Source organism: Melozone crissalis, unplaced genomic scaffold (genome assembly GCF_028551555.1).
Source record: "Melozone crissalis strain CALT ecotype California unplaced genomic scaffold, PUWL_Pcris_2 ptg000045l_1, whole genome shotgun sequence".
NCBI classification, from domain to species: domain Eukaryota; kingdom Metazoa; phylum Chordata; class Aves; order Passeriformes; family Passerellidae; genus Melozone; species Melozone crissalis.
The window spans coordinates 9,705,706-9,827,360 of record NW_026535823.1 but is presented as its reverse complement, the minus strand read 5'-3'; the positions used below and the strand labels follow the sequence as shown (position 1 = coordinate 9,827,360).

At 48.4% G+C, this 121,655-nt stretch overlaps 5 protein-coding genes across 8 annotated transcripts; 2 read left to right on the top strand and 3 right to left on the bottom strand.

The window, feature by feature from the left end:
- Nucleotides 1–6,443: 6,443 nt before the first annotated feature.
- LAMC2 (laminin subunit gamma 2) lies at nucleotides 6,444–21,265 on the top strand. The gene is made up of 23 exons (XM_054286085.1): nucleotides 6,444–6,519; nucleotides 10,338–10,526; nucleotides 10,710–10,839; nucleotides 11,700–11,798; nucleotides 12,254–12,390; nucleotides 12,835–12,957; nucleotides 13,068–13,257; nucleotides 13,610–13,722; nucleotides 13,991–14,209; nucleotides 14,986–15,165; nucleotides 15,630–15,863; nucleotides 16,073–16,209; nucleotides 16,495–16,645; nucleotides 16,767–16,972; nucleotides 17,242–17,321; nucleotides 17,677–17,811; nucleotides 18,559–18,703; nucleotides 18,915–19,064; nucleotides 19,526–19,640; nucleotides 19,728–19,927; nucleotides 20,472–20,630; nucleotides 20,718–20,817; nucleotides 21,015–21,265. Exons 1-23 carry the CDS (start codon nucleotides 6,444–6,446, stop codon nucleotides 21,263–21,265), a joined length of 3,519 nt encoding a protein of 1,172 aa, XP_054142060.1.
- A 2,601-nt stretch (nucleotides 21,266–23,866) lies between these two features.
- On the bottom strand, nucleotides 23,867–46,648 carry NMNAT2 (nicotinamide nucleotide adenylyltransferase 2). Its single transcript, XM_054286120.1, has 11 exons — nucleotides 46,490–46,648; nucleotides 32,052–32,140; nucleotides 31,271–31,338; nucleotides 30,505–30,583; nucleotides 29,357–29,486; nucleotides 28,650–28,730; nucleotides 28,494–28,538; nucleotides 27,619–27,695; nucleotides 26,248–26,349; nucleotides 25,949–26,016; nucleotides 23,867–25,831 (listed from the first exon to the last, which is right to left on the bottom strand). The coding sequence occupies exons 1-11, from the start codon at nucleotides 46,572–46,574 to the stop codon at nucleotides 25,729–25,731; spliced, it is 927 nt and encodes a 308-aa protein (XP_054142095.1). The 5' UTR covers nucleotides 46,575–46,648; the 3' UTR covers nucleotides 23,867–25,728.
- Nucleotides 46,649–52,650: 6,002 nt separating this feature from the next.
- Nucleotides 52,651–103,647, top strand: SMG7 (SMG7 nonsense mediated mRNA decay factor). Of its 3 annotated transcripts, XM_054285646.1 has the most exons (24): nucleotides 52,651–52,733; nucleotides 73,131–73,162; nucleotides 74,373–74,490; nucleotides 75,500–75,632; nucleotides 78,421–78,592; nucleotides 79,396–79,467; nucleotides 80,400–80,550; nucleotides 80,875–81,010; nucleotides 83,036–83,198; nucleotides 84,259–84,415; nucleotides 86,636–86,706; nucleotides 86,872–86,932; nucleotides 87,326–87,445; nucleotides 87,682–88,117; nucleotides 91,746–91,890; nucleotides 93,104–93,244; nucleotides 93,362–93,495; nucleotides 94,242–94,607; nucleotides 96,088–96,237; nucleotides 98,621–98,701; nucleotides 99,246–99,405; nucleotides 100,665–100,835; nucleotides 100,947–101,098; nucleotides 101,590–103,647. In XM_054285646.1, exons 1-24 carry the CDS (start codon nucleotides 52,705–52,707, stop codon nucleotides 101,701–101,703), a joined length of 3,465 nt encoding a protein of 1,154 aa, XP_054141621.1. In that variant the 5' UTR covers nucleotides 52,651–52,704; the 3' UTR covers nucleotides 101,704–103,647. The 3 variants fall into 3 exon arrangements, with proteins under 3 accessions (XP_054141621.1, XP_054141620.1, XP_054141622.1); XM_054285645.1 differs by having other exon boundaries at nucleotides 93,104–93,495; XM_054285647.1 differs by lacking the exon at nucleotides 96,088–96,237 and having other exon boundaries at nucleotides 93,104–93,495.
- Nucleotides 103,648–104,682: 1,035 nt separating this feature from the next.
- NCF2 (neutrophil cytosolic factor 2) lies at nucleotides 104,683–113,044 on the bottom strand. 2 transcript variants are annotated; one of them, XM_054285984.1, is made up of 15 exons: nucleotides 112,791–113,044; nucleotides 112,268–112,350; nucleotides 111,851–111,959; nucleotides 111,516–111,653; nucleotides 111,111–111,218; nucleotides 110,098–110,157; nucleotides 109,269–109,312; nucleotides 109,022–109,163; nucleotides 108,771–108,833; nucleotides 108,333–108,411; nucleotides 107,155–107,198; nucleotides 106,514–106,650; nucleotides 106,332–106,443; nucleotides 105,960–106,122; nucleotides 104,683–104,877 (listed from the first exon to the last, which is right to left on the bottom strand). In XM_054285984.1, exons 1-15 carry the CDS (start codon nucleotides 112,962–112,964, stop codon nucleotides 104,780–104,782), a joined length of 1,554 nt encoding a protein of 517 aa, XP_054141959.1. In that variant the 5' UTR covers nucleotides 112,965–113,044; the 3' UTR covers nucleotides 104,683–104,779. The 2 variants fall into 2 exon arrangements, with proteins under 2 accessions (XP_054141959.1, XP_054141961.1); XM_054285986.1 differs by having other exon boundaries at nucleotides 111,516–111,650.
- Nucleotides 113,045–115,729: 2,685 nt separating this feature from the next.
- On the bottom strand, nucleotides 115,730–120,622 carry ARPC5 (actin related protein 2/3 complex subunit 5). The gene is made up of 4 exons (XM_054285837.1): nucleotides 120,450–120,622; nucleotides 119,487–119,559; nucleotides 117,735–117,911; nucleotides 115,730–116,971 (listed from the first exon to the last, which is right to left on the bottom strand). Exons 1-4 carry the CDS (start codon nucleotides 120,590–120,592, stop codon nucleotides 116,909–116,911), a joined length of 456 nt encoding a protein of 151 aa, XP_054141812.1. The 5' UTR covers nucleotides 120,593–120,622; the 3' UTR covers nucleotides 115,730–116,908.
- Nucleotides 120,623–121,655: the final 1,033 nt, after the last annotated feature.

Genomic DNA, 121,655 nt, shown 5'->3' with positions numbered 1-121,655 from the left:
AGCATCCTCTGCAGCTTCCTCCTTGCCTCCAGCCTGGCATCCCTCCCCCTTTCCCTGAGATCCAGTATATATCTATCCTTAAACACTATGCAACTTTGTACGTTTGCGTAGCGGGGAAGAAATTATTATCTGACACACACTGGTGCTATTAATTATTTCAAATTTATGTTTTTTGTGTGAATGTGATTTTTTTTCCATTTTTTTATCATGATTATAGTGTGAGGAAGTCTCTCGTGTGTGTGTATGTGTGTGTAAATATACTCAGCCAGATTTCCAGAGTGGCACAGCCTGGCCTCCTCCATGTGCTTTCCCCTGTAGCCATCGGGGCAGGTGCACCATGTATTGCTTCTCTCTGTATCATTCCCTTAAAACTTGGGGTTTCTCCTAGCTGGGCTCCTGCTTGCTTCCCTCTGCTGTATCCCCAGCACCCATCCATAACCACTTTGCTTGTTGGGTGGATGCTTCCAGCCCAGTTTCCAAGGCCAGCCCTGCTCCCCACGGTGCCTGCTGCCCCCAGTTTGTGTCCCCTGTGCCCTGGGATGCTGTGCCAGCAGTGGAGCAGGGGCTGTGGCTTTGCAGCTGAGCTGGGAGCAGCTGTAGCTCTGTTGGGAGACCAGACCAGCGCTGAGGGGGTCAGAGAGAGCTGCATTTGGGGACATCTTGGTGCCACTGTGCAAGGCAGGAGGCTTGGTGCAGACAGTGCTGCTGTTCCCAGCAAGCTCTGCATGGCTCTTGTATCCCTACCCTTGATGATTGTGGGATTTCCCTCCTGCCTGGAAACACCTCTGGAGGAGAGCTCCCTGTGCCTGCACACACAGGGACCTTGGGTCACTCTGGGAAGATAGCTGTGACCACATCACCTCTGCCAAGGCTGTGAGAAGAGCAGATGTGTGCATGCCCTGGCTGACCTCAGGCCTAAGGTTTCCTGCTCTCTTGTGTTGTTTTTTTTTTTTTCTTAAGCTGTTTTTAACAGAATTTTATTTTTAAATAAAAAAAAAAAATCTTTATAAGCAATCTGTTAATCAGTACTGCATTACAGCCATTATTCATTGTATAAGTCCAGTTATTTCTTTACGTAATGTGATGATGTGACAGCTGCTGGTGGAGTGCTGGGTGTCATGGGTGACATGTGACATCCCTTCATCACCTTATTCCTGACTGTGGCCCCCTCAGTATGTGCCTTCACTCCAGCTTTTTTTGCCTTAATCTGTGGTCTTGCTGTCTGGGGCGGTGAACAAAATGCAACACTTGCAGTTTTTATGTATAAAACAGTATTTCTTATTTATAATAAAGTCTGAATATTTGTAACCCCTTACACCTGGGAATTCTGTTGAGTATTACTTTATTTTTCGTGGTAGGATATTGAAGGTGATGTGTCTTGGTTGCAATATTCACCTCTTGCTCCTTAGCCTGGTTTGGTGTGGGAAAAAGGGAAAAGAAACTTGGAAATGCATGAGGTGGGACACAGATGACAAGCATGATGGTTTTTCCTTGTATCCACTGCTCCACTGCCATGGCTGTGATGGATGTTAAGCTGCTGGTTTTGCAGGGCTTAAAAACAAACTGTGGTGTTGGTGCTGATGATGTTGGAGTGGCACTGTCTTCCTGGAAAGCCCTGAGGAACTGGGGGGAGTTTATTTATGCTGTAAGGAAAAAATCCTTTTACTAAACAGGTAGAAAAGGATAAGGCTCCTGGGAAAAGAAAAAAAAAAAACTGAATGAAGAGGCTGAAGTTACTGGGAACTGCCACAAATCTGGGTGCTCTGTGTTGTCCCTGGGTCCTTTCTCCCAGAGGCTGGCCTGAATGAAGTAAATTTTTAAGGACAGATTGCAGTGATAAGAGATAGGCTGTTTTCTGCATTCACACTTGTCTTTCATCTCCAGCTGGATTTCTGTTGTTTTTCTCAGCAGAAGAAAACACACAGGTCTCATTAACTTGCATCAGACCTAATCCCATCTCAGCTGGTAAATTCTTTTTTTTTTTTTTTGCATGTAAGTTGTGTACTTTCGACCTTTCATTCTTCAGTTGTCACTAATTAATTTGTTTTCTAAAATATGTAATTTTTTTTTCTTGCCAATGTTTTTGTGAAGCAAATCCCAGCTGGTGAAATCTGGCTGAGGATTCAGCTGGATTGTGGGGAGCAGACAATGGGTGGTGGGACAGTTGTGACCTTGCATGGGCTATAGGTTGACATGGAGCCTCTTACCATTTTGAGGTGAAAATGCTTAGATTAGGAAGCAAGTCTGTCCCCTTTATTTTATCTTTAGGATTTTTATTTCCAGAAGATAAAGATTTATTTTTTTATGATATTTTTTGTGGGCATTGTGCAAATGTGTCTCAGGGGTGATCTTAAAAATGAGCCTCGCATTCATGTGATTTTCAGAGGTACTGCTGGAGGACAGTGGAGCATGATGAGGTAAGAGTAACCTGAGTAGCTGCTCAGAAATCTCTTACAGGGAGGAGCAGACCCAGCTCCAAGGCACCACGATAATGGCTTACAGGTTGCCAAACTGTTCTACCAATATTTTGAAGCCCAAGTAGAGATGCCCTCCTTGGATACTCTGCTCAGTGTAGCCAGTGCCTGACCAAGGTGGGTGAAGCCATGCCCTGGTAGCCTTTATTCTCCTTCAGTTGCCTGGGTTTCTTCTCACTGCCCAGGTTCAAGCTCCATCTTCTCTCACATGCTCTCTGGAGAAGCAGGAGGGCCTGGTGAGAAGGTGGCAGTGGGGAGGGCTTGGACAGACCTCATCTGGGTTCGGTCTCATTTTTGGGAGGACAAGATATTGTTACAGGTTATAAAGTGCTGGGAATACTTGCCTCGAGGGAGATGTCTCTGGTGTGTTTGCATGGATCTGAGGAAGTGGAGGAGGTCATGCAGCTGTCACACTGAGCTGGCAGTGTCCTGTGCTCCCCATCTACAGCTGTGACATGCTGGACCACATTCTGGTTAGTTATTTTTTGTAGTTGGCTATTGGCTTGATACCTTCAGTGCCCCCATCCCAGAAACATCAGGAATGCCATGTAAAAGCTATCCCACAGAGGCTTGCCATGGGGACGGGGAGGGGGATGGCAATTCCCCTCATTGCTGTTGGATGGCAATGCCTTGTTCCTCCATCCCAGTTTGTCTCAGCCCTCTGTGGGCCGGGCAGGGCACAGCAAGGCAAGGCCAGACATGACAGCCCTTCCGTGCTGTGCCACTGCTCTGCCCTGCCCCGCCTGCTCCTGCCTCTGCCCATCCCCTACAGCTGCTGCCTGAACGATCCCTGCTCCAGCTGCCTCTGGCTGGCAGCACGACTTGTCCCAGGGCACCCCAATGTCAGAGGGGAGGCTGAAGTCCAGGCTCCATTCCTGCACTGGTGTTTGGTGATATCCAGCACGTCATGGTCACTGGTTTTACACACTGTGAGGAACTCCCAGAGGGTTTCCTCCTGGATGATGTGGCAGGAGGAGGCTTGGGGATGCAAGGGTTGACCTGGGCTGCAAGGGCTCACAGCACCATGGTGTTCATCTGGCATAAGTCACCAAAAGGGGTTTTCTCCCTTGCTTTCATTAAAACCATCACTCCAGAGTTTTTACACATCCATCACTTTTCACCAGCAACCATCAGCAAAATTTAGTTTATTGTGTTGTTTCAGACTGGTTTTGGAGCAGTTAATTCTGCCACAGCCACATCCTCAAGGACTGATGAACTTGTGAGCCACAGTGGTCTGCCTGCAGGAGCAGCTTTTTTGGCTCTGTGGGAATGAACATAAACCATCTTCAAGAAGGACTTTTCTTGTGTTGCAGATTGAAAGACAGGTTTTCCAGTGAAACAAAACTGCTTCATTGCAGTGTCTGATGAGCACAGCTGTTCTTTGTGCCTCCCTTTGCTTACTCTAAAAGGTGAGACATCTCTGGTAATCCTGTTGGTGTGAGACCTTTTCTAAGGGGTGCTGCCATAGGTTGCAGTGGGACATTTGCTCTGTGGAGGCTGGTGGGCAGCTGCTCGTTCCAGATCAGATGTGTTTAGAAATTCAGGGCCCCAGGAAATACATTCTTGGTAGTCTCATGGCATGTGGTTTGCAGAGGTCCTGTTGAAGCATAGGCAGGTGGCAGGGTGAGAGTAGTCTGAGTCAGCAAGCAGAGATGACTGAGGAGCGAGCTGTCACGGCCTTGTTTGCACAAGTGGAGTGAGAGGTGGGGTGGCAAGGGTGACATAAATGGGGAAACACAGAGGAGACAGATAGGGGGAAAGGCTTCCTGCTGGGGAGGGCTGGTTTTCCAGGAGAGAAGTCAGCCAGGGATGTGGTCTGGGTGAGGTCTAAGGGAGCTGCTGTTATGGACCACGCTGCTGGAGCTGCCTTCCTGAGCAGAGGAGGAAGGACGCAGCAGAGGTGTTGTGGGCAAGTGATGTACTTGAGAGCAGAAGGGATTGTGGCTCCTCAGAGCCATGAGTGGATCCTAAGAACTGCTGAATTGGTGGGAACACCATAAATAATTTTATCTCACCTAAAAACTAGTAATGGAAACCAGATAAAAGAACTTCAGATGCCAAAGCCCACCACACCACTATTACTTTTGGGAAGCAGTGTTCCTTGTTGTGAGCTATATTAGGATCCAGCAAGTGAAATGAAAAGGAAACCTCCTGTTTATAAAAGTTGACTCAAGCAGCAGAGGCAGGTACAGTTGGCAAAGGGAGGTGCAGAGATGTGGTGTGTTTGGGCTGGCTGTGCCCATGAGATCACCAGGAGCCAGAGGAAAGCCCTGTGAGTCAGCTCCAGGTGTCTGCAGTGTCTGGAGGCTGTTGGGCAGTGCAAGAGGCTCAGACAAGGAGCTCACTGTTAATCACCCTGCTCTGTCAGGCCTCAAGTGAGCAGCATGTCACACCTGGGACTGAGTCCCTAGTGCAGAAGGGGACCTAAAAGGCAACGTGTGTCTCTGGGGATGCACTTGTTGGGTGTTTTCATTCTGTTTAAAGGACCGCTCACAGTCACCTGTGACACAAGGAGTCTCATGGCATTGGGCAGGGGAGCTGCTGTGATGCAGCACGAGGGCCCATCCCTCACTGTGCCCCTCTGATGTGCTGCTTTCACTGGGCAGGAGGATGTGCTGGAGTCCTGCTTGCCCTGATGTGTGCAGGATGTGGAGAACCCCCGCCTCCAGATTTCTCTATTCCCCTGTAGAAGTGGTCATGTCCTCCTACAAGGCAAAGGTAAGGACTGATGTGGAACTGGCCACCATGCCCTGTGTGGCTTGTCAGCTGTCCTTGAGAATAAAGTGCTAATGGACCTGGGTCTGTGGAGCCTGGCATCTTCCTAGCTCTGTCAGCAGCCTCAGACAAGCGTTTCTCCCCTCTCTGTCTCCTCTCCTCATCCTTCTTCTAGCATAAAAATGATGTAGTAGGTGAGGCCAAGGACCCATCTAAGCTCATTTTCCATCTCGGGAGCAAAAGCAGACAAATATGTGTGATGATTTCCACCTCCAGCTCATTTCTAGGTCTGGGGATTTCCTGAACTTGATGATTATCTGGTAAATCCCAATCAATCTGCTTTCTGGGCATTTATTCAATGGGTCTCTTTGCATCCCCAGTCCTGCTAGTCACCTGTAAACGAGCAGGCTGGCTGGCTGGCTGGACCTGGCTTGGAGCAGGCAGCCCCCATCCACCCTCCCCAGGTTCCATGAGCTCATCCTGCTCCACTTTGTTCCCTGCAAGCCTCTGGCGTGCCCGGACAGCACGGCTGTCCCCAGCCAGCCCCGCGGCGGGGCGGGAGGGGCAGGAGGGTGTGCAGGAGGTGCAGGGTGTGTGATCCCCCAGCAGGGTGTGCAGGAGCTGCAGGGTGTGTGATCCCCCCAGGAGGGTGTGCAGGAGCTGCAGGGTGTGTGATCCCCCCAGGAGGGTGGGCAGGAGGTGCAGGGTGTGTGATCCCCCCAGGAGGGTGTGCAGGAGCTGCAGGGTGTGTGATCCCCCCAGCAGGGTGTGCAGGAGGTGCAGGGTGTGTGATCCCCCCAGCAGGGTGTGCAGGAGCTGCAGGGTGTGTGATCCCCCCAGGAGGGTGGGCAGGAGCTGCAGGGTGTGTGATCCCCCCAGGAGGGTGGGCAGGAGGTGCAGGGTGTGTGATCCCCCCAGGAGGGTGTGCAGGAGCTGCAGGGTGTGTGATCCCCCCAGCAGGGTGTGCAGGAGCTGCAGGGTGTGTGATGTCCCCAGCAGGGTGAGGGGGCTCTCCGGGGGTGCTGGCAGGGGGTGCTGTGCCCGCCAGTGCCCCTGTCCCGCTGGGGCCCGGCTCCCTGCGCTGCCTGGGCTGGGCTCTGCCGTGACTCACGGCCGCTCTTCCTGTTGGGAGTGACTCAGGTGGGGCAGCGATAAAAAACGCCCCAAAAAAAGGCACGGAGCTGGCAGCGGGTGGGGAGCCCGCCGGGACGGGCCCTGCTGCTGCTGCTGCTGTTGCTGCTGTGGGCACCGGCCATGGCCCAGCGCTGGCTGCTGCCCCTGGCCTGCCTGGCCCTGCTGCCCGCGGCCCGCGGCGCACACCGGGGACAAGGTGAGCCCGGGGATGGGGATGGGGCTCTGGGGCTCTGGAGCGGCCCTTCCTGCCCTGCTCCCGCCGCTGATCGGCTCGGAGCTCCCCGTGCTGGAGAGGGCCGGGAGCTGGAATCTGGCTGGGGTGCGGGACACCCTGATGGGGCACTCTTCCCCTCCTGCCGTCGGGATTGGTACTGGATCTGAAGGTGCTTCTTAGCTTTCCTCCGAGGTTAGTTTTCCTCCACCATAAATAATTTTGTCAGTTTCTGTCAGTTTTGTCACTGGCATCCCTTTTCAATAACTCATTTGTGTGCAGTTACCTTCCTGCTGTCGGTGCAGAGCTTTGCTCCCAGGGTGGGATGTGGGTGTGAGCACAAGCATCGCCCAGGCAGTGGCTGATCTGCCCATCACTGCTGGAACCAAATCCTTCCCTGAGCCTGGGGAAGAGCATCCAGAATCCAGTTTGCTGTAATAACGAGGCGGTGTTTGGATGTTGTGTGAGTCCGTGGAACTCACAAAGTCCCACAGTCCTGCTGCATCCTAAGAGAGACAGGAGTCTCCTGCAGTCCACGGCTTTAAAAATGCAGATCCTCTGGGACATGCAAAGCTCATGGAGTGCAGAGTGTCGTGGAGGGAGATTTAAACCTGTTCAGCCCAGTGGTAATTCAGCTATCTGAATTTCAGTTTCATTGGCCTGTAGTCTGGAGATGGGTATGTTTGGCCAAAATCAGGTTTTTGCATGTATTTTGTAAATACTGTGTGATTTTGTAAATACTAAGTGATTTAATTTTTTTTCCACCCCAGTACTGATGTTCTGAAATAAGCTTTCTGGGCTTGAAGTTAAATTTTATCATTTTTAAGTTTGGTGCAATGGGAAGTAAGTGCTGAATAAGTGTTTTGGTTTGGGTTTTTTCAAAAGAAAAAAAAAAAATCTGTTTTGCTGTACACGCTACTTGGGTTAATTATTACATCACCCTAATTACATCTACGTTTTAAAATACTGATATCAATTCTTCCTCTGCTCCTTCCTGGCAGTGTGTGGGAAAGTGCTGCTTTCCCAGGGACTCTTGAACCCGTTTCTGTGTGTAGGTAAAGCCAGTGGTTGGTAACAGCTGTGGTTTTATGGTGCAGCATAAAAATTCGAGTGGGTTCAGTGGTGTAACTGAGTGTGCTGATGGAGCCCCAGGCAGGTGTTCCTGCAGTGAGAAGCTGTGAAGGTGGGCACTGGGGACAGCCGGCCCTGGAGCAGCAGATGGCACAGCCTTGGGGTCACTGTCCCAGGAGCAGGGAATGGCTCTATTGACATGGAGCCTTCACTGCACCCAGAGCTCTGCCCTTCTCCTGATGGAGGGAGGGATCTTTGCAGGCTGGCTCATCTGTACAGGGCTGTCAGATCCTCACAGACCCAGGGCCACCGTCATTGCCTGGTTTTGTGAATTTAAGGAGACAGTTTAGGAAGCCTGAATCTGCCTGTCTCCTTCTCCAAGGCTTTCTGATGTCAGAATTCATCTGAGCACAGCCATCAAGCACTTTTCATGCTTTCTTCTTGGGTGGGAGCTGGGGGAATGACATCCTTCTAGAGGTGTGCCATGGATCTCCTGCATCCTGACATAGCACTGAAGAAATCCAGCTGCAAAGCTTTTCCTCCAAGGGAACCTGCTCTTTTCCATGGGTGATCTCAAAGCAGAGCCTCGGGGCACTTGGATAGAGAAGTGATCAGTTGGTCCTCATCCTCCAGCAGCTCCTTCCTGCTCCATCTCGTTGTCAATTCCAGTGCCTTGCTCTTGGTAAGGATTAGCCTGCCTGAGCTGCTGGGTTTCTGGGAGAACACCAGGAGCAGACACTCCAGTGCAGTGGTGGCACTAACCTGCCACAGTGCCATAAATGGCATTGAATCAGCGAGACAGGAATTTGTTCCAGGGTTGGAGAGCTGGTTCCTGACATGCTGCAGCAGCAGAGAAACACTCCAAGAAAGGTTTTCCTTCCCTGGGGGAATGGTGCTCATGCCTGTAATTTAACAAGCCAGTAAATCCTCTGGATTGCGTAGGGTGATGCATGGGTGGAGTTCAACTCAAAGATCCTTATTTGTCCTTCCAACTTGAGATCTAGCTGGAGTGTAGAGGGATGGGGAGTGGGATCAGCCCAAGTGGGATCTTTCTGCTGTAAAGGTGAGCACAAAGACTGAAAGAAAGTCTCACACTGCTGCTCTCCAGTGGTCCTTTGTGTTGTCCATGCCCTTTGGTCACCGCTGGTGCTCTCTGAGGCTGGAGTTGCTTTCCCAGGCCCTAGAGGCAGGAATTGTGTGCCCACAGGTGCCCTCCCCGCAGGCTGGGCTGGCAGAAGATCTCCTGAGCTCGGTCTCAGACTCCTGCAGCCAGACTGGGAGGGAAGAGCTGTGCTTGCCGGAGCTGGAGAAGCCTCTCTCGCTGTTTGCTGGCGCATGAGGTCAGCTCTCCCTTGGCAGAGGCTCCCGAGTGCCTCCCTCGGAATGCGGCGCCGATGGGTGTGTGGGAGGGCGGCGCCCAGGTGTGAGCGGGGAGCAGGAGGCAGTGCCTGGCCCCAGGAATCACAGTGCAGAGCACAGGGACGTTGTGCCCTGGGGCTGAGCTGTGCCAGGACAGAGCCGGGAAGGAGGAGGAGGCTCAGTGTGTACGGGCACAAGGCGCTGTCTGTATCCGTGCAGCAGGATTCTGCCCTTTTTGGGCTCTCTGCCCCTCCTGTGCTCTCAGAGGTGACCTGGGCAGGGGTTGGGTAGCTGGGAATGGCCTTTCCTCTCCCAAGCAGTGAGCAGAGCTCCTCAGAGGGAGGTGGAGGCTCCCATGGCAGCATCAGGGTGGTTTGGAGCAGCTCCTCAGCAGGCTCTGTGCCCCTGAGGACCTGCCTTTTCCCTTGGGATGTTTCTTTCTGCTGCCTGTCTTTGCCAGCCATTCTCTCGGCTGTGCCTGCTCTCCCCAGTGATCTGAGGAGCGTGTCTGGAGTAAAGGTCCTCAGGATTAAATGCTCCAGTTCTGGCCACTGAGGGACTGCCAAGGAGGTGCAAGGTGGCTACAAGGGAGCAGCTGGACAAGGCAGTGGGGTGCTGGGGCAGGCACATCTGGTGAGATGCCTGAGGCTGATGTCCAGAGGGATCATCTGTCTTGGCTGTAGAGGAATGCAGAATCTCATGCCTGTTCCTCCTGCCATCCCCCATGCAGCAATGTGGGCAGCTGCAGCTTTTCTTCACAATGAGGGAGGGTGGGGTCCACTCCCATACAAACCTTTTTTGTTAATCTCCCTCGTGGCTGGCACACTTCCACCAAGCTCCTTGGATCACAGACCACTCCCCATCACCCTGCACTGCAGACCTGGCTGGGGTGGACCTGCTGGATTCTGGTTGAGCTTTTCTTACTCACTCCTGGCCAGGTGAAACAAAGGATAACCTCATGAAAGTTTTCCTTTTCCCCAAAGTCTCTGGTAAGGTTACCCATGCTTTTCTCAGGACAAGACTGGGGTTTTTTAAACCACCTCTGCTTATTCAATGTCCTGGTTATGTTGCAAGACCTGTGGAAGAATGGAGAGCAGCCCTGGAAGTGCTGTTGTATGGATTTTGGCTGCTTGGCTTGGGTCTGTCCATCCTCAGCAGTGAAATGGGGCATTCCTCCCCCGTGTGGGGATGCAGACACGGGTGGCACCAGGGTGGTGATGGACACAGCATGGGGGCAAGCACAGAGATGTGGGGCAGCAGCTCGCTGTGGCAGGGCACGAAGGGGAGGTTTGCAGCACCTGTGCCCTGCTCCCTGCCCCTCAGGGTGGGACTGCTGCACCACCTGAGACGTGTCTCTGCTCTCCTCTCCGCAGTGTGTGACTGCAACGGGATGTCCAGGCAGTGCATCTTTGACTGGCAGCTCCTGCGGGACACGGGGAACGGCTTCCGCTGCCTGGGCTGCCAGGGCCACACAGAGGGCGCGCGCTGTGAGCGCTGCCAGCAGGGCTTCTACCGACAGCACGGGGGGCTCTGCTGCCTGCCCTGCCTCTGCCACCCCTGGGGTATGTGCACCGCCCTGCCTGGGCTCTGGGGCTCAGGGCACCCCTGGGCAGGGCAGGCTCTGCCCCCTGCCTACCAGAGCACAGGTTTCAAGACCCACCTGCCCTCTGAAGTAATCACAGACTCTCAGAGTGGTGTGGGTTGGAAGGTGCCCATGCCAGCCTCTCCCTCCTGTCTCCCTGCAGGTTCCCTTGGCCCACAGTGTGACAGCGATGGCCGGTGCAGCTGCAAGCCTGGAGTGATGGGGGACAAGTGTGACCAGTGCCAGCCAGGCTTCGAGTCTCTGTCCGAGGCAGGCTGCAGGAGGAGCGGGCAGTGAGTGCTGCCACCATTGGTGCCATGGGGCCAGAGGGAGGGCCAGCCTCCAGAGCTCTCCTGGGGCCTGTGCTGGCTGAGAACAGCCCCTGCAGGGGGAGCAGGGCTGGTTTCATGGACAACCTTAAGCCAACCATGCTAGGAGAGAGTGGGCTTGAGAGAGGCTGGACCTCTGTGCCAACCTGTAGGGCTTGGTGTCCTGTTACACCATCAGAATCTGAACTTAGCCACTCTCTGAGGTGATGGCTTCATTACCCAGATAATGCCCAACAAGCTACAGCCCTGTAAAACAAAACCTGCCCATAGTGGGGCTGCCTCATGTTGGTGCCACTCACAAGGAGACGTGTATGCAAAAACCAACCCCTTCCTTTTCATGAAGCCCTATTTAAACACCTTTAGAAATGTTTCTTATTTGACTTCCTCAGCTGTGTCCTCTTCTTCCTCACCTCAACCTGCCATTCCTCCTTTGGGGCTGCTGGCAGGCAAAGGGTGTTGGGCTGCCTGCAGTCCTGGCCAGCCCTCCTGCCCAAGCCTCCCCAGGGTGCTGCTGCTTGCTGGAGCTCAGCCAAATTCTATTAAACTCAGCCAGGGTTTATTAAACTCAGTGGAGCTTCACTTTGAGCTTGTGGGTGGGTCTGATGCTCTAGGATGCCCTGGAGCAGTAGCAATGGGCACTGGCTCAACCTGGCACCCACAGAGCGGCAGATTCGGGAAAGAGGTGGCTGTGCAGCTTATTTCCCCACTTCTTGCATAGGAATGGTATCTGGGAGGGTTCTCTGCTGTCTTGTGTGGCAGCAGGAAGCACTGGCTCCCAGGCCAAGCTGGAATGCCAGGTAGAGGTTGGTGCTGTGCCTTTGCAGGAGCCTGCAGTGTGAGTGTGACCCCGCGGGCAGCGTGGGCGGCTGTCACTCCGGCCACTGTGTCTGCAAGGAGAGCGTCACTGGGGAGCTCTGCCAGAGGTGAGGGGCAGGAGCACCTGCTGGACACTGCCTGGCACTGCCTCCTTCTCTCTGCAGTCACTTCCCAAGTCCACCAAGTCTTAGAATGGTTGGGGTTGGAAAGGATGTTAGACCTCACCTCATCTCACCGTCTGCCATGGGCTGGGACACCTCCCACTATCCTGGGTTGCTCCCAGCCCTGTCCAGCCTGGCCTTGGACACTGCCAGGGATGGGGCAGCCACAGCTTCTCTGGGCAACCTGGGCCAGTCCCTCAGCACCCTCACAGGACAAATTCTTCCCAGTATCCAATCTAGCCCTGTCCTCTCTCTGGTCAAAGCCATTTCATGTGCCCATCTCACCAGCCCAGTGATGACCTTAAACCCTGCTGATGGCTGTATTGCATCACAGGGATGGTTGTGTGGGCCAGTAAGAGGAGAAAACCACTTAACATTGTCACCTTCTTGCATTTTCCCAGGTGCAAGCAACACTTCTACAACCTGGATGCCAGAAACCCTGCGGGCTGCTCCCCCTGCTTCTGCTACGGGCACTCGGACATGTGTGTCAGTGCAGACACCCACAGCGTCCACAACATCACCTCCACCTTCCAGCGAGGTAAAGCCCAAGCAGGACATCCCCATGGCTCCTGGGCATGTGTGCTTGCCATCCCTGCTCTTCGGTGGGCTGGAGGAACCATGTGGTTCCCAACCCTGCTGGAAGTCAGCCTTGGGCTGTGCCTGTTCCTTGGGAGCTCATCCAGCCTGCCTGGGCTGCAGCAACCTTGCTGTGATGGGATGGCTTGGTCACAGGCAGAAGTATAGTCCAAGCATTGAGAGGAGCACAGGATTTCTTCATTATGTCTTTCCTGCCACTTGGAAGGAGGCCTCTGTGCCCAGCCAGGCTGATTTACAGATGATGGGCACAGGGATAACTGTGCTGCCCCCTCAGAGGTCGGAGTGGGAAGCTGGAGAGCTTTGATAAGACACAGCTCAAGAAAGTTGCTGGAATCCTGGAAACACCTTCCCTGTCCACACTGACTGCTCCTTGTTTGTGCTCCAGGTGCTGAGGGCTGGCGAGGGGTCCACGAGAGCGGCTCCCCAGCCCAGCTCCAGTGGTCCCCACGCCACCAGGATGCCTTCATAGCCGCAAGGACATCAGAGCCAATATACTTCATGGCACCTGGTAAGTGTGGGGTCAGTGGTGGCCAGAGTGAACCTTTGCTTGCTCTGGTCCCATGAACTGAGCCTTTAGGAGGAAGGAAAGATTTTAAGCCTTTGATTTTCCCTCTGCAGCGAAATTCCTTGGGAACCAGCAGCTGAGCTATGGTCAGACGCTCTCCTTTGGTTACCGCCTGGACCGAGGGGGCCGGCAGCCATCCCCACACGATGTGGTCCTGGAGGGACACGGCCTGAGAGTCACTGCCCCCTTCCTGCCCCAGGGAGAGGTCCTGCCCTGTGGTGTCAGCCACATGTACACGTTCAGGTAAAGGGGGAAGCTGGGGTGCTTGGGGCAGGGGGAGCAAGAATGGCTGAGGCTTCGAGGAGGTTCTGGGTTCAGCTGTGGTCCCTTGGTGGTGGCAAATGGCTGCCTCGTTTGGGCTGGGTGCATCTCAGGTGCTTTTGTCCTGGATAAAGAGGTTACTTTGTGAGAGGGGCAGCAGAAAATGTGGCTTGAGGTCGGGTTGGGTTCTCAGCTCTGGATGAGTTGCATGCATGGACATCATTGCCCAAAGCCTTGAGCTCCCAGGAGGCAGGTGGGCAAGGGTTGTTGTGTCTTTTGAAAGAGGCATCTCAGTTTTTTGAACCAGTTCCACTTCCTCCCTCTTCCACGGCAGGCTGGACGAGCATCCCAGCAGCAAGTGGAGCCCGAGGCTGAATCACTTTGAATTTCGCAGGCTGCTGGGAAACCTGACAGCCCTCTGGATCCGAGCCACCTTTGGGGAGTACAGTAAGTGCAGAGAGACCTGACAAGGCTGGCTTCTCCCAGTTGGTGGAGATGGATACACCTTTGCTAGAATTTATTAAAAGATAAAAACAGTAAGTGCTCCAAGGGGGAGAATTAAATAGCAAAGAGATTGAGCAGGATAGCAACAGATGTGGCTGCTGCACTTGCTGTGGGCGCTGCAGTGGAATGTGTGCCCTGTGCCGGTGCTGGCTGTGGGGCCGGGCGGGTGGAGCCGCTGTCCCCACGGGTCACTGTCCCTACTCCCCTGCAGGCACCGGCTACCTCGACAATGTCACCCTGGTGTCAGCACAGCCCGTGCCCGGTGTCCCGGCGCCGTGGGTGGAGCGCTGCCAGTGCCCGGCGGGGCACCACGGGCAGTTCTGCCAGAGCTGTGCCCCTGGATACCGCAGAGACAGCCCCAGCCAGGGACCCTTCAGCTCCTGCGTGCCCTGCAACTGCCAGGGGGGAGGAACCTGTGACCCCGACACCGGTAAGAGACGCCAGCTGTGCTTGTGGGCTGGATGGGAATGCAGGGAGGCTGCCTGTGTCCTGAGAATTGAGCTGTGGGGAGCCAAGACCTCTGGGTTCACAGAAATTTCTTCATGGAAGTGTCATTAGGTATTGTAAGGGGCTGCCCAGGGAGGTGGTGGAGCCATCATCCCTGGAGATGTCCAGGGAAGGACTTGGACTTGTCACTCAGTGCTCTGGGCTGGTTGACAAGGTGGGGATCTGCCACAGGTTGAACTCAATGGAGTTGGAGGGCTTTTCCAACCTTAATGAGTCTGTGATTCTGAGATTCTGTCTGTGATCATAAATCTGTGACTTGGGTCTGAAATGTGGGGAGCATCCAAGACAAAACTCCCCAGAGCCTAGAAGCACTGCAATCAGATGCATTTGGAACAAATTGGATGCATGTTGGAGAGAGGAAAACCATCTCCTGCTGCCCAGATAGCAGTATTTCTTCACTGGTGACTTCTTATTTCAAAGTTAAGCATGGCAGGCTGGATAGAGCTTGAGCAATCTGGTTTAGTTGAAGAAGTCCTTGCCTGTTGCAGGGAAGTTGGACCAGATGACCTTTAAGGTCCCTTCCAACACTAACCATTTCATGATTTTATGATGTGCACGATGTGGGCGTGCTGGGGATCTGAAGAGATCTCATGGAGTTTGCTGGACCGTGGGTGCTGTTGTTGCTGTGGCTGCTGTGGTGGAGGATATCCCACCGGGAATGTAAGCAAACTGCCCTGAGCCCTCTCCTTGCTCCTCCAGGTGAATGTTACTCAGGAGATGAACACGTGGGCAATGGTGCCAGCTGCCCCTTCGGCTCCTACCGGGACCCCCGGCAGCCCCACAGCTGCAGGCCCTGCCCCTGTGGGCCCAGCCAGGGCTGCTCCGTGGGGCCGGGTGGTGAGGAGATCATCTGTGACCACTGCCCTCCTGGAGCTGCTGGTAATTCCCTTTTGCTTCTGCTCTGCCTTTTCATACAGGTGTGCTTGGAGTGGGCAGATTCACACCATCCTCTCAGCCCAGCTTGCCTGTGACACTGCCCCTCCTGCCTGCACTGGGGTGTCTGAGCCCCAAGGGTTGGGTAAACACAGCAAGATCTCTGGGAAAAGTTCTCCTTTAAATGTAACATGGGTGGACAAAGGATGGGTAGGAAAGGGAGGGCAACAAAAAATAAGTAAAAATAAGTAAAAAAAAAAGAAATTACTTGTAGAAGGTCAGTTGTGGCACCCAGTTTTCAAGAGCATGTGTGGGGCATTGTGTGTTGGCCGTGGTGGTGCTGGCAGCAGAGCAGCTGTGGTGCCAGCCGTGATGGGGCTGAACCCCCAATTTCTGTGGGGCACAAGCAGCGAGTCAGCTTCTGCCTCCCAGGCACAAGCATTACCTTCTGCCCATGTCTCCTTTTCCAGGTGCCAATTGTGAGTACTGTGCTGATGGCTACTTTGGGGACCCAGCAGCTTCCCAGCCCTGCCAGCCGTGCCAGTGCAATGGCAACGTGGAGCCCAACGCTGTGGGCAACTGCGACCGCCGCAGCGGAGAGTGCCTCAAGTGCCTCTACAACACTGCTGGCTTCTACTGTGACCGCTGCAAGGATGGCTTCTTTGGGAACCCCCTGGCCTCTGACCCCTCAGACAAGTGCAGAGGTGAGAGCCAAGTGCTGTCTGAGCTGGGGATGAGGAAGAAAAGCCATGAGTGACTTTGGAGTGGTTTGATGGGAAGGAGGATGCTGGGAAGTGGGAATGGTGAGCAGGAACCAATACAGGGCTGAATGGTGGGGGCAAAGCAGGGAGAGGTGTGCTGTGGCTTGAGGTGGGGCCGGGTCCCCCTGAACCTGTGTGACTCTGACCTGCAGCCTGTGAATGTGACTCGGTTGGTGCCGAGCCCCTGAAGTGCAGGAGTGACGGGAGCTGCATCTGCAAACCTGGCTTTGAGGGTCCCCGCTGTGAAGAGAGTGAATGCCCAGCTTGCTATGGCCAGGTGAAAGAGCAGGTGAGCATCTGTTCCAGCCCCAGGGCCACTGAGCAACAAGGAGTGCATTGATTTGCGCACCCTCAGGGTCTCCTCCTGTCCTCCTCAAGCATCTACTCCTGGTGCAGATGAAATGTGAATTCAAGCTTTGGTTTTGTACCTGATTTAACTGATCCTTTGTGTCCCATCCTAAAATGAGCCTTCATTTTGGTCTCTGTCCTCAGGCCTGACTGTGGCCCTGGATTCCCCCTGGCCTTTCCCCATGGGGTTAGTCTGCTGCTGGCTGATGCCTGTCTGTGGTTGCAGGTGGAGCTGTACCTACAGCAGCTGGCACAGCTGGAGCTGCTCCTGTCAGAGGTGCGAGCTGGCGGAGGGACCAGCCAGGAGCTGGAGGGGAGGATGCTGGAGGCTGAGGAGATGCTGAGGACCATCCTCAGGGAAACCCTGAGCCTTCAAGGTACCACCTGCCCACCGCCCTGGGATGGGGCCATCTGGGCTGTATCAGGGAGGGTTTGCTGCCTGGGCGTTTTTGCACAGCAATGAGTTTTCCTTCAGCTTTTCTCTTTCCTTCTCTCCAGCCTCCGACAGGTCTCTGGAAGGCCGTGTGGCCAGGATGAAGGGACAGGGGTCCAGCTCCCAGAGTCGCCTGGATGAGGTCAAGGCAACAGTGGAGAGCCTGAGGTCTCTGGGCAGGCAGTATGAGAGGCAGGTGCAGGAAACACGGCAGCTGCTGGAGAGAGCCAGGCTGGACCTGGATCGCAGTGGTGCTGCTCTCCTTCGGGTGGTAAGAGCATCCCGTGTGACATGCTCCTGGTTCAGCTCAGGGATGGAAAACATCTACAGAGAAAGCAAGGATTTAAAGGATTACAGATGTTGTTTTGTGAATGTGGGTGTTCTGGTGGTCCTTTTTTTGGGGCCAGAACTTTAAGAGGAGCTGGCAGGAGTCTTTGGGGGCAGTGGAGGTTTAACATGCTGTAGTTGCCTCTTTCACTGCCAAATTGGATGGAGAGCAGGGACGAGCACTCACACCTCTCTTCCTTCCTCCCTCTTCAGACCATTCCTGCTTCAAGCTTTCCCGGGGGTTCCAATCAGTTCTTGCTGCTGGCCCAGGAAGCTCTGAGACTGGCCAACAGGTGAGTTGCTCCCACTGTTACCAGCCCTGGAGCAGGGGAAGATACAACTGCTGGACTGTCTTTGCTGCCCTATAGGCTTATCCTCAGCTGCCTTTGAGGATGTAACTGGATGTGATTTAGAAGCATCTTTGGGATTAGAGTTTCTCCTTGGATATGCAGTTGGAACAGAGAGCTTGTGCCCTCCCCAGTGCTCTTCTCTCCTGGGGAGATGCAGGAGGAGCAAGCCAAATACAGGTCGCCTTCACAGATGTGCTGTTTCTCAGGGGGGTGAATCAGTGAAGGCAGCAGTACAGGAAACTGGTGGAGGAAACCTGGGTGTGAATCCTTTGTGCAAACCCCCCTGTGTGCTCTGCAGGCACACTCAGGCAGCCAATGCCATTGACCAGGCTGCCAGGGCTGCACGGGAGGATGCACGGGAGGCGCTGGAGCTGCTGCGCGCGGCCGCCGGCGGAGAGGGCACCGAGGGCTCCCTGCCAGGGCTGCCCAGGAGGTGAGCACTGCCTGTCTTGGCCTCTGTGTCTCTGTGTGCACCTGGGAGGGAGCAGGGCATGGCCAAGAATCCAGGCCCCCTCCCCACCTGAGCTGCAGAATGGACAGCTGGAGCCAGGGAATTCACTGGCGTGTCTGAGGGGTGCAGATGGAGGGTCAGCAGCTCTGTGGAGGGTTTGCTTCCCACCTCACAGCCCTCAATGCTCCTGAGGTCCTGCCTGCAGCTGGGCAAAGCATCACCACACGTGTGAACAGGCTTCTGGGGATAATTTCCACATGTGGTTGAAAATCTGGGCTGGGTTTAGCCCAAGGGAGAATTTAAGCCCATGGTGTCTCCTTTGGTCAGACTTGGCCTCTCCAGAGGCCACCACGATGGTGCTGGGACTTTGCACACCATGGGTGGGATGTGAGCAGCAGCCTTGAAGGAAGTTAAGAGGTTAAACAGGGATGTGCAGGAGAAAACACACAGGGGCAGGGCAGGGATTAGCAGAGCCACCATGGACCCTGTGAGGACTCAGCTGTATGAAACAAGCTCTGATTTTGGAGCAGGAGTAAGGAGCCAGCAGATGCCCTGCTCATTGGAGGGGCTGGGATGCAGGGAATGTTTGTAATTGACTTTTTACATGTGATAAATCCGTGTGGAGCTTTGGGGAACGTGAACGAGTCAATGCAGATGGTAGTATTAGTGCTGGGATGGGAGGCTGGCAGCTTGGCTGGCACCAGGCTCTCCAACCTCAAATCTGTACAGGTATGAGGAGCTCAAGTCACTGGTTGGAGGCCTGAAGGCTGATGCTGATGGAATGGCCTCCAAGGCAGACACGGCTTATCAGGGCAGCCTGGTGCTCCTCAGCTCCCTGTCCCGCCTGGCAGAGATGGACATCACCTCCTTTCAGGTGAGGGCTTCATGTCTGTCAGGCCTGGAGATCCCCTTTTGCTCTTCCTGATGCCCTCCCTGCTTATCCTGCCACCAGCTTAGCGCTTCCAAGGGCTCCATCCCTGTTGGAGAGCCCTAGATAGGCCTCTTCCCACCCTTTTCCCCCTTTGCCTCTGGTTCCTGGTGGGCCCTGGGGAGATGCTGGGGCCCTCACTGTGTCTGTGTTTCAGGAGGAAGCCTCGAGGCTGAAGCAGGACTCGGGTGCCCTGCTGGCCCTGGTGGACACGTCCCTGTCGCAGTACCGGGGCCTGCGGGGCCGCCTGGGGCAGTGGGAGCAGGAGGCCAAGGAGCTGCTGCAGGGGCAGGAGGGCCACAGAGCGGTAAGAGGCTGCCCAGTGAGGGCTCATCCCATCCCCAGCAGGAGCTGCAGCCTTGGGGGTGCCTGTGGCCCCACCATGTCCTTGTCTGGCTGTCAAAGGCAGCTCTGCCTGCCTGGTGCAGGATTGGGCCCTTCCTTGGGGCTGCAGAGCTCAGTGTGTGCAGGAGCTGCTGGTGCAGGTCTCACCTGCATTCTCCTCCATGAAAGGCAGGATGAAGACCTGCTCCTGCAAAGATTAGAGCTAAAATGACTCAGGGTAGAGCTGGAGCCGGTTGAGGAGCACGGGCACAAGCTTCTGATGGTAGATCAGCCTGTGGTGGCCTTGATTAAGGGCAAGAGCAAGCATTTGGGAACAGACTCTCGGGCCTCTCCAGCCCAGCTCCTCCCAGACTGCTCTGGGACTGTGTGATGCTCCCATACCACATCCTTCACCTGCCCTTTGTGTCCCTTGGTGCATTGCAGAAGCTGACACAGCTGCTGTCCCGAGCTACCCTTGCCAGGAGCACAGCCCTGCAAGCCGTGAGCACTGGCAATGCCACCTTCTACGAGGTGGAACAGATCCTCAAGAGCCTCAAGGGTAGAATCCTAGAAACCCTCCCTTTTCCTTTCCATGTGGGATCTCACAAAGGTACTATGGCTTCATTTCCACATGTGTTTCTTCCAGAGTTCAACCTGCAAGCAGATGACAAGAGGAGGCAAGCCAAAGATGCCATGAGGAGGCTGCCCATTATCAGTAGCATGGTCACCACTGCCAGGGAGAAGACAGACCAAGCCAAAGGGATCGTGGGCAGAGCTGCTTCTGAGTCCAAGGCAGGCAGCAGTGTGGCAGAGGAGGTGAAGGAAATCACCAAGGGGATCCAAGAGGTGAGGACAGACCCTGGTGCTGTTACTGGCAGAAAAGGATTTGGAAGGGGAAAAACATGGAAGAAGAGGAGATGGTTGGCAACCTCTTGGTGGACCTGATGGGTTGATTTTTGAGCTGAAGTTTTTCTACAGTGGGTCCTGCAGATATAGTTTGGCTGTAGGTAATCTCTGCGGCACATTTCTTCCATGAGGATCTCTGTGGCATCTCACTGTAGCCACCTTTCGGTGACCAAGGGGACTTTTTTACTCCTGCAGCCAGAGTCACTGGCAGGCTTGTGCTGTCCCAAAATGGTGTTTGTGGGTTCACCTCCCAGATGTGTGCTGTAATTCCCCAGGGATTTGCTGATGTGTGAGGGAGGGATTGAGCCATGAGCATAGAAACATCTCTCTGGAGATGTTGGTGGGAGAACATGAGGACAGCTTGTGATCTTTTGGATCCCTTGTAGAAGGACCAGTTTCTACCAGTTCCCTATTAATGTGCACCCGGAATGACTTTGGTTGTGTTCTGCCCTCTAAAAGTGCCTTTTCCTCAACACAACCCCAGGAGATTGCCCGGCTGAGGGAGGAAGCCAACAAGACAGCTGATGGTGTCCTGGCCCTGGAGAAGGCAGTGGCCACCCTGCAGCTGGAGGCCAAGGAAGTGGATGAAGCATTTGAGAGGAAGCTCTCTGAGGCTGCGGCAGATGCTGCTGCCATAGAGAAGGTGGGTTCCCATCTCCCTTACCTTGTCTCCTCCCCTGTTGATTGTGGGCTTGATTGCACCTCACAGCTCCTGCCTTTCCTCCTGCAGACAGCTCAGGAAGCTCAGAGGGTCCACGACAAGGCTGGCCAGGCAGGGGCAGCTGTGCAGCAGGTGCTGAGTGCCCTGGAGGAGCTGCTGCGGCTCATGAGTAGGTTTTGTGATGCCTCTGTGGGGTGTGGATGGAGACAGGTCCTCTCTGGGGTCTAGGCAGGGCTTCTGGGAAGCTAGATTATGTGATGCCTGTGAACAGGCTGGGCAGCAGGGTGGGGATGAAGTATCTGGGAAGATCTAGTCCTCAGCCTCCATGCGTGCTTTCCCATTCCTTGTTTTCCTTCTGTGCCAAAGACCAGCCTGGTGCTGTGGATGAGGATGGCCTGAGGCAGCTTGAGGAGAACTTCAGCAAAGCCCAGAGCAGAAGCAAGCAGCTGAAGGTGGAGATGTCAGAGCTGGAGCAGACGGCTGCCCTGCAGAAGGCCCGGGTGCAGACACTGGAGAGCAGCATCGATGGCATCCTGGCTGATATTAAGAACCTGGAGGATATCCAGAGGAGTCTTCCTCCAGGCTGCTACAACACAAAAGCCATTGAATTGCCCTGAGCCAGTTCTGGAAAGGCTGCAGCACCTGCCAGGCTGAAGGCAGGAGGGCCTCCCCAAACCTGGCAGAACTGGCTGTGTTTGTTGTGTTAAACTGATCCTTACCCTCAAGATCAGTGTGGCACATGAAGTTCACAATGTTCCGCTGGCCCTGGAAAATCCCTAAGTTTTCAAAGTGCTCCGTCCCTTGCTCATTGGAGGAAGGAGACTCCTGGTTTGTGAAGGTGCTACTGTCTGAAGAACAGCCCATCCCTACAATATATCTCTGACTGCAGGGTTAGGTGTCAGCCTGGTGAGTTTGCACAGTTTGGACCCTGAAGCTCATAACTGACAGGTTCCCATCACCTGTGGCTGCCCTGTCCTGGTCCAGCGCACACAAAGTATGGGGTCTCTGTCCATACTTTTGACACTGCCACCACCAGCTCCTCCTCCTGTTCTCCATGGGGTTTCCTCACCTTTGGCAGTGACAGGGAGTGAGCAGTACGAGAGGCTGCTGGGAGAGATGAGTTCTGAGTTGTGGCACTGGTGATGCTTCATGCAGTGTCTCCTCCCAGGCTGGAGTCTTCCCCTTGATGGGGGTGGTGCTGGCATTCCGTGGCTCTTGTACCTGAGAGCCCCATCCCATTCTGCTGCAGTGCCTGTAACCTGTTTCATTAGTTTAAAAATAGTGAAGATGTCTTGAATGTGTCTCCACCTCTGATTTGGTGCTGCCTCTCCTCCCCCACTCCCTCATGGTTCTGCATGTTTATCAGAGGCCACCACCACCACTAAGGTAGCTCTCCACAGGGGTTTCCCACTGTTCACCTTAACAGAGCTTGGATGAGGCAAAGACCACAGTGCTCCCTTCACTGCAGCTCCCACCTGGGTCCAGCTGCATTCTGGGGCACTGCACACTGCTCCCACCTTCCTTCAGATGCCATGCAGGGGAAAAAAGTTTCAGGGGAAATAGGTGCCACCAGATGCTGGAAGCTGAAGCTCTACTGGACCCCTGCCTTGTGTGCTGGCAAGAGAGGAGGTCCCAGATGGAGAAGGACACTGGGGACTCACTTACCCCTCCTTATCTCTCAAGTCTCTGATAAAGTGGTATCTGATAAAGCACCATCCATGCTTTTGCTTCATGATATACTGAGTATTATATCTGCTTTGCTCTTTTATTTAAGTGAGATGTATTTTAGGCCCTGCCATGTGTCCCTTCTCCTGTTGTACAGCACAGGGACAGCTATTAGGGAACCTGTTTTTCCATGAACTGGCTTTTTTGAAAGGCAGGTGTAGGCACACAGTGTGTGGTGAATGTGAGTGGGCTGGCCCAGCCTCATCCCCAGTGGGTGCAGCTGTGAGCAGCAGGTGAGCAGCACTGACAGCAATGAGCCATGGAGTGCCCAGGGGCACTGAGCAGCCACCAAAGGGAACAGAGGGCACACAGGGCAGGGCACCAACAGGAGGGAATAACAGGCTGGGCTGGAGAACAAGAAGGGTGGATGCTTGCAGCCTGGTGTTGTTCTGTATGGGTTGAAGCTTTCTGAAATTGCATGGTGATACGCTGTGTACCATGGCTGTCTCAGCTGCGACAGGTAAGAGGTCAATAAATGATCAATACTCTTGGCTAGATCTTGCTTATCACTTTCTTTTTTCAGGCTTCCTCATTTGGGGGGATTTGGCCATGGGTTATCCCAGCAGTGCAGGCATTTGCTCTCTTGTTCTGACTCAGTCTTGGGGCTGTTTTAAAATCACACCAGTAATATCTCTGTTTTGTTTTGTTTATTACATAATTTAAACATTTTGCTGATAAAGTATTTTTTGTCAATGACTGTTTTTTCATATAGCAACAGAAAAAAAGAAAAAAAAGGCTCCAAAACTTTTGACAAAGGTGAAATTGGTGGCATGGCAATTTCAACCCCTTTCCCTCCCCCCTTTATTAATTTTCTTTTCCCAAAAGACGTTTGAAGTTCATTTCACTTTCAGCAAATTGACTGTTAAAAAGTGGCGGTTCAAATACCAAAACCCACGAGCTTCTTCCCATGCCTCTCCTGCACCCTGGACACCCCCATCCTCACCTCCCCAGCGGTCTCATGGATCATCACAGATGATTATTTTCTTCCCATGCCCACCCAAATACATTTTTCCAAACCAGTCCCAGAGCTGAAAGCCCCATTACAAACCCCCATCCCTCCCCCCATCCTGTGAGTTTTACTGAGCAGATATGTGAAGGTAAGAGCAGAACAAACTCCTCATCCTCACCACAGCTAAGCTTCACCATCCCAACCATGTGGATCAGGAGGCCATGGCATTCCCAGGTCCCCTTCTGTGTACTGGAGGGAGGGTCAGATATGATTTTTGGTGCATTACTCTTTCTTCCCTCCTCTCCATTGTTAATTTTCTGTCTTTCCTCGGGGAAAACCCGCTGTCCTTGCTCCCACCTCAGAGGTTTTGCTCCCCAGGAGGTTCAGTCCCTCTGTGTGTTTTGGAGGCTGATTGCCATCGCTGGGCTTTGAGCTAAGGAACACACGGGACATCTGGAAGGAGGAGAGGCTGCTGTCTGGGATAACTTGTGTGTTGGGGTGGGGAGGGAAGGGGGGCTGACAAACAGAACATGGGAGTACAGCAGGTGCAGAGCAGCCCAGCGAGTGGCTGACACACCCTGGGTGTCTCAGGGCACTCACAGGTGTCACTGCCAGGGGACATCAGTGGGGTGGTGGTGACCTTGCTGAAGGCCTCCCAGGAGCAGAGTCCCCCACACACTCACCACCTTCTCTGCTTTGGCATCTCCATATCTCCTCATCCTATGGGATATGTACTCAACCGCCTGGAGATACCAGAGCTGGCACTGGGGGACTCAGCTGCCAAATTTAGAACAGTTCCCAAAGAAATTTCTCCGTGCAGAGGGAAATCCCTGACAAGGAAACACTCTCCTGACCTTTGGGTGAGTCACATCACTTCTATCTTTCTGGGAAGGGCCGTGCCTTCCTGAGAAGTTGTGAACTACTGCTCCTAATATCCTGTCTGCTGCAAGGACCCTGTGGGTTTCCTTGTTTGTCCAAGGTGGCTTGCTGTTCCAGGGATGCCAGCAGCACCCAGCAGGTCACCAAATTGAGCACAAAGTCCCACCTTGGGAGTTTGCTTGAGAGCTTCTTGTGACGCTTTATGGACTTTTAAGGGACAAAATAGAAGAATTTTCACATTTTTCCTTGAAAGACTCTGGAGGACTCTCACCCACAGCAGAAGGACTGTACCCAAAGTGATCCAAGGTTACAGGGAGCAAAGGGAGAGGAGAAGGTGAGGGCCAGACCTTCCTGGTGGCTGTGACCCTTCCCAGGAGCTGTTCAGGGTCCTTATGCCCTAGGGATGATCTGCAGGACACGGCCCTGCTCCAGCAATCCTCCTCTCCACAAGACTCCAGTAACTGTTCTCATTACCTGTCCTGCTTTCACTGTGAGCATCTCCACTAGGATCCATCCCCGGCATCAGGGGGAGTACCACAGGAGCCTGGCTTGTCCCAAGGAATGTGCAAAGCAGCCAGGGCTGGCTTGGGAGGGGGTGGTTATCATGCATTTAATGAGCTCTTCAAGGAGAGGCAGAGAGTAGGAATGGCAGGAGAAGATGGATGGAGCAGAAATGGAGATCTGGAGGGTAGAGGATGGGGATGGACACGGCCAGGTTTGGGGTAAATTCTCACCAGAGGCTTTGGCTCGCCACCTGCTTCTTTCTACCCTATAATTTCTTGGCCCCATGAAAGGCAGCTCCCTTTCTAGGTGCTGTGGGATAGAACATCACCCCAACTTCACTATCTTAGGGAGTGGCTTCAGTTCTTGCAGCTAGGGGAAGGTGAGATGTGACATTCTCTCCATAATGCTTCAGCAGCAGGGCTCACCAAGGCCTCTGCTGCCTTTTAGAAATGCCCTCTCCATGATTTTCAGGGGCAGGAGGAGGGTTTTGTTAGCTGGGTTGTCTCATGGCTGGCCTGAGGAGGTTTCCCCTGCCGTGAGGCACTGAGCTGGTTGTGTTACAACTGTCTGCTGCCAGCCAGGGTTTGGTTGGTCACTGGGCTGAGAGGCTCAAAGGGCTCACACTAAAGTTACTTAATAAAAAAAAAATCCACCCAGATTTATTGAGCTTAGGTTGTGTAAGATGATGCAGAATAGGCAGCCCTGCCCTGAGCATGCTGGGAAGATGGACTGAGGGGACCATTTCCCAGGGACATGCTGGGAGCACACGGAGCACGTCGCTCCCTGAGCAGCCCCCCTCCCTCCCCATGCACGCAGGGCAGGGCAGTGCCCCAGAGCAAGAGACCAAACCATTCCCTGGACAGGGCTGCACAACAGAGTGTTGGTGCTGGGGGTGAGAGGCAGACACGGGCAGGAGGCCATGGGATGGGGGACAGATGGAGACACTGAGAGAGAGAGAGAGGGGTGATGCAGAGCTGCAGGCAGGCGGGACACAGGGCTGTCTCGCTGCGAGGGCTCGGGCTCTTAGCCAGAGGCGTTGATGTACAGCTGGCTCTTGAGGATGTAGTCAATGACAGGCTGGCAGAGGTAATCCACAACGTGTCCATCCCCGTGCTGCAGGGCCAGTCTGGGCGTGTGGGGAGAGAGAAAGGTGTCAGAGCCCACTTGGGTGGGTCACGTGTCCCTGCAAATGGAGGGGCTGGCTGGGGACACCCTGCTCTGTAGTGGGAGTAGCTTCACTCACCTGCTTTTGGTGGAGCTGACAACTGACATGGGGTGGTTTGAGTCGTCCTTCACCACCAGGATGTTGTTCTGCAGGGGAAACAGGAAAAGAGGAGTGAAGGGATGGCTTGAAAGCAGGTATCTGCTGCTCCAGCCTCCCCACCCTGCTGTGTGGTGACCCATTGCTCATCCCATCCACCAGCCGAGAGCACCTGACCCTGAGATGCTTTGTGTCCCATGACACAAGTGTCTCCCTGGATGAGGAGAGACTGAGAGTCCTCTCTCAGCCCTCCCTGGGCACACGTGCACCCCCTGACTCACTTTGTACTTGCGGAGGATGGAGGAGTGGTTCATGATCCGCTCGGGGTCGGCTCCATCCCGCGGCACCACCACGATCCCAAACTCCCCGACAATCACCTCCATCTGCCAGCAACACAAAGTGTGGAGAGCTTCAGAGCCACCCCATGCAAAACCTCCCACTGCCTGCCAACCCCACCCTGCCCCGAGAAAGCTGGACCATGGTCTGGAGGGAGATGGGGAGTGATTTTGAGGCTATGTCACCGGCCTTGGCAGAAACATGGAGTTGTGCAGGCAAGTGGTTGGCAGTAGATCAAATAAAAGGCACAGGGTTAAATCCTACTAGTAGACATTGAGGTCAGGCTTTGAGGAGAACTTGTGGCAGAAGGAGGTGGCAGCAGGTGAGGTTGCCCAAGGTGAATGTGATCTCTGCCTGGCTGGAAGGGTTCATGAGCAGGATCGATGTATTTGTCCTGACAGAGGTCTGGGAGGATTGCTTTTCCAAGCTTGTTTGGCCAAATTTGCTGCTGCATGAGGAGCACTCATAGTGCTCACACCTCTCTCAGATGAGACGAATCAGGCTCATCCAAAAGAGCTTTGGGTCAGCAAGTTCAGGCAGCAGGAGTCTATGAGGAGGTGCTGCTGCAGAAAACATCTTCTGCCTGGGCTTTGATGTCATTTCTGCATCCTTTGTGCTGGGCTCAGGGCTTGGCTCAGCTCATTTCAGTTTTTCCAGCCCTTCAAATAAGATACCTGCTGCCCAAATGCTTTAAAAAGTTAAGGATTGAAGATGCGGTAAACTGATTTTTGAAGGCTGAGAAGTTCAAGGAGGGAGGTTTGTGTTGAGTGCCTGATTTCAGGGAGGAGCTGGGGGAGCCCTCACAGCCAGCATGGCTCCAACCAGGAGCAGCAGGTGGGGCAGCAGCCCAGGGCTGGTGTTCTCCCATGAAATTACAGCTTCTTCCAGCAAGGAACAACAGTGAAACATGTTGATTTGGCTCTAAATATGTTTAATTCCTAACATCTGAACCACTCCTGTAAATACCTTATTTCCTACCTGCACACCTCACTCTGCTGGGATTGGCAGATACTGACTTGATACTGGCTCCTTCCAAGGGACAAGGAGTGGGAGCACAGCCTTTGGAAATGCCTTGGGATGGGCTTACCCTCCACCCCAGGTGACATCCTCTGCATTAACAGGGTGCAGGGCTTGGGGCCATGGAAGCCCTGGGGAAATGTCTAGGGAAGATGACAGTCAGGGTAGGGATGGAGGAGGCAGTGGAGATGGTGGGCACAGCTTCTGTCATCCCAAGGGACCTGGTGGCTCCCAGGAGCCCTGGCTGTGGGAAGCAGAGGAGGAGGAGCATGGAGGGGTGCCTGGCAGTGGTGACTCACGTCTGCCTCGTTCCAGAGGCCGGGGATGCAGAAGGACTCCAGCAGGTCGCTGCCACAGAGCAGCAAGATGCGCAGCTCTGAAAAGAGAGGAGAGAAGCCCAGAGGTGGGAACACAGGGGGCTGAAGGAACCTCCTCCCCCACACCCAGCTTTGAGGGTTGGCTTTGCAGCTCAGTGAGAAAATTGTGCTGTGGGAACTTTTCTGCTCTGACAGGCCCATAAAGATTAATTTATTTGCACAACTGCCAGACAAAAGCCATAACCCCCCAACTGCTCCACCTAAGAGGGATGAGAAAAGGTGGCTACATGGGAAAATGCCTCCCTATTTGGCATTCCCAGGTGGCCAAAGCCTTTAGACTCTACATGGTGCTAGTGCTAGGATGGCTGTAATCCCAGGCTGTGCCTGAAAAGGGTCACAAAACCACCGGTAAAGTCCCCATGCAGAGCTCTGGGTGACGTCTGGTGGGGCTAAAACCCTAAAAGCCTTTAGAGCAAGGGGCACCGTGGCTGGTCAGGCAGCCAAAATCTCTCCTGCTGCTGTGTGAAGCTCTGCAGGGCTGCAGGCAGTGTGGGCATGGGGTGACACCACCATGGAAGCCGAGTTTGATGGCACTTGAGGGGACTGTCAGGACAGGGTGCCATGGCAGCTCTGTGCCAGTGCTGGGAGCTGTGTCCCCAGCACTCCCTTATCTCAGGCTGCTGTCTGTCATGGGACAAGGCTCAGCCCAGTTGGAGCTGTTTCTGTGGCATTCCTGAGCCCCAGTAGCTGGCACCGAGGTGGGATGCTGTGTCTGCTAGAGCTGCCATGCAAATGCCCCCAAGCCATACAGCACTCACCCAGGAGTGGGAGCAAGGTGGAGAGGGGTGTGCACTTACCAATCTCCTCATATCTCATCACTGTCCCCAGGTTGGCATTCTCATCTGGGAAAGGGCAGCAAAAGAGAGGTGCTGGTGCCCAGCCTGGAAGAGGGCTTTGGAGGAAGGGAGGGGAGGGGGTCTCTGGAGGAGATGCTGGACCTTTCCTCTACGTACCCACAAAGGTGAAGCGTTCCATGGGCGGACGAACGCAGCAAATCCGGCTCAGGCTTTCTCCCACCTTCCCCAAGATCTTTGCTAAAGGGGAAGAAGGAAAATTAATGGGAGGGAGGCTGTGCCATTAACCCTTCCACGTGCTTCAACCACCCTGGTTCTGCAAAATGCTCCTGTGCCTGGGTGTGCAACTACTCCCAGCATCTCCCAGCACCTCCTCTCATGGTCTTAACTCCCAGGAGTGCTCCACTGTGCCTTGAAGGGACCAGCTAGGCAGCTAAAATAATGAAGAAAATCATAATATGTCAATTTTAATGGGATTTAAGTAATGTTCCCTCTTCTCAGCTAATACCTTTATGATACACATCCCTCTGACTTGTAGGGATTCCCACTGCATCATCTCTCCTGCCAGTTCATCCCTTGATACCAGGTAGCCTTTCCTTTTGTAGGTTTCACTGCCTAGACGTCATCCAGCTGAAGTCCAAGGAGATTTCACAGCCATTTTAAGCTGTTCTTGGCTTCTGCCCTTGCTGTGCTGGATGCTGACTCCTGCATCACAGCCCTGCCCCACCCTGGACTTGCTGCACCAAAACTGATGAGACACCTGTCCAAAATTAAGGTGATGGAGCACTGTTCTAATATTTGGCAGCCCAGGCTGGGAGGTGGGGGTAAGCAGCCAACCCCTGTGTGCCCTGTGGCACCCCACCCACCTGCAGTGGGCTTGCTGGAGGTGCTGTTGTTGTTCTGGTAGATGTTCTGCGAGGACTCGTTCTGGGGCTGCCCAATCACAGGGGTGATGGAGGGCGTGTTGACATTGGACAGTATGCAGCCAGTCACTCTCTGCAATCAGGGAAGGATGTAATTGGAACAGTGTCTTCACCCCAGCAACCTCACAAAACCTTTCTGACCCTCTCAGCCCTGGTTCAAGGTTACCTTTGGTGACAGGCACATCCCAGCTCACTTTAGGGTGCCCAGTCCCATCTGACCTCACCAAATGGGCCTTGGGGCTATCAGGACCCTGTGGATAGCCTGTGACTTCTGTTTAAGGTGGTATCAAGCTTTTTGTGTGGACTAGCAAGGAGCATGCATGTTCTCTTCTGCTCCACCCATCCCTGCAGGAAAAGGAAGGTATCACCAGCAACTCCCTGGCTTCAGCACCACAGTGCCTGGATGCACTGGACATCCTGCTGGGCTGGCTAGTGCCACTCCTGTGCCTCCTGTCTGGGCTGTCTGTGAGCTTGTACAATGCTCTTTCATCCACTTCCTTTTCTTCCTATATCTGAGTGTACCAGCAGCTCTGCTACCCCTGCCACCCAAGGGCAGGCATTTTCCTCCTTGGCTTTCAGCACTGCCTGAACTTTTCCTCCTGGGGCTGTGCTCCCTGGGGACTTCCCAGATGCTGAATTTTCCTGTCAGGTCTCTTTTTCAGGTTTATACAGTAGTTCTGGCTCAGCTGGTGAGCGGGGAGGCCCCTCTCTCCCTCCCTCCCTCCCTCCCTCAGGGAGGGGGAAGCAGGGTGTCACTAATGATGTGCCCACCCCTGCTTTGAGTCTGCCTTAAGCCCTGCTCCCCTCCTGGTGCTGCTGGGTCCAGGATGGCTGCTGGCTCCAGCTGGAGGGCTCCTTTCCCTTCTGCCATCAGGGCCCAGACCACAAAGCAGCTGTGACAGTCTCACCCCTTCCAGGTCAGGATCTCTCTGTGTTCCTGCAAGACTTCTCACTGTCAGTCTCTGCTGTATTTCTTCTTGCTCTCAATCTCTGATGTGTTTTGGCTGTTGATGGCCCTGAGCTGGGGAAGGGCACCCCGACCCCTGCACTGAACCCATGCCCTCTCCCTGGTGCACCCATGGCTGCCTCACCTTCATCAGGTCGCGGTGGTGCTCCAGCACGCTGCAGGTGGTCTGCCAGGTGTCCTGGTAGCACTCCCAGGGGTCCACCCTGCCAGAAGCACAGCAAGGCAACAGTGCAGCTCATGGCCACTGCCTGGACTTCCTGCCCATGCCCCCTCCTCCCCAATGGGCTGGCCAGCAGGGCCATGGGCAGCCATCCTCCATCCCTCAGCCCTGGCATGGACCATGTCCTTCCCCCAACCCTTCTGCACAGTGATCCCTAACAACTCTGGAGACCTGAATGTGTGCCTGGTCATCTTTCCATGCTTGGTACCCAACTAACCAGCATTTTTTGGATTTTGATGTGAGCATGTGTGTCATAACCCTCTTTCTGAGGGCAGCCCAAGATGCTTCTGGCATCCCTTCAACAACCAGATGCCACATGGCAATGCTGGGAAGGTGAAAGTCTGTTGGCTGGTGCTACATGTGTGGACAGGGAGGTGCCACAGCACAAGGCTGGAGTGAGCTGAGTGACATTGGGTATCACCCAGACACCTCAGGCTCAGTTAGGGCTTGAATGACTCCCCAAATCCCGAAGGGTGGTGTAACCCTCCTCATCTGTTCTCTGCTGGACTGGGAGGGGAAAGTCTCTAATGTTTGGGCTGGGGGGAAATTCATCCTGGAGCTGTGCCAGCTGGTGGCATCTCCACTGTACATGCAGGACTTTGTGCCCAGGGTGCAGGGGAGGGGCAGGGGCTGTGGTGGGTGCCATGGCAGTGCCAGCTGTGCCACCCACCTGATCCAGTCGGAGGACTGCACAGCCAGCTGGCACATGGTCAGGCGGTGCCGGCTGGAGACCAGCCCCTGTGCGAGAAGGGAAGGAAGAGCGCTCATGAAGCCTTGTGCTCTGGCCAGCCTGGGCTTGCAAACCCTTCTGGGGCAGAACATCAGGCTCACTAGTGTGGGACAGGCCAGAAGGATTCCTTCCTGCTCACAGAAGTTTATTTAAGCTCCTGTTTGCTGGAGGGGAGGAGTCTCTGTTGGGCTCAGCCCTGGCTATGTGCTGAGGTGGGGAGATTTGCTCAGCAGCACCACTCCCAGACCTGGGCTCCAATGGGGCCAGCCTGAGGGGGTGATTTCTTGATGAAATTCCTCCAGCTTTCAGGAGACAAGTGAGCTCACCACTCCTAATTTGACAAATGCTCCTAAAGGTCACTCATAATTGCATAATTTTGATATCCCCTCCTCCCCCCCAAAAAAACCCTAACCCTAACAATTTGCTTTGAAATAATTAAAATGAAAAAAACCCCACCAACCCCCACCTAAGGCATCACCATCACTACTGTTTTGAATGGACTGTTTCTCTTTGCTGCCTAGTACTTTGGCTCATTTTAGGGTCTCACTGCAGTTTCTATCTAAACAATGAGAGGTTTCATCCTCTCCCTTCTCCCCGAGACTTTCCCAAGGTCAGGAGCTGCCCCAGGCAGAAGAGGGCCATGAAGGGACCGTGAGTCAGGCAGTGCTGCCCAGTGCTCAGCCCTAATTTTGGAGGCAGGGAGGACGTGGGGACAGCTCACCGTTTTCCCATAGGAGTCGTGCACGGGCGAGACGATGCCACCGATGACGATGAAGCGTCCGGTCTTGTGCAGGTAATCCCGGGCTCGCTCTGGAGAGGGCACAAGGAGAAGGATGGAGGGGGTTTAGCAGGACCCACTGAGCCCTGCAACACCAGCCATGGCCCAGCCAGTCCCTCACAGCTGTACAGCTGCTCCGCCCCTCCCTGGCCTGTGTCAGCCCCATGTGCTGCCCATGTCCCAGCACCGTGTGCCACCCATGTCCCAGCTGTGCTAAGAGATGTTCAGTTTCAGGCTGGTATTTACCTAAAGGTGACATTTGAGGATAAAAGTGCTGGTGACAAATTGCCAAACCCACCTGGTCTGCTACATATCTATCCCAGCTATTGAGACAGTACCAAGGGAAAAGATAAGGAAAGTAAGAGCAAAAAGGCAGATAAGATTGATGAGACATTAGAGAGATAATTTTTTTCTTCAAGATCTATAAAATATTTTGGATTTGCAAGCATCCAAAAGAATGCAAAAGAAGCATTTCTGAAATGGAGGTGGTGATTTCAGGATCCATCAGCCATCCCAAGATGTGACCCCACATCCTTCAGACACTGAATTCAGTGTCTGGCACTGCCCTAGGGGATGATGAGGGGTCCTTCCTGAAGGGTGGGTGTTCCCGGGGGGGCAGTGGTTGCTATATCCCTAGAAGCATCCAAGGCCAAGTTGGATGGAGCTTGAAGCAACCTGGGTGAGTGGAACACATCCCTGCCCATGGCAGGGGCTGGAATGGGATGAGCTTTAAGGTCCCTTTCAACCCAAACCATTCCAGGATTCTAAGTCACTTGGGCAATTTTTTTTCATCCAAATTTTGAAATTTCTGCTAGGGAATTTTATTCAGTTACTGTCAGTTAAAAGTAAATTAAGGGAATATAATTGCCATGGACCTTTTTTTCCCCCTCGAGGGCATTGAGCAGCCTCAGCCTGTGGGAAATTTGCCAGCCTTAATATAGCCTTTTCCTCAGACTCACCTGAAATCCTCACTCTGGCTGCCTTCCCAGCTCTTGTGCTTTGGACACACCAGCCTCCAGAGAGGGAAAAATGGGCTTAAATCATTTGATTGGTGCAGGGAGTAAAATCTGATTGCCTGAATTGGATGCACCAAAATTATCCTTCGTGCCCTCAAAATCCCATGAGAGCACATGCAGCAAAACACAGTATGCTTGGGTTTGGTTTTTTTGCACAGGTAGGGAGAAGTGAAGATTGATGGCTCAGCATTTACCTTTTTATCATAATGCAAATTAAAATGCAAATTAAAAGAAAAAGGAAATTCCCTAACAAAAAAGATGCCGTTGAGTTTTAAATGAACACATCCTTTCATTATTTCCTGATTTGCCCTGACTTGATTTTCCTTGACAAAGGAAGATTAAAAACACTGATCTGTCCCTCTTATGTCCCCTTTATGAAGTTCATCTTTCAGAGGAGCTGAACTCTTTGCATGTAAACTCTGCTTCAAGCTCTCTAGGGTGGCTGATGGTATTAATCTGCTCTGAGTTCTCGGTGGCAAAAGCCAAAGGTTTTCCCTGGTTTACCAATATCTCAAGGTCTGTATTTAAACAGCCTGGCACCCTCTCCACATCTTCAGGCAACGTGATCCGTGCTGCTGGCATGTCATCTCAGCTCCGGATTCCAGCTCACACCCAACATCCACCACCACCTTCTGCGTGAACAGAACATTTCTTCTGCAGAAAACAGGCACTGGAACAGGAAGCCCACAGAAGCTTTGGATTCCTCATGCTTGGAAGTGTCCAAGGCCAGGTAAGCAGGGGTTTGGAGCAATTTGCTCTAGTGAAAGGTGGCACTGAGGGGTTGCTGATGGCCTTGCAGCGCTCAGGGAGGTCTCTGTTTCTGGCAGAAGAGGAGTGCTGCTGCTCTGTATTGCCATCAAAACTGCTCATTTGGGTTTTAACCTGCACAGTCTGTAAAAATTAGGCTGCTTTCTAGGCTGGGATCTGAATTTCCAAGAGCTTGTTGTCTACCTCAGAAACACCACATATAATTTAAATATGCATGGAAACAGGAACACATTTATTGACAATTAAATCCCTGCAAGGGAAGTATTTGGGCAAATGAGGGCTAAGAAGCAGCAGTACAGTGTATGGAATGGGAACACCTGCCTTCTGGTTCTCTCTTGGCCATAACTTTCCATTCCTCTTTTCCTCTGTCACAGCTTCCCATCCCTTCCCCAGCCCACTTCTTGCCTGTTGAATACCTGTGATGTCCAGAGATTACACCAGATCACAGAAACCCCCTCCAGTACTTTCATTTTCTACGAGCGCTTTATATCCTGCCCCACCAATGCAAGGATGTCAGCCTGTAAATGCAGAGCCCATTCCTTGTCTGGAGTAAATTGTCTGCAATGCTCCAGGCAGCCTCCATGGCTTTCAAACATTGCTGACATAAATAAACCCGGGGTGGTGGCTCTGCCAAGACATGCATTAGCCCGCTGGCAGGCTCCTTGTGGCATGGGAGGCTTTCAGCCATGGCTCTGTGCCTGGCAGCTGCTGGATGGCCACAGCCTGGCTGTGCTGGGCAGGGAGGGGACAGGGGTGACACTTGCACCCATCCCAGCACTGGTGACACTTTCCTGCTTTCCCAGCCCAGCTTTGCTCGCCTGCCCTGCAAATGCACTTCAGGTATTTTCATCTCTGCTGCTTTCCTGAGGAACAAAGACAGGGAAAGACCAGTCAGAGGATACTATCGCTCCAGGGCTATAAAACTGAAAATGGTGGTTTTGTCCAGTTTGAATGAGAAAATAGCATCCCACTTGCCCAATAGGAAATCAGTCCTTTTTAAGAGACGTTACTTTTTGGAGGTTCTCACTGAGTATATTTAATCACAATGTTTGGGCTCCTCTGGCAGTGCTCCATCACCTAAACTGACATTACTGAAATCAAATATTCCTCATGTTCAATTTTTCAAGGTGTAATTTCAGATTGTATTTGCTTTGCCTTTGTACCTGGTTCATCTGCACCCCTAAGCCTTCCTTTTTTCTATTTTATTTTCTCCTTACAGAGTAAAGCCACAGGCCAGCTCTGATTTATGCCCTTCCCCCAGAGGGGATTGAAGCTGCAGCTTGCTCACACTGTGCCAGCTCTCTGAAAACACACACAAGGTAGCAGGGAGGCAAGAAAGCTCTGCACAGCCTTCATTGCACAGCCCTGAGAGTTGGGACAGAGAAATTGCATAGCCACAGGTGATGGAGAAGGCAAAACCATCTCCCAAGTGTCTCATTTTTATTTTCAGCAATTTGGCCTCTGACAACCTTGGACAAGAGGTGGGACATGGCCATTAAAATTCCTTCTTCTGCAGAAGAGAGTGACCCAGATATGCCAGCACACTTTGTTTTATTCTCAGCTAGCAGCACTTGCAGGACCTAAATGGTGCTTCCAGAGCTCAGTGTGGGCAAGGAGCCAGCAGTTACTCTCAGTCTAATTGAATGATGTGTATGTATATAGATATATATATAGAGATATTTTTTAAAAAAGCTCTCTCTGAATGCCAAATCAGGGATGTATTCATCAGAGGTGTCCTCCTCCCAGAGCCCAGCTCTCCTGCCTAGCCCAGAGCCTTGTTCTGGGTCCCAAGCAGTGTCCTCACCCACTGTCAGATCTTGGTTAGTGCTGGGAACACTATTGGCATCTCCCTTCCCTGGGCTCCCAGAAGAAACATTTCTACCAGAGCAAGGCCTGGCTGCTCTTCAGGAGAGGTCTCTCCTTTGGGAAGGAGCAGGAGACTGATTCTTCACTGTGGGGTTGGCCCTTCCCAAGGCAAGCCTGGGGAGATCCTCGTGTCCCACTGACCCAAATAACCTGTCCTGCCTCGTGCTCAGTGCCTCCTAGACAATTTCAGTCAGATCCTCAGGAGACTTCTAGCTGGCAGAAAAATCCCATTAAGCCCCCTAATGATTTTTTAAAAGATTTTAATCTCTCAGCTAATTGCTCTGTTACACTTTCCCCCACACCATTCGCCCATAGCTGTACCCAGGCACTGTGGAAATAACAAATATGGGAAGGTCTTTGTAGGCACACAGTGTGGGGTGATTGTGAGTGGGCTGGCCCAGCCTCATCCCCAGTGGGTGCAGCTGTGAGCAGCAGGTGAGCAGCACTGACAGCAATGAGCCATGGAGTGCCCAGGGGCACTGAGCAGCCACCAAAGGGCACAGAGGGCACACAGGGGCAGGGCATCAACAGGAGGGGATAAAAGGTTGGGCTACAGAACAAGAAGGGCAGACATTTGAAGCCTTCTGAAGTGGAGAGGTGTTGCTCTGTATGGGTTGAAGTTTTCTGAAATTGTATGGTGATATCCTGTGTACCATGGCTGTCTCCACTGTGGCATGTGCTGTTGTATGTCAGCTGTACATCAGCTTTATCAGCTTTCCATAAGCACAAAAAAAGCACTGGCCACCAAATGCCTCAAGATCTGTGGTGAAAGAGGAGGCTGTGAAAGGCCCTGAGAGGTGATGCTGCAGGACCTGACCCTGCCAGCCCACCCAGGTCCCCAACAGTGTCCAGCTCAGAGCCACACAAGTGATGACTAATGAGACTCATGCTATCACCATCTGTTGATCACTCTTGGCTTCAAGCAGAAAGGTACAACTAGGTGTTTAAAACTAACTAACTAAAAATAATAAAAGTAGGAGACTGAGTCACAGGAAGCTGATCTAGAAATAGCAGAGCATTTCCTGGAGCCCCAGCTAGATGGGGCCTGGGCTGGGGACCTGGCTGGTCCCAGAGAATCTGGGCTTCCTCTCTGAACCTGTAGAGGGACAACCTCTTTGATATAATTGAAATGGAAAGTGAAGATATCCTATTTTTCCCTCTTTTATTAGAAGTGAAGTATTGCAAGTGTCAGTGTGTCTGAGAATTTACACAGGAGTCCAGGAGGAAGAGCTCTCAGGCCCTAGAGCATGAGAAGGAGCACCTGAGGAAAAGCATGGCAGAACCACCCAGGCCAAGATGCTTTTCCCTCCTGTAGCTGCTGCTGTGGAGTGGGAGGGAGCAGGCAATGCCCATCAAGTGAGCAACATAAGTACAAGGAGCTGCTTCTTGAGTTGAAGTGCCACCAGCTCCTCCAGGCAGGGACTGATCCTGCTTTTCTGTGATCAGCACAGTGCTGCCACTCTCTCCACTTGCACAGAGAAGCAATGTAACTTATTGCTTGGAGATATCCACTCTGGTATCACAGGAAGAGCAGGAACGTTCTCAACACCCTGCTGGATCTCACCTGAGGTGTGGGCAGCTGAGTGGATGGATGTTAAACACCTCCACGAGGTGTTCAGCACCTGGGTATCTCAGAGGTCTTGGGGCTAAAGAGGTAAGGGAAAGCATCTAATGGGGTAAAAGCGACTCTTACCAGATAGTTGGATGGGGCTTGGAGCAACCTGGTCTAGGGAAACCTGGTCTAGGGTGTTGTAACAAAATGATCTTTAAGGTCCCTTCCAAACCATTCAGTGATTCTAAAATTGGATGAAGAAGAGGACTTCACCTAAAGAAGGTTTTTTGAGCTGTCTTCTGCAGGACAACACTGAAACAACTTGCTTAGAAGCCCTTGGAGAAGGATTAAGCATCTCTAGGTAAGATGATTTTTTCTAAGTGTGGTATTGAAGTGGAAAGTGAAAGGTCATGTACATTTCCCTGTCTGGTGCATCACCTGTCACCCCACCCAGCAAAAGGGTAGCAGCAAAAGGCATGATTTTCACTATTCTGCCATGGTTTATATGTCAGTTTAGTCAAAATGTGGATAGAACATCCAAAATAGGACAGGCACCTTAATGTACATCCCTGGAGAGGTCCCAGTCCCCATCTCACTCAGGGAAATTGGCGTCACACAGTGCCTTTAAAAAAATGAAAGGGAAATAAAACCCCAACAGATTTTCACACTTGTTTTCCAGTGCCCTAATTTCCCTGGGGAAGCACTGTGTTTGTTTTCATTTCCAAGCTGTTGTAGCACATCAAAGGCAGAGCTTTTTACATCCTGGCGTGTGTGGTGCTGCTCCTTTGGGCTGACACGTGGCAGGATCACAATCCTACCAGGAGCAGAGGATTTATGGTTCCCAATTCCCCATGTAGCAGGGATGAGGAGCCTTTGTCCAGCAGCTCTTGGGCTGCCTCCACACGGAGCTGACCCCAGGGCTTGCCTTTGCTGGCAAGGTGTCTGAGGATGCTGACCTTGTGTGGGATCTGTGTGGGCTGAAGCAGGACTGTGCAGGCAGGAAACATCCCAGCTACAGAGGGGCAGAAAGGCTGGGGGATGCTGGTCAGGGGGTGGGGTGACAGAGCCATGGTAGGATTTCAGGCTCAAGGTGACACCAGAGGGATGTCACATCCCTGTTACTGCAGCTGTGTAGCAGTGGAACCCTGTCTCTTTGCAGACCCATTCCCAAGACCCCATTTTCCCCAAGAAGAAACATCAGCCATGTCTGTGCACAAAGCAAAGATGCCAGAAGCATAGTTACGTGTTTAAGCATCCCCAGCCCAGCTTGTCCTGGGAAAAGTGGATTTTCTGCTTTCCCTTGCCAATGAACCACAGAGAAACATCATCTCCTCAGGGAAGGCTTAAGCTCAATTAGGGGCTGTTGGGTTTTCAGTGAAAATAGAAACCTTTGTGTAGCAAGGGCTGTGCAAGTTCCTCCTTGCCTGGCTCGGAGATGGGTTCTCCACCCATCCAATGGGGGCTGCCTGTGCCTCCTATTCCAGCCCTGAAACAGACTGATCTCACTTAATCTTCTCCTGGGGCAAGCCCTACAGTGGCTTTTGAACGTGCATATTTCTGAAGAATCTAGGCTTTTCTGTTCCCAAATATTGATTTAGCAAATTTCTGCTGTTATGATCAAGATACATCCAGTGGCTCAGGCTTACTGAAGACAACTAGTTGATGCTGAAAAGAGGGAGGGGGGGAAAGTGTTTCTGAGCCAGGTTGCCTTTTCTAGCAACAATAGTGTTTCAGTGGAATGAGAGCTTGTGCCTTGAGTACTATTGACTGTCTCCACACATGGCATCTGAAAATCTCTCCCTGCTTGGCTGGGCACTGGTGGCATCATGGAAGTGCTTGGACTGAGGGGTTATAAATACCAGAGAGGGCATGCTCATGCCAAAATCCAGAGGTGCCCTGGCTTTGTCTCTATCTTATGCTCATTTTTCAGTCCTCAGAGGTTGTTGGGTCTTCCCAGAGCTGCTCTGGGCTCCCTGGTCCCAGATGGAAGTTGAGGTTGGGGTTGGGATTAAGGGTGGAGGTACTTGTGCTACACTTCAACACAGGTGAACCTCCTTGGCTCAGAGGGGCCCCTTGCAGCCCCCCAGCCTTGCTGCCAGAAGGGATTTTGGGAGCCAAAGCATTCAGAGGTGAGGATGCCCATTTTGGGTCTGTTGCCACTCAGATGCAAGAACATCAGCACAGTCATGACCCACTCCTACCCTGGCCCCCTTCTCTGGGGTGCCTGCCCCACAGCAGCCTGGCAGCAGAAGGATGTGGCTCCCCACTGCACCACTCAAGCAGTTAAATGAGCTGCCCAAGGTTACATGAGAGATGTGGGCTGCTGGTGTTTAGCATGCAGCTAATTGATACCTTGGCACTGCACAGGCTGATGTTAAAAAGCATCCGAGAAGGCAGTGCAGGGGGTGAGAGCATCACAGTGAGTGCAAATGGTTTTTAAATAGAAGCAGAGCCGCTGTTTTCTTTCTGAATGAGGTTGTAGAACTGAATTTCTCACTACCAGGTTTGTTTATAGTCGGTGGAATAAAAGAAGGTACGTGGCACATTTTGGGAGGTGGCATTATCATGGAGCCAATGTGATGTCTCAGAGACTGTAATAAATACTGCTAAATATTTAATAGCTTATAAATGTTTAAAAGAATCCCTGAATAGTTATTGATGGAGTTTAGTCTCATGCTCAGGAAAACTCACTCTGGGTTACGAAGAGGAGATGCAGGAAGCTGATGACAAAGGCTGTGAAAAATGAGTCTGTATGGGGTGCAGTGATGGGAATGTGACATCAGCTGATATAAAACTGTCCCCAGAAGAGCCATGGGTGCTGCTCTGCCCTCCCAGCAGAGCAGTTTCAGTGTGTTTGGGGCGAGTGGTGGGTGTGGAGGTGTGCTGTGACCCAGCCCCTGGCACCAGGGCAGGGCTGGCAGTGTCGCTGAGCCAGGGACACTTGGGCTGGGCACAGCTCACCTTCCCAGCCCCCCGTACCGAGGGGAGGGTTGGGCTGCTCGCTGAGATTGCAGCGGCTCGGGTGTCAGTGGGAGCTCCTCAGCTCGCTTACAGAGGGATGAGCGGGGATGCAGCAGCTCCCCGTGTCTGACACATCACCCCGGCTGTTCTAAGTGCGATCTGCCCTGGCTCTGCCCTGCTCAAGCCATCCCCACTGCGCTCCGCCGATGCTGCTGAGCTCCAAAGCTGCTCAGCCAGCCTCTCCCTGTCCGTCTGTCCGTCCTCCCGGAGCCGCACGGCACCTCCCGCTCCATCCATCGATCCCTGCTGCTCATTACTCGTTCCCATTTCAGCCCAGGAGGAAATGGAGCCACGAGGCAGCCTCACAGGGCCCCACTTCTTACTCGTGCTGCAGACAGCAAAGTCTCTCTCAAGCTCCTGAGAAGCTTTTGTTACATGGAGGGGGAAGGAATTTTGCTCCTGGACGTTTGCAGATGCATTGTTATTGAAGCAAAGGGGAAAGGGTGAAGCTGTCACACTGCTCAGGCATTTCTCCCAGCTCTGTCCCAGGCAGTGACGCTCTCATTAAACTGCTCTGCAGTCCAGTCATCTCAATCAAGTAAGAAAAAGTGATGCTTGAAATTCAGGACATTAAGACAATACATCATTAACAAAAGCCTCAGCTCCTGCCTCTTCATCCCTCTTTACTTAGGGAACTCCATCCTTTCATCTCAAATCCCTTGCTCTGGGATGCAGCAGCCCTCAGTGCTGCTCTTCTACAAGGATTGCAGTGCACAATCAAAGAGCAGCCTGCTGAGATTTTTAATTGCTCAAGTTTTCTTAAGAACCAAGCAAGAGGGTTTTATCTTTGATAGCAGAGTCCTCTTTCATTGTTTTCCACCAGAAATGTTTTTTACCCAGCTGTTGGTTGGGATATTAACTCTCTTCAACAACAGATGCATGTAGGACCTAAGGAAAATTTAGGAAAGAGTAGTGGGGATTTGCTGACTTTGAGGATTCAGGCAGTTTACTGGCAGTGTTTTTCTGTGCAAGTCCAGGTCCTGGGCACTGCTTGAAATGAGGCAGGTGGGGAAACTCCATGGTCAAACACATTTGAAATATCTGAGGTACCAAAACTCCCTGTCATGAATGACATCTCACAAATCTCTTCCTCCCAAAGAAGGTGATCTGGAGCAACCCATCACCCCACAAATCCACATGCAGGAGATGAGGCAGTATGGATACAGGCAGATGATACAGATTTTATTAGAATCCTCTATCTGCCATCAAGTCCTTCATAGCACCCAAAACCTAGCTGTTAAAAAGCCAAATACCTGTGACTAAGTCAGATAATGTCCCATTTTTTGGTAGGGTTACCCAACCTGCTGCCTCTGAGACCAGCTCTGAACATCCCCATGGACCCCAAACTCCACCTTGCTGGACTCTGTGGGCACTGTGCATCCAGAAGGGAGGGAGGAAGGCTGAAATCTCCCTCTGCAAGAGCAGGGAGGCCCCAGTGAAGCCCTGCTGCTTGCAGGCTGATAAGCAGAGGTGGAAAGGGGAATTGAGGGGTCATCCAGTCCCTGGAGATGAAGCTGTTCTTAGAGCTGGGCAGAAATAAAACTGTGATTGATGAGCAAGACTTTGTGAATGAAGCCAGAAGTTTGTACATGAAAAGAATGGATTGTGAAGAATTTCAGAACTTTTAAAAGGCAAGGAAAAAAAAAGTCTAAAATGCCAAAATAGAGGGTGTGGGCAATTCCAGAGGGGCCTTTTCTTCTACAATTGAAGAAAAATCAGTTAAAGAAAATAGAGAGGAAAAAAGTCAGTATCAAAACACAGCATGGTGTTTGACCAGATACCATTTCACTCCACCAAAATCCTCATTTCAGTTTGAAGAAATCATCAGAACAATCCTCCAATTGTCACATATCCATCGGATGGTACAAGCCCTTCCCACTGCAGAACCTACAAAGAAACTACTCTCAGCACCTTCCTTCCAAATCCAGTTATTTTTTGGCTCTATCTCCAACTCTGAAACACCATGATAGAGAACCTGGAACCTCTGACCTTGTCTGGTGATGCCTTTAATCCCAGCATTTTACCCAAGACCATCTTCAAAATGAACTCTATTTTTTTGAATTGCAAAATTTTCTTTCTACTTTGCTCTGCAGAGCTGCCTTTTGGTTTTGAAGCTCTGGACACAGTTGTGTTAGGGCTCCCTGAGCTGGGACCACATGGGGGAATGATTTAAAGCAATGATTGTCAAAGCAAGCACGAGCTCGTTGTCTGGCAGAGTGCCAGCATGGGCTGTGCTGTGTGAGGAGAGCTGCATGGATTAGGTTTTGCTTTTGACGTTGGTGCCTTGGCTTTTGTCCTTTGGGTGGCATTGCTTGCACGGGAAGGGAGGAGGAGGCAAACTGAGAGGAGGCCAAGATGGAGAAGATGCACTTCAGCCAGCAGATGCCACTGCTGGGTGTCTGTGCCACTCAGTGTGCCCCAGTGCTTTGTGCTGAGACCCAAAATCAGTGTGGGAATGTCTCAGGGGTTCCCCTCCTGAGCTGGCTGCAGGGCAGGGGGATAAGCAGCAGCCCATGCTCAGTGCTCCTCTGAGTGGCAGCAAGGAAGGAAAGTGAGCATCCTGGGGTTGGTGTGTATTGGCTGAGCTGAGCAGGTGGGCTCCTTGCATCCAACAGTGGTGGGGTTTTATGTGGCTTTAATGCAGGACTTTGTTCAGAATCTTTTTTTCTTCTTTGATTTGGCTCTGCTTTTTCTTCTCCATACCTCCTCAGGTTATAAATGGATTTTCATTTTGTGTTAAAGGCCACCAATGTTTGTGTCAAGCTTTGGAAACAACCTTTGCCCTCTCTGTCCTTTTGTCTTTCCTCATCACCACAGAAACATCCCAAACTTTTTCTCATAGCCACAGAAAGCTGGAAAATACAACTGACATTTGTGATTCAGAACCCTCTCAAAGCACAGCTGACACCACAAATAACTCAGAGTGTTTTCAGGACTATGTGGGTGTTTGTCTCAACCCCTTGGTAGGGATGGCTGTACATGACTGTGTCTCACCTACTTTTTTGTTATATGTCATATATCTTAGGCAAAATATTAATTTATATGTATGATATTCATTTTGTATACACAGATACAATTCAGCCTCATTTGGGGAGCCCCAGTTACCCAGAATTTTAACTGGCAGATGAAGCAGGGAGTTCTGTTGCAGTAAGTTCAGCTGCTCACAAGGTTCAGTGGTGGGATGCAGCTGCAGATTTGGGGTTGTAAGAAGAATCCCAGCTTTCTGAAATCCCAATGATGAGTCTTAAGTTCATATGACTGATGGAAAGAATAACTCAATGGGAATCTTTCCCCCACTAGAAGAGACTTCCACATAATTAACTAATCCCCTATTCAGGCAAAAATCCTATGGGAAAAGGTTGGGTTTTGTTCTGAATAAAACATGGTAAAATCCACACTGAGAAAAACAATGGCTGACATAAAATGGTATGCTTACAGTGACATACCTGAGCAAATATTGTACTTCCTTTTGGCTTAATTAGTGCCATGTGTTAAAACGATAAATTTTCTTTCTCTGTGTTAAGCAAAAAATCCTCCTATTAGGTCCTCAAAGCCCAAATATTTGTCTGAATGACAAAGGCAATATTTTTGCCCAAATTCAGCTGTTTGAAATGCATCATTTACAGGACAGAGCACTGTTTTTGTTGGACTCTATAGTGCAGAGCTAGAAGAGTAACACAGATTTTGGTTGAGATTCCCATGGCTTCACAGGATTACTCTTTTTTGGGGGAGAAGTGTTCCTCAAACAAAAATGATGATGGATTTAGAAGCTGAATTCTGTGTCCTTTCCTCATGGAAGTCTCCTTTGTCCCTATCAGGTATCTCAAGTATTGTATTCCAGGAGCTCTACAGGACACATGCATAGAAAAATTCAACATCAAACCACCCTTTTTTAGCTAAAACCTGTCTTCCTGAAAGATGTCTGAGTATTTGTTTACAGCCTTCATGTGACAGAGGATCCACCAGGTGCCCAGGTACTTTCTCATACTACTTGATTACCCTCACTCAAACCCACACAACAGATTTGTAGTTTGAAGTGTTGTGGGATCCACTCTTGGCATTTCACCCCTACTTATTCTGCTGAGCGAAGCTGCTCACTTTCATCACATATCACATATCCCTCCCCTAAGCATAGGGCAGGGATATGTGATACCCCTCAACATATTTAAGGATGGGTCTAGGCTGAGCCTCCCTAGTCTCCTGCCATGAAGCCCGGCTTCCAAAACTAATGTAATTCCTCTCACTGTTCCTCAGAGAAGGGTTTTGCTAATGCTGTACATGAAAATAATGCAACATTTCTTCTTCTGCTTGATATTCCCCTGCTCGTATCTACAAGGGCCACATTTGCTGCTTTATTTACAGCACCACACAGAGTTTGCATTCAGTGGGTTGTGCACAATCCCCCCTCAGTCCTTGACACCACTGCTGTTTGCAGAAGACATTTGCCTTTTGTTTATCTTTGAAGTGTGTTCCTCCCCGCTGGACATATGACTTTGCCTTTGACTCTGCTGTTGAACAAGCCCTTTTCATCAAACAACCAGAGTTAGGCAGCCCAACTGACTCATTTCCAGCAGGAATTGCTATTCTGCCCACTTTGGGGTCATGGACACTTTTTGCCATCAGGGATTATATATTTTATTTCACATCTTTCATAAAGATACTGAAGAATACTGAGCAAAAAGAAAATCTTACTGCGAGTCTATAAAAACATGCACTGCATACTAATGTCTCACTGATCCTTATTTTCTAAAATACATTTTGTTACTTGTTGTTAGTCCACTGAATAAGGGCCACATGGATATCTTTAGTGTTGCTTAATCAAAATAAGACTAAAGAAATTTTTTCATCAGTGGTTGCTTCCATCAACCAAGTTCTTGTAATTTAATTTAATAATTGTTTTTATTTTTAAATAGTTCCTCTTGATCCTTGTTGGCAAATTCTTTTTGCTTAGGGGATAGGATATATATATTTTTTTAAATTTCAACCATATTGGTGCCCAGGCCTACATTTTGCTGGCACTTGTGAAATGGAATAACATTGTGATCCTTTGCATCTAGAAAACCATCATTTTCTAACCTGATGTGCAACTGATTATGTTCTACAAAACCAAGGTTTGATGCAGAAATACCCCAAGCTGATTTCAAGTATTTTTATATAGTTTATATATTTAGAAACTTATATACAGCTTTTAGAAACGCCAGGGATGCTTCTGCACTAGTAGCACACGACCTTCAGTATCTGCTTCCCAGCCTTAAATCTCCAATCAGACATAAAGGATGAATCCTGTCTCTGCACTCCGGGGTGGTCTGCAGTGGACACTTCACCCTCCCAGGACTCCTCCCCGGCCAAGGGAGCCTCTGTTTGCATTGGGATTTCCAGGCATTTTGGGCTTTACCCAAAGAGTATCTACGGCATGTCAGACCGCCTTTGATGGAGACTGCCCTTCCTCTCTCCCTCCTTCCCTCCCTCTTGTCTTGCCAGGCTGTAGCAGTGATTCCAGCATCCCCATCCTCTGTATCATCACAGGGACGCTCAGTAATATCCATCATCTCACACAAATATTTCCCATTCTTTCGACGTAGCATCAATCTGATGGTTGACTACTCCAATATCTCCATTAAGTGCCTGTATTTTTGTTGAATTTTGTACCTGGCTGTGGCTGCTTGGTTCCATCTCCTCCCTGGTCAGAGGAAATGGAAGTGCTGCAGCGGCTGCAGTCTCGCAGACCCGAGGACGGAGCAGCAGCGGACAAACAGCGCCAGGACCGACCCCGGGGGCTGCGGCCCGGGAGCGGGAGACTGTGAGTGCAGAGAGGGGACCCCGCCATGCCATGGGGGACAGCCCCACAGGGCTGGGGACAGCTGCCAGGGATGGCCAGCGGGTTCGGGAGGCCCCGGCGCTCTCGGCCCGCGGCGCCTTCAGCACCACCCGCCGCGGACAGCGCCCGGGAGCGGAGCCGCGCTCGGAACGCGCCCCGAGCCCCGCAGCGGCCGCATCCGCACATCCCCGCATCCGCACATCCCCGCATCCCACATCCCCGCATCCCACATCCCCGCATCCCACATCCCAGCATCCCACATCCACACCTGGGGGCAGCCCCCGGCGCTCCCCAGGCCTCCCCGCCCTCTCCAGCCCGCCCCGCCGCCGCGGCCACTGACCGAACATCTGGATGTGGCCCTTGGTGATGGGGTTGAAGCTGCCGCAGGCCAACAGGATAACGTGGGTCTTGGTGGTCTCGGTCATGGTGCGGCCCTGCCCGGCCCCGCCGCGGTCTGAGGCTCGGTGCGGCTGCGGGAGGGAGGAGGGCGGGGGATGGAGCGGGGCCGGGCGGGAGCGGGGGCGGCGCCGCGGCTGCGGGAGCCGGGCCGGGGCCGCCCCTCGGCAGCGCGGCCCCGCGGGGTCCCGCACACGCGTGTGTGTGTGTGTGTGTGTGTGTGTGTGTGTGTGTGCGTGCTCTCGTGTCACAGGCCGCGGGGATAGCGGCACTCGGCCCGGCACAGCTGCGCCCGGGCACACACACAGGGATGGGCACGCATCGCTGTGTGTGCGCTCACACCCACAGAGGCGCAGCAGGGACACGCCGGCATCCCCAGGACTGAGGAGATGGAACGGGAGGCTTAGCCTGCAGATGAAGAGGCTGAAGGGTGACCTTATCACGCCCTGCAACTCCCTAAAAAAAGAGTGTAACCAGGTGGGGGGGGGGTCAGTGTTTTCTCCAGGGAGCCAGCAACAGGACAGGGACACATAGTCCTAGGCCAACAGAGGAATTTCTTCACAGAAAGGATGATTAGACATTGGAATGGGCTGCCCAGAGAGGGGGTAGAGTCACTGTCCCTGGAGGTGTTTAAGGAAAGGCTGGACATGGCACTCAATGCCATGATGTAGTTGACAAGGTGGCAATTAGTCATAGATTGGACTTGATGACCTCAGAGATCTTTTCCAGCCCAATTCTGTGATCTGCACAACTCAGTGCTCATGAGCAGCTACCTGTGTTCCCCCTGCTGCTCAGGTGGTCCCTGCATAAGTCTCCCAGCTGCTCCAGCCCCAGCACAACATTGCTGTAGCCCATTAGGGAAAATAACTTGTGGGGCTTCAGCTTCAACACATCAATTTCATTGCCTGAAAGACACCAACATTAAATAGATGCTATGCATTCACCAAAAACCAGACTTTACTGCAAGGCAAACTAGTACCAGACTACACAGCTGTCTAATTCTCTAAATGTCTCATTTTTAGGACTGCAGCATTGTTGTTCTTCTCTAAAGAAAATCCTTGCCCTGAGCAAGGGCCAGCAGAGCCCTCTCTGCCTACAGACACTAAGAAGAGCTGCATGCAGCTGCCTTCAGCCCCTTCCTGAAGGCTGTCCTGGCCTTATCTCTGGCTCCTACACATAGATTTTCCTCTCAGCAGGGAGTTTTTTGCCACCAACAGGTCTCCTTCATTTGTCTTCCTCCTCTGTCCTTAAGAGGACACTCCCCAGACATTAAATTCTGCCTTCTCATGGCAGAGGCTTTTAGCCCTACCCACAGCACTGTGCTGTGTTTCTCCTTGTCCTGCTAAGATTAATTATTAACAGTGCTTTGCTCAAAAACTTTTTCCCTCCCAGCTCAGCCAGGTGATGGGACACTCATCAGCCTGAGTGACATGAAGGAGCAAGCCCACTAGGGAATGAACCTAGGAAATGGGTGTTCCTCTCCTGCACATTCCCACTAAGGATGGTGTCCTACCTCCTTCCCTTTGGGGTGGTACAACTGCCCTGATATGAAATATGGGGTGTGCCCTTTATGAGAAGATTCTTCATTGATTCCTTTTATATAGAAGAGGCTGAAGTTGAGGTGAGATAGCTGAATTTTTTGTTAATGCTGACCCCATTCCCTGCCAATTTTGCATAGGGAATTTTGCAGGGGAGCATGTTTTCCCTTCTGCAGCTTATACAACCTGCAGCTGTAGGAGCATTAAGCGCTGCTGTTGCAGAAGGCACAAGTGGACAAAACTGCTGGTGGCCAAGTTCTCCCACTGCCTGGTGATGCCAAACACATCCCACTAGTCCTGACAGCTCCTGCCATGCAGCTGAATTCTCTGCCTGCTTTGTTTCACACTGGGGTTTGACCTTAAACACCAGTGAAAGATCAAGATCACCTGTCCCCATGTAGGTTACGCACTGCCTGGTCATGGTGGGGACAAGGTGGAACCCAGCACTGCCAGGCCATGTGAGGATGAGCTCTGGGCAGAGTCTGTAGCTCTTCCCTGACTTTCCTGCTGGATGGTGAGTGATGTGGTAAATCAGCTGTCACTTAGCAACGCTGCCGGCTGGGGAGCGGCGCCAGGTTTTGGTGCGGGAGCGACGCCTGCAAGGCTGTGCAGTGCTTATTTCACCTTTTCCCCTCAGTTTTTCCCACCCCAGCGTGTATTTTCTTTCACTTGCTGCTTTCCCTGAACATGTGGGTGCAGGTTTCCCATGGCTGAAGACAGCAGCCCCAGCTGCAGGAGCCATATGTCCCCTGCCAGCCTCCCTGGGGTTGTTGTGCAGTGCTGGAGCACCCTGAGACCCCCGGTGGATTTGAGCTCCAGCCCGTGGTGTTGAGCAGCCATCTGCCACCTGCAGAGCTGGCACAGCAGGACACAGAGGGGGCAGAGGGATGATTAGCTGGTGTTTATTCCCTGAGGAAGAAAGCAGCATGGACAAACGCAGGGACCTGCCTACACAGGGAGCTCATATCAGCGCTGCAAAAATCGTTGCCAATGGAACTTGAGACCTGTTAAGCACACCTGAAACATGGCCTGTGGCTCACACCAAGGGTATTTGTGCACATGGATTTGTTCAACTCTTCACCATCTGCACAGCCAGGCCTCAGGGTGCATGCAGCAGAAGGCAGGAAGATCATGAGGTTCACTGGGGTGAGGACCCCTCAGTTGTCCCAGCACTGCCTCTCACCTTGGCCCCCCTCTTGGGAGCAGGAACAGAAACCTTCCAGCTTTTAGGCTTTTAAACTGACAGCATGCGAACTCTTCAAAAGAACTCAAATCTATCAGTGAAAAGGACAATTAGAGGGGCTTAAACCATTTGTGAACCCATCCTGGCACATTTTGGAGCCTTTTCTGATAAGGGTTGAGAAGCACATTCAGTTCTGCTCCCCATATGCCAGCCCTATGACTCTAAGAAATTTTTGTAATGCAACAATGCACTTTAAAAGAAAAAAAAAGAAAGAGGCCTTTCCTTGAGAAGAAGCAAAAAATCTTGAATAAGGGAGTGCTCACCTGATGGCCCGGTTGGAATAAAACCCCTGGTTCCCACAAAGGCAGATTTTTAGTTTATACCCATTTTTGAGATATAATCTGAATATATCTAGCCAAAACTCAGGCTTGCAAACCCAGCCCATGGGAGGGAAGGGATTTGCAAATATAAAGAAGCCAGACTGAGCTGGCAGATTGGGCCAGCCAGACAGGCCAAGCTGACCCAGTTGCTAATGGAACAACAGCATAGATAAATGGAATAACAATAAATGGAATCACTCAGAGGTAGCTGCTTTGGTGGGAGCCTTGTTGAGATGGAGGGAGCTGCCAAACCCACGGTGACCAGGTCTGAGGCCACAAGGGGTGGGACAGCCTGGCCCAAAGGGAGAAATCTTCCACTTTGGATGACCCATTGTAAGAGCAGACACTCAAACAAGGAAGGAGTAAGAGAGGCTGAAAAGCAGCCAGTGAAAGACATGGCTGATAACTGAGGTTTGAAAACTTATGGGTAGCCTGGGGAGCTCTTCTTAGGGCTTGGTTTCTCAGGGCTTGGTTCCTCATGCACTGGAAGAAGATGCCAAAGAGTGCCATGAGATAAAGCTGAAGATCTATAGAGGCAGAGGACTGTGAGCTGACCCCAAGTGCTGTGCAGTGTTTCTGGGACACTGTGCTGACATTCCAGGCAATCTCCTGGGGAAGATCAGCCTGGGAACCAGCTTCTCTCCTGCCCACACTCAGCAACAGCAGCTGAGCACAGGCCACAATTATCTTGGCAGCCCTTTTAATGTTTCTGAGGCTACAGCTCAGATCAGTCTGTGCAGGTGGGATTGTGGCTGGGTTCCTGGGATGGGCAATGAGGCCAAGGCACTCAGCATGGATCCCTGGGAATGGCTGCTTGCTCTCTGTCTTCCAAAAGTGAGCTTTCTTCTAGTCAGTGTGAAAGGGTACTTCTGCTCAGAATGTGCAGCACTTACTCTCAAAAAATTAAAAAGAAATTTGTTGCTTTATGAATTATAAGGATTAGAAAGAATTTCTCTAAGGAATGAGGCCTATTTCATAATTTTTTCTTTCTTCTGGGTGATGTTTGCAAGGGAATAATGAAGACTTAACAAACCTCTACAAAGCTGAAATTCCTGAAGTTTTACATACAAGTTATATTTGGGGGAAAGAGGTTATTATTAGGGTAAGGTGAGGCTTTTGTCACTAACAATTCAAAATCTAGGTAGGATAATCTGAGATGACAACAAATACACTTTACTCATGATAACATAATTACCAATCAGGAAGAACAGAGGACAAAATTAGGATTTTTGTTTCTTCATTTGAATGCTATTGAGTGCTAATTCCCCACATCACAACATTTGGATTGAAATAATCACCAAACCTGCAGAGAATTTGATGTTTCATCATTCAGCTGTTGAGCTGTTCACTCATCTTTGCTTGATCCCAGGTTTTCATGCTGAGCAGCAGGAAAATGTGATGTCTCAAAGACATAAAAGCCAAAGTTTGGCACAGAGGCAGAGGACAGTCCAGTGCCACCTCTGTGCATGAAAATATCCACACCTGAATATATTTTCAATATATATTTTCAACCTGAAAAAATGTGGGGGACTTATTTTTGAAACATGATCATTCATTTTGTCCTCAGGTCACTTACAGTCTCAAATGACACAACTTTTATTAGCCAGACACCTCGTGATCATCTGATCCCAAATTTTCCTCTGCCTCATTTCTTCAGGCTGGCTCATTTGCTCAAATGGACACTGAACTCAGTGGGATTTTCCTGCCACAAAAAAACCAAATTGGAGCACAAATCAAGTCACCAAGTCAGCATAGGAGGTGGGACAACATGGGATAAATAGTGGAAATACTGTAAATATTGAGCAGTGATAGAATGTTGCACCCAGGTGCAAGGTTACTGCCTGATGTGCTCCATGCTGAGGTGAGCACTCTGTCCAGCTCCAGAGTCCCCAGCACAGGAAGAACATGGAGCTGCTGGAGTGAGTCCAGACAAGGCTACCAAGATATCAGAGGGATGGAGCAGCTTTGTTATGAGGAAAGGCTGGGACAACTGGGGTTGTTCAGCCTGGAGAAAATAAACCCCAGTGTGACCTAATTGTCTCAGGGCAGGAGAGAGCTGGAGCTCCTGGAGCAGGCCCAGAGGAGGCTGAGGAGGTGAGGAAGGGCGTGGAGCAGCTCTCTCGAGGGACCTGTGGCTGTTCAGCCTCCAGAGCAGACCCAGCTGAGAGGGGCCCTCATCCCCCTGTGTCCCTGTCTGCAGGGAGGGCTCAGAGCAAGGGCCAGGCTCTGCTCCCTGGGGCCCAGCAGTGGGACAAGAGACCATGGGCAGGAATGGATGCCCAAGAAGTTCCACCTGAACATGATGGAGAACTTCTTTCCTATGCAGTGACCAAGCACTGGAACAGAGACCAGAGAGGCTGTGGGGTCTCTCACTGAGGATATTCCAGACCTGTCGGGACACAATCCTGTGCCACGTGCTCTGGAATGACCCTGCTTGCGCAGGGAGGTGGAACCCAATGATCCACTGTGATCCCTTCCAACCTGCCCCGTTGTGTGCTTCTGTAATTCTGTGGCGGGGCCCCCGCCAGCCCCACGGGCCTCCCGGCGAGCGGCCCCTCCGGGACCGAGGGGAGCGGTGACAAAGCCGGCGGTGGCGGCGCGGCTCGGGCGGCGGATACAGGCCCCGGGATGCGCCGCGGTTGCCATGGCGACGCCCAACCGCCCCCTCGGTTGCCATGGCAGCGGGCGGGGGAAGGGTTTGCCGGTGGCGCCGCCGGAAGTGCCGGCGGGGGCGGGGTCCGGCCCGGAAGCGCGGCCGGCGCGGCGGGAGGGCCGCAGCGGCTCGGCGGGGCGGGCGAGCGGCGAGCGGACGCCGCCGGTGCCGGAGCGGCGGAGCCGGGGCTGCCCGGGCCGCCGAAGGGCCGGAGCGGCGGGGTCGGCGGGACGCGGGCGGACCTGCCCGGCCGAAGCGCAGAGCGGGAACACCCCGCCCCTTCCTCCCCGCGGGCCCTGCACGGGAAGATGGCGGCGGCGGGAGGCGGCGGCGGCGGTGGCGCGGGGGCGGCGGGCCGGCCCGGGCTGTGAAAGCCGCGGCGGGACGGGCGGCGAGCGGCGGAGGATGAGCCTGCTGTGCGCGCAGTATCTCCGGTGAGTCTCTCCGGGGCGCGGCGGGCGGCCCGGGAGCGGCGGGGAGCGGGCGGACCCGGAGCCCTCGGGCCTCGCAGCGGCTCTGCGGGGCGCTGGGCCGTGCCCGGGCCGGTGTGCGGGACCGGCCGCCGCGCTCCGGAGCTCCCCGGCGGCCGGGCTCGGCTGCCGCATGGCCCAGGGCTCCCCAGCAAGGTCACGCCGGTGCTTTGGGAGGGTAGGACAGTCCGGCGGCTTCCCTGGCGGAATTCCCCATCGCTTCCCCCGGGGTGGCCCCGTAACCCAGCGCTGCGGAGCCACCGCCAGGTCTGACCCCGGCTGTGGAGCGGGAGCGGCGCTCGCAGCCCCGGGAGGTGCTCTGGGAGAACGGGAGTCGCTGGAGCCGTGGCTCAGCCCTCGCCGTCAGCTGCGAGTCCCCAGTCACGGCTGGCACAGCCGGTCCGTGCCGGGCACGGGCAGCCCAGGCTTGGGAGAGGAGTGAGGCTGCCAGGGCTGTGCCTTGAAACAGAACAGGTCCCCGGTGCCTCAAGTCGAGAGCATGAGATAGCTCACGGTGATACGAGCAGAACTTTGATAGGCTTTGGGGTGAACTTAGCGTTTGGGTGAACCTATACTCAAATGCTCGTTCTCTAGTGGTTTTGGAGAGCAGCGTCGTGAGCTACAAATCGCTTTTCAGTAGCTGTAAAGTACTCAGTGTCCAGGCTGATCGTGTTGTGTCATCCCTGATGCTTCCAGAACACCTCATGGAAAAGGAGTAGGTATGTCAAAAGGGCATGCACGTTCCTTCTGAGGAGTTCAGTGCTCGGGAAGGATTTAGAAGGAGTGAATTCAGTGAGGATTTTACATTTCAAAAGCACTTTCTATACAAAGTTCTGGAACACTTCAGCAGTCTCTCCTTGCTGGTTCTCCAAATTCCTTCCTCCTCATCTTGTCTTTTACCTCTGCTTCCTTCTGTTATCCCAGATCCTACCTCAAGTTGATTTCTTCAAAAAAGAAAAAGAAAGTAATCTTTTTTATCTAATAGTGAGTTTATGACCTCTTGCTCTTCCAGGTGAGTACACCTATGCTGTCATGAAACTTCTTCATTCTTTCTTTCCTGTTACATCATGACAAAGCTTTAAAATGCTTTATTATTAGCAATCTTCTGTCAGTAAAAGATTTGCTTTTTTATTGTAGGACAGGTGTTAATAATATTGTAACATCTGGCTCCCTGTTCCTTCTTGTGAGTGCACGTGTCCTTTGGTCTGTGGGAGGCTGTACATGTACACATGTCCCTGCTCCTGTCACCTTCCTGCACCACCAGGCTCTTCCTTAGCATTTTGCTGTGCCAAGCTGGAAATCCTTCCTGCAAGCTGTGGGCAGGAATCACCAGTTTCTCCTCTCTTTGTTCCTCCCACACTTCAGCTCATCCTGGGTTGTTCCTGCTTTTTCCTGGCTGCTTTGTTTATATTGTGCCAAAGCAACAGGACTGGAGCGTGTGCACATAACTAATGTGTTACAGCCAGTGTCTCTGCCACCAAGGACCTTTATAAAGGGCTCTCTTCCTAAAACAACAGGGCAGTCCCTCTTCTAAACTTGTCATCATCTTCCTTCTGCCTCTGAAGACCATTTGGGTTTGTTCTCTCTGTGGAAGGTGTGCTTGGGGAAGGTTTCCTTGAAAAGCTGTGAAATGCTTTTTGCATCCACAGAACACTCATTTAAATTGTTTGATTTGCATAGGGCAGAAATGCAGCTGCAGATTGCTGCAGCCCAAGCTCATAAAGGGAACTGGGAATTAAGCCTCAGACTCTCAGAGCCAGTTCTGTTAGTCCTCTGTCTTAAGGAGGAGGGCATGCTCCTTTTTACTGAGGCAGGACAGGCTCAATCCAACTGTAATGAGGAAGGAATAGACCAAAGTGTAACAATGTGAGAGGGCAGCTTAGCAAAATGTTGTGCCAAATGAAGACATGAGGCAAGCAGTCTCTGCTGTCTTCATTGTCTTAACACTAAGGAGGCACAGAAAAGTTTCTGCAAGAAATCATTTTTCTGTGTATTTGGATTTTAGACAGATTTCTAAGGTGAGCATGTAGTGATTGAATACCTAGTGAAATAATGACTCTGCAAGAATCAAGCTGTTGAAAAAATGAGTGGGGAAGAATGGACTTTTAGCTGGACTACCTTAACTCTTCCACTTCTGGGTTCTTGCTTCCTGTATGTGTGTGAATCAGCTATTTTAAAATGCTATCCTTGAAGGACTGTACCCCTTCAGTCAACCTGTGAGAACTAAGGAACATGTGAGCCCCCTACAGAAGTCTTCCAGGAAGAGCAAATAAGGTCAGGCTTCATGTACTGAGTCTTTGAAAAGTTGCAGGGAAGTCTGTTTTAAGTAATCTTCCTATGTTGCAATAGATTTTTGGGATTTTTGCTTTCCCAGTTTTATCCTTTTCAAAGTCATCTGTCAAGAGTACTGGAGTGTATTCTCTCCCATCTAGTTTCCTACATACTTCACTGGAGTCATTGTTTGAGTCACTTCTCAAAGATTTGCATTGCATCTGATAAGGTGAGTAGACCTTTCAGAGGATTCTTTTAGGAGACAAGAACCTAAAAGATACTTTAGGAAACAGGGACACTGTTCAAGTCCCCCTGTTCAGGTGAATCTGTTCATTGCCACTGGCTGAAAATTTGTATCCATGTTATTTGTGCTGCTTGGGGAATCTGCAAGTACTCCCCAGAAATCAAATTAATCTCACGGGGCACTTGTCTTAAACTAGACATTTCATGTATCCTGCTAGATATAAAAGAAGTCACTTTTAAGCAAAGTATCACTGATAGGAATTCTGACACAATAGCACAGAAACTTCTGAGCATATCCATTTTATAAGCCAGTGTTGAGCTTTAGTCCGTGTTTATTCACTTTAGAGAAATGATCTTCAATGCCAATTTTATGTTAATGTTCAAAAAGGAGTTAACTACGATTCAGAAGTTTAGCAGTTTGATAAATGATTGTCTCAACTGCATTTCAAAAAGATGTGAGCTCAGTTACCAGTTAAATGTGGCGTTGCTCTGGTAAACTGTGGCTTTTAGCACAAGCACAAATGTAGAATAAAAAGTGCCTGAATTACAGGGCTCAAGCACTGCTTAGAAATTCCAGTGCTGATGAACCAGTAGGTAGTTTCCTGTAGCCTTGTGATGAGGCTATAACCAAATTCATTAAAGGTTTGACTGCTTTAATAATTCAAATTGTGGGTCTCTCTTTTGAAGACTCATCAGTAGCTCCATTAACTTGTGCATCTGCTGTGTCTCTTCATGGTTACTCCTTTGCTGTCTGCCAGCCTGTGACACACCTCTTTGCAGAGTTTCTCCTCTGTTAAAGGAGGAGGTTAGAGCAGAGGTAATTGCAGTCTGTGTGTGAGCATGTTCTGGTACTGATTCCTGGTCAGGGTGATGTAGAGGTGATGCTTGTCTGTGCTGGAAAGGCACCAACCGGAATACTGCTTGAATGAGTCTCAGCAGGGCTAAGTCAGTTATTTAATTATCTTGGGAGTATATGAAGGAAAAAGTTAGTAAATGTAACCTCTTAACAGAGAACTCTGTGTCCCTGCAATGGACTTCGGGAGCTGGCAGGGTCACAAGGCTGGGGGAGAGGCCTCAGGAGGCTCCTGTCCAGCCTCCTGATCGTAGCAGGGACAGCTCTGGGCACAGACCAAGTGCCCAGGGCTTGAAAATCTCCAGGGATGGAGACATTTCAGCCTTTTGGGGCAGCTTGAATATCCTTGTGGTGGAAAAGATTTTCTGTACATCCAGTCTGAACCTCTCCTGTTTTATCTTATGCCCATTGTCTCCTGTGCTCCCACGTGGAGAGCCTGGATCTATCCTCTCAATCCCCTCCCTGGAGGCATGTGGCAGCTGTGGGTGCCCTGGAGCCTTCCCTGCCTCACACTGACCTAGCCTGGCTCCACAGCCTCTGCTCCAGCCCTGACTGCTCTGGAGGCCCTGCTCCAGTTGTTCCACTGCTTTCTTGGTTTGTCTTGGTATCTGAACATGACCAAATCAGTGTTGGAAAGTATTCCCTCCAGCTTTTTGTTTTCTGAAGTGATTAATGCTACTTTCATACAGTGTTTACTCTTGAATTTTAAGCAGGGGAGACATAGTGGGGTCTGCTTTGGCCTTCCAAGAGGCCCCTCATAGCTTGATGTTTTCTTTGGGGAGCATACAGTCTCCCTTCTAGTTTTGTCTTTTTTTCTCTATATAAGATGTCTCCACCATTTGATAACTAGAATTTCTGCCAATATTTAATAGGAGCAACACTTCTTATTCTTCTTTGAGGGTGAGAATAATGATTTTAAAAGGCAAAGATTGATGATGGCTGCTATTTACTTAGGATCAACAAGCTTTTTGTGGTGACCTATAAAGTAAAAAGAATCACAATCAAAAAAGTGTCAAGCAGTTCCCCACTGAGCTTTCTGCTGAAGTAAATACATCTTGCTGAGAGCCCCAAGACTCACACCATACTCCTCAGGCGTCTGGGCAGCCATTACTTGTTCCCTTTTTCCTATCATGGGCATCCAAATTATTGAGCATCCTCCTGTCACCCAGGGACAAGTTGTGCTAAAGCCACTGTCACACCTGTGATAATTTTTTGTTTTTCAAACCTAGATTCCTGAGGAAACAAGTTGAAATGTCCTGAAGTTGGTTGCTGCCATGATAAGTTTGTGAAAGTTAGCTGGTTAGGTGGTCATGTGTGGGTGATCCAAAGCAATGTGCCTGGTGAGAGACAAGCAGGCAGAGCCCAGCTGGGGTCAAGCAGCACTTCCAGAGCTTCCCCTGAGCTGTGCTGGTGTCTGTGCTGGGCTTTGGGCATGCTCCTCCATAGGGAGGTAGCAGCAGGGGTGGCAGTGCCTGGGCAGGTTTGCAGGTGCTGGCTGTATTTTCCTGCTGGAGGGGCTGGCAGGAGGGTGAACATGTGCCAGGGAGGAGAGGGCTGCAGTAAGCAGAGAACGTGACTTGCTGAGCACTTGGCAAAAGCTTGGCCATACAAGGGTGGGTTTTAAACTTGAACAGCTCTTGATGGAAGTTTCTCACCCTCAGCCCTGATTTGAGGGCATGAGTTTATGAGTTTATGGCCAAGTCTAAAGAAGCTGAACTGGGGAATCACACTAGGTTAAAACTTTAGTTTTAGCTTTAGTTTTGTTTTTTACCCATGGGGTTTGGTCCAAGTTGGTTTCCTAATCCCATTCATTGTGTTACTACAGATGTACTGACAAAAGGGGTGAAGTTGTGTGCAACAGGATTGAGGCACTAATGGTTAAGAGTGGGGTGGGACTGCTGCTTGGAGTGATAGTGCTCATTTTCAATAAAGTGCTCACTGACCCACAGCCCCAGTAAATAGTGTCCTGTTTCCTGGAATATGGCTGTAGCTATATATAGAATATCATCCTTATAGAATCTACCTGGTCTCACTGTCCACAAAGCATAACCCTCTTTCCAGTCTGGACTGAGAGTCTGCCCTTGCTGCAGAACACAGTGTGTGCTCTTGCTGCACTCTCTGCTCTGCTGTGAGGTTACTTGCACCACAGTGTTCCAGTGACCTAGAAGTGCAGGTTAGTGTAAGTAAAGTTACAGCTGTATTCATGTATTTATTTTTTTATTTATTTTTGATGGCAGGGATGATTCCTGTAGCAATTAGTTCTTGTTCTAACCTGCATGTTCCTATGTAGTTTGATCTTTATTGGAAAAGAGAAAGTTCTGTTGTGGCAGTAAAACCAGGTGATGCTTGTCTGAAGTGTTAATGAGGGAGGGCACCGAAGCATTTTGAGAAGGCTGCCCCCCATCCCTGAGTATGGGGGTTGGAGGGTTTTTTTTCCTCAGTTTCTTCATTTCAATGCATGGTAAGAGAGTACATTTTCTTGGTGAATTAGCTGTTTTATTTAAATATTCAGTGTAAAGTATACTGTGATATTCTGGCTACTTGTAAAGTCTGTTCTTCTATCCTAAGAAGTTGTAACAAGTAACCATAGCTTGGTCAGTGAGATGATTTTGGCCTCTAAATAAGCTGATCTGGGCACTGAATTGTATCACAAACTTTTAATTTAAGCAACTTAAATCTGTTTAAGTCAATGTATCTGGAAGTTGAAGCTTCCCTGCTTTTTTTAGTTTGCCACATTGACTGCTGTGGGCATTTCCTATTGGAGAAAGAAAGGTTGGGTTGATGGGAGAAGTCAGTGACTTGATGGATAAATACCTTAGCATGTTCCCTGCCCTGCTCAGCCAGCAAAAATGAGTATAGAAAGGAAATAATTGCAGTTCAAGTGCATGGTGGCTGGGGAGGGAAAAGTGGATAATTTGCTGTAGGATCTGATTATGTTGGATGAGGAGCTGCTGGGGATTGTAGAGGTTTAAGGGTTCTTCATCTTCACGACAGTAGCAGAGATTCACTCATAGCAGCAGGCTGGTAGAAGAGCAGTTAAAGAATGAAGCTATAATTTGTAAGGAATATATGTGGGAGGACACTAGTTGTTGCTTTCATTACTTTGAACTTGAGGATTGTCCTCATCTTACTGGAAAAACTGCACAGCTGCTGTCAGGCAGGAGGGGAATAAACCCACAGATTTTTTCCTTAAAATCATTAGCAGAGATGCATACTTTGATTCTGTACTTTTTAACGTGTTATGAGGGAGGTAACAAATTTCAGTTGTGTTTGAGAACACATGTGTTTTCCTGTGCTCAGGGAGGGATATGGTAACTTATTTCTCCATCTTACTGCTGTGGACAGAATAGAGGAATAACAGATTGTTTGTTGTGAGGGGATGTGAGGACTCTGGGCCATCATTTCTCATGATCCCAGGGTGGAGGGCTGGTGGCTTTGTCTGTGTGTGCCTGCTGAGCACTGGAGTGGTTGCCCTGGGCAGGGCATTGCTGGAAGCATTACAGCTGTGCTGGAGCCATCACCAGCTGCCTCTTGTGCAGCCCTGCTCCAAGTCCTGCCTTTGGGCCACATTTCTACACTTGTCTGCCCACTGCCTCTCTTCCCATTGGAATTCAAGATGAACTTTTCATTGTAAACTTGGGGACTACCCAGATGACCAAATGAGGGGGAAATGGCTTAAACAGTGTTCTGAAGCTGGGTATTTAAATCCCTCTGAGTTAAATCAGCAGGTACTTGTTCAGATCAATGTAATCCTGTGAGTTGGGGTGGAATAAACTTTTTGGAGTGACATTAGGTGTGGTTTCTCTCCTTTCTGTACTCCAGTCAGACTTCTCTGGGATTATTCACACTTGTAAACTCAAGGGATTATCATAAGGGACCAGAAGGCTGAGGAGTCTCTGAATCTCTTGGGATTGTTACAGAGCTGTGGGTGACAGACTGAATTTCACTAATGGGACTCAAATCAGAGATACCCTTGAGGTACTTAGGAGTCCTGCTAGAATTAATGTTCTCTTCCATCTTCAGAGAAAACAAAGATAATATTTCTGAAAGTACTTACTATATCCTGAATACATCAGCAGTCTATTTCTCATTTTTTTATTTCATGTTTTTGATGCTGAAAGTGTCCTGTAGTGCTCAGCCTCATTGAACAGTTTTCTGCTTTGTCTGATGGTGGTATGGGTAAAGCTGATTTTTATTTTATTTCTCCCCATCCTCTCCTCTGACGCATTGTCTGTTTTGAGTCTGCAGGCCCTGCTTGTTTTACAGCTGAATTATCTGAGAGCTACTCTCTAGCTGTTAGAAAATGAGAAATTAATTTTGAATGTGGAACCTTTAATGCTGATTCTGCCAAAATAGTGTGGGGAACATTTCCTGAACTGCTTTTTCCTTTGGAAAACAGAAAAACAGGCCTTTTGTGCATTAAGCATCTTTATTTCAGACTTTGGTGTTTCATGATATCTTGATTTAATGAGGCCTTGAGAGTTGTTCCTATTTGGTCAGGCTATGGCACAGGGCAGTTTGTTTGGAACCTGCCTGTTTTGGGCCCTCTGGACCCCCCATAATCTGTGCTATGTTATTTACCACATCTTAACTTCCCTGCACATGAAGAATAAATGCATTTTTGATAAATCTGTTGGGAAAACCATTTTTTTTCTCTTTGTTTTATGATGGTCCTGTAAATTGTGCTGCTGTCTGTTGCAGTGAAATTCTCCTGGGATTTGATTTTCCATGTCCTGTGTTGGTCTGGCCATGATGTGGAGAAAGCATGTGGATATTGCTGTGTGTCCAACAGCTGTGACTGTGATAATCTTTTTTTACCCAAACAACCTTTGACAGCTTTGGTTCCTTCTGCAGACAGTACTGCTTTTGGCAGGGCCTTTGGGCATTCCTCCTCTTTGTTCAAGGTACACTTGAGCTTTTATGAGGGATCTTCAGGACAGATTTTCCAAACTGGCCTAATAATAACTGCAAATGGAAATGCTAATCCTCTGTGCCTATGGAGAAGGAAGAATGGGACAAGACTTCTGGCTGTTGAAGTTGTTGGTCTTGAAGTAGTGTAAATTCCTATTGATGACATTGCCATAACCAAACTTGTGAGCAGAGAGACTTGATCCAGGCAGATATTCCCAGTAAAAAGCCAGTCTGTTGGTAAGAATTGAAGAATTGTTCAAAGGATTTAAACCACACTTATAAGTATTAAAGAAAGACCTAGACCCACCAAAAGTGTATAAAAACATGAAAACTGAAGCAGCTCTTAGAGCTCAAACATACTGCTCCAGTTACTAGAAAAATAAAGGAAATATTATTTCAATTTTTTTAAAAAGTGAGATGTCTGTATTGGTTAATGATTGTTAGTTCAGTTATTAAAATATGCAGAGTGGACCTGCAGTAAAAATCTAGAGTGTTTCAGTTTGTCTTAATACCATTGATAGCTGAAATGTTGAACATATATGTGAAATCTTTAACTAGAAAAGAAGTGATAGAATCCTTAATTTGCATTGTTGACATGCATCTGAATTATTACAGCAGGCCTTAATTTATAAGCATGTCACACAGATTATGCCAGGGCATGAACGTCTGGCAGGTATTCCACCCAGCTTGAACATACCATGACTGTTTAATTTAGAGATTTATTTTGTTTTGAGGTAAATGGTAGGAGATATGGGGCTTGGGGCAAAGACATCTGTAGGGGATTGGGGCTTGCTCTGACTTCAGCTGGAGTACCTGTTTTCTGGGTTTGATATCGAGGACTAAAATAATCATTAACACTTGAAAGTACCCAGAAAAATATTTCCAGTGTGTTCCTGATGAAGATGTCAAGTGCTTGCTGATGCTGCTTGTGCAACTACAGACTATTTTGGTCCCTTCCATCATAGGTGGCCAGTCAGAAGTCAGCACTAAAAAAAGTGCTGTGTCTGCCTGTAACATTATGTTATGTGCTAAGAATTTGGGGATACTCATTCAAGATCAGTTAAAATTCTGTACTCTTTGATTAAAGATGGTTACAAAAGTGTATCTTCTGTCCTGCATAACTGGTTGTGTTAATTCCTGAAATAATTCTTTGTGTATAATGGGAAATGCTCTTGAACATTTGGATTTCAGATTTTGGTATTAAAGCAGCATGATTCACCTCACTTCCCTGCATTATTGTCAAATGCTGAAGCACAGTGCTAAAATTATTCTATTTTCAAGCTTGTTTTGGACATGCTGGTACACTACACAAAACAAATGACTATGAAATCCCTCTATAGTTAATTGCAAAGTGGAATGCAGGGGCTGCATTGGCCTGTGCAGCCTGAGTAGCACATAAATACTGAGTTACTAACTGGTAACTATGTGGTCACATGTTGAATCTTTTGATGGCATTGTCTCTTCTTGCTTAATATGCCTCAAAGATTCAGAGAATGTCTTCTGTGAGTGAGGGACAGTCACTACCCTTCCCCATGTTGCAGAAGTAGCAGTGGGTTGGGCAAGGCTGGTGATTTTTGCTGTGGGATTTGGTGGCAGGAAGGAGCTGGAGTGGGTGAAGCCAAGGCACAGAGCAGTTCCTGAAGGCAGGGCATAATGCCATGTGGGAATGATTTGGCAGAGTGTCTGGGGTGCTGCTTGGGCTCCATAGAGGGGACTTGGTAGGACTTTAAAAACAAGCAACTAAATGATTGTCAGAAATAACATCAGGGTGATGGAATGGGCTCTATAACCTGTGGAGGGCCCTTCTAGGCTTATGATTTGATCTTCAGGTGGGATGTGTTAATCCATTGCTATGGAGCCTTTTCCTCAGCCTTTGCAGCGGATAATGAGGTCTGGTCTGACTGCTGAAAGGGAGACTGCAGTCTGGAAAACTGCATTCACATTATTCTTTTCTACAGTTTATGTTTAGTAAAGGTCTGCTAAACCCCCACGTTTTTCCATATATGATTCATAAAGCAGATACTGATTTCTAGTCAGCTGAACATCATGTGAACTTTTCTGACATAGAACTAGAAAGGACTCTGTCTTTAGGTCTTGAGATTTAAATTTGAAATAATTTTTCATTTTTTAATAAAAATATTTAGGCCTTGCAAGTGGATTTAACCTTGGGAGTTATAAATTTACTCAGATGCTTGCTCCTAACCAATCCATTAGTTTTCAAAACAGGAAAGGAGGTTACTGGTTAACTGGGAGCACCTGGCAGCACTCAGTGGGGCAATGGTGGCAGCAGATCCTGCTCAGAGGCAGTTTGGGCCTGCTGGAGCAGAGCTGCACAGCTCAGCTGGACTTGGGCCATGGAGCTGCATCTCCTCAACCAGGCTGCATTTCCTCCAGACCTGTTGGTGTTTGATGGGCTCCCAAAGCTTCAAGGTGCACCTTTCCTGGAGGGGACAGTTGTTGTAGTAGTGTATCCATCTGCTTCCCTCCTTCTGTGCCAATAACATTTGCTAGATCTGAGCTGGTTGGATTGGTCATAGGTTTCCCCTTCAGCTGAATACAGAACAGAGTAACTTCCACATTCCAGCAGTACCATGTGTTTTGGTGATGGGCTTGGGTATTGTAGGCAGCAGCCCTTCTGGATGAGCCCCTCCTGACCTGAGGAGAACCAGCAGTAGAAGACTGCAGGTGAGTTTTGTGTTGCTAAGCCAGAAATTATTTGAATATTCTCTGCTTGGAAAGTAAGTTTATCTCAGAACAGCATTGCCTATGTGTTTGTGATAGAGAATGGGGAGCAGCTAATGAGACTCCTGTAAATGATTGGCAATGATGTACTGAGTACCCATTTAATTATCATAAATGGAGGGTATAATATTCTCCCTGACTGGTGTTCAGCCTTCTGCTGTTACTGTGCTTTCAGAGTATGGTTTGCATGTAATTTCAAGATGGAAAATTGAAAATAATTTCTAAGATGCATCTTGCAATTAGGATCATATCCAGATGTAATCAGGGCGTGTTTTTGTCAAGGCTTGTGTGTACCATGTGATGTCCTCTCACACCTCTTAATAGTGAAGAGCTTTTTAAAACTTTTGGGTATGTCATGTTTGTGCATAGATGTGTGTTTTGTGTGATGTTAATGTGATTGGGAGTTTATAAAACAAATGAGATTGGCAAAAAACAGTTTACAGTTACTGAATGACCACAATATTTAAATATCAATAATTTTGCTTTAAGCCTTATATTTTGGAAGGCCTTGACTATCTGGGCATAGATGTTAGTATAAGGACTTGGAGAGCACCTGTTGAAAACACTGAACTCCACTGTACCTGTCATAGCTAACCTGCTACAAACACAATGTGAGGGATTACTTGTGCTTTATTTTTGCCACCTCTGATGGTACCATCTAATGGATTTGCTCTTTATCCGTCTGCTGCTTAGCAATGAAGACAGTATCTCAGATTCCCAGTAACTGACTCCTCTTAAATGATCCTTTCCTCTGTGTTGGAGTCATTCCAGCCTTACTGAGCATAAAGGTCAGCATTTGCCTCTGTGCAAGGGGCAATTTTGGGAAGGGGTTCTGTAGGGAACACCAGAAATGAGCAAGAGATCTGAGTTTTATATTCCGAGCTGTTAGTGGAGGTTGGAGGCAGCAGGAAACTTGTGGAGCTAAAAGTCAGAATTTAGAAGCTGCACTTGTTGTCCTCTTGATGCAAAGTGGAGTGGCCTTTCTAGAGGGAAATGTGTGGTGTGTGTCACTGCTCTCCAGCTCTGTGGGCAGGTGAGAGGGCACATTTTGTCTGCATGGCAAGTGGGGCACTGAACTGACTGCAATTCCTTCCTTTGAATTGGATTCTCTACACTTGTCTGGGGGATCCTGTGCAGTGTCCAGGAGGGCTGGTATCTGCTGCCTCACCTGACTGGGCTTCTGCAGGGCTGACTTGAGGAGCAGAACTTTGTGGAACTGATTTGATGATACCCATCTGAAGCTGATCTCAGTGCTCAGATATCTGCATTTTCTGTAGTTCTGGAAATGGTTTTCATTGCAAAAGCTGTTAAAAGAAGTAATGTTCACTTGTTCTAACATCTGTTGTCTGCAGTTTCCAGCCCCTTAACGCAAGTAGTTTTACCAAGTCAGGAACTGTAATATAGCAAATTACTGCTGGTGTTACTATACATTTATCAGCACTGAGACCTGGTAGTGTATGCTCTCACTAGGGTTTGAAAGAGAAAAAAGGGTGTGAGAAACGACTCCTCACTTCTTAAAACTTTCAAAAGTTTATTGAACCACAGCAAGGGACTGAATAAGGAAAAAGGGACAGTACTGGGTGCTTAGTGCAGCCAGAGGCACACAGCCCACACCCATAGCAATGCTTATTTATGCTATTGACAAGCACATGGCCCACGCCCATAGCAATCCTTATTTGTGCTATTGACCAGCCAGCCCTCCCCACACTTGTGCACGTGTCACTCTTCTGACCCAGCTCTTCCTTCATCCCACCTCTGTGCAGTCCTTCTTGCTTCAACTTCCCCAGTGGTTGGAGATGAACTTTCAACATTACGAAATTTATATTAAAAAACCACCAGACCTTAACAGAATTTCTTTTAACCTTATAACATACATTTAACATTTGCAAGAGCAAACATCACACTATGTGTTTATTACAAGGGCATAGTTTGGGGGGGTGGGTTTGTGGTTGTTGTTCAGAAAATAATTCTGTTGCTTCTCCTTGTTCAGTCTCAAAACCTAAGGAAGAGGGCTGTCAATGACTGAGAGGATTGGAGGGCAGTCTTGAAGTTTTTGTGCACTTATACCTTTAAGATTGCCTTAGTTTTGAAAAATGCAAAAAATGCTTTTTATGCAAGGGATGGTGTAAAAATTGGAAGAGATATACAGATGGATTTTAAATTTGCTCTTAAATGTTTTGCCTTTCACTTGTTCTCAGGTTAGCTGCAAAGCTGACATATTGTCAGCCAGTGTAGTAAATGCAGTACTGTATGGATGTGCCAGGGTATTCCACGAAAGTTTTACTTTTTTACTGTTTGCTATTAAAAGTTTTCTTTTGAAGGTATTCCTTAACATGAAAATATATCAATGTCTTGAATCACCACCCATATTAAGTATCCATTTATTATTTCTTGAGCATGCCTTTTTAAAATCTAATAAATTCTTATTACTGTTACTAAACCAGAATTTTTCTATACTGAAAATACTGTCAGGGTTACCTGTGGAGCTATGCTATCAGGTCCTGGAAGGTTAACAAGTTAAAGGTGACTGGAGTTTTTGCGCTTTTCTTTGTTGGACAGCATCCATTTAGAGGTTATTTTTATCCCTGCTGCCTTTAACAAAATTCCACATAACTAGTAGGTCAGGATGATGGGTTAAAGAACAGCATAGTATTTTTTAAAAATTACTATGGAAACACAGCTGAGCTTTCCTGAGGTAGTCCTAACATTACATTTATTGCCAGCTGTTCTTGCTTGAATTGGAAAATCCAGGTTGTTGGATATATAGTTTTCAGGTTACTCTCCTGGCATAAATTTTGGAGTTCTGTGGGACAGATGGAGGCATATTGCTGATCCTGAATGGCTGGACCTCATTTCTGAGGCATTTAGCTCATGTTCTGACTCCGCGTTGTGGAGGGAGTGGGACAGCAGAGAGTCTGGTGGAGGCTGTGGAATGCCAGAAGCCTGAGCAGTGTAGGAGGTTTGTATTTCCCTCTCTGTAGATTAAATCGGAGATTAAGAACACATTAACTTTCCTTAGGAGTGCTTTTACCTTTGGGGCACATAGTTTTAAAATCTTGAGACAAAGAAACTGACTTCCATGAAACTGGAGGAGGAAAATGAGTTTGAATGAAGCTGACTGCAAGGGTACTTCTACCCTTATCCAAGGAGGAGGATTGTCAGCTCTGATCAAACTTGGAAAGAGTTGCTTTTGGTGGTTGTGTTTTGAGGATGATTATTATGACATGCTTCTAGTAGAGGAGAAGAAGGGAAGATGGGATTAAGGAAAACTATGCTCTGTGTCCCCATTTCTTGACATCCTCCTCAGCTACGGTGACAACACAAAAGGAATAGAGCAGGATTCCCTGTGGAGCGGGTTTGTATTCAGGTGGTGATTGCTTTGCTTTTATATCTGCTTGCAGAAGCATAGGTTTTTTTGTTTTTACTGGTGATGAGGTACTTGTTTCTGTGGCTTTGATCTACAGCTATAATCTGATTAAACTGCAGGTCAAGGAAATTAGCTGTACCCTGGCTTCAGCTGCCTGTAAGAGGAATAAGATTGAAACTACTTAGCACATAAAATTGACAATGCGATGATTCTGTTAAAGGTGTTTTTCATTGGTGTGTGTTAGCAGTGGCCTTCCAAGGCACCTGGAACATTTAATTCCATGACCCACAGGCTGAAGATCTCTTGCTTCCTCAGTAAGAGCTGACGTCACTCAAACCTGCCAGCTCCCAAAGCAAGCAATTCCAGAACTTTGTGCAAACTATGGTCATTTAAATTAGGTGGCAACACTTGAAAGTTTGGAACAGTAAGAACTTGTTCTATAGAAGTAAAACTGTTAACAGTACATGTCTGATATATGAGTAGGTAGAGTCTTTACACAAATTAATAAGTAAAATTATTGTTGGATGCTATATACCCCTGCAAAATCCTGACTGCATCCATTTGCCCCTTCAGGAAAAGCTATGTGTTAACAGGGGCTGTTGTCTGAAGCCTGTTGTATTTAGGTGATGTTGAATTAATGGGTGGAGGAAAAATAAAAGCTGAAGTTTACCCACAAGTTTGCTATTACTGTACTTCAGGCATAACCATCTAGGTTTATGCACAATCCTAAGATTGCTGCAAAAATATTTCCTTGTGACAGTAATTAGAGATATAGTAACTGTCTACAAAACAGTTTAGGGAAGTCAGAGTTATGTTTGAGAATTCAACCTTTAGCAAAGTGGACCAGCTGTAAAGGATTGGTAACCAGAGAGTCTTTAAAAACTGTAAAGAAAACAAACTTTTCAATTTTAGTAAGTGTTAGTGGTCAGTCTTAGGAATTGAAGGAAAAATACTTATTTTCCAAAAAACTGTCAACCATTTGTATCAGCAAGTTTTCTTCACATCTGAAGTGCCAAACTCCAGATGTGAATGATGTTTGGATACTGTGCTTGGGGGCTTCTGAACAATCAATCTCCCCTAAATATGCTGTGGAATATTCAGTGTCCATGCTGTTAGTGTTTCCTACTGCTTCCACCTGCCCTGACTCAGCATGAGTATGCTTAAATACAGACAAATAAAGAAAAAAACCCCATTGAGTATTAAAACTATTATAAGTTTTTGTTGAAGATAGCTGTTTTTTGAGGAAAATCTAAAATGGCAGGTTGTTGCTTTGAAGTTCTTTCTGCTGTGACCCTTGCCAAATATTGAAATAATGAAATTAAAATATTAATTTAAGTGTTTGACTTTTAGTATGCTAGTATAGAAAATTTACCTTTTCTACCCAAAATGAAACATTTCACACATTTATTCTATTTATTCTCTGTATCTTTCTATTCCTTTTCAGAAGAATGAAAGCTTTCTGGCAGTGCCCTTGATAAGCCTTGGGATCAGTCACCTCCTGCTGAGGCACTTTAGGCTGCAGGTGCTTTTCATTGTGGTACAGTACCTCCAGGAAAGAGAACTGCAGGAGTCTGAATTTCTGCTTGGAGTGAAACTCCTGACCACTTCATGTTTTTTTTCAGTTTTTAGTAATGAGATTGGATCTGATGGCTTTTATAAGCCCAGCTGCCTGGATTCATTGCCCATTTTAGTCATGTAAATCCTCAATTCCTCATTGGGGGGTTGTGTTACTGAGATTTGATGAGAGAACTGATACAGCTGATACAGCTTAGGGCTGTCAGGGGAAAACCAGGTGGAGTTCCCCTTCAGGAAGGGTGAAAACAGGGTGGTGTTCTTGTTGGCTCTGTGAGAGCTGGGGTTTTCCAGGTTTTTTGTAGAACTTGTTGTGCCACAGCAGATCCTCACTGTGAAAATGAGAGAGGTGTGGTGTAAACGAGGCTTGACTTCCAAAAAATAGAGGATGGTAGCTGGGTAACACAAAACTGCTGCTTTGAGAAGTTTGGCTTAATTTCATTGGCTGCTCTGTGCTTGATAATGAAGCTTGTTAGCAGACCTCTGCTTCTGTAGAATGGATACAGCCCTATTAGAGATGCAGGGTGGTGTATGCAGAACTGAAAATTTGTGATTGAGTGCTTGAATTATAGCTGTACTGAAGGCAGATATTGGAACAGAAATGAGTTCTTCTGGGGACAATGGTAAAATAGATCCATTTGTTCAGTGATATGCAAATAGAGTTGGAAGTCACATGGCAACAAGAGGAAAACTTGAATAAAATAGTTAACCAAAGAGGCTGTATGGTCTTTTCTTACATGATTTTAACATCAAATTAAGCAAACTTGCTCTAGTGTTAAAGAGAAGGTGTGCCTGCATGATCTTTTGATGTTTCTTTAGTGTGATGGGGTAAACACTTCAAAAATATATATGGGAGAGACATCCTAATATTTGTGGGATTTTCTTTCTGTACTGCTTACCAGCTTAAGGGAAACAACTTGTTTTCTTATTCTGACTTGGAAAACTTAATTGATCAAGAATGGTAAAAACTTGGAAGAGGGAAAATGAAATGTCTTTCTTTTCTTCCTTTGCCAGGTCCAGTGGTTCATTCCAGATTAAATGTAGCCTCTGAGTTCCAGGGGCTTTAGAACTTTATATACTCTCAGGTTCTTATGAGAAGAGAAGTTTCTTTTGTTTCCTAATTTTTTTATTTATCTTAACACCTTTACAACCTTGCGAGACAGTCCTGACTACTGTGTTTTAAAGTTTTGAAGCTTTTCACTTTTATGAATAAAATGAAAATTCCTTTAGCTATCAAACATTTTCACTGAATTGGATGGGAGGCTGTTGTATTTTAGTTTAAAGTTTGACTAAAGCACAGAGCTGAATCTACATATTTGGTTAGGAAATAATAAAGAGTAGCTGTTATATCAAGGTGGTATATGGAAATACTTGAAATATAATTTTTCTGAACTATGGTTTGGATCAAAAAAAAACCAAACTTAGGGAAGCTTGACTGAACTGCTGAGTCCAACTGGGCAAGGAGGTACCTCTCAGGTATATTCTTGCAATGATACAGTGTGTAAGCAAGCCCTACCAGGTTTTCTAGTAGGCAACCTTTTTTGCCCCAGAATGAGTCATTCTAATGTAAATTCAATATGAGGAGGTGCAATAAAATATATGGCCAGAAAAGCTTGTTAAAAATGCTGGGTGATAGAAGGAGCCATTGGCACTGTGAGAAACTCCTGCCAGTTGTTACCAGTGAACTCCAGTTGGTGCCCACTAGGAGTCCCTGAGCACCAGCAAAGGCCCATTGTAAAGTTTGTTTAATGAATAGGCAGTGCATCTTCTCTCTATCATTCCTCTCTTTCTGTCTCTCTCTGCTAATATTTTGCCACTGATGCAGAACAAGGTTTGTACCTAGGCTGCCCTCTCTTATCCTGGCTTAGAATGCAGCTATTTGAAACAAATTGTTTCTAGGTGGAAATGAGAAGCAGCCTACTAATGTTAGGTCAACTCTCCTAATTTCTTTGGAGTTTAGGAAGTATTGAAATAATTTCTGTACATTTTATTGAAAATGACAATGCTAATCTCTTTGGTATTGCTTGTTGCAATTTTATAAATCCTACAAGGCAGTCTGTGTTATGGCTGGTGAAGCGATTGGTGCTAAAGCTTCTTGTTCTGTGAGCCCATGAGTTTTCTCTTCCAAAATAAAGTGTTTTTAAATAAGTCTTTTTGGTAGAAACTCAGGTCTAGCCATATGATTAGGTCTGATTTACGGAGAGCCTGTCAGCAGTTGCACTGATGTAGAGGCTGAGGCTCTCTTCACCAGAATTCTCTAGGCAGCAGTGAGGGCAAACTTCTGGGGGAAAAAAAGATGCTTTTTCATTCCCCCTTTTAAAGATTAGACTCAGTGGAAGGTAGTTCTGCACAAGTAATTTCCAGAGGAGCAGTTCTTGGCTTTTAAGGGGCAGAGCCTTCGTGCCTGGAAGAGAATTCTGGGCTGGTGTCTGTGGGCGCAGTCCTGCGTGTCCTGCTGGGGCTGAGCCTCTCAGCATTCGTGGCTTTGGCAGCACAGATTGTGTTCTCAGCTCAGAGGAGACCTTCACAGCACTGGAAGATGTTTGAGGCATGAGCCAGACTGTAGGAACTTGGCTGGCTGTTCAGAAAAGCGAGATTCCAGCACCTGAGCAAGTCAGCTTTTCCTTGGGAGCAGTGGCATTGTTGGCTGCCAGCACCACAGCTCTGCCTCAGCTCTGGGCCTGACTGGGCTTGCAGGTCAGCAGTGCAGGGGCTGCTGAGGCACAGCCTGCACAGGAGATTGCTGTCCCTCCTTGTTTCTTCTTGGCTCCCTGGGGGCAGGATCTGCTCATTCCCATCCTGCTGCCTGCAGCCACAGAGAGCCATCACTTAGGTGCCTTTTGTTGCCCGTGTATGGATGAGGAAAAAATGTTTCTTGGGCATTCAGCTTTCTCCTGGTACAGTAGCTAAAATTTGCTTTGCTTGTCTCTGTTATCTCTTCTTTCTGACAATTGAAAGAAGTTGTCTTAAAGGCATTAAATGCTCTCCATGCTTCCAGTTACTGAATTTGGATTAGGTGAGGAGCATACAGGTTCACTTCTGGTATCAGTTTAGATGTTCCTGACTTTTGTTCCTGACAATTAAAGCCCTTGGGGCATGCCATTGCTTTTTAGATGGAAGTGGCTATGGTGAGCTGTTATAGATAAAGCCTGCATTTAATAAACAGAAATTTTGCAAAGGGACTTACCAATTTACATGTTCCTAATAATGTATATCCTATTCTAATACCTTTTTAATTCTCGTGTGGACCTCAAAACCTTCCCTGTAATTTATGGCCAGTAGGTAGATTCCAGAACAAACTGAAAAACTGTTTGCAGTCACCACAACTTCACATTGGCAAGAGAAAGTATATGCTGATTTCTGCAGCCCCTTTAGGGATTAGTTGGTGCTTTCTCCTGGCTCTCCATTCTTTTCCAAGCTGGCATCTGACATTCATGTTAGGCAGTGTGTCTTCCAACTGTGTTTGGTTTTAGGTTTTTTTCTGAGACAGGTGAAGGGAGCATTTCATATACTGGGAGGATTCCATGTCTGGTGTGGAAAGCTTGCACTCTCCAAATCTGCATCACCACCTGAGTGCATCAGGAGCAGAGGGACGTGTCTGATCCAAACCCAAATTAGCCCTGGGTGGATTGTGTCCATCAGACAGGCCAGCAGGGCTGCTCCTCGAAGCTTTATGTACTGCTGACACAGTGCTGAACTGTAGCACCTCCACTGCCTGCTCCAGCCAAACACTGACCATTCAGAAAATTTATTTATTGAGGACTGCCCCAGTGTTCCTGTTTTTAGAAGCTATTTGCCAGCCTTCACCGGCAGTGGGGATTTGCAGAGTCACCTGTAGCTGCCATTCTTTCTGTGTGTACTGTGTGGTTTTTTTCCTTGGAAGCCTGATCAAAGCATTGCTTTAGGGATGCAACTCAAGGAAAAGAGGCAATTGGGGAAGCCATAGTCTTATCCCTTCTCCCTACAAAAACTTGTGCAGCATGGGGGGCAGGAGGGCTGTGCTGAGGGGCTGACAGACACTGATGGGAGTTGGTGTTGCTCTGACTCTGTTGGCTCCTGTATTTCACGTGTGACAACTTAGAGTTGATAAAAATGTCCCAGGCAATTATCACTAATGTTGGCAGGACGCTGCTGCCACATAAAGCTGAAAATATAAACTATAATGTGAGCATTATTAGTGTATATTCGTTCAGAAGGAGGCATAAGCAGGGAAAAGTGAACAGTTGACTACTGTTATGGGATGAAATAAAAGCAGTCATGCTGTTGAACCAACAGTAGCTCAAATCCTGCATGGGGTGAACTGAAGCAGAGTTGTAAGCAGATTCGCCATTGCATGAATTATCTTTGGCATAAGTCAGTTATTTTGAGCTTTCTAATATATTGTCATTTTGCTTTCTTACAGGCAGGCAGAAGTCCTGAAGGCTGACATGACAGGTAATTGCCTTTATTATACAGTTTATATAGCTTATTAATAATATTTGATTCCTGGTTTTGTTTTCCTTTTGCTTATCATTCCTAAGAATTTTCTGGAGGGTGTGTCACCTCATGTTAAAGGCTAGTCCTCTGTATATAAATAAATAAATAGTATTTTAACAACTGTGCCCCTTTGGCCTGTACCCAATACATATTTTTGAAGTTGACTTTGGATGTTCTAAACATTTGGAGATGAAGGTCTCATGTCTCTACCTCTCTCTGAGACTCCTGCCCAGACCAGCACAGGAACTGCTGTACTTGGGATTAGCCAGGATTTGGGTGATTTTAAGGAACCTGGGTGAGGAAATGCTGAGCACTACCACATGTTGTGAAAGTGCAGCCCTAGATGCAGTGAAATGCTGTGAGCTGTGATTTAAGCTGTATATATTAATGGGAAATGGAAATGGTTTATATTATTGAATCAACCCTGCAGTACAATTAGCTTCTCTCACGAACCTTTGCTCAGCTGTGCTTGCCACGTGGGTGTACTTAGAGTAGCAGGCTGATGTAGTCCCCATAGGACCATTAAAACCACCTGGATCCACCCAACCCAAGAGGAGTGGCTGCACCATCAGTATCAGGATGGTTTCCCTGGGGTGAGGCCCATCCCTTGTGCTCCTGCAGCCCCAGCCATGGGAAATTGGACTCTGTAACTCAATAGCAGGGAGCAGTGTTTGCACTCGCCCTCTGGGGTGGAGAGCAGATAGCTACTGAAGAGTTAGAAAATGCCCACAGTGTTCTTTAAACACCAACAGTGTGTGTCCATGCACTGTCCTATCTAGTATCCCTCCATGGATTTATTGTCTGCTGATTATTTTTTGGCTACACTGGAAATTTTTCTAAATTCATCCAGTGGCAAGACATTTTGCCGTTTTATAACTTATGGAGAGCCACATTCTCCTACCAGTTTTGTTTTTTAACTTGCCAGCTGCTAACTTTGTTCACATCTAATTCTGGAGTTGTAGGAGACTCCTCAGTTAAGCAGTGAGCCCTCAACCCCTCTGTAGTTCTTGTATTTCACTATTCTGAGGAAAATGATAAAAGCAGGTGTTTGGTGATGTGTATCTAACACTGAGCTCTATTCTTTCATTTGGTAAATGAGTGAAAAATCAGATTTACTCCATAAATTCGTGTGACTTTGGGGTTTTTTTTCTTCTTTCTTGTTGCTCAGATTCAAAGCTGGGTCCAGCAGAAGTCTGGACATCCAGACAGGCTCTACAGGACTTATATCAAAAAATGCTAGTGACTGATTTGGAATACGCTTTAGATAAAAAAGTGGAGCAGGACCTGTAAGTACCTCATTGAATTTGTGTGTGTGTATGTGATCTGGGCTGGGCAGCAGGAAACCCTGAGGCTTCCAGAAAAGCAATTGTAACCTATAGAATAGTTGTCTTATTTCCTTTAAAATGAGAGCTGTGCTGTGGGTGAAACATGAGAATGCCCTACAGAGCTGACAAAGAACATTCAGTAGGTTAGAGTTTTACCTCTGGCAATTCAGAGGCAGCCATGTCATGCAGGACTGGGTTTTGGAGAGCCAGGTGGAGGCAGACAAGCTAAGGAGCTCCAGTCTGCTCTGCTCTCAGGGGAGGGCTGAAGTCTGCATTTTCCTGAGAGGAGGAAATTTGCCTGATGTAATCACCTGGAGCTTTGAGCAAGGTCTAACAGGGGCTGCTGAAGACCAGTTTTAAGCCCTGTGAGGTAGAGCTGGGCAGAGGGAGGAATAATCAGGGTTGCTCATGGGGTTAATTAATAGGTTACTCCTGACACCTTACGAATCAGGGTAAGATCCAGCTGGATTTTCTCCATGCCCTGAATCCATTCCCTCTTATTTAAGGTGCAGACATGAGTTGTAATAAGTTTAGTTAACAAATGCATGTGGTTCTTTCAGCATTGAGGGAAACCAGATGAGTTGGCTGGCTGAGTTCTCCTCTCCAGGCTTCCAGTTATTGAATGATTTTTCAACCTCATTTATGTACCCCACATTTTGTTTTAGGGAGGGACTTCTCTGCTGCCTAAAATAGAACAATTGCCAGCAAATATCAATGAGGCTAGCATTAGCCATATACATATATACATGTGTATGTTAGCTATATATATATCAGGATCTGTTTCCATAGGTATGAGAGGTGAGGAAAGGTGGTTATTCCATATTTAACATTTGTTCTCATCTGAATGTTGCTTGAATTTGAATATTCTTCATGTCTGATGCTACGTAATTAAACAGTTCTTTCCTGTTATTTATGCCATCTGCATAAGACACTTCCAAAGTAAAAAGATAAATGCTTCTTTTATTTTCAGTTGGAATCATGCCTTTAAAAATCAGATCACAACACTCCAGGGTCAGGCGAAAAACAGAGCAAATCCGAATCGGAGCGAAGTTCAGGCAAACCTTTCTCTGTTTTTAGAGGCAGCTAGTGGCTTCTACACACAGGTGAGTTGCACAAAATACAGGCTGGGTGGAGGATCAGTTTTAGCTGGGTAAAATCTGTTCTTTGCCCTTAGCTTAGGAAACTGCTGCTGCATTGGTTTGAGCAGTGCACCTTGCTAACCGTAGTGCTCTCAGCAGGAGATGTCTGCAGAGCTGCTGATGAGCTTTCTTTTGATCAGTCTTGAGCTGAAACTTTTGTGCATCTGGTTGTGGTGCAGTTTAGGTTCCTTTCTAATGGAATCTACTTTAACACCTCAACCCCACTGTTTTGGGTAAGGTCAGAGGTCCATTTCTTACTGTGCTCTGCTGTGCCTGCTCAGAGCAATCATAAAGCAGCAGGAAAGGGTAGTATGATGCTTCTTTGCACTGTCTCTTGCCTTCTCACTGTGCATCTGTTGCCTTCTTGAACTACCACCTGTATGAATTCTCTGACTATTAGAAAGTCTAGCTTTCACTGGCTCTCCAGGCCCTCTTAAAGCCATTTACTCTGTGTCTGCAGTGACCTGTGGTGAGGAATTTTGTCTTTTAATTGTAATGTCTTACAGAAATGATGACACAGAAAATCTCAAGCGTAGCAGATGAGTTAGTTGATGTGCTCTTAGTACTTTTTTCCTACTGTTTCTCTAAAAATTCCCATTTGGCTTCTCATTGCTATATATGTTTGTGGGCCATTGCCTTCATTCCTTTTCATTTGCTGTATAGTGAAGGATAAGCAAGGATAATCAGTTTGTTCTTGGATTAAGTTACTCAGGAACAGAAATATGTGCAGAAAATGCAGATGCACAGGATGTGTGTGATGGCCTAATGTTTTGTTCTTTGCCTCTTCCTTGTGACTCCTAACACCAATGATGAGCATTGAGGTGTAAGTCTTAATTTTCAACAATTAGAATAATTAGTTCACTTCTAGGAACTTTTCTTCCCCTAAAGCAAAACTGTATTGAGTGCTCTTGGGCCAAGAATCTTTTGCAGGTTTTTCAGTTAATTGCCAAAGGAGTGTGATTTCTATTCATATACTTGTTTTTTGCTGACATTTTTTTACCTACACTCTTTCCTGTGTTAGATTTCATTAGATTTAAACTATGGAGAATAAGAGTCAGTATATGATAATGGCCTTAGTAAAGGTAACTTGCCTTTTCTTCCTTTTTTCCCCTCATTTGGTGTCTGCTTCAACAACATTGTGGTTGCTGAATCCTGTCTCAGTGTTCAGAGTAAACTTTCATGGCTGATTTACACTGTCTTCAGTTTACAGCATTCACAGTAGATCATTTGTACTGGATTATTTCCTAGTTGGATTCCAGACATCTGCCATGCCAACCCCAGGGTACCCTTGTGGCTGCCCTTTTTTCCCCTTCAGCATTGTTTTTTTGTAAAGCTGCTTGTTGGAAGTAGCCAGTTTCACAGGTTGTCATGGTTGCCAAGGGCGTTCTACCTCTACACTGTTTGTCTTGCAAAAGCCTTGTTCTTTCCTGCAATGGATCAGGGAATTTTACTCTTTCTGAGCTTGACACTACAGACTGGCTCATCTTTCTCTGTTTGCTGTGATGTTAATTACATTTTCAGTCTAAAGCCTTGGCTCAGCCAAGGTACCTGTTCTCCAGCTGTGAGGCGTCCCCAAGTGACATCTTTGAACAAGAGCATAAATTTTCTTAATTTGGCATCTTTGAAGATGTCAAGATGCTCTCTTTTATCCAGCTTTCATCTCTGAGGTCTCTCTTGTTTGGGGATTTTTTGTTTACTGTATAGAGAAAGAGGCAAAGAGGTATGAGGTGTAACACAAACCTCTTTCTGCAGCAAGCAAAAGCATCATGTCTCATCTTGCTGACAGAGTATGTGTTTCTGTCAACCATGGGCTTTCTCTGTGCCTTTATCTGGAAGTGCAACTCTCCTGCAGGTCTGTTTTATTTGGAGACTGAGCATGTTTCCAGCTGGGAGAAAGTCTGTCACTTCTTACCTGCATTTGTTGCCCTAGTAATCAGTCCAACACACACTCTTCACTCTCTGGTTGCCATTACTTTGCAGAGTATTTATGTTGGAGTCCATTGGGAAGAGCTTCAAAAGCACTAATTAGAATGGCAGAGTTGAGGCTTTCTTTCAATCAGCTTTTGAAATATTTGATCAAGTAGCTGATGCCTTGTTCCTTGAAAGAGTCCCAGTGTTGGCTTAGTGCAAATATTTACTGACACCTCAGCCACTGAACTGTTAGTATTGCCTTGTGTTGCTTATCAATTTGGTTATGTTCCAGCTTCTTTCGAAATTTATACTTGGGATAGTTTCTTTCTAAAGTTAAAGTTGGGTTTCTTATGTTGGAACAAGCTGCTTTGGAGAGTGAGGGATGTTCCTTTCTATTATTTTCAGAGAACAGTGTCACTTATTGAAGATATAAAACCCACTGTGTTCCTCTTGAGGGTCCTACTGAAAAAAACAAAACAAAAAGACAAAGCAAAACCATAAAACCCAGCAATATCTGTTGACCTCCCATAGTCAATCTCCTCTGATAAATCCTTGGTGATTTAAATATCATGAGGATTGAGTTGCTTGCTGGTTTGGGATGCAGAGCTTTTTCTTACTGGGCAGATGAACACAGTGGACACAATGGAACTCAATGAATTCCATATGGAGAATGTATTGTAAAGTCTCATTTTCAGTAAATTGAGCTTGTTCACCTCAAATATATTTGGCTCATCAGTGGTGAACACACGCCTCTGAGTGGCGCTCTGTTAGTTCAGTGACTTGTTTTGATGCCTTTGCAATGGCTGTCTGGAGCTGCCACTGAGCCAGGCCATGTTTGCAGTTACTCCAGGAATTGTGCACAGTTTTTAACGTGGACCTGCCGTGCCGTGTGAAGTCTTCCCAGCTGGGGATCATTAGCAATAAACAGACGCACACCAGCGCCATCGTGAAGCCGCAGTCCAGCTCCTGCTCCTACATCTGCCAGCACTGCCTTGTCCACCTGGGAGATATTGGTGAGTTTCACAAGGAAAGGGCTGGGACGTGGAGTTCTGTCTGTGTTCAGCTTCTAGAGAGGGATCTCCATGTGCTCCACTTCAGCAGCTAGTTGCTGATTGTGCCTGTGGTGATTGCAGCAGGGGGAAAGACCTGGAAAGAAACTCTGTTCAGACTTATCTAGTGTTTGTTACACATTAACACATGGAGACAGTTAATCACTGGCTTGCTAGTGATCTGCTAAAGTCTGTCTCCTAGCATTTTAATCATGTTCTAGCTGGTAGGCACAGGGAAGTGCTGAAACTGGTAACTATTACAAAAGCTTGTTGCAGCAGGCTGGCAACTTCTCCATTCCAGAACACTAATATCTTATGTACAAGGGCACCAGTTAGAAATCCAGTCTTTCATAAATGGGGTTTCTTTTTTACATTAAGTTCAGCAAGTTTATTTCTTTCTTGATTCAAGAAAAACTTTGTGTTGTAGAAAGTTCTCTTTTCACAGGAATTTGCAGTTGCTTTTTGAACAACCTAAAAATAGATCTAGTTGGTGATCCTGCAAAGGGGGATGAAAAATATTTTTAGCTCTCTGTATGTGGTATTCTTGGCACTGTTGTCCATAAGACAGTCTTAGGTCTGAGGCAAAACAGCCACCTCAGAATTAAATGTGTCAAATCTTGATTCTGTTTGGTGTAATTGCACATTCTTCTGATGCTTATTCCTGAAATGCTAGTGAAATGCTCTTCAGGTAAGTTGCATTTTATGAAAGTAACTGCAGGGGACTGGAGTTTTGTGCCTCAACTTGGGTTTTTTTGCTGTTTTCTTAGCTCGCTATAGGAATCAGACCAGCCAGGCAGAGTCTTACTATAGACATGCAGCTCAGCTTGTCCCTTCTAATGGTGAGTCTGGGATACCTTTCCAGTTCATAATTCCAAAGGAAGATTTCGGGTATTGTTTTCTTCTCTGCCAGTTGAAAACTTGGGCTTTTACATAAATATCCCTCTCCAAATTCTCCACACAATCATACAACAAAGCCTCACCCATCAGTAAATCATTTAGATAATGGTTATTTGCATGATCTGTGTTGCTTCCTTTTGTGCAGGTTTAGAAACAAGGGAAGTAATACACAGCTTTACTCCAAGACTTCACTACTGCCATACTCTGTTACATTCATGCATTATAAAGTTCAATTAATGAAAACTTGCTTTACACCAGCATTGTTTGTTTTTTTTTTTATTGTTTATTCCCATGCCAATTTATAGTTTCTGATGGGAGTTAGAGTTCTTTAGTTCAGGCATCTAGCTTTGTAGCTATTGTCTTCCAGTGGCCCAAAATATAGGGATGGTGATGAAAGGTGAAGTTACTTTTGAGCTGGGCTGCTGAAACCAGTGATCCAATTTTTTAACCAGTTGCATTCTAACTGAACAAAACAAAAACTCAACCCCCTGAAACAAACAAGCAAACAAAATCAGAGACCCCCATACCCAATCTTTCTCCATCCAAAGTAAAAAAAAAAAGGCAACAAGACAGACAAACAAAAACCCACAACCAAAAAGACCAAACCCCAAACCTAAAAGCAACCAACAAAGGCAACACAAGCAAACAAACAAAACCCTCCAAACAGCTGATGCACCACAAATTTAGAAGCTTTTTCACTGAAGTAGTTCAGATCTGAGTCTGGGGCGGAAGGGTCAGCAGATGGATCTAAGCCTTGCCTGTTGAAGAACAGAGGACTCTATGCTCCCTTTCCAGGTGACCACATGTACTCTGAAATCTAGCATGTTTTCCCTCAGGAGGAACTTGTTGGACAGCTTGTCTTTTTCTCCCTTAGGTCAGCCTTATAATCAGTTGGCTATCCTAGCTTCCTCCAAAGGAGACCACTTGACCACAATTTTCTACTACTGCAGAAGCATTGCTGTGAAGTTTCCTTTCCCAGCTGCCTCCACTAACCTACAAAAAGCACTTTCTAAAGCACTGGAAAGGTGAGACTAAGTAAATTATTGCCACTCAGGTAAGTAGGAAGATATTTCTTCTAAAAGTTCCTGCCTTGCTAGAAGTTACTCATATTTGGCAGTGGAAACAGAAATCCTTCAGCCCTTGTCCAGTCAGAGCATCCTCAGAGGTGCACGGAACAAAGAATGTGATGCTCCTGACTGATTATTGAACGCAGGAAATAAGCATATTGTGCCAACACAAAAAGTAGTTTTTCAGGACATTCCTCCCTCATTTTGGAGTAATTCTGGGGTGTTGTGTGCAGCTGTGTGTAATTCCAAAGACTGAATCAGGTGTGTCTGTTCTAAATGCAGTCGTGATGAGGTGAAGACTCGATGGAGCGTGTCTGACTTCATCAAGGCATTTATTAAATTTCATGGCCATGTGTACCTGAGTAAGAGCTTGGAGAAGCTGAGCCCTCTTCGAGAAAAGCTGGAAGAGCAATTCAAGGTTAGTTGTAACAACATATTAATTAGTATATTGAGAATATTTTTACCAGCTGAGTTCAGAAATTGCAGTCCATTAATCATTCTTTCATATGATAAAATACAGGAAGCTCAAGTAGCCAGTTAGGGAAGGTTTGCATTGCAGCTGACATTGGATAGTTGTGGTAACTTCTGCCAAGATTAGGGATTTTTCCCATTTGACACATGGTCCATTGTTGGTGGAGATACAGGAGAAATCAGTGACCACTGTTGATTCTCTGCTCTTCAACCTGGATAATTCTTGGATACCTGTAAAAAGGACTTGATTAATCTGTAAAATCTTGTCTTGGTGGCCTGAGGAATTTAGAGAGCTTCATGTTTTGGATGTCTATCATTCACTCCCAGTGGTTGTTAAGGCTGCTTTTAATCTGCCTTGGGAAACCTGCCTCTCCTGTTAACAGTTTACCCTTGAAAAGTGTCCCATATACAACCTTACTCTGTGCAGACTAGAACTATGCTGAACATGTTTTCCATGGCAATTTCAGGAGTCCCGTTGGTTACATACCCAGCTCATTATGTTGGACAGTACAGCCAAGATCAAAACAAAAGAATTCTATGAAGTATTTATGCAAAATAGTATAATTTCAGAGAGGACATGGTGTTAACTGGTAAATGGCTTTTGGAAACTGCTCTGCTTCAGCTTCCTAATTTGTGGAAAAGCATCAGGGAGGATGAATATGTTCAGCAGAGCAGTGGATGCTTTTCAAAAATAGGAAAGGGGAATGTGGTCTGAGCAATATAAAAAATCACAAATGATCTTTCCAGTCCTTTTATACTTTTTTGTCTTGAATTGTGCTGCTACGGTTAGGTTCACACTGTCTTTAAAATAAATTTAAAAATCCACAGAACTTCCTATGAATTGACTGCTCCAACCCTGGCAGTTTATGTTTCAAAATGAAATAATTGTATCTCTCTTTCCATGTGTGATACTGGCTGTTGAAAAAGTACTGCTTTTTCCACAGTGCTTATAATCAATAATTATGAGCATTGCTCAGACATGTGGAACAGTCTTAATTTTCTGGACTGATCCAGAGTGTTAAAACAGCTAATTGAGCCCTGCTTTGTTGCTTAGTTTACCTTTTTTGTTTATATTATGCAACACAAGGTCTAATTTATCAGAGAGTAACTCTTCTGACTTCACCAAGTTGAATGTGGATGTGAAGTTTGCTGTATGATAGTGAATTATTTTAATTTTGTGGCTCATTTTAACTCTGAGGAGAGCAGTTGCAGGATTGGGAGCATTCTGCCAGGCTCTGGCCCTGCTGCTGGCAGCTCTGCCAGTCTCAGTTGTCAGCTGTACAGTGCTGGTGCTTCATGCCCTAAATGCGAGTCAAGGGTGAATGTGGAGCTTAAACCTTTTCCTGATGCTTACACGAGTTAATTCACCTAATTCCCTGATTGTTGTATTGCTGAGATTTAGGAGAGCTCCTTTTTTCACCCAAAAAGCTTGAAGTCTCTTTTCCTGTCCTGAGAGAGCTGTCTTTTCTAGCATAGTTACTAAAAGACATTTGTAAATAGCTCTCTCTATTTTAGTCCACTGAGGCATTTTGTGACCCATGAAGTCAGGTGTGGAATTAGTCTTTAATGCATAACCATGCAGTAGTTAAATTTTCCTGGGGTGTTTTTTAAAATGTCACCTTCTCCATGCTGGTTCTTTGAAGGGCGGACAAACCCAGTGGATCTATGGGCCTTTGCAGTGCTGTCTGTGCACATTCCAAGTAGCACTTGCTCTGGAAGAGAGCCATAAGCAAAGGGGATGTTGATTTGTTGTGTGTCTGAGCTGGTGTGCAAGCAAAAACCTTGTGCTTAACAGTGGGGTCCTCCTGGGGAGCCCTGTGCTGTGCTGGGAGGGCTGACCTGAAAATAAAATCCAGAATGAATGTTGTGAAAGAGCAGAAACATTAGTCAAGCAGTGAAGGAGCACCTACCAGTCCTTTCAAGCATGTGTTTTGCCATCTAAAAATATGTGCACCCTGTGTGTTTGTTGCAGAGGTTGTTGTTCCAGAAGGCCTTCAACTCTCAGCAGTTAGTCCATATTACTGTGATCAACCTGTTCCAGCTGCACCACCTGCGGGACTTCAGCAACGAAACGGAGCAGCACAGCTACAGCCAGGATGAGCAGCTCTGCTGGACACAGCTCCTGGCTCTCTTCAGTAAGTGTGGGAGCTAATTGATTTTTGTAGTTCCCTTGGTTTTAATGTGGAATCCATTAGTAATTTCCTGTCAGGATTTGGCTTGATGGCTGGCTGAGGTAAGTGCTGAGAATAGACATTAGGGAGAAAGTGGTGAGAGATGATGGTCACACAGGATCATTTCTGTCAGCAGTGCTGACTAACACTGGATTTCTGTGTCCAGACTTACTCTGTTTGAAGTGTTACAGAACTCTGCATCATTTTCCTGGTTCTGAAAGAGCATTTTAACTTGAGTGCAAAGCTGGATCCAGCTTGGTGGTGAGTAGTACCCCTCTTGGGGGCTGCTCCCCAGTTAGCTGCAAACAGTTGGAGTTGCTTTGAATGGAACTGGTTCTGATTCAACAGGATTGAAGTTGAGTCAACCAGGACCTCAGCTATTTCTTTGCCTTTGGTAATATCAACCAGGAGATGGTGAGAGTGCAGAGCATTTTAGACTCTAGCCACATAATGCTGATTTGCTTAACCTGATTGAGCCTGTTGTCAGCTTGGTCTTGTTTGTCGACACCTAAATTTCTGAATAGCTGGATTTCTCCAAATTCCAGCCTGGAGCTGATTCTGAAGACAGCATGGTCACATGGGTGTGGTTACTCTAAGGGGTCTGGGCTGGGTGCCTGCCTGCAGAGCTCCAGTGCATTTGTGTGCCTGCTGGTTGAAGTGAATAAAGTGGAGGTAGGTAGTTGTGTTGATAATTTCTGATAAATAGGTGAGTGACTGTTTTTGCACTGGGCTTGTCTCAGCTGATTTCTTAAACTTACCAAAATGACTTGCCATGACAGTTGAAGAGATATAAACATCAAGATTCTGCTCCATGGTAGAAAACGATTAAAAATCCCTGGATTGTGATCTGTTGGTGGACTGTTTAAGATGAGGTAGCTGGGCTGCCTTGGTCTAAAGAACTAGCTCTTAGAATAGGGGTTTATAAGGTGGACATGTTGGATTAAGTTATTTGGTCAACTTTGAAGTGTCATTCCCACATAATGGAGTTTTTTTCTTTTGCTTTTTCCTCTTACTCTGTTTCTAGTGTCATTTCTTGGAGTTCTGTGCAAGTGTCCTTTACAAAATGACTACCAGGAAGACTCTGGGGCTGCATATCCTCTTCCAGCTGTGAAGGTTTCCATGGACTGGCTGAAACTTAGGCCGAGTGTTTTCCAGGAGGCAGTGGTTGATGAGAGACGGTAGTGAGTGTTAATCTTTCTCTTGTTACATTTTGTTGCATGGAGGTCCTAATTACTGTTGATCCACAAATTAGTCATGGGAAAAGTGGTCATACAACTCATCATTGCAGATACCAAAATGACAGAAAGTGTATGTGCTAAAAGGTTCATAAAGCAAAACATGAGATTTGTTGGTTACATGAGCAAATTGATTCTTTTAATTGTGTTTAGGTTTCCTGTAAGTTTTTTACAATTGGGGGATCTATTTTATAATGTCCAGTTTGAGCATAACTACTGAGTGTTCCTGTAGTCTTATCTAGTATAATGGTTTCTCAGATTACTGGGGGAAGTGGCAGGAGAATACTTTCCTTAATTTTATGCACTAAACCATCACTTGGGCAGTGCTGTGATGTAGTCACCTAGGAGTTAAATTCAGTTTAGTAGAGGGACTCTAAATGTCAGTGCAGGCATAACTGTTCTGGACTGTTGCTCTGATTTTTCACTTTTGCCACTAATCTCATAAATTAAGGCTTAAATTACTCAAAACTCACAATTTTTTAAATAGTCTGTTAACTTTTCATGAATTTTTTGATTCAAGAAAGTGTTTCTGTAAAGTGGTTCTTAAGATCAGAGTGGCTGTTACTGATGCAGCTGGATGAGTATTGTTCCTAAGATGGGCTCTCCAAGGAAAGCAGTATGATGCATGAGAAACAGGGGTGCCTACAACTTTGGTTTGTTAAATAAGAAACAAAAAGCCCTGTGGAGTTTTGGGAGCTTAAACCACAGAATTCCTAAAGGCAAGATTAAGGAAAAGAGTTCAGATGTGGTTTTGAGATGGTGATAACTTTTGTCATTCACACATCCTCAAGGAAGACCTATGCCTGTATTTTAACAGGCAAGATACCTGCTTGATATCAAGTAATCTCTGCAGAGGGGACATGCAGGTAGTACTTCATGGAGTAAATGGCTTTAAGCTGAAAGAGGGCAGATTTAGGTTGGTTAGAAAGAAATCCTTCCCTGTGAGGGCAGTGAGGCTCTGGCCCAGCTTGCTCAGAGAAGCTGTGGCTGTTCCATCCCTAGAAGAGCCCAAAGCCAGGCTGGGTGGGGCTTGGAGCAACCTTGGGGTGGTGGAAGGTGTCCCTGCCCTTGGCACAGGATGGGACATCCCTTCCAGCCCAAACCATTCTGCGATTCTCTGAAGGAACTAATTTTCTGGACAACATATTATTGACTTTACTTGCCTTATTGAAGATATCTGGAGTGGTTTTTCCTTCTTTTGTTCCTTGTCAGTCATGGGAAGGAGCTGTTGCTCAGTGTAGTGTAGAGAATAATCATGAAGATCATGCTGTCTGTCCCTGCAGCCATGCAGGAGAGCAGCTGAGGGTGTACAGTGCTGTTGGGGGCATGGTGCATTCTCCAGGCTGTGTGCTGGATGATGGCTGGAAGCCTTGCTGGGGGGAACACATTCATTTCTCCTACACTGAGCACAGTGGGCATCCTGAAATAGTTTTCTATTGTTTCTGTGGTGCCCATCAGTAAAGCAGAAGGATTTTTGGACTTTTTGAGTGGGAGCTTCTAGCAAACAGGAGCAAGCAGTCTGGTGGTAGCAGTTAAACATTAACACAATGATCAGTGTGATTTTAAAATTGTTTGCTCCAGGGCCTTTGGGAAGAATTTCCAGTCACTGCTTGTTACTGGTATTGTGAGGGCAAGGCAGGGGACTGCAAGTTCACCTCTAGTTTAATGGTCTTGCTTGGTGCAGCCCTTACTTAGAGTCTCTTCTCTTGGTGGTAAATGCTCCAGCACTACAGTGCAGTGTTCTTTTTCATGGAGCAGAAGTGCTTCTGCACAGCTGTGTCTTCCTAAATTCTTTTGCTGCCTAAACTGACTCATTGACTAATGGCTTGAGAGCCATCAGCTTTGGACTGCAAAGCATGAATTGCAGACAGGTGCTTGCAGCACTTGCTCACACTTTGGTTTTATCTGGTTAAATTCACAACAGCCTCTCTGGCCTGCTGTGTGTGCTCTGAGAGCCTGGCTTCCTTGAGAACTTTAGGTTGGCTTTTTAGTAATAGTAATTCTTTCAAGAAAGTGGTTCACTCAAACTTTGCAAGAAACTTTTCTTGGGAATCAGAGGATTAATGTAAACTGTGATGGTAACAGCATTCAGTGTTTTTTGGTAAAGCAAACACATCCCATGTTATGCAGTTTTCACTCAGGGTTTGCCTGTTTTCTAATTTTTAGCATATGGCCCTGGCTGATCTCTCTTCTAAATAGTTTCCAGCCTCATGAAGAAGATCTATCCAGTAATAATGGTAAGGACACTTACAGTCTGTGCTGTAAAGAACTGTGAAAAACAATGTTTTTCCTGCTGATGTGGGGAGTTACAGTTGAAGAGCAAATTAGGAGCAAATAAACAATAAGATACTGTGTTCAATGCTTTCATGCTGTCCTTATGCTGTTTACTGTCTGTTTGCCAGCAACCCCGCTTCCAGAAGAATTTGAGTTGCAAGGATTCCTGGCTCTGAGGCCCTCGTTCAGGTGGGTGACAGCTGAAGGATCCTGCACCCTTGCTGATGTCACAACTTTACAGACATTGGCCTGTTCCATACAATATGTTATCTATGTCTGTTTACTGCTGTATAAATTGGTGTTGGTCTCTTCAAAACAACTGCAATGGATGGTGTAGCCCTAAGAAATTCTCGAGGTTATAATATTGCTCATGACCCTGCTGAACCTCTTTAACGTAGATGCATCTTAACAGATGAGAACTACAGGTGTAAATCAGACATCTCTTAACAGCCATGTTTTGAATAATATCTGGTCAAAGTTCAGAGCTTTTAATAGAGCAATGCTGACAGATATTTCTAGAAAAATAGGATATTGCAGAGGGTAATTGTGTAATTAATATTCCCTCTTCTGCTTCAATGCTAGGAACTTGGATTTTTCCAAAGGCCACCAGGCAATTACAGGGGATAAAGAAGGGCAGCAATGCCGGATACGGCAGCAGCGCCTGATCTTCACAGGCAAATGGATTGCTGATAACCAGCCAAGGTAATTGCAAGTACTTGGTGTTTCCCATGCTGCTGGAAGCTGAGGTGACACAGGAGCCACTGTGGAGTGCTATTTTTCTCTCTGTTCACCACAGCAGTTAGCTGTAATGTGAGCACAAGATGATGACAGCTCTAATAACGTGTTCTGTGGGTCAGCATGCTATTCCTTCACAGACTGATTATGATAAGTAATGTAGTGTATGTACTTGCTTTTTCATTCCTTGCTGTGTTTTTCAGGTTGATTCAATGTGAAAACGAGGTAGGAAAGCTCTTGTTTGTGACAGAAATCCCGGAGCTCTTACTGGAGGACCCTAGTGAAGCCAAAGAGAGTCTCACCTTGCAGGAGACATCCATGGTGGAGCCACTGTGTGCTGATGGGAGCCCTGGACTCAAATCAGTGCTGTCCTCTGGCAGAAGCCTGAGCAACAGCTGTGATGCAGGAGAAAAACCCATGGTCACCTTCAAAGAGAATATCAAGCCCCGGGAGATGAACAGAGAGCAAGGGCGCATCTACCCCCCGAAGGACATAGCGAGGGAGAGGCGGGACTTTAGCAAAGGAATAGTAGCAAATAAGAATGATGGCAAGAAGGATAACAATAAAAGGAAGAACGAGACCAAGAAATGTGGCTTGGAGAAGATGCAGGAAGCAGGAAAGCAGAATGTGGCAGTTCAGGTAAGCCTTTAGCTCAGAGGGATACTGTGCCTGAGACAGTGCCATGTTGTGTCAGGGCAGTCTCTGCTTGTGTAGAGTATGGTAGAGCTGAGGTCTTGCTGTGGGCCCTGCAGCTGCAGCTAATGCTCAATACTGTAAAATCCTTCTACCTCAAAGACCAGGTGATGGTGATCTTAGCATCTCTTTGCTTTTCCTTGATGCTATCTTAAAAAGGGAGAGAGAGGGAGAAAAATAGTTCAATAGAGGTGCTATAACTGTCCTAAAAAGAACCGATTTCTACCCATTCCACAAATATTTAAGCCACCAAGGCAGTTCATGTGGCCAGGTCATAGTCATGGTCTTGCCTTGCTGGGGTCTGTTGTGAAGGAGCTGGGTACTCTGCATTTTCACTTCACTTGACTGGTGCACGTTCAACAAACTGAACATGTCACAAAAGCAGCAAATTGTATATATGTGGAGTAAGATCCTCTGTAGTGTGGGTGCAACCAAGTGTCTGTCAAAGTAAAGAAAGCCACTGTGCTCTTAAATCATCAATCTGTGCTCAGGCACTTGGTCAAAATGGTTTGTTTTCAGCTGCTCTTTTACCAGTTATATTTTTTAGAGGCATGCTTTTTTATTTATTTATTTGAGCATTACATATGAAATATATCAAGTAAACAGTGAATTTGCTGGTCTGCCTTCCACCAAGTCATAGTAAATGAGGGTAGAGAGTGTCAGGGTTGATCTGATCTGTACCTGGACAATTTGGCTGTATCTCAGTCATTCCCTGATAATAACTGAAACCATTCAATGGTAGTGATGGAGATTTCTGTTATTTCCCTAGAGAAACTGTTAGTTCTTCACTCTTCTTGCAGGTGGAAATTATTTCCTAATGCACCTTATGTCCCTTGCCTCTGTGTAAGCCCATTACTGCTACCCAGGACAGGTCTGCAGAGTAACTCTTCTTCCTCTTTGCAGCTGCTCCAAAGGCCTGTGCAATTGAGGTCTTTTCCCCAGGCTAGACAAACCATCTCTTTTTCCAGCTTGTGTTGTTTAGGAGCCTTGGATTATTCTCCCTGTTTTCTTTCTGATGATTTGCTGTTAAACATCCTGGTTATGAAATGGAATGTCTGAACTGGCAGCATTATTCAGTTGGTTTTGCAGGGGAGCCATACCTTGGGGTACAGAGGGTTTCTGTAAAGGCTACAGAAACCAGGGGGCAGTAATTTGTGAGTCATGGAACATGATTCTGGTATCTGAAAGCCAACATAGATGAGTTAGAATAGCAAGTTTCTTATTTATTTGTCAAATGGATCTGGAATGTCATTGCAGGTCTGAGCATAACTCCCAGCTTTGATCTTTGTGCCCCTGTCTTGCAAAATAAGGACTTCAGGTGGATTACAACCTGCCAGATCTGAGGATTATGTGTAGCTTTCTGGAGAGGGACAATAGCTTATTTATCATAAATTTGCTTGATTAAGTCTTAAGATACAACAAACCCAGCTGTAGCAGAATCTGCTCTGATGTTGTCTGTTATTGTTTGTCTATTCTTGAATAGAAATTTATTTTGGCTTTTTAACTCCATCAGGTATATTTAGGGCAACAAGTCCAGTGAAATACCTTTTGTTTTGTATAATTTGGTGGACTTGCTTATCCAGACCTGCTCCAGAATAGAGGGAGGGCTTCCTTCCCTCCACACTGAGAAACCAGTGTAGGTTTCATACCAGTTGATGGACTGTTTGTGTTCTGCTTTGGCACTCCTGACAATTTCATGCTTTATTTCCTACATAGTTCATTGCCTTCAAAAGCTTAAATGCTGCAGTTCTTACTTGGCAAAAAATGTGAAGAATGTGGTACAGAGGTGATCAGTCCTGCTTTGCAGATACATGGGAAACTTGCTCAGGCAGGATGTGATCTGGGTTGAATCTCTGCTCTCTAGGGAAGGCAATGTTAGGAGCCAAGGAAGTTCAGTGCAGACTAACTCCAAGTGTAGCGTACTCCTAAGAGGTCCCTGTGATAAAATGGTGCCTCTCTCAGGCACTGGGTAGGAACACTTAGGGCTATTATGGGGGCAAATATTTGGTAGCATTGACACTTCTGCGGTAATATCAAGTAGAAGCAAGGAAGGAACTAAAATTTGTCTTGATTAATTGATTTTAGTGATTTATGGTTTTATAAAGTTAACTGTAAATCATGCAGGGGGCCTTTTGGAAGCCATCCTCTGGAAATGTGTTATAGCATACTTGAGTTTTTGATGGATGGAGCTCGAGTTTTAAAATGCCATGGCAGGAAGAATGTCTTTGAATTCTCCAGCATTTCCATAAAACAATGCATAGTGCTTGATATGGGTTGTAAAAATATTTGGTGTATTGTGGAGGGAAAAGGGACAGCACAATGTAAGTTAAATGTGCTGAATGTGATGGAGGGTGAAGAGATGCAGCATGAGTAAGGGCCTGCATTTTTCATGGTGCTTGGCATCAGCCAGAGCCTTGAGGTGGAGTTCCCTCCAGACTTTTTCTAGTGGGAAATGAAAAATCCACCCAAATCTCCCAATTTTACAAATACAGAAAGAACCCTACACTCCCATAATTTCTAAATGGGGAAATTCCATTTGAAAAAGAACCTAAGAAAGGATATGAATGCATCTGTCCTTTTGCTACTGTAATTTGGCAGAAAACAACTGTCCTGTAACTCCTTTCAACTCAGCAGCACTAAATGTCTAAATAAACCCCGCACAGTTATGGTGTGGGGGTTATTGTTGTTGTTTGGTTTGGATTTTTTTTAATTTGATCCCTGAAACAACCCTTTCTTTCACTCACTTTTGAGGCTTGGTGTCAGGTCTGCTCCTGGGCCCTTTCTGTATTGCCCGGGTTCCTTGCTTGCTGTCTTTTTCCTGCCTGCTCCATCTTGCATTCCAGGCAGTTCTGCCGAGCTGAACAGAAAGGGAAAGTAGTCTTCCCCTCTGTCTTCCTCCCCAGGAAGACCCAGACCTCGGGAGACTCAGAATAAGGTAAACATTACATTCCATTCTTCTCTCTGCCTTTAACTGGTGCAGCTCTTGTAACATAACACCCCACAGTGACACAGTAAACTGAGTGAGGTGAAGCACTTCTGCTGTTTGTCTTGTATGCTCTGGGTCAGAAGAATTCCATAGTGTGGAGTTTGTGCATATACACCACTGTATGGATTAGGCTGAGAGGACTCCCCAGGAAGAGTGTGGCAATGCTTGTTTTTTAAGGTGCTGCAGGTAAGTAGCATAACTTAGGATGGAGCAGTGCCCTAGAAGCGTAGCAGCATCTGCACTTTTTGTTTTTAAACACTGCAGGTGAGCGGCATGGTAAGTTCCTTGAATGGTGTGAGATACTGTGTCTGCTTCTCACTCTCATGCTAGCGAAGGAGCCTCTTGCATCTTCTGAGTAAATATCCTTGAGTGCTGTTGTGAGGTGAGAAGTGCCTGAGGACATGCAGGTTAATCTGCCTGAGGTCAGTGAGGAGGGCTCTGTGTTCCAAAGGTCTCTCAGTTACTTAGGGAAAAGAAAAGAATTGCTCAGACAATCTGAGAGTTTAATTTTTGGCTTGAGATATGATATAGTTAATATGGAAATTTAGGACAAGTGATTTAATTTCTTCGTACTTTCTTTTGTATCAGGTGAAATCCCAGACGGAGATGAGGAAGACTCCGGTATCTGAAGCCAGGAAAACACCTGTAACTCAGACTCCAAGCCAGGCCAGCAGTTCCCAGTTCATCCCTATTCATCACCCAGGAGCCTTCCCTCCCCTTCCTAGCCGGCCAGGTAATTTGCATCATTCTTTTGAAGTGTCATTGATTGTTGACTGAAGAAAATCCTGTAATAGTGGTTAGTACAGCCTGTGGAAGGTAGGGGCTCTGTTAATGACCATGAAATTTCCCCGTTGAACATCTTATCAAGTAGTAAAAAGGGGCATAGCAGAACTACAACAAGATAAATAAGGTTACTTATGCTTTGGAATCAAGGTTTGTCATGAAATCTGCCACCTGCCTTCTGGTTTAGTGGCTGTGAGATCAAGGAACTTCACACTAGGCTCTTCCTGTAGTTAGTCTGAACATGAAAAAGCTTTTTGCTAGCACTGCTTCTGAGGCATTCCCTGTGCTTCAGACTCCATTGCAAAAGATCAATCACACTGCTTGCTTTAAAACTCACTTTCTTTTGTAGTGGTGCTCATGTTTGAAGCTGTAATTTGTGTGGTCTTACTTGTTGCTGTTGCTGCGTTGTGTGTCCCATTTTGCTATGGAGTCTGCCTGTCACACCTTGCTATCCATGTTTGCTCAGGGAATAACTGGAAGTTGTTTCTTCCCTGCACGTGTTACGTGGAGCTCCTCAATATAAGATAGATGGGCATCTTCCCTGTCCCAAAGTCAGCATAAAATCTGACCTGTGAGACACAGAATTAAAGCTTGCCCTCCAAACTGGCTTTTCAGTGTGAATTACAGGGAAGGAATTGATCTTACAGATATGAGGATTTGTTTGGTTACCATCTGTCTCTGTCTAAATTGATCCAGAGACTGGTGATCCTCTGAGAGGAGGCAGTACACACTTATTGTATTGATTGCTTCTGTTTGTTCCTGCCGAAGTTTAGTCCCTGAAAATGTGTTTGAAGGGGAGGAAACTTTGGGGGTAAAGCATGAAAAACCCAAGAACTATGAAGGGAAAAGGTAGTGCGGGTGAGAAAAAGCAGGGAGACTGAGGGACAGGGAACACAGGGATGTGGAAACATACGACCCTCAGATACTGCTATCAGTTCCTGGAATATTGCAAGAAAGCTCCAAAACAAATTTGGAATTCCTGTGTGATCACAGTCATGCACATGCCAAGGTGAGGAACAGCATTGCAGTGCATGTGTGCAGACTGGTGCCTCCTTTCCTAAATAAACAGCATAGGAAGAGAAACCCCCACTAAAAGTTTGCTGGAGGGAGTTGTATGGTCTGTCAAATTGTGATTAAAGGTGCATTTTTTTTATCTTTTCCAGGATTTCCTCCTCCAACCTATGTTGTCCCCCCTCCTGTGGCTTTCTCCATGAGCACGGGGTACACCTTCCCAGGTGGTGTTTCTGTCCCAGGAACCTTCCTCCAGCCCACAGCTCACTCGCCTGCAGGAAACCAGGTGCAAGGTGGGAAACAGTCCCACATTCCTTACAGCCAGCAACGGCCCTCTGGACCAGGGCCAATGACCCAGGGACCTCAGCAAACACCACCTCCTTCCCAGCAACCCCTCTCATCTTTACCAGCTCAGGCAACAGCAGCCCAGTCCGCAAGCCAGTTACAGGTGCAAGCTCTGGCCCAGCAGCAGCAGCAGCAGTCCCCCACGAAAGCTGTGCAGGGCCTGGGGAAGAGCCCGCCACACCACTCTGGATTCCAGCAGGTAAACTTGGCCTGTGCTACATGCTGGGCTTTACTTAAAAATAAGTGGCAATGTTCAAAACTTGTCTTCCTGGATTACCTTTCAAAATTGTCATTAAAGAATTTTTTGATTGTGAACTTCTGGGCAAATTTGAAAATGAGCTGAAGTTTATTTGGTATGAACATATGATGCTGTAACTGAAAGGAAGGTATGTACTGGAATGGAATGTCTTTTCTGTCATCTGTTTGCTGTGTATTTCTGATTCAGACAAGGTATGGAGGTGGTATGTCTGTCTCAGGCCTTTCTGGTTTTCTTGTGTGAGTGATGAGGGCTGAGTGTGAACCTCCACCTGCACTCACCTTTGGCTAACTGGTTGCAGTGTCAGTTCCCTTACAGCTCTTAGTTCCTTTGCTCACCTTGTGCTGGAGAAAATCTCCCTTCTGGCAAATCTGGACCCAATGGTGAGACCCTGCTTGTGTTCTGGGCAGCAAAATGCTGGCTCAGTACCTTACTGAAGGTTTAGTTTGTAGGCTTTTGGGTTAAAAGGTACTGGATAGAGTAAGGATTATGCTTGGCTGTTGGTGTAAGGCTTGACTAGAGAGCATTAGATGCCTATGGAAATTGCTTTTGATGAATAACACAGACATTCCACAAACATTCTGATTTGCTATCATGCATGAGCCAGGCTGACAGCTTGGATGGAGTTAAGCATTCAGGTAACATGGGTTGTTCCTCCCTGCTGGTGAAATCCCGTGTCTCTGCCTCAGTATCCACAGACAGACTCGTCAAAGCAGCTCTGGAACCCCCCTCAAGTCCAAGGCTCCCTGGGGAAGATCATGTCTGTAAAGCAGCCCTATTACCTGCAGGCCCAGGACCCTCTCAAACTCTTTGAACAGTCATTGCAGCCTCCTGTGATGCAACAGCAACCTCTGGAGAAAAAAATGAAGCCTTTCCCAATGGAGCCATATAACCAGAACCCCTCAGAAGTCAAGGTGCCAGAATATTACTGGGACTCTTCCTATGGCATGACGGACAACAGGGTGATGAGCCAGCAGTCGGGCATGGACCGCAGGGGGAAGCGGCAGGGAGTGTTCCGCTCCGAGCAGGATGCTGTCTCCAGGATGACCTTTGAGGTAAGAGCCATGCTGCAAGTGGGGAAAAGGGAAAAGGCTCTGGTATTCCTGGCAACTCTTGGCATTTCCCTGTTTCAGGAATGCCCCGTGGTCCCAAGTAGGTCATTGTAAACTTAATTAGAAGGGACCTGCGCGTCAGTACCTGGGGTTCCAGCACAAAGTAATGAATTCCCCATTTTAGTAGGCTGTGTGTAGTGTCAGTCTCCTGAAGATTTGGTTTCAAGTAAATGTAAGTCTTGTTCAGTATGGATGTGACATCCATCTCTGTGCTGTGTCTGCCAGGTTGAGAAACATGGCAGCTGATAGCTTTGGGTAAGATGCTTGTCTGCAAGTGGTGAAAACCATAAAAGCCACCCAAATAATTGCAGTTGAATTCTTGCGCTTTAGGTGAACTCCTAACACTGCTATAGTGAATTGAATGGCTGAGGCTACAATAGGTTGAGCAATCAAGGATGGTAGCAGTGGTCTTGTCTTGGAATTTTTTAGTTTGTTTGTTCTTAAAAATCCCACCACACCGAGGGAGCTAAATGGCTTCCTTAGCTCCCAGTTGCAGTAAATGGAATACTTCTGTTCATGTGATCATGATTCATGTTGGTGTTAAACCCACCAATTTCTGTTATTTATTAACAGTCCAGGAGTCATCTGTGAATGCTTTTGGTGATGTTTATAAGGAAGCTTAAACAGAGGCCTTTTAAACCTTTGGTTGGGTGTGCCTCTGTAAATGCACTCAGGACATTGAGAAGGTCAGCTGGTATCACTTGACTTTTCCTTCCAAGAGAAAAGCCAGACAATGTACAGGAGTACAATGGGCAGACAATGTGCAGTACTACCCTGATGTCAAGTTGTGGTTTTTAGATGGAGACAGGGTCAACGCCTGGTCTTCTTTCCTAAAAGGGAAACCTTGCTAAGGTGCCAGCACGTTGTGCTGCAGAGAGAAGCTATGCCTGTGATGCTTGTGCTTTAAGCATCCCTCTTTGCAAAAGTAAAGATGTCCAGTCTGACCAGCACTGAGCAGATTTACTGGCCCAGGGGCCTGGTGAGCTGTGTGTTGGCATAGTAGCTGTCTCCAGTGGAAATGAGTCTCATGGAATTTAAACTCCACAAGCAGGGAAAAGGAGATGATGCAAACATGATTCTACTTGAAACCTAAGTTACTCCCAGGTCAGCTGTAGAAGAATGATGATAAGGTTTTGTTTGTTGTTCTTGCACGTGGAAGCAGGGTCAGTGTGTGGCATGGATGCAAGGGGAAGCACTGACTCTGCTGATTAAAGCTCCCTGCTGTCACTTGGGTGCGTGGTCCTCTCCCCATGCACATTTGGCCGCGTGGTTGTTTCTGCTCAGAGTTCTCAGTGTGTGCCTCAGCACCGTTCTCACCTCGCCCTCTGCATGCTGCTTTCTGCCTTCCTCTTGGTGTTCTCTCTCCTGCTCTGGCTGTTCTCTCTGCCTTCTGTTGTCTCACTGTGCTCATTTCTGTCACTAGGACCCCAAGAGCTCCCCTCTGCTTCCTCCGGACCTGTTAAAGAGTCTGGCTGCCTTGGAGGAGGAGGAAGAGCTGATTTTCTCTAATCCTCCTGATCTTTACCCAGCTCTGCTGGGGCCTCTCGCCTCTCTTCCTGGACGAAGCCTCTTTGTATGTATTTGCTGCTTCTCACTCTTAACTGGCATCTCTTTCTTCTGTGAAATTATAAGAAATGTGAAATTCCTTTCTCTCCCCCATACCTCCTGTCCACTTTCCTGCCTCACCTTTGAGCTAGTTTTCACAGGGGTGAAAACTACAGCTTTTAGGCTGAATCCAGGCCTGCTAATCTGTTCAGAAACCAGAGTAACTGTGGGGTTTTTGTAAGTACAGTCCACAGGAGAGGTGTTGATGCATCTTATACATCATTTAATGCACTTGCTCTTCTGCAGTTGTATGGGTTTAGTAATAAAGATTGGGGACACTGATAGAGCTGTGGGGAGTCATCAAAACCAGGGTGTAGTGACAGGACAAGAGGGAATGGCTTCAAACTGGCAGAGGACAGGTTTAGATGAGAGACTAGGAAGAAATTTTTCCCTGTGAAGTTGGGGAGAAGCTGTGGCTGCCCCATCCCTGGAAGTGTCCAAGGCCAGGTTGGATGGGGCTTGGAGCAGCCTGGGATAGTGGAAGGTGTCCCTGGGCATGGGGGGAATGAGATGAATTTCAAGGTCTCTTCCAACCTAAGCCATTCTGCAATTCTGTGATATGATTCTGTGATTATAATCTGCATATAAAAATTCCATAGAGGCAGGGGGATGCTGCCCCTATTCAATGCAGAAGAGATTCTTAAAGAAGAAGGATGGCTTTGGAAGAAAATAGCAGTTAACTGGATAAATATACAATAACTCTTATAGAAATAGAGTAATTTTTGACAGGGTTTTTTTTTTTGCCTACATTTTTTTTTTATTAAAACCTTCCTAGTTCACTAGCTGGGAGGTCTCAGAGCTGTTGGATTTTTAAATTGTCTCTGAAAGTGCAGCATGCCTTTCTACTTTAGCTACAAGCATGTTCATTAAATCATACTGATTCAGATTAGTAGCTGTAACAAAGAATTATTTGTGACCACTCAAAATTTCTGATTAAGTCTCTTCCTCAGTTATTTTACCTGCCATCCCAAGGAGTTGCAAAAGATACTAATTTCTATCTCATTAGATAACTTTGCTAAGAAACTAATAGCTGCTGCTTTAGCAGCTTCCTTGGAAGCTCCTACTGTTGTGTCTGCTGCCAAATGGAAGGAAATCCTTCGCTGTGCAAGCCGTGTGGATATGCAGAGTGGGAATTTTGTCTGGCTTTTAAAATGTGCTTTCAAAGTAATGAGCTGTCACTTTGAAAATCTAACAAGCTATGAGCTGCTTGCCAAGAACATGAGGCTGTTTGTCTTAAGTTTACATGATGAAAGCAAAAATATTCCAGGTACTGTGGCTGTGTTAAAGACAGAAAGATGCTAGTTCTGGTTTTTGTGGTTTGAATAATAAATTTTAAAACATCTGACATGCTGAGCTGGTGAGAGTGCAAGAGGGCGTTATTTGTAACAAGACTACAGCTTTTATTTTGGTTCACACACATTTTTACTTAGGGTTTTACTAATTCTACGGCTTGGTGATGCACATCCTAGATTTGGTGATGTTCATTGTCTACCAGGCAAGCTTAGTAATTTTTCTTTGGTTTCTGTCAGTGATAACTTAGCTGTTTTTTCTCTGAATAGGCTCATTTCAAAGACCCTGGTTTTCACTCCTTAATCATAGTAAAACCCAAACAGAAAGACAAGAAATATTATGCTGGAAATAACAACTGTGTGAGAGGGAGGTGGCATACATGCTGGATAAAAGGTCATGGCCCATAGTATCTTTACATGGAAGTAAAATCCATGGAGAGTTTTGGAACCTTACTTTTTAACATTTGGGTTGGATATTTTTTTCCTTCCTGTCTACAAGTAATTTATAATGGAAATGAGAGAGTGCTAAATGAAGTTGGACTACTAAATCTAATTTAAAAAGCACTTAGCTGCTCTTGCTGTCTAAGAATGTCTGTACAGCACAGATGCTCTCAGAACCGAAAAGATACTCTGTCAGTAGCCACATACAAGAGTCTAATCTTGTTTGAAGGAGTCCTTGTGTCACTGGGAAGGGTGCTGTCTCACTTGTGCAAGGTTTTCTCACTTGTGCAAGGTTTTACACAACCATAAGGTGTTTTTGGCAGGAGCCTCCCCATTAGATGTATCACAGTATTAGACTTTGCATTTGAAACCTGTTCTGGGTCTGAGACTCTCAGCTGTAATGTTTGTTGATTTCTAGATTATTAATTACAGGTAGTAGGAAAACTGCTGATATTTTGCACTTGTTAGCTTGCCTCCCCTGTCCTCCAAGGTGCTGGAGGTAAAATGCAAGGCAAGTTGTAAAAGTGACCAAAACCACTTTGGCAGTTTCTGATTACGCACTTTGTTCCTGGTCCCTACGCTGAGCACTAACTGTGTTTTTCCCCTTTTTGCTTTCTGAAGAAGTCCCTGCTGGAAAAACCATCAGAATTGATGTCTCAGTCATCATCTTTCCTGTCCCTCAGTGGCTTTTCTCTGAATCAGGTGGGTGTGAACCAGAGTCCAACACCTTTTGCTGTTTCAGCTTGTGATTAAGGCAGTGGAAAACCTGAAAGAAATCCACACTGATGTGTAATTCCACTCTGTATCAACCCTAATCTTTGCCTTTATCAGTTTTCTTCCCAAATTCATCTTAGCTATATCTCTGCAGATCTTATTACTGAGTTCAGGGGCCCTTTGCTCTTAGTGAAGCCATGAAATTGACTGAAAAGTGCATCTCAGGGTGCTGTGGTGTGTAGGTTTTTATTTCCAGAGCAATAATACCCGTTCTCTTCCAGAGAATTGAGCAGGGTCTTGATAGAACTTTTCTAAGTACTGGGAATCAAGATTTTGTGAGGACTTTGCAGTTCAGCCAGGGGAAATCTGTCTTGATTCAGCATGGACTTAAATTAAATGGTCAAAGAAAATGGGGCTGGGAAGTGAAAAAGGAATTAGGAACTATTTTGAACTAGAATTGTTTCCTTTGTACAGTCTCAGTGTTTGAAATAAGTCTAACACATAAGCTCTCATATTGTTTGGTTTTTTTCAGGAAAGATACCCAAACAACAGCATGTTCAATGAGGTATATGGAAAAAACATCAATACCAGCACAAAAACAGAAGTCACCCCTTCAGTTGCCCATCAGGAGACTTCACTCTATTCTCTCTTTGAAGGGACTCCGTGGTCTCCATCCCTTCCAGCCAGCTCAGGTAATCCTGGTACGGCATTTCTTGTGTCTAGTGATTTAAGAGGATTTGAGTTAATTCTAAACCAACTGCAAGTTACATGTAGCTGGAAATAAAAAAAAAACCACAAAAACAAAACCCAAACTTGCTTGGCAAGATCTCTGAAGGTTTCTGTTTTACTTTATATATCTGCAGAAATACGAGGGGATTTTGTAATTAATACAGTGTAAGAACTTGGATTTTAATTTAAGTAGTTGAGCAGGATAAATGTTGTAGGAGGTGATAAATCCTGAAATCTCTTTAACTTGGTTTCCTGACAGCCATTTGGGAGTAGTGCTTTAACTCAGACATCCATATACTTTGTGTTGCATTTTTTTGGAAAAAGCAGGAGGAGCTGGATTTCATAATGCAAATATTTGAAGAAGAAACTCTATAAGGGAAGAGTGGAGGAAAATACAACAGCAGTGGGGTTTGTTGCATTGGTTTTTTGCTGTTAAGCAGCCCATAAAGCAGACCAACTTCTTTGTTAGTAATTATCTTAAAGGCATAAACCATAACTATTACATCTGGATTTTAATCTCAGAAGAGTCTGAGAGAGGAGTTAGTTGAATCTAAGAAAAGAGTGGATTTTAAATAACACCTGCACTGGATGAGATGTTTGGTGGGACTTGTGCACCCAGCCAGGAGAAGCCGTTGTGGGTGTTGCAAAGTGCTTTTATTCTAGCAGGATTTTTGTCTCACATGGCTTCAACTCCCTCTCCCTTCACCTCTTCATTTGTTCTGTTCTGCCTGTGGACAGCCTGCTTCATGCTCCCCTCTCCTCTTTTGCTCACTAATGAGTTCTGGTCTCAATTGTTTTAAGACTCATATAAGTGCAAAAAATTCTCAGACCTGGGAGTTGAAGTTGTAAACTTGCAAACTCCTCAAGGTCTAATCTAATTTTTCAATTGGTTTGTCAAGCTTGGAGACAGTTACTCTTTTAGTTTGACACAAGTTCTTCAAGAGACAGGGGGCAAACTGCCTTTGCCTAACCAGCCCTCATGAGGTGTCCTGGGTTTTGTTTTTCTTCCAAGCATTAAACACAGTCGTTCTGTTCTTGTAAATTTTTCACTCAGAATTTAGGAATTTGTATTACATTCATGTAATGGAGGGAATAAAAACTAACCTTCAGCATTGTAGCAAACTGGGTGATGGCAGAATTTGTAGCAGCACTAAGAAATTCAAAACTGGGAGGCTCCTGCTGTCTCTGCTGACCTTTTTTCCTCTTCCCTTGTAATCCCTAGATCATTCAACACCAGCCAGCCAGTCTCCTCACTCCTCCAACCCCAGCAGCTTGCCAAGCTCCCCTCCAACCCATAACCACAATTCTGTTCCTTTCTCCAACTTTGGACCCATTGGGACTCCGGACAACAGAGACCGGAGAGTTGCAGACCGCTGGAAAACAGATAAGCCAGGCAAGTGCTGGGTTCCAGTTAGCATGGAGCTGTCAGACACCATCATCTGATGATGCTTGTTTTGCACTGGTTTTGCCATCTCACTGTAAACTTATCTTTCTGCCATTTTAGCAATGGGAGGGTTTGGTCTGGACTATCTCCCAACAACATCGTCCTCTTCAGAGAGCAGCTGGCACCAGTCCAGTGCTCCCAGTGGTACCTGGGCAGTGCAAGGCCCTCCTGCCATGGAGGACTCCTCTGCTGTGCTTATGGAGAGCCTGAAGGTGGGTTTGGCTGGGGCTGTGCTCAGGGATGGGTCTGCAGGCTGGATGATCAAGTGATGGCCATTAGCCTGTTGGAAGTGTCAGAGTTCAGTGCCAGTTTTTCCTGTTGATTGACTTACACAAGGCAGCGTGGGAGGTGTCACCAATGCAGGAAGATGTCACAAATTTACAGTTATTGCTGGTTTTGAGATTTTGTAGAACAAGCCCAGGCTGGTAGAACTGGAAGAAATTCTAACATTAGCTTTGACTAGTCTAAAATTAGTAATAGTTAATGTGGGATGAATTTTTATGGTAATGAGAGTTCTGGAGGAGGATAAAGTTCTTCCAGGGAGTCTCTTTTTAGAAGGTCGTCTTTGAAGCCTGGTTAACTTTCGTGATAAGCCAGGTATGAGTGATAAGGAGGGAGCATATACAACATGGTGTCTGCTTTCCCACCTGGCAGAGGGGCTGTGTGATGCAAGGAGGTGCTATTGTTGGGTGTTTGTTTTTAGTCCATCTGGTCCAGTTCCATGATGCACCCCGGCCCCTCGGCCCTGGAGCAGCTGTTGATGCAGCAGAAGCAGAAGCAGCAGCGCGGACAAGGTGCCATGAACCCGCCGCATTGAGACAGAGGAGACACCCTCACAACGACGGCTCCATAAACCATGGCATGTTGGGTCTGTGGGACTGGCACACACAGTCCTGTGCAGGTGGCAGCCCTCTCTTCTGTTCCTTGCTGTCAGGAGGGCGTAAGTGCTCCACCAACCCACTGAGTGTGCACAAAACGTCTGCAGTGCAAGCAAACAACATCAGGAACTCTCCCATCCCCCGGGCCCTTCGGAGGGAGAGAGGAACTGCTGTTTGGCTCACTCAGTAACCCAATATCACCGCCTCTCACCTTCTCCATTGTGCATGTCCCCAGCCACATGGGAAGTAAAAGCTGAGAGCAAAGGGCAGATGGGAGAAGCCAATGAGAACTTCTCAATCCTTTTCCTCTCTTTGGGGAGATACAATAGGAATCCATTAATGATTGCTTCGCTGACTGAGAATGTAGTTGAAATTACTCCTAAACATCTTTATTACTATCTCAGTAGTAAGATCACACTGAATTCTGTACACAGACATGCTTCATAGTCAGTGTGTAGCAATGAAAGCCCCAGTTGCTGCTCCAGTCACAGTGGGTGGTGATGAGGTGGGGCTCTGCATCCCGGCCTAGCAAAGGAGTTTCATGAAAGAGAGTCTGGCACTTGGCACTGCTTCACCCGGAGGCTTTGGGTGGGTTAGAGACTCCAGCATGAAATGTCCTTCTCTCAGTAGGTGTTTGAGCTATAAGGGGTGACATGGGGCCTCACAGCACTCTGCTGAAAAGCAAGTTAACTGCTATGGGGTTTTAAATTAATGTGTGATTCCTGTACATTTTACTGTAGCATAGTGGCTAGCCCCACAAAGGGCAGGCTAGTCTGTGCATTCACAGCCTGACTCATTTTAATAGGTAGGTAGAAAGCTTTCAATGGGTTTTTTTGTTTTGTTTCAGTTTGGTTTTGTTTTTTTCTCTTTCCATCCTCCCATCTTCGCTGAACGCTCGTAGTTTCATTACCATGGCAGAAAATAATCAGGGGTCCAGCAGGGCTGGGTGAATCCGACAGCCAGCCCAGACAGCATGGGGCATCCGCACGCCCGGTGAGGCACAGGTCAGCTCTGCAGAAACCTGTCCCAGCTGCAGCCCCAGGCTTTCAGTGCCAGAAACAAATCCAAGGCACCCATGGACACACGGAAACAGCACAGTGCTGTTCATAGACGAAAAGGTGCAGAAGGGAAAAGGAAAAAAACCGTTTTATTTGCTATTTATTAGGGGGAAGGAAGACTGGAAGTTTTGTTAAAGAAAAGGACAGCGTTTTTGTTAGATTTCCCAGGGAAGTTACAGAAACAGACTCAATGTCCATTTGCTGTTTTTAGCAGTAGGGGTTTGTGTGATGATTCAGGATCTCTGGGCTAGAATTCAGCTGCAGAACAAAGCACATGCAGGAGCCGAAGTGACGCTGGAGTCTGGGCAGCCCCAGAGAATACAAAAAGGGAAGGCGGAGGAGACCCAATACCCTCGGGGGTGCGAGAAGCTCCCTACGAGCTCCACCTGAGCAACATCACTGTTCTGTGTTGCATTTCAAAGCTGTATTTCCTTTAACAAGTCCAAAAAGTAAAGTTCCCACCCGGTGGTAACCCAGCCCACCCTGTGTGTCCCCTCCAGCCCTCCCGCTGTGTGTCCAAGCTGTGTGCCCAGGCAGCTGCGGCATCCCCGTGTTGCACCGTCACTGACTCTTGCACCCCAGACCAGGAGCACCACCTCACCCCCGGCCGGGCAGGTCCAGCTGCACCCTTCCACTTGTGCATGAGCACCCGGCCTCGGGAATGCATCTGAGCCCCCTGCCCTCCAGCACCTGCAGGAGCAAGGCAAGGGGCCCCCAACAGAAACTGGTTTGTGTTGTAAGCTTTTTTTGTGTTTTCTGTCTGTCTGTGCAAGAACTGCAGCTGCCGAAATCAGCTTTGCCTTTAATTAAACCATGTTCTCTCCATCCAGGTCTGTGTGTAGCATTTATTTCCTGTGTGACTTGGCTTCAGGCCTTTAAAAATGCATTACTTTTCTGTAGAAGCCAGAAGAATGTTTGAAGTTGATTTTTTTTTTTTTAAATTTGAAACAGACCTAAATGAATCACAGTGGCTTGGGCTTGGTACAGATAATTTGGTTGTGGTTTTGTGCTGCCTGTGTAGTGTGTTTTACATACTGAACTAAATATGTAGGATGGGAGCAGCTTGCAAAGCTCCTCCCTAGTTGCAGACTGATCCTGGTACAGTGTATGTAGTATGCAGAGGGAGGGCACAGATCCTTCTGCCAATGACTTGGCTGCAGACCAGTGTGTTCACTGTGTCCATGCTTCCAGGTATGTGACAGGAAACTCCAGAGATGTTCTGGTTTTGTAATTACAGGTGTTTATTGTCTCCAGAATAAGTTCCTTTAAAAAGAAATGTGATATTTAGGTTAATGGGGCAGTGGGGTTTTCTGGGCTTGTGTGATAGCCCCCTTAGCACCTTTGGAGTAAAGCTCTGGGATTCCAGGCTCTGTCTTTCAAAGTTACTGTATCTTCTGGCTGATCAGGAGAAGGTTCGGTGCTCGGGTCCCAATGCTGAAGAAAATGTGTCTGCTTTTATCAGTGGGATTTTAAAAGTCCCTGTTAATTTGAATTGTGAGTTGGGGCAGGGTGAAGCTGTGTGGTGTCTTCTAAGTTCTTGGGGTTGGCACTGATGCCTTAAGGAAGCAATTGCTTTCTTGGTCTGTAGCTTCCTGAACTTGCTTCCCCTTTGGGATCTCCTGACAGGGCTGTAAATGCAGGTTGCACCACCTTCTTGTGGGTGTTGCCAGCTTCTGGCAGGTCTGTATAAAAGCTTTTTTAAGGATGGGGGAACATGGCAAGTCTCTTTCCAAGCACAGGATTTAGGAATGAATGTGTCCCTAACAGGAATTAGCAACTTCTTAACAAGTTCCTTTTTAAGAGAACAACACAAAAGGTAAGAGAAAATATAAAGCTTTTAATACAAGTAGCAATAACATTTAAAGTTCATTTTCAGATGCAGGGATTAACATGCAGACTACATAATGGCAACAGTTGAATTCTTAATTTCTCTCCACAACTTCAAGTTTCTCTGAGATCACTTCTCTGGGTGTTCATTGTTGGGCTGTTGAACAAATGCAGATGGGAAGATGCCAGTCCTCCCCTTGCACTTGCCTTCGAACCAGTCTTCATTCACTGGAAGGGAAAATTGACACAGTTCTTATGACCCTAGGAATGTACAGGAGCATAATGTGCTGCAGACAGGCCTGAGATCACTGTTTTATGATGTTTCTGCTGATAAAACTTGGAGCTGTGCAGACCCAGCAGGGAGTGGAATGTGGAAGAAAGGGAGGAATGAGGAAGAGAGTAAAGTGGTAAGGTAAGAAGGAATATCAAATGGGGTTGGGAAATGGGATCAAAATAGAGACCAGGGGGCTTGGAAACTGCCTTGAGTGGAAACAAAGTGAGTGTGGAGAGTGAGGAAATTATCTGATACTTGGTCTGTCCTCTTCAGGATACATCTGAAGTGTTTTGTCAGCTATTTCTCATGTTCACATAAAAACCCTAAACCAACCCCCTCACTCAGCCCTTACCCTGGGTTAAGTAAAGCCTAGGAGCTCTGGCAGTTTTGCTGTGAGGGAACCAAATGAGGCAAGAACCAGCTTTGTACTGGGAAATATTTAGCTCAGCAATGAAGGGGAAGGTAGGATTTTGGGGTGGAGGGGGTGATCAGTATTGTGTGGTGCAGAATCTAACCTGTCAAAGGTTACATGGGGGACTGATTGTGTACTGCTGCCAAAGCCTGCCAGCCACCAGAAATCACTGACACAACTACAGATAGCTAAATATAAGAGGTTTTTGCCTTTAAAACTTATTCCTGATGTCTTGATTTCACTCAGAGGCTCAAATGAGATGGGGAGTGTTCCCCATGTATCGAATTCTTCATTGATCTTCCTGAGATTTAGTCTGCATTTAAGCCTCAATTCCCATAGAAACACTAAGGGCTAATATTGAGTGACTTATGAAAGATTGTACTCTTAACAAGAAAAGTAGATGAAAAACGGTTCCAGGTGGAAGGAATGGGAGTGAGAGCCTGCTCCCATTGTGGGGATGGAAGCTAAAATGAGATATCTCCTTGAAAGAGTCCACGGTGATCAATAAGCTTAATCACAGTCCCAGTGTAGCTCCTGTCTTAGGTGTTTGGGAGGGCTGTGGTGGAAACAGGATGAAAATCTGTTGGAAGAAGTGTGGAAAATCTGTTGGAAGAGCACAATTACCTTTGGATAAAACAAGGATCGTGTCTCCTGCCTGAAACTCCAGGTCTTCAGGTTGGGTGGCTTCATAACTGTACTGAGCTACAACGTGCTTGGGTTCCGTCTCCCCAGGCATTGCCTCCTGCAGTGACTCCTCTGCTTTGCTGTCTGGTACAAACCCCTCTCCCTAGGCAGGAAACAAGCTGGTGAGGAAACAACCTCTTGGTTTTCTTTCTCTGTAGTAAGAGGCATGAGCTCTGCTTCTCCTCTCTCTTTGCTCCTCTGCCTTTCATGAGGTTGCTGGCTTCTCTTGAAAGCCACAAACCCATTCTTGTAGCAAGGAGAAGAAAGGCAGGAGGGAAGAGAAGGTGGCTGCCCCCTGTAGCTGTCACTGACCTCTGTGCCATTGCACCAGACTGTCAGGCAGTTGTCCTTGCTCTGGCTCCAGGCTGCCTCCACGTTCTCTGCACTCAGAGTCACCAGCTCCTGGCCCTCCACAGGCTTGTACCTGGTGCAGGGAATGCAGGTGAGGAGTGCTGGAGCCCAGCTCTGGCTCACTGGGGCTGGCAGTGCCTCACCTCAGCTCCGTGTGCTCGGGCTGCAGCTCCAGCTTCCTGCAAACCAGCTCCAGGAGCTCCCTGTAGGAGTGGCCTCGATCGACTCTCAGGGCCACTGTGAATTTGTAATGCACCTTGAGGACAGTTGGTTCAGCCTCCTGCAGGCAGGAAATGGGATGTCACCGTGTGTGGCTTGGCAAGCACAGGGCTGTGGAAACTGTGGTTGCCTGAGTTAGATTGTGCCTCCCCAGCCGTGCTTGGACATTGGTTGGCAGACCCAGGCTCGTCTCAGGAGAGAGCTCAGTAATAGATTAGGGACTTGGCACCAAATTGTGGCTTTGGGGTGATGAAATTAGAGCTGTGCCCACCCTCCAAGTCCCTCTTTTTTTTTTTTTTTTTTTAGTTGGAATTGCTGTATTTTCCCATCTCTTCCCAGTGTGACTTTCTGGTGTGCTGACCATACCCAGCAGCATGTGCATTCCAGTCAAGCTCTCTCCTATTTCTCCCTCTCAAGTGCCTCAGGTTGACTAAGATGAGAGTCATCCAGTGGCCCCCTGACCTGGGGCCAGGGTGAGAACTCCGAAAAAGCATCCCTATGTCTCCTGGTAAAAGCAGGTTTGTATGAGAGCAGGACCTCGGGGTCAGCATTCACAGGACATTACCTTTGCTGTGTCTCTTGGCTGCGCCACGGTAGCAGGAATGTGGTCTGGGGAGGAGGAAGAAGGTGGCTCAGGAGGGATGGAATGGGAGGGGATAAATGTTTATAAACACATAGCCAGGCCTCCTGCAGCCCATCATGTTCTCCAGCAACACCAACCAGCCCTGGAGCCAGCAGTGATCCCTTGAATGGATACAGCATCTGCCACAGGTGTTCTTCTGTAAGGTCTAGATACAACCACTGAGCAGAGGTTTTGGCTCTGTGCCTTCCCTCTTGCAGAGATGGGAGCATGAGGGGTGGGTTTCTTTCATGGATGGATCCAAAAAATACCAACACAGAGCTGCTGGTTTTATTGTCTTTGCTCCTTTGATATCCCTGAAAACCAGAGGCAGTCCCTGTCGTTCAATGGGGCTGTAAAGCTAAACTCACACCAGGCAGGGTGATTTCATGCAGCTTTGTGGAAGCCTCTTCATGAGGATCTGATTTACATTTTGGCAGTGCTTTGGCACAACTGTGCTCATTCCAGGAAGAGCCCAAGCTACACTGTTGAACATGGTCCCGCTAATAGACCTGAGATGGCTTTTGGTGCCATAAAGATGATCATTGGGGTTTTTGTGTGTGTGAGGTGTTTGTCCTTAATTCCATGAGCTGCAGCCTTCTTCTGTGTCAGCTCTACCCATGGACTCTCTACAAGGCCGCTCTGTTGGGAACAGGAGCTTGGGATGTGGAACACTGGGTACCATCAGCCAGGATTCCCCTTCACACAGCTCCTTTAAGCTGTAGTAATTAATACAGCTCCTTTAAGCCTAGCTCAGTTCAAGCAGCACTGGAACTATCTTGGATGCCCTGCTTGAAGGAGAAGCCTATAAGGAATCCTTTACTCCAAGCTGGTCCTTGCCCCATTCCTGTCTCCAGGCCCTTTTCCTCATTACTTCCTGTGCTAATTAAAGCGCAGAGGGACTTGCTTTCCTCAGGGACCCCACAGATGATATTTTACTCCATCCTCAGCACTGCAGTTCTGTTTCTGCCTCCTGTTGTAATGTCTCCCAGTCCTTGACTGCAAAGGGGCCAGGAATGAGATGGAGATGAGCCCTACACTGCTCCCAAAGGATGTGCCACCTCAGCCTGCTGAGGGTGAGGATGTCACCCTGTGTCCCCATGCCCTCAGCTGCCCTCACTGACCTGGTGCCAGACGCCGCGGCCTCTCCGGCACACTGCGGGTGGGTGACTCTGGGATCTCAGCTTCCACAGGGGCTTCCTCCTGTGCCATGGGAAGAGACAGTGCTGTCAGTCCCACCCTCACTGAGGGGCTGGGGTGCTGCTGCCTTGTGCAGCTCCCTTCCAACCTGCTTTTCCCCAAGTCTGTTTGGGGTATTGAACAGGGGAGGGGTCACTTAGCTATATCCATTATCCCCCCAGCATTGCCCACCACCGCTAGGGTGCCACCAACGCAGATTTTGCTGGTCTGAGCTCATGATAAGGTGACCATGGGCCAGAAGAACCAACCCAGCATCATGAGGAGGAGGGAGTCATATATGGGTCCCACTGGGAGGCAGGTGTTGGGTGAATATTTCGAGATCTGCCCTCCCCAGGATGCCTTTTCCTCCTGGGCCGCCTCACCTGGATGTGCAGCTTATTGTGGAGCTCCACAGGCTCGAGGAAGTTGCAGGGGACAATCCCTTTCTGCAGGGGGAGGAAAGATGAGTAGTGATTGCTTGGCAAGAAGGCAACCCACTGCTGGAGGACACAACTGGATGTGTCCTCACCCTCCCCTGCATCCAGGAGGGTTCCTGAGGCTTGAAGTTTAGTTTAGCAGAATCTCAGCCATAATCTGCTGTCTGCCCCACCTGTCTAGCCCACTCCTGGTATACCTTTCCATTGAACATCACTGTAGCCCAATTGTCCTTCTCTTTCTTCAGGACAAAGACAATGTTTCCTGGCAGGACCTGCAGCTCCTCCTCGGTCTCGGGAATGAACTCGTACATGACACGGTGTGGCTGCCCTGTGAGGGCCCTGGGGGTGGGAGCAGTGTGCAGGTCAGGATGTTGGTGATGCTGTGTGAGTGCAGGATGGGGTTGTGCCTGGCTGCATGGGTGATCCATCTTTCATCCAACTTACCTGAGGATTTCTGGGGTCTTGGGCCTGGGTGGAGGACCAGAGGCCTGCCAACAGGAAGACAAGAAGGAAAATACCAGTAAGTCAGAGGATTTTGTTTGCTTTGAAGAAATGTCCTGCAGGCTTTTACCATGCCCTCACCCCAACACTGTTCCTTCCTCCACATGCAGGTGCCTTAAGTGCCATGAAGAATATCACTGGCTTTGTTCCTTCTAAGGAACAGTTTCCACACTCTTCAACATACAGTTGGCTTTCAGAGGCATGATCCTCTTTTCACTCCTGATTTTAGTTTCAGTTCACAGAGGATTGAAATTGTCAATGCTGTCTGCATTGAGAAGGTTGTCATTTATCTTGTGCAGTGGTCCTGTGCTGTTTCCCCATATCCACCCAAAAACCTCCTGGAAAAACTCTTGCCACATTTGGGAATGGGAAGATGCCATTACATCATCTGGAAAATGGCATGGGAAATGCTAAGGAGTTGTGGAAAGGCAGGAGGGTGCAAAGTGAGAATAAAACTGCTATTGTTAGGCAGAGGATCCCTAATGATTCCTTTGGGGAGGGTCAGAGACAGCTCCCTGCAGAGAGCCATCACCCCACCCACTGCTTCCCCATGCAGGGAAGCAGCCTAACCTCAGCCCCAGCTGTGTGTGAGGTTTGGGATGAGCTTCTTCATGGTGGACGGAGCAGTGGATCCATGGAAGCAGTGCCTGCCTCCTCCCCATGGTGGTGGCACAGAGTTCAGGGTGGTAAGGGTGCTCCCCAGAGTGGGTGACAGCCCCCATGTCACTCTGCCCTGAGCATGTTGTTCATGCTGTTCACTGACAGATCTTACCTGTGGCTGCAGGGGAGCAAATCCTGAAAAATCATCCTTGTCCACCACAGAGGCCACCACCTAGGGCCAGAGACAAAGAGTGACTTGGTGCCCCTAGACCCGTCTCAGACCTCTGATGTCCACCCTCCTCCTTTGCTGCTGGCCAAGCCAAGCTGCTCAGTGTGCTTTAAGCTCTGGAGAGGCTGTGATTTTAGGCTAAGCATCTTGGACTGAGTGCCTCAGGTACCAAAGCTTCCCTCTCAGCTAGGGTAAGTTTTCTGCTCTTAGCCTGGCTGTTTCTGTGGTTTGAGGTGTTAAAACCTTAAAGTTTCCCATTCTGTTTTAATCACAAATGTTGAAGGGAGCCAGTATCCAGCTCAAGCCCATACCTCCTACAGGTGACCTTAAATGTAATTTAGAAAGTTGATCCATGTTTTTGTGCATGTTTCTGGCACTCAAGGAGCTGCCTAGCTCTCAGCTGTCTGATTCCCCAGTGCCTGGTTCCTTTTCTGGATGGGTGCTGCCTCCCTGGGCCTGAACCCAGAGGTGGTATCCCAGTGGGTGGATTTTGCACACTCACATGAAAAAAGATTGCTTTCTTATCTGAGCTGAAAAGCCCTTTTCAAACAGAGAGGTGGAAGAGCTGGAGGTTGGTCGTGGGTGTCAAATGTTAAATAGCTCCTTTCCCCCATCCCTGAAAATGCCTTGGCTTGAGCTGAAGCTCCAGTGGGATCATTGCAGCTCATTGCTGACTATCCCTCATGTCTCACTAAGGAGACAAACTGGAAATAGGCCATGCTCAGCAGGAACATGCTTTTAGCTCTGGTATTCTTGCAGTCTCCCTGTTTCCCACGAGATCCCTGTGTGCCATCCCTCTCTCCATGTCTGGGGGATCCCTGAGGCAGAGACCAGCTCCCTGTCTCTGGCTGCCTCCCAGGCAGCAGACAGCAGCCCAGAGGGATGATGAGATGGCAGTCAGCAGCTTTTCTCAGCCCACAGGTTTGGCCTGAATAAATAGTACAGATCTTTCTTACCATTGCCTTTCCCAGGTAGTCCTTCTTCTCCAGCTGAGCCACTTGCTTCTCATTTGGCCTGAACAGCTTCCCTGCAGGAATGGCCACCAGCTCACAGAGCTTCTGCTTCTGTGGCACAGACAAGTCATGGAGACTTTGGAGGTGAGAGCAGGGAGTGATGAATGTCCCTTCTGCCCTGGGCTTGGGGGCTGCTCCAGACCCCCACCATGACAGCCCAATTCCAGCCCAGGTGCGGTCCATGGAATCCCATCTTCCCATCCCTGTCTCCCTGTGACCCAAAGCTCATCCCACAGACTCGTGTCCCACTGCAATAACCATTGCCCCGGCATTTTAATCCTGCTAAAAGCTGGATGTGCTGTCAGTGGGATTTCCCTCCCCCTCCCTGTGAGACCTGCTCCTCCATACCAGGATGGCTTCCATTGCCCTGTCTATCTTGTTGTGCTGGGGCTCGCTCTTCATGCTCATGGCCAGGGTCAGGTGCTCCTCAGCCTTCTCCCAGTTCTCTGTTGTGGCATACACCAGTGCAATGTTGTAGAGAATCTGCTGGAGGGATGGAAGCAAGGGAAAGAGCTCTTGGAGCAGCCAGAGCTGCCAGGAAAGGAAAGGGCAGTGGGACAGTGGCACTGCACCCGCTTGCTTGGTTTTTGCAAGGTACAAAAGAGGCTGGCTGTGTCCTCTTTAGATTTCTCATGCTGGAGAGCAGAGTTTTGGGGCCCAGCTGGTGGCCAGGTGTGTCTCACCTCGCAGGCAAAGAGCCGGTAGTGCAGCCCCAGGATCTTGTAGTCGATGAGTTGGTTCCCTCGCAGCTGGGCCAGCGCCTCTTTGAAATCCTCCATGGCCTTTCCATGACTGGGGAGCAGAGGATGAAGGTGTCAGCAGCTCGTGGTGGCAACCTGCCTGCCTCTAAGCCTGTACTCGGACTTGGTGAGTTCAGGATCTCCTCTCTATCCTTGCAGTGTTTCGGACACCCCAGGGAAGGAGAGAGGTTTTGAGGCTCATGTTAATCCCAGGACTGCAGTGCTGAAGAGTAGGAGCCTGTTTAACCTCAGTGGCTTTCAGTCTGGGCTCTGGGGCACCAACCTGCCTGGGGCCATGCTCAGATGAAGGCTGGCATCTCTGTAAGTGGCAAGAATGAAACTTGAAACCCTTCCACTCACTTCTGGCTCCGGTAAAACACGGTCCCCCGCTGGAAGTAAGCCACGGCCAGGTGCTTGTCACAGCCGATGCTCCGGGTGAAGGCCTGCAGAGGTAGGAGTGGGGCAAAGGGGGGGTAAAAAGGGGACACCTTAACAAAACTGAGGGCATAGAGCAGTTGTACCTATCCTGCCTTAGCTGAGCTGCCCAAGCTGGGCTCTGTGGGCTGTGTCTCCCTGCAGCACTGGGCAGTGGGTGTGGGAGAGCCTGGACCAGGCTCCTGAGCTTTTTGAGCTGGAGCCATGCCAGCATGCTCACCTCCTGGAGAGAGGGAGCGTGAGCAGTGAGCCGTGTACCACTGCTGCTGCCTCACCTCTGATTCACTGGCAGAACAGGTTTGGCAGCCTAGGGCTGCCCCCTTCCTCACAGCTTTAAAAGGTCCCGAATCCATCCCTTAGACCGTGATCCTATTAATTCCTTCCTTCCCCACCATGCCCTGGGCAAGTCCCAGAGGGGAGAGGATGAGCCCTAGGGGCTGTACCTTACCTCCTCCGCCTCGGCCAGCTTCCCCAGGACAAGCTGGATGCAGCCGATGTTGAAGCAGATTTTGGCAGGGGGGTTCTGGACGGCCGAGAAAGCGTCCAGGGCAGCGCTCCACTCCTTCCTGTCCGCAGCGCACACCCCTTCTTGCCACAGCCGGATCGTCTCCACCAGGGACATGGCGTGGTGGCAGAGGGATCCCCGTGTCGTCTCACCCTGTCGCTGTCCTTCCTTGTGGCGCAGCTCGGCCTCTCTGGCTCCCTTCTGCCTGCACTTCTGCCTTCCCCGCCGTGTCACTAACCCGGCAGGAAGTGGCCCCGCTCGCATCAGCCCCGGCGTGGGGAAGTGGGGCAGAGGCTGCGTGTGACAGCGGTGGCCATGGGCTGCATCCCTGCTCCTCTCGGGCAGCCGCTCCTCGCCTGCTCGGGTTTTGATCTTCCCATTTTTACATTAGGAGCCATGGATTTTGTCAGCTGGGTAGTTCATCAGGTCAAATTTCAGGCTGCAAAATCCCAGGATGAGCGCTGGGCTGCTGCTGCTGCGGGCGCCTCGCTGCCCTGCAAAGCGCAGCCTCATCGTTGCCCAGCGGCTCCTGCCGACAATTCCTGGCAGGCACAGCCCTGGGGCTCCCCTGTCTGCCTGAGTGGGGAGGTGAAATAGAGCCCAAGGAAGCCCTCGGTCCTTCCCGGCCCCACCGTGTTGTCCCTGTGTGGAGTTCCCTGCTAAAGGCCCACGGAGCTGCCCATGGACGAGGTTCCTGGGGCAGTGGCCGCGCTGCACCATGTCCCCAGGGCTCAGCCCATCATCACTTCTGTGCAGGTGTTTTAGGGCCAAGGAAGCACAACTGGCTCTGGAGCACTGCTGGGAGCACAGGGCGAAGAGATGAGCACAGGGCATGTGGTGACAGCAGAATTCTGACTTGCTGCTGACTCACAGGTTTGGAGCACATGGTTTTTAGGCATTTTTGGAAATACTTTGCCTCTGCCCCATCTACCAGCAATGTGATGTATATTTTGTAAGAGCTTAAAATATGTCAGCAAGACTCAGCCCTTGTGCCTTTACCAAAACTTCCCTAGCAAATTACGTAACTCCAGCAGTGGGAGGGAGGCTGGGGAGGTGAATTCTGAGTACTGCTGATGGAGAAACCTGTGCCCCAGAGCAGCAAAGACTGGGGTTTTAATCCAAAGTAGGACCAAACAGAACTCTCAGCCCGGGGCTCTCTGGTTCTCCAGCTGTATGTGTGCCCTCAGCATCCCCCCTGCCTCCTATGGGCTTCCCACAGGAGCATGAAGACTCTCCGATCTCCAGGAAAGCAGAGGGAGATGCAGCAAGCTGAAGTGTGATGCCCAGGTAAAAGGGCAGGAACAACAACATGGTGAGTGTAAAAACATCCCTCTAGGTGCCTTTTCTGATTCCTGTGAGGGATGGGAGGCACCATGGAGCAGCAAATGGTTCACCTTATTGGAGGCTTAACTTCCTGCTCATTTAATTATGGGAATTGGTGCACTGGTCAGCCAGGTTTATCCCAAAAGCAGTACAAGGGGAGCTGGAGGAGGATGAGAGATCATCCCCATTGTAATGCTCACAGCAGCTGGGTATTTGTAACTTAACAGTGAGATTTCAGAGCTGTGATAAACACAGCCCTTGTAGCAAGAGCGAGTCTCTTGTTCCCCTTTCTCTGCCCAAAGCTGACTCAGTAGGTGAACTCATTTCTTCTACGATAACGTCCAACAGGAAGTGAGTAACAGAGATGGTAACATTTCCTGTGGAAGACTCCTGGAATCCAGCAAACCCAGTTCACCAATATGAAATGTCCAAAATCCAGCTGGGGTGCAGTGCACAGGTTTTGACTTTGTACAGCTACAATATGTACAAGTTCATAATTTCTGAAGAGTCAACAAAGACTGATTCAGGCACAAAGAGCCCCCCATTATGCACAAGGGAAGATCTTTTCCTGAGCAGTTTTATTGGGCAGGAGAAGTGGAGGAGCATGTCCAGCTCATTCCCAGGAAGGCAAGTTGGAGCTCTCTGCTCAGGACCTGGGGGTTTTGGCTCTTTTCCCAAATGGAGGCAGACACTGAGGTGGATGTGAGGACAGCAGCAGGTCTCGACTAGCACAAAAGCAGGAGGTGATGAGAAGGTGCCATTGCCACATGCTCTGGCTAGAGCTGAAGGCAGCAGAGCTCTGTAAGCCCTGTCACCCTTCCCAGTCTGACCTGCATGAGGCTCTCCATTGAAGGTTTCGTTCTCCTAGCAGGAATCTGAACCCATCCACCAATGCAAGCAAGGCACCATTTGGAGGAAAAGCTGTTTTTTAAGACTAGATTTACTTTTTCCCCTCCTGTCACTCATTACCAGCAGAGCTGCCCCTGCAAATCCTGCCCTACCCCCACATCAATGCGTGTTTTAGCACATCCCTGAACATGGATGTACATGTTCTGTAAATGTTCCCAAGTCCATCACAGCCTCACACAAGGGGATCTGCAGAACCTTAAGACCACTCCATTTATTCACTTCATTTATCTAATGCCATCTAGAGGCAGCTGATCTGCTTTGGCATCAATTGCTTTGGAAAATACTTTCCACTTCTCTGGGATTAGAGCTTATTTGTTTAAATGAGGTTCATCGATGTCTTAACCCAGATCTGGGCAAGCAGAAAGAACCAGAGGAGCCAATCACAGTCCCTGGCAGAGCTGTAAGGACAGAACCCTCACTGCACAACCAGAATTTCTGTACAGATCTATGGGTGAAACCTGGATGCCTTCTGTAGCAAGACTGGGTCTCCCACCTGATGATCTCAGTGCCTCCTGTGGTTGTGCCTGTGTTCTTTTGGAGGCAGTGAGCAAACAGAAGCATCCTAGGAAGAGAATTCGGGAGGCACTGAATGGTTTAGGGGCAGCTGTGCTGGTTCCTGTCCCCACTGAAGGCATGTCAGACACAGTGAGTAAATATTCAGTGATGATTTATTGTCTGGTCTTTATTATTATTACAAAAACAAAGCAGATATCAAAAAACAGCAAAGATTTCACAAGGTCCCCAACAGTTTTACACAACTGAACTGTAGTAAAATAGTGAAATTAAAACACATATATTTCAGTCCTGGCCCTAAACCTTCTACGGTGATCCGTGGTCTGGGATGCCCTGGGCTTTCCTAATTCTTTAAAATTCTCTTTGTTTGGGAACCTGACTGGCCCACTAGCTAACATGATGAGGCACAATGCAACAGGAATGTGAACTGTCTGGTATCCTTACAGATCCTACACACCCAGAAAACAAAATAGGGGAGGCTCTGCAAGGATGGTGTCGATACCAGGATATGTTTCTCACACTACCCCAAGCAGCCATTTAGTTGTGCTTGACAAAACCAAATCACTTTCCAATTGCTGAAAGGTGATTTGCTGTGTAAAAGCTGCTTTTTCTTCTTCTCCTCAGGAGCTTTGCTCCCCAAAATAAGAAGAGTTCACTGGGCTGGGCTCCAGTGTAAATGGACCATTAACCTTTTTTCCAAACTGCATGATGGACAACTCCATCCCACTGTGACCTTCCCACTGTGGACCCAGCATCAGACTGATGGCAAGGAACCTGAGCAGGTTAAGGAAAATACTCAGCTCTCTGGAATGATAATTGGGGTTGGAAAAGAGCTTTTTTTCTCTCCTGTTCACAGATGTAGGGTCAGAGGTTGACCAAAGGCAATATGGTCCAGTTACCTGTATCAGTAATAGCTGCCCCACTTCTCAAATACAAGATTTTAGCTCAAAACGCTGCATGGCTAGCAAAAAATTAAGACATTGCCCTGTGTCCCTCAGCACTTGCTCAGAGAGTCAGGTCCAAATCTGCCACAATTACACACAAATGCAAATCACTCTAAACACCAAATTGTTTACATCACTGAATATGTCGCTGAAAGGCTGGCGAGTACCAAAGATTCCTGTTAGAAGTAAAATTGCACCTTCATAATTTTCCAGGATTGAACTGCAGAAGAGATCACGATGCATCATTGGTGGGGTATGACAGAAGCAGCAGGGCGAAGGCAAAGCTGGGGGGCAGAGCTGCCCGGGGGCGGCCGTGCCAGGGGTCAGGGCTGGTGCTCCCTGCTGGAGTCACACCAACGCTCCCTGCTGGAGTCACACCGTCTTCCTGGCAGTCAGAACACGCACGATGGACCCAACGCCGCCAGCAGCCAGCGCCTGGGAAAGGAAACGGGGCAGTGAACAGCAGGCCAGGGCAGCTGCAGCCTGGAGCTCCCTTCAGGACCCAAACAAGCTGACAAGGATGATGCAGAGAGACTCGGGACATGGCCTGGAGTGACAGAACAGGGGGAAAGGCTTCAAACTGACAGGGAGTAGAGGTAGGTATCAGGAAGAAATCCTTCCCTGTGAGGGTGGGGAGGCCCTGGTACAGATTTGCCAGAGGAGCTGTGGCTGCCCTATCTCTGGAAATGCCCAAAGCTGAGTTGGACAGGGCTTGGAGCAACCTGGGCTAGTGGAAGGTGTCCCTGTCTGTGGAATGAGATAAACTTCAAGGTCCCTTCCAATCAAAACCATCCTGGGAGTCTATGAAATTACTTGGATCACATTTATACTGTACATGAGTATCTGCCTGCCCTCCACGAAACACAAGCAGCCAGGGTACCATAATCACACTCAATTTCAAGAAAGCTTTTTAACTTTAATTAAGCTTTCATTTCCCTGCATAACCAAGCTGCAAATTTTGTCTTCCCTCCAGGAAAGAAATTCTCCTTGAATCACTGGATAAAACTACTTTGTTTGCCTCAGTCTAAGAGAAACCCAAATTTTGACTGTTGGGTGTTTACCCAAGGAAGCAGCAGTGGGCAGGAGGTATCACTCAGCTGTGAGCTCCACATTCACAGCCTGAATCTGGCACTTGAGTCCCACCAACCAGGAGGGGGTTCCTGCCAGCTCAGGGCAGGAGCTGTCCCCATGCACCCACCTTCTCGTGCCACTGCAGCAGCACAGCACTGCTGTTGTCAGAGGGGCTCTCAAAGCCCTTGTAGATGTACTTCATGAGCAGGTCCACCCCGTTCTTGTCCAGCGACTGCACCGCCTTCTCGATGTCGTTGGCTTTGAAGGAGATGAGCACCTTCAGCACGATGCTCTCAGCACGGTCCTGTCAACAGGCACACACACAACCATCCTGCTGTGAGGCACAGCCAAACACTGCTCCTCTCTCAGACAAACTGAATTAGAGCATTTTTATCATTAACACCTCTGAAGAGGATGGTGTGTGAAGAGCTTGTCATAGTAAGGTACAACAGACATCCTCCCAAGGATAAACAAGGTAAGAGTTGAACACATTTGCCCTGCTTTAGTTTTTCTGCCTCTGTTAGTGTTTGCAATTCTGCACCCCTTAATTATGGCTAAATTGTAAATGCTCCTATGGAAGCTCAAGATCTATCAAGTTCCAAAATAATTATAACAATCAAATGCTTGTCTGGCCCCCCTTCCCACCAGAGCCTTTTCCATACCTCACAACCACTAATGTGATCCAGGGAAATGCCATTGGCAGCCTGGAGGAGGTGACTGCTGGAAGCCACGTGCTTTCCAAGCAGTCCCAGTGGATGCAGACTGGCCATTAATATTAAGAATTAATAACTTTTGATCTGGATGTCATCAGCAAGGAGCAGCTCCTCCTGTTCATCCATCACTGACTGAGGCAGCATGAGAGAAGAATGCCTCAGGGTTGCTGGACTTTTGAATAATTCCATCACACAAACACCTCAGGCACCTTCCCCCTACAGAAACTATGGATGTCAGTTTTTCTGGCCAATTTATTATCCCATAATCACTTGGCTTAGCAGGACTTCTCACATGACTGTAAGTAAAATTAAGTTTTAAGATAACAAAAAATTAAGGCAGGTATTAATGTTCAGTCATTCTACCCTCTTCAATTCCACCACCAAATGTATTCTTAAATCCTTCAATAGAGGCTAATGCAAACAAATCATTAATGTGAGGACAAAGCTGTACAGCTCTATTTGTAACAGCTGGTTCTCAGAGCTCTGTAACACCCTGCAGGAAAGGGCTGGGGCTGCAGGAACAGCTCTGCCAGGAACCATGCCCCTGGGCCTCTCCTTGGGCAGGCAGGAGTGACTGCAGGCACTCACCAGCTGGGCAGTGCCATATCTTATCAGCCTGTTCCTCCCACCACTGCAATCATGAGCTATTCAGGCTCCATGCTGGGGACAGCCAGAAATGCACGTACCCAGCAGACTCCCACACTGTCACAGGGGGAGGGCTTGCTTCTCCTGAGGTTTTAACAGCTTCATTTTGATTGGATGTGACAAAAAACAATTCTTCCTTTTTTGTAGGCTCACTGCTGGTGGTTTCATTAGTCAGAGGTGAGAAATGCAAGCCTGGCTCTCTGAGCATACAACGATTACATCTGTGAGCTGCCATGACTGGTCTGAGTCAGACACAGGCACCTGGTGACACCTGGGCACACAAAGCACAACCAGCACTGGTAGGAGACCCACCAAGGTCAAGGTATGTGGACAGTACTGTACCTGAGCTACAGTATTTTGAACAAGATTAAAACACTTGTGGTCATGGATGTCTCAACATCAGGGAATACCCTAAATTCTGCTCCTGTGACCTCCTCAAGGTACAACTAGTGGTACAGAAGTAACAGAGACAGGAGAGGATTTTTAGGGAGCAACCCATGAGCAAACAGTCGCTATTTTACCTTCACTGCCTGGTTCTTTGTGTTGATGGGAGGGTTCTTCAGAGCTGCCTGCAGTGCTGCCATCATGTTCCCTGTGCCAGATGGTTAAGGACCAGACACCAAGTACATGGACATCAAGTACCAGGACAGCTATATCTGTTGCTGGTTTCTGCATGACTGAAAACACTCTGATGCAGGGATTGCCTCACCAGCTAAGAAGACATTACAGCCTAAGACAGAAATTTTCAGGCCATTTGAGGCAGGAGCAGCATCAACAAGCAGCTGTATAGTTCCAGGACTGTTGAATACTTCCTAGGCCTTTCCCTGAATGTGCGTCAAAACAAAAGAAACCACTACCCATCACTTCTGCAATCTGCAGCCCTCGAGAACAGGCCTCAGCTTGTCACATCCAGCCCCAGCAGCCCAGGGAAAAGTGACCAAGGGCCAGCTGGGCAAGGCAGCCCTGGTAGCAGGCATGGGGAGCTCTTTTGGGCACAGGAACCCCCTGTCTGCATCCCCCGGGACACCCCCTGAGCGCTGCCCTGCGGCTGCTGCGGGCAGGGGAGGAAGGTGAGCCGCCTTCCACGGCCAGCCCCTCCTCCTTCAGCCTCTTGCCTCTGTCAGCCCCCTTCCCCTTCAGCCTCTTCCCTCTGCCAGCCCCTTCTCCATTCAGCTTCTTCCTGCTGTCAGCCTCTTCCTGCTGCCAGCTCCTTCCCCCTTCAGCATCTTCCTGCTGCCAGCTCCTTCCCCCTTCAGCATCTTCCTGCTGCCAGCTCCTTCCCCCTCAGCCTCTTCCTGCTGTCAGCCCTTTCCCCATTCAGCGTCCTCCCTTGTCCTGCCAGCCCCTTTCCCCTTCAGCCCCTTTCCCCTTCAGCCCTTCCCAACGCTTCCCGCCCGCCGCGGTGCCGCTCACGGATGTTCCCCTATAAGGCCGCCCCGGCGGCGGCCGCGCCCGCTCCGCCCCCGCCGCTGCCCTCAGGATATTGTCGCAGGCACGAGTCCACCTCGCCCTCATCAGGCCCCGCTTGCCCGTCGCCCCCGTCCTCCTCATCCACGAACTTGTTCTCGTCGTACTCGTCCACGTCCACCCGGCGGAACCGCGCCGAGGACACCGTGTGCTTCGCCATGGCCGCGCCCGCCCCGCGCAGCCGCTGCCGGCCCGGCCCGCCCCGCCCCAGCGGCGCCGGCGCAGCGGCAGCGCTGTCAGCGAGCGGAGCCTGAGGGGCTGGAGGGAGCTCCGAGCCCAGCCCAGCCCACCCTGCACGGCCAGGGACACCTCCCACAGAACCCGACTGCTCCAGTCGCCCTCCGGCCTGGCCTCGGACGCTGCCGGCGATGGGGCGGCCACAGCTTCTCTGAGCAACCTGCGCCAGGCCCCCACTCACGGGAAACAAGAGTACTTCTTCCCAGTAGCCAATATAAACTTACTCTCTTTTCTTTTGAAGTTTCACAGATTCCCAGAATATTCTGAGTTGGAAAAGACCCACAAGCATCATCAAATCCAATTCTTAAGTAAATGGCCCATAGCCGGAATTGAAGTCACAACCTTGATGTTGCTGTCACCCTGCTCTGACTTTGAAGCCATTCCTGCTTGTTCCATCATTCCAGGCCCTTGTAAATAGTGTGTCCTTGTCATTCCCATCAGCTCCTTCAGGCACTGCAAGGCCCCAGTGAGGTCACCCCAAAGCTCCTCCTCTCCAGGCTGCACAATCCCAGCTGTGCCAGCCTTCCCTCCCAGCAGAGCTGCTCCATCCCCCTGCCCATCCTGGTGCCTCCCCTGGGCTCTCTGCAGCAGCTCCAGCTCCTCCCTGTGCTGGGGCAGCTCTGCAGGTGGGGTCTCACCTGAGCTCAGGGGCACAGGGGCACGATCCCAATCCCTCCCCTGCTGCCCAGGCTGGGGCTCAGCCCAGGGCAGGGGTTCAGGGCTGGGGCAGCTCCAGCTCTCACCCCCAACACCCCCAAACCCTTCTCCCAGCGCTGCTCCATCTGCTGCTCCCAGCCTGGACTGACCCCAGGGGCTGCCCTGACCAGGTGCAGCGCCAGCACTTGGCCTTGTTGAATTCCATGAGATTCCCACGAGGCTCTTCCCGAGCTTGTCTGGGTCCCTGTGTCCCCCCAGGACAGTGCCAGGCTGGGCAGGACCCATGTGGCTCCAGGTGAGCTCAGAGCTGCCCTGCCCAGACTGCTCAG

Coding starts and splice junctions, on each gene's coding strand:
- LAMC2 (XM_054286085.1), top strand. CDS start 6,444: ATGGCCCAGCGCTGGCTGCTGCCCCTGGCCTGCCTGGCCCTGCTGCCC. Junction 14,210..14,985: donor AACCTGTGACCCCGACACCG/GTAAGAGACGCC, acceptor TTGCTCCTCCAG/GTGAATGTTACTCAGGAGAT. Junction 15,864..16,072: donor CCCCTCAGACAAGTGCAGAG/GTGAGAGCCAAG, acceptor TCTGACCTGCAG/CCTGTGAATGTGACTCGGTT.
- NMNAT2 (XM_054286120.1), bottom strand. CDS start 46,574: ATGACCGAGACCACCAAGACCCACGTTATCCTGTTGGCCTGCGGCAGC. Junction 30,584..31,270: donor CAGTCCTCCGACTGGATCAG/GTGGGTGGCACA, acceptor TGCTTCTGGCAG/GGTGGACCCCTGGGAGTGCT. Junction 27,696..28,493: donor GATGAGATATGAGGAGATTG/GTAAGTGCACAC, acceptor CTCTCTTTTCAG/AGCTGCGCATCTTGCTGCTC.
- SMG7 (XM_054285645.1), top strand. CDS start 52,705: ATGAGCCTGCTGTGCGCGCAGTATCTCCG. Junction 87,446..87,681: donor ATTGCTGATAACCAGCCAAG/GTAATTGCAAGT, acceptor TGTGTTTTTCAG/GTTGATTCAATGTGAAAACG. Junction 93,496..94,241: donor ACCACTCTGGATTCCAGCAG/GTAAACTTGGCC, acceptor TCTCTGCCTCAG/TATCCACAGACAGACTCGTC.
- NCF2 (XM_054285984.1), bottom strand. CDS start 112,964: ATGTCCCTGGTGGAGACGATCCGGCTGTGGCAAGAAGGGGTGTGCGCT. Junction 111,654..111,850: donor ACCGGCTCTTTGCCTGCGAG/GTGAGACACACC, acceptor CCATCCCTCCAG/CAGATTCTCTACAACATTGC. Junction 104,878..105,959: donor GATCCTTGTTTTATCCAAAG/GTAATTGTGCTC, acceptor TTTCCCTTCCAG/TGAATGAAGACTGGTTCGAA.
- ARPC5 (XM_054285837.1), bottom strand. CDS start 120,592: ATGGCGAAGCACACGGTGTCCTCGGCGCGGTTCCGCCGGGTGGACGTG. Junction 119,560..120,449: donor GTGGACTCGTGCCTGCGACA/ATATCCTGAGGG, acceptor ACCATCTGGCAC/AGGGAACATGATGGCAGCAC. Junction 116,972..117,734: donor TGCTGCAGTGGCACGAGAAG/GTGGGTGCATGG, acceptor TTCCTTTCCCAG/GCGCTGGCTGCTGGCGGCGT.